Raw genomic sequence first — 101225 nt, forward strand, 5'->3', positions numbered from 1 at the left:
TCATGTTGGTCGCTTTGATGACACTGTCCCACCATCTCATCCTCTGTTGTCCCCTTCTCCTCTTGCCTTCACACTTTCCAAACATCAGGGTTTTTTTCCAGGGAGTCTTCTCTTCTCATGAGATGACCAAAGTATAGGAGCCTCAGCTTAAGGAACTGTTCTTCCATTGAAAACTCAGAATTGATTTCCTTCAAAATGGATAGGTTTGTTCTCCTTGCAGTCCAGGGGACTCTCAAGAGTCTCCTCCAGCACCACAATTCAAAAGCATCAATTCTTCCACAGTCAGACTTCCTTATGGTCCATCTCTCACTTCCACACATTGCTACTGGAAACTATAGCTTTGACTATGCAGACCTTTGTTGGCAAGGTGATGTCTCTGCTTTTTAAGATGTTGTTTAGGTTTGGTATCGCTTACCTCCCAAGAAGCAGGCATCTTTTAATTTTGTGGCTGCTGTCTCCATCTGCAGTGATCATGGAGCCCAGGAAAGTTAAATCTATCACTACCTCCATATCTTCCCCTTCTATTTGCCAGGAGGTGATGGCACCAGTGGCCATGATCTTAGTTTTTTTGATGTTGAGCTTCAGACTATTTTTTGTGCTCTCCTCTTTCACCCTCATTACAAGGTTCTTTAATTCCTCCTCACTTTCTGCCATCAGAGTGGTATTGCCTGCATATCTGATATTTCTTCCGGCAATCTTAATTCCAGTTTGGGATTCCTCCAGTCCAGCCTTTCGCATGATGTATTCTGCATATAAATTAAATAAACAGGGAGACAATATACAGCCTTGTCGTACTCTTTTCCCAATTTTGAACCAATCAGTTGTTCCATATCCAGTTCTAACTGTTGCTTCCTGTCCCACATATAGATTTCTCAGGAGATAGATAAGGTGATCAGGCAGTCCCTTACCAAAAAGATATAAGCAAATCTGTCAGATCTGCATTTTCCCAAATTCATTTCTAAAACATCTTTCTATTTTATTTTTGAAAATATTTGCAAATGTTGGTAAATATGCCTCAAAATTCAAAAAGGCTCCAAACAAAGTTATCATTCATTTGTAGTTATCCGTTCACTAGACACAGGTATTTCCAGCACAGAGTAGAGCATTTTGTACCCACACTATGTACATATCTGCTGAAAATAATGATCCTGTCAAATTGGTTGGAATAGAGGTACCCCAAAATCCAGCATGAGAAGCATGGTTTAGATAATCAGTTTTTCAAAATCAGATTTTTGATTGCTGGGAGAGGCTTTCTGGAGTTTTAGAGTCCAGTGTTACCAGTATGCAGATGACACCCAACTCTATCTCATCTTTCTATCTAAAACTGAGGAAACTGTTTCTGGTCTAGATGAGTGCCTGGTATCAGTAATGGACTAGATGAGGGTGAATAAACTGAAACTTAATCCAGACAAAACAGAGCTGCTCATAAGAAGAGCCCTGCTACATCTAGGGTTTTGAGGTACATTCCTTTTAAGGCTGGAGATTATACATCCCCATCATGGCTTGTAACCTGCAATGGACTTTTCCTCCAGAAATCTGTCCAATTCCCTTTAAAGGCATCTAGGCCAGATTCCATCACCACATCCTGTGACAAGGAGTTCCACAGCACTAACAACATGCTGGGTAAAGAAATATTTTCTTTTGTCTGTTCTCACTCTCCCAACATTGAATTGGAGTCAATGTCCCCTGGTTCTGGTATTGCAGGAGAGGGAAAAGACTTCCCTCTATCCGCTTTATTAGGGTTGCCAGATACATGGGTACCAAAAGGAGGACATAGAAAAAAAAGACAGAGGATGCATTGGATGTTTCATTTGAATCATTCCAGATTAAACCTGCAATCAATACAATTTTATTACAATAGCTGCCAAAAATGTATCTTAGTGGACCGACCAAGAAACAGTCACGTTAGAAAATAAAAATAAATTCAACTGAGGCTTTTTTTCCCAAAATACCAAAAAACATTATTTAATCAGCTAATTGTACCCAAAACCACCCTGGCTTGGCTGCGGGATTCCCCAGCTGCTTGCACTCTGCACAGGTAACATTGCTAATCTGGACAGCACAGGCAGGGGGAAAGCAGCACCGGGCAAAACCAAATGAGGCAGCTTCACCTCCCCCAAGGGTTATAAGTTCAAGGCTGGGGAGTGTAGGAGTTGGACTTCCCAAAAGGGACTTTTAACACACCCAGTCCAGGCGCTCGCCTTCCCATCAATGCGCTCTGGCATTGCTTGCTCCTGCCTGGCTCAGCGGGCGGCACTCCGCTTGCACTGCCTTTCTGGACTCTACGTGGGCTGGGCGGGCATGGCAGATTGCCAAGCAGCCGCCGCCATGACAGAAGGGGGCGAAGGCTGCACTCCAGTGCCGGCAGCAGATAATGGGGAGTGGGCGGGCAGGTGGGGGTGGGGAAAGACAAGGGGAGGGGGTGTCCTTCCACCCCTCCCCCTCCCATCCAAAATGATAACTTAAAATATACAAAAGCCTGACTTTTAAAGGTTTTTTATCTTTGCCTGCCGGACGGAGAACATTAGGCTAAATTGCCTGCTGTCTGGCAACCCTATGCTTTATCCATCCCCTGCATAAATTTATATGTCTCAATCATGTCCGCCCTCAGGCGCCTTTTCTCTAGACTAAAGAGCCCCAAACGCTGTAGCTTTTCTTCATAAGGGAGGTGGCTCAGCCCAATAATCATTTTAGTCTCTCTCTTCTGCAGCTTTTCCAGTTCCACAAGGTCTTTTTTGAGCTGCAGCAACCAGAACTGTACGCCATGCTCCATGACTATGAGTTAGTGTTATTTTTGTAGTTTTTTTTTTAAACAAAGCATTCATAATCTCTCAGCTACTGTGGCCAATGGTCATAATGACTGGGAATTTATTGAGTTCTAAATACAGAGAAGAAACTTTTCCAAAGACCCTGTAACATCTGTTATATCTTCCCATATCTTAACTAAGCTTTCCTCAAGACTGCCATTTCTTAGTTGCTCATTGGTATCACCTGTCCAAATTTTCCTCACTATAACTTCTCGAACGGATGAATTTCTTGAAAAAACATGGCTGCCTCACTGTGTTTACAGCCAATTAATGTGTGCCCTTTTTACACTAATAGATTTTCATCACTACAGACAAGGGCAGCATAAGAGAAGAGGGACAATTAAAAGAAGAGGCAAATCTTTCTCCTTTTCCCACTCTTGCAAATGGGTTTTCATGGGTCCCACACAGGCCCATGAGAAGAAATTATAGTGGTACCTCACTAGACAATTACCCCGCAAAACGACGAATCCGCATGATAATGAGCTTTTGCAATTGCCATAGTACTTCGCAAAACAGTGTTTCCTATGGGCGATTTTCACTGGACAATGTTTCAGTCCATGCTTCGCAATATGGTGGGTTTTTTTCCGGGACCGATGCTTCACAAGATGACGATTTTTACAGCGCATCGGTGCTTTGCAAAATGGCTTCCCTATAGGCGATCTTCGCAAAACGATGACTATTTTCCACATTGGAATGCATTAAACAGATTTCAATGCATTCCAATGGGGAAACGTTTTTCGCAAGGCAATGTTTTCGCTAAACAGCAATTTCAATGGAACGAATTAACATCATCTTGCGGGGCACTATTGTACAGGACAGTTTCTAACAGGCAACTGAGGAAAGGGATATTGTGATTTATACTTGTGTTTATAGAAGAAATGGCTAAGAAGGAGAAGAATTATTTTCCAGCATTCTCCTCAGAAGGAAATAGATGCTCATAGCTTTCCCTGGACCTTTGTGTTTTTGTACACCTTCCAGAAATGAGAACAAACACAATCTTTCCGTTAACTGTGGCTTATTTTGCCTTATTCTAACAGTGTCAGGCATGGATTAAGACTGTCAGATGAAGAGTACGAGGGAGAGTCTAGGCTGCACTTTTCTGTCCCACCCAGCTTGTAGCTGCTTGGAAATGGCTCATTCACTTCCGTCTTCCTAGCATAGGTGTGCCAAAAAGAGAGTCAGTGATTTTTTACCTTTGGCCTGATCACAGCTGACGGAGCAGTCAGTGGGGGCTTTTTCTGAGTCAGCTTCTGCAGACTCAGCCTGTGTTTACACACTGCTATATGAGGGCATTTACTTAAAGCCACAGCTATGCTTACAATAAACAACAAAGCTCCTGCATGCATATTGGTGTGTGTCTTTTCGTGTAGTCGATGAATATGTATACTTGTGGGGCTGTCTGAGCAATATGAATAAAAATAATGGGAAATGCCGTGGTGTATTGATCAGCAGACACAGAGGGTGTTGAGTTGAATTTCTGTTCAAAGACTTTATTATATTCTTGTCAGTTTCTCATCATAAATTGTTGAATGTAACAAACCACAATCAATCTTTATTATTTCCTGAGTACATTTACTATATATCCCACACTTCCTCCAGTGAGCACAAGGTGTGTAGTGTTCAAAATAAAAAGTATTAGAGCAGGTTAAATACTCACCACACATATTCATACAGAGAGAGACTAACAGGCTTGAATCTGAGCTATGAGTTTTAAATACGGGAAATTATTTTTTTAAAAAAAGATGTGTTTATCCTATACCCTCATTCCCATGGCTCTAAAATCTAGCAAGACTTAAGCTCTGAGCCTTCTCTTTTCCAAATTATTTGCTGAACCGATTATAGTTCAGTCCCGAATATGAAGAAATTTGTGAAGATAAGTAAATCATTTACTTTTAAATGAACTGAATGAATATACCCATCTACCCTACTTCTGAGTACACGTTTATAGGATTGTAGACGTATGTCTGCTAAGCCTGAAAAAATGTCCATTTTAGCAAATCAAGCTAAAAATTAAAGACAAATGGGAAGGTGTTCCTGATGGGCAAAAATTGGGGGCAACACAGAGGTTGGAATTTCCCAGGGACTGGGATGAGAAAGTGAAGAGTATTCCAAATGATTCAACACATAAGCTTTATTTGTGTTTTCCACATGCGGAAATAAAGCAAATGTCAGCAATTTGGGAATCCTGAGAAGCAAATTCTCACCCTCTGCATTCCCCATAGGTGGCACCAGGCCCAGAAATGGCAAAAGATCCAATGGCTTTGATTTTGGGAAGTAGGAGAAAGGACTTTGGGCTAAAAAAAAAAAATCACATTTTTTCTAAATATTTCTCCATGTGGAGTTGTTGCTGGGATTTTTTTAAAAAATCGTTTTATTTTATTTTATTTATATATTGTCACATTAGTGCATAGGGCAGAGGCACTCTTCTGGATGGTTTAACAGCAAGCTAAAGCATGTATTAAACACACAAATACAGTAAAATTAAAACTAAAGGCACAAAACCAAATGGCACCAGAGACAAGTTCTCCAATAATAGCAGGACAGGAGGCAAACAGTCATTGGTGTGAAAGGCCCCCCTGAAAAGCTGTGTTCTAAGATGCCTCCTAAATGATAGCAGGGAGGGAGCTTGGTATAACACCTCTGGAAACTGGCTCCATAAGGCCAGTGCCACCATGTAGAAGAATGAATCAATATTGAATCCATACCTCCCTAGCCCTCCACCATACCCCTGGCCTCTATTTGTAGCCCTATGAGGTGAGAATCCTGACCTGAGGCAAGAGAGATTTATTTATTTATTTATTTATTTATTTATTTATTCATTCATTCATTCATTCATTCATTCATTCATTCATTCATTCATTTATTCAGCTTCCAATAAGGTGTATATGATAAAACATAAGGATTTTACAAACAGTCCATAACATATACAATAATAAAACAAATAATAAATGAAATAAAAAATTAAAAAAAATTAAATATTGACAGGAGGGAAGGCCTGAACATACAACCATGTTTTTAGTTGACTCTTAAAAAGATGCCACAGGAAGCCCCTCAATGCTTTGGAGGTACAAGGAAAGGGAATCCAATATTAGATGTCTTCTCCTGGTGTCAGAGCTTGATAGAAGATCTTGGTGTTTTTATATGTTGCGACTCCTGATAGCTCCTGGCACACTATTTTGGGGCTGTAGGTTTGCTGCATTCCCAATACAGAAATCTATCCAAAATTAGCCCTGATTTAAGAGATTATTTTAAAATAAAAATTTTTTACAGACTGGTGTTTCATTCAAATTGGCACAAATTCTAATTTTTACAGAAACATCCAAAGAGGTAATTGAATTAGTCTGCTGTAGTAACAGCAACAGCAACAGGCTAACAAATGTCATCTGGCCTAAGTCTTTGCAGACTATAGAACATTCCTTCCAATATATGGAGTTTGTGGAAGCTTCCTTGTGAAGCTGATTGATTTGCATTTTGTATCGCAAAATATGATACCTTTCACGGCAGATGTTTTCAAGTGGATAGCCACGTTAGTCTGTTCCAGGACAAGTCTTAAAAACCAAGACATTTCCGTTGGCATAAGGTTTCGTGGACTACATCCATGCCTCTGAGACAGTGAGCTACACTCCATGAAAATTTCTGCCAAATAAAACATTTTAGTCTTCAGAGTTCCACCAGACTTTTCACAATTTTTGAATTGTAAAGTAAAAATTATTATTTTTGGGGGGGGTTAAGGTAAACAAGACAAAAATAAATCAGTGCAATGCACAAACCCCTATTAAAAGGTAAAACTGTGGGAAGGGGGATACAGAAAGGGTTATTCCCACTGTTTTAAAAGATTTCATTCCTTTTGGTTTTTTTGAAAAATCCTACTTGATGAAGTCCAGACACCTTAACTGTCAAATCAGAGTGTTTTGAATTGAGTAGCAGAGGTTGTGTGTCACTCGGCTAAAAGGAGCATTTTCTGTATTTGACAAGTCAGCGGATGTTATAATATCGTGAGTCATGCTTCTGTTGATTTTTCAGAAGAAATGTGAGGTATATATAGAGAGCAATTGTGGAGCCACTCAGATTAATCCATTGGCAGAGGGTGAAAAGAATTCTACAGCTCCACAGCTGGCGTTTACAGAAGGGAAAGCCAAAATGAAGAGGTTGATACTCACGGTCATACTCTATGGAGCGCTGTCTTCTGCTCTGCCCCTCCTGCAAGAACCAGCTGCAGCAAAGGACTTGGAGCTTGCCAAGGTAATGCCTGGAGACAGAAGGTGGATGATAATAAAAAGCAGCTGACAGATTGACTAGCAACAGATAAAACAGTCATGGAATGTGTACTGCACTCCATGTGATGCTGCAGGTCTTTATGAAAGCTGTTACAGAGCATCAGTTAAGGGCATTGGGCTGGGATTTGGGAGATTCTGCTTCCCACCTGCATGAAACTCACAGAGTAAGCTTGGGCGAACCGCTGTTAAACCTACCTTACAGGGTTGCTGTGAGGAGAAAGTGGGAAGGAGAGTTGTATACGGTGCCTTGGGCTCGTTGGAAAGTGAAGACAGAAATATAACAAAATTAAATTGAGTTTATTATGGTAAAAAAAATCCAAACAAATAATACAGTACAAAATTAAAGTAAATATAACAAAGGAAAAAAAAAGCCCTTGCTTACCTATCAGCCTTCTGGTTGAATAAGTTACTGCATCTGAAAAATGGAGGGAAGAAATAAATGGCCTTCTTCATTCAGAGGCAGGAAACTGGAATATCTATTTAAAAATGTGAACATTATGTGTGGAAAAAGGTATATAAGGAATGCTTGTGTGTGTGTTTTTCCCTCCAGAAATACATGGAAAGATACTATCCTGAATCACCATCAAAACCTGTCATAAGAAGCAAGGGCATCATTGACACAGAAAAAATACGACAAATGCAGGCATTTTTTGGGTTAACTGTGACAGGAAAACTCGATACAGACACTTTGGATGCAATGAAGAGGCCCAGGTGTGGGGTGCCTGATGTAGAGGAATATAACACCTTTCCTGGGTCTCCAAAATGGGAAAAGAAAGACCTGACATATAGGTGAGCTTTCATTATATCTCCTCGAACTTAAGTTACCACATGAATGTATCATGTCATATAGAAAGAACAATAGAAGTTGCTTAATGGACAAAAGGGTTGGTGGATGAGGGAACATGAGGGAATCAGAGTGGAGACTGTGTCTTTTGGGAGGCTGAAAAAAATCTCTATGAAGTCAAGAGAAGTCTTAGTGGGTGGTCTCAGCATGGTGAGACTTGGACAATCACCAGAAATTGGACATTTAGCAAGTATTTGTCATGTCTCTCTCTATATCTGCAGTATTCAAAACTACACACCAGACATGAATCCAGCTGACGTAGACCATGCAATTGAGAGAGCCTGGAAACTGTGGAGCGATGTGACCCCACTGACCTTCAAAAGGGTTTATGGAACTTCTGCAGATATAGAGATCTCTTTTGCTGCTGGACGTACGTAAATCACATCAAAACAAGCATTAATATATTTTTCCCAAGCATCATGGCTAGGAGATTTATGTTTCTTTTCTTTTTTTTTTCTTTTTTCTTTTTTTACTTTTTAAGCTCATGGAGACTTTATCCCCTTCGATGGACCAGGTCAGCAACTGGCTCATGCATTTTCACCTGCATTTGGTGGAAATGCCCATTTTGATGAGGATGAGAATTGGACAAACGATCTGAAAGGTATTTTCCCCCACCCACCAAATATATTTAACTGTGCAGCAAGTGGTTTTTTTTTATGGCTCTTCAGTGGTTTGTCTCTACATTAACTGTGAACTATTTCAAAGTAAGAAGAATTCAGATCTAAGGATATAATTATAATGTGTGTCTGTTTAGAGGATTTACTTCGAACGTTTGACTAACAAACGGTCTTATTGTCAGTTTGTATATCATTGTGTAAAGCAGAGGTGGGGAAACCGAGGCTTTTCTGATCTGGTTGGACTACACCTTCCGTCGTTCTGGCTATGTTGGCTGGGCCTGATGGGATGCGGAGTCCAAAAACATTTGGAAGTTACCATTTCCCTACACCTAGTATCATTTCATGAACATAGGTGGGTCATCAGAGACCTGTTTATTAATAGTGCAGGACAAATAATAATGGGATGCCAGATTGCAGTTGAGTACTGTATTAGGAAAAGCTTTCTAACTATTAGAGCCATATGATAATAAAACCAGTTACCTCAGGAGGTGGTGTTTGCTCCAGTGCTGGAGGCATTCAAGAGAATATTAGACAACCCTCTGTCAGATATATTTTGATTTGAATTCCTGCATTGAGCAGAGAGGTTGGACTCAATGGCCTTGAAGGCCCCTTCCGACTCTATTATTCTATGATTCTATGAATCGAGGGGGGAGTGGGATAGGTACACAAGGCAATCTATTCCCAGTGGAGAACAGAGTGATGTAATGGATAGAAGCCACTCAGAAGATGTGGGTTCAAATCCCTGCTTGACCACAGAAACTCACTAGATCTTGCTAATACTAAACCACTTTTTTGTATTTGTCACATACCTCAAAAAAACACCCTACAATATTAGCCAGAAGTGACTTAACACATAACAAGTTCCCACTGCCTGTTCTCTTGAACAAAGATACCCAATTCCTTGACATGATTTATTAAGAGAACGGGTTTCTAAAAATTAAAGTTCCACATTTCTGATGGCTCGTCTCAGAATCTATGCATTTCCCAGCCTTAAAAATGCAGACCTTATAAGTGCATTTCTTACAGTAGTGTCTGAATTCTTTGGAATTCTTGGTGGCAGGATGCCATCGCCTAGAATGTAGTGACTCTATCAGAAATGACCGCTCAGGAGAGTGGTGCAATACAGAAAGGAAAAACATTTCCTACGCTTATATAGGGATGCGGCTAAAGCTGGAGTCTCTGTGTGATGGTGTGCTTCTCTGTTGAAAATACAAGAGCAAAACGATGCAGAAAGTGGGCTCAGAGAGAGAAGGAAAAAAGCAGGGGGCCTGGCCAAAGCTGTCTATACAATGATATGGAAAAGGAAAGAAGGACTAAGACACAAAACCCATCCCTCTATAGTCTTCCAGTTCAGATAATTTGCTACATACTCTGTTGAACAAGCATGAGCTGGAGGGATGAACTGCTTTCTGAGCCAAATTACTTCTACATCTGTTCATTCAGAAATCTTTTCCATTCTGTCCCTGCATTAAGCTATGATTTGATTAAAAGGTGCATTTGAAATGCTGCAAAAACTGTGGCAGAATTTTAGGAAAAATGCAAACATTGGTGGATTGTGACCTGCTTTTCTGCACATTAATCTGGGGAAAAAGAGACTAGATCAGATGGGATCAGAATGTGTGAAGACTGTATTCCTGAAGCTGCCATCCGCCATCTGTGATTTCTCCCCCTCTTCCAGCTGAAGTCATTTCACAGGTGCTTGTGTTCTTCCTGTTCCGTTGTAGGAATCAACCTTTTCATTGTGGCTGCTCATGAGTTTGGCCACTCCCTGGGTCTTAGGCATACCAATGTTTTGGACGCTCTGATGTTTCCGACCTACCAAATGGTGGATCCCCAAAACCTAAGGCTTCATACGGATGACATCAATGGCATACAGTACCTTTATGGTAAGTACAGACTCCTGCTCCACAGAGGCTAATTGGACGGAAAGAGATTCTGACCTTAACATTAGGAAAATTGATATCATTGGTTCTGCTAAGGCCTGAGAAACTCCAGAGAAGTATGCAATGTCTTAAGATAGTTTCTCTTGGACAGTGGTTCCCAACCTTAGGTCCCCAGATGTTCTTGGATTACAACTCTCAGATGTCCTGGGTAGCACAGCTGGTGTTGAAGGCTTCTGGGAATTTTAGTCCAAGAACATCTGGGGACCCAAGGTTGGGAACCACTGCTCTTGGAGAGTGATCAGTATCAAAAAGATTCAGTGCTGGGAGAGCTTTCTTCTTTCTTTCTGTAGTTCTTAAGAAATCAGTCTCCACCTTACAAATTCAGCTTCAGATTTATGTATTTTTTTTAAGAGTGAGTGAGAAGCACAGCCTTCTCTTCTGTCTTCCTCAGCAGGATATTTTGAATCCTGCCTTTGCAATCCTGTGCATAGCTGTTGGTTACCAACCCTATGGAACTCAAGTCAGTGGTATTTATGAGTAAACATGCATCAACATGGACCATTGTGAGATGCTCCTACCTATTAGATATTCCTGACGCAGCTTCCAAAGAGTTTGGCCCCAGTCACCTCAGGCTAAATGTCTATTAATTATATGAAATTTAGACAGTATCCTATCTAAACACCACATAATGTGACAAATTGGAATAGCTGCATTAAGGTTCTTGTTGTCTTAGATGACCTTACAATTGAGACTCTCACCATGACATAGAAGGCCAGAGTATGTATTACAAAAAAACTTGTTAATTGAATATAGAATGCTTCAAGTGCTGAAAGGCATGTGATTGTCACAAAATGAGCTTTTCATACTTCTCACAAGAAGGAGAGAGGCACAGGTGTCTCCAGAGAGAGGGGAAATGGGCAGTTCCTGGGAGTGTAAAAGAGGGGTACAGAAGGAGGTTTAAAGGAGAGAGAGGAGGAAGGTCTAGAATGCTCTTCAGGATCAGGGATACCCTGCAAGGCATGCACAAAGGAGGAGGAAGCCTGGCACTCAGCACAGGAGGAAGAGGAACCATCTTTTGTACCGTGGTTGAACTGACTGATGACCCTGACAAGAGTCCTCCGTTAGTTTGCTAGCATGGAGAGGCAGAGGCCAGGGAAAAGAGACTGCATCCACTCCAGCCCCAGAGTCTGGAGGCCCTGTGTTGAGAGGCAGAGGCCAAGTCCTGCATCTAAGTCAACTCCTGTGCTCTGTGATGCTAAAGATGCCATACTAGTCCTACAGGACCCACACACTGCAGCTGAGGTACTGGTGGCGGAAACGCCAGCAGGAGAGGAGGAGGCTGTATGAGGAGAAAAAGGACAACTGTTGTCTGTGCTTGTTTAGTGCTAGGACTTCACTGGCCTCAGTTATAGAAAAGATAAAATCGGGACACTGAGGAATATTTTCAAGAAGAAGAAAGGCTCAGTTAACAAATATTTAAGATAAATTATTACCTCAAAGTATTTGCTCATTTCTATAAAGTGATTTATTCTTATTTATGTAGTGGTCTTGGTTAATTCTTTTTGTGGCAAACGAGTGATTTCCTTGTCCAGAAAGCAGATTCTCTTCTTCAGGGTTGGCCTTACTGAAGCCAGGACTGAACTGACTGTTGCCATGAGACAAGTGTCAGGAACTTAGTTTCCTAGAATATAGGGAAGATGTGGCAGGGAATTGCTGTTGAAAACACCTGAATCAGTTTTGAAAAAACACCTGGAGCCAATGGAATTATTGGTAGGAGAACCCCAGGCTACTGGTTCCACAATAAAGAGTTTCCATCTCTAATATAAGGTAAAGGTTCCCCTTGACATTTAGTCCAGTCGTGTCCAACTCTGGGGCGCAGTGCTGATCCCCATCTCCAAGCCGTAGAGCCAGCATTTGTCCGTAGACAGTTTCCATGGTCACGTGGCCAGCGTGACTAGACACGGAACACTGTTTACCTTTCTACCATGGTGATCCCTATTTATCTACTTGCATTTACATGCATTCGAACTGCTAGGTTGCTAGGAGCTGGGACAAGCGACAGGAGCTCACTCCGTTGCGTAGATTGGGATCTTACAACTGCTGGTCTTCTGACCTTGCAGCACAGAGGCTTCTGTGTTTTAACCCGCAGCGCCACCACATCCCCTAATGTCTAATGTAGGCTACAGCTAATGTACAATTGAGCCATAAGCGGCAACTATCCAAATTCTACTTGGCTTTCAATACTTTCCCCCTTATTGTGATTTTCAAGGAACTCCTGGAGTTGATAATGATGATGACACATCAGGAAACTCCCCATCGCCAACAAATATTCCACCAGAAGAGCCCTCAACGGACATGTGTGACCCCCATCTGGCCTTTGACGCTGTTGCTAGTCTACGAGGGGAGACAATGTTCTTCAAAGGCAGGTAAATAAAGATCGGTCTTTTTCACTTCTAGTTGTCCTTTTGCAAGGAAAAAAGGTGCCTTCCCACCAAGCTGTACGTTTTCCTAAACAAATATTCCATTTTTTTCTCTCTCTCTCTCTGCCCAATCCCCTCCAGCATCTTCTGGAGGATGAATCCTCTGAGACGAGGAGTTGAGAAAAGTCCTATTTTTGCTTTCTGGCCAACTTTGAGCAGTGGCATAGATGCTGCTTATGAAAATGAAGATGCTGACACAGTCTTTCTATTTAAAGGTAAATCTTGTTGTAAGCCTCATATACTTGTTTTTTAATGTAAATTCAGTGGAACTCTGAAAGGATGTCCAGTTTATTGAATGGAAAGGATTGTACAAAAGCCCATAAACAGGAGCTGTGAAATAGCACCCAATAAAACTTCACCTCTTCAGTGTTAATCAATACCTTTTGTATAACTATCATCATATTTTAACATGCAATTGTCATATTGAAATATGCACATTAGTGAACATAAGCGGACACATTCTACAACTGAGAGAGGTGTTTTTGCTCCAGTTCTAGGGGTCAAATTGCAAATTACAAATCGTGTGTCATCAGAAGCAGACAGGTCTTCCAGAGACATGACTTTGTGCCTGAGCAATCTTACTTGCAAATGAAGCCTGTGTTTATTTCCCAACTGGAAATGAGAACCTATTTTTTATCTCATGGCAGTCACAAAGGAAAACAAGCTGATGTACAGAGGCCTTAGTCAGATCTCTTTCCTTGCACACCTCCATCCCTTGGGGGACCCAAGAAACACAAGTAGAATATAGCTAAGGAGCAATATGATAGACATTCACAACAGGTGTAAAGGTGGGGAAATAATTAAAGAGCATGGAAATTTTAGTTGAGATTAGAGGCACAGATTTGGAATTTGTATCTTTATTTTCCATCTTTTCATCCTTGAGGGAAGTCATACATGGTGCTCCCTGCCACATTCCCCTCCAGACTCTGATCAAGGCAAGAACTGTTTAGCTTCAATGAAGCCACTGTATCACATGCTCTCAACATGCAATGCAATATAGAGCTGATCTGTTGTCTTTTCCCAGTTCCCATTGCTGCAAGACAGAGGTAGTCAACTTGTAGACCTGCCATTGCTGTCATGTGATAATTCCTGCTGATTGGAGAATGATTTAAGGAGCACTCCCAAGCCATGTGAAAGGCACATAAGCTTACCCAATCAGAAGGAACAATCTCTTTTAGCATGAATTCACTGATGCCTTTTATAATCCCCTCTGCAGAGAATTCAGAATACCGAAGGCACTCTGATTCTAACTGGAATTTAGTTCATCCACCTACATGACTCAAGTTTTCTATGTCTTTCGTTTTACAGGAGAAAGGTATTGGGCTACCAAGGGAAATATTATTCAGCCATATTTCCCTAAAAACATCCATACTCTGGGCTTCCCCAGAAGCGTGAGGAAAATTGATGCAGCTGTTTATGATGGAAGGTCAAAGAAAACCTATTTCTTTTCAGGACACCACTATTGGAGGTAAGGGAATGTTAGCTAACTTACATTGAACAGTCCTGAAATTTAATTCCTGAATATTTTAAATCCCTCACAACTGAAACATTTTTTTTTTTAAAAAATCTTCTTAACTTACAATGCACCCCATACTAATTGCATGTCTTGTGAAGATCTCATATAATTTTCAATGTACTCAAAGTGAAAAAGATGTTCAAGAAATGTGTCTTGTCTTACTCTATTTCCTGCTCAGCACAGCAACTTCCTTTGTTATACATATCATAACAATCAAAGGAAGACATTGTTTACATGCCAAAGGTGAATTATATGTCTGCTTTTTATGTACCATTGTGATCAAATGCCTTTTTTCATGTGAGGGAGCACTCCTTCTAGATACAGGATCAGAACCTTGCCTAGATTTCTGGAGAGTGAGGTGCAACCCAAGGGTGACAAGTCCCCATCCTCCAAAAACTATGGGAACCCCTCAGAAAACACTTTGTGATCCCCTTAAGGGTCCCAACCCACAGGTTGGGAACCTGCAGATTAGACACTATTCTTTTTGGTAGTACAAACAGCAGTGGTTACCTTGTCAGTAAACAGTTCCTTGCAGAGGCGTGAATTGTCAACTCTTTGATTTCATTAGATATGACGAAGTGAAGAATTCCATGGAGCAAGGCTATCCAAGGAAGATAACAGCTGATTTCCATGAAATTGGCCCCAAGGTGGATGCAGCATTCCTCCGCCATGGTAAGCAGAACATCCTGGTCATAGTATTCATCTACAGAATGGTAGTGTTTGAAGGGATCGTAGAGATCATCTAGTCCAACCACAACCCCTTTTTGTGGAAAACTCTGCAATGCAAGATTCAGCAACAGCAGCTCTACCAAATGGTTGTCCAGCAATTGCTCATGGGGGAGTGATTAGCTGCACAACTCTCCATTGTTGCTTTCTCCAGCTAAGAAGACATGTTGCTCATGTGTAGGCTCCATTAGCAAGCCAAAATTTTTACCCCAGAGGATCTAACACTCTCTGTGTGTACAAAGTAAAAATGGAGAAAATGGGAGTTGAGGGGGAGGCTTATTCAGGTAGGAAATGACAGAACAGAGCTCATACATTCAAAATGTTGCAAATTTCAAACTTTGTGCAATATTTTCCATGATCCTTTATGACTGACTTTGCTGGCTAGGATTGGTGGAGGTTGTGGCCAAAAATATTTGGAAAAGCCCATTGGCTGGCTCCATGTGCAAGTTCCAGCCATTTAACTAGCTTCATACTAGAAACACTTTGAGAAGATTGATCAGGAGGTATATGTTATAAATCTTATTTTTGAAACATACATCTTCTAGAAATATTGACTTTCATACAGGGCTACAGCCATTTGAAAGAGAGAGAGAGAGAGAGAGAGAGAGAGAGAGAGAGAGAGAGAGAAATTAAAAAATCAGAACAAAATTGCAGAGTTTGTTAGACCTATTAGATATACAACAATTACTTTTTCCCCATTATCCTTTCAGGGCATTTGTATTTATTCAGTGGCTCAAAGCAGTATGAGTTTGACAGCAAAACCAAAAGATTTCTTGGCATAAAGAAGAGTAATAGCTGGCTTGGCTGCTACTGATGTGAGAATAAGAAAAAGACGTCATCAAGAACAACAAACTTCAGGCTTCGTTGTGTGTCGAGCAACAAATGATATCTGGGTTGCGCAGATCTGTCCTGTAGTTTTGAGCCAAAGATAAAATCCAGACACTGAGGAATATTTTCAAGAAGAAGAAAGGCTCAGTCAACAAATATTTAATATAAATTATTACCTCAAAGTATTTGCTAATTTCTATGTTACCAGATAATAAAGTGATTTATTCTTCTTTAGGTAGTGGTCTTGGTTAATTCTTTTTGTGGAAAACAAGTGAGTTCCTTGTCCAGAAGGCAGATTCTCTTGTTCAGGGTTGGCCTTACAGTTTCACGCAGCTGGGGAACAGCACAGTAACCCCTCAATCTTCCCTGTGCTTTAGAGAAGAGAGTTGTGTATGCCATTCGACGCTATCTATCCGTATAACTCAGGGTTTAGAAGTAAAAAGTTACAAGTAACATTATTATCCTGTAACTATGGACTTCTTGAGGTGACAAGGGTGTAATAAAGTTATGTTTCAAACATATTGTAATTGGCCAGAACAGAGTTGTTTACCGGTGTAATGAGCAGGTATATAAAGTATACTTGCTAACTTATTTGTTCTGGATAATTTTGGCTGTTTCAACCTAACCAAAACACCTCTACAAGGATTTTTCAGGCTGCAAGTAATTTCTTACCTCCAGGTTTCAATGAAACAAGGAGTGCTATTTTGCCTCATCAAGATTTCGGTGGTTTTCACAAATGGTTTCTGCAACTGGTGTCTTTTTCCCCTGTACTGGAAGGAAAGGACACCACACAGAGCTAGTGCAGAAAGACTGGCTGCATGTCACTTTTGAATGCCCATGCAACAAAGCAGCAGATATCAACATTTTATACATTATTCGTGTCCAAGCATTATTTGCCATCAAGCATTAGTTGAGCAATTTTGCGAAATTCGTGCAACAATCAATTCCATTCCCAGTCTCTTTTCACGAGCTCCACAAGCTATCCTGCTGTCTGGCCAGGTGATGAGAATAAGGTTAAGTTTCCTTGTTTTTTGCATGCAAAGATAGACAATTGAGGATTCATAACCCTAGTAAAAAGTAACAATTTCAAGTTATTTCCAAAAGTTCATATTTAATTTCATGGCCGTTCTGGAAGACAGGTCTTTTAAAAGGTCTTTTGTGTTAGTTGTATATTCATTCAAAATTGTTCGGGCGGGTTAACCCTCCCCAAAAAAAGTAACAGGAAATAATGGAAAGTTGTGGAACTTTGTAAAGGAAAAGCAGTGACACTCAATTACTTTTCAAACACTAGTAACTAGTAAGAGGAATGAATTACTTTACAGAAATAACTTTCTGAGCTCTGCCACAATGCCTAAGCCAGGCTGCTGCCCTTAGGTTGGTAAAGGATGCTGCGCCCACGCCAACATCACACAAAGCGTCAATTGCCACCTTAGCTTCTATACAAGGCAGGGAGCAGGAACAAATTTTGATTCTGCCAACAAAATATGTGGGGTGGGCTCTTCCCATTTGTTTCCAGCAGGTCTTAAGAACATAATAGCTGTCATGGTGTATCACACTGTCCTTGTTGTTGCTCTGTACTGTCAAGCCACCCCTGAAGTATGGCCACCCTATGAATGAATGATTTCCAAAATGTCATGTCCTCAACAGCCTTGCTCAGCTCTTGCAAACTCAAGACTGTTGTTTCCTTTATGGAATCATTCCATCTCATATATGGCCTTCCTCTTCTTCTGCTGCCTTCAACTTTTTTAAAAAGCATTATTGTCTTTTCCTGCAAATCTTGTCTTCCCTTTATGTGCCTAATATATAGTAGCATCAGTTTTGTCATTATTTTTTCGATTCTAGAAAGAGTTCAGGTCTAATTTGAACTTGTGTGTCTTTCTGGCAGTCCAGACTACACCACACTGGCCCAACATAATGTAGATGGGCAAAATGCCAGTTCTTCCTCTTTATAAAGCAGACCTCTTTTTCAAAAAAAGGATCTATTTAAAGCAGAAAATGGATAATGTTTAATTCAATACATAAATGTATGTTTGCTCAAAGGAAGGAAGGAAGGAAACACTTTGCTGATGAAAATGTTGTGGCTGAGAGAACTTGTTTATTTTATTTATTTATTTATTTATTTATTTATTTATTTATTCATTCATTCATTCATTCATTCATTCATTCATTCATTCATTCATTTATATCTCGCCTATCTGTTCTTGCGACCACTCTAGGCCACTAGAGTGTTTCAGCCCAGCAAATTAGAGCAGAGTGTTTCAGCCCAGCAAATCAGAGCAGTATTATTACATTTATATTTTTTGGATGGGAGGGGTGAATAAGAGAAAGAGAATTGTATATGACAGCCCTGCAGTGTAGTTTAGTGGCCAATTTCCAATCTGTAGTTTATGTAGTTAAATCCATTTGGTGTAGAGATGGACATGAGCCAAAAAACAAACCAGGATGTTTGTCAAAAATAGGTGGTTCATTGGTTCGGGTCAGGTCTGGTTTGCCAAAACTGATGAACCAAAATGAACCCAACCAATGAACATTTTTAGCAATTTGGCAAACTTCCTGATTCATTTATTCCTCCCCCTGCCCCACAGAAGGAGAACATTCCATAACCTGGGAGCTGCCACAGAGGTGGTCCTTTCCTGTGTTCCTATCAGCCATGTCTATGTTGGCAATGGGACCAACTGGAAGGCCTCCTCTAATTATCGTACCAGGAAGGTTCATATAGGGAGATACAGTCCTTCAGATAGCCTGGACCCAAGCTGAATAGTCTGCAAGAGCTGAGCAGGGCCGTTGAGATCACTTATCCATAGGATCACCATATGCAACTTGATGGCATGTAAGAACAACAATACCTAAAGCTTGGGCAAGCCTGACACTAACATGAGGCCAGCATTGGTGATAGCCATAATTCCATGGGAATTCCATAACTAGAATACCACAGCTAAGAAGGCCTTCACTCCACACAAGGCAAAATGAAGATCTGAATTCTTAGCCAAAGAAAGAGAGAGAGATGCTGCCTTCTCTAGGTCCCAAACCATTTAGGGCTTTAAAGGTATCCCCTAACTCCTTGAAACTGGGCAGGAAGCATTTTGGAAGTTGGCATGGCGCCTTTAACCTACAGATGGTTAAGGTAAGAGTGGGCAACTGTGGTTGGTCCAGAGTGAAATTCCCTGAACCAAAGCCAGGACATATTGACTTTTCCATTAGCATCACAAATAGATGGCACTGGGAGTTGGGGAGATGTTTTATCCCCATTTCAGATTTATAGCAGGGTGCTCAGAGAGGGCATGCGATGTTATAAGTCAGGTTTATGTTTCTGGGCAGCATGTGGGAAAGCAAGTCAGCTTTGAAAATGGTGCATCCTTGTGCCTTATATTTTAATGAGGAATTCTTCATCCTATCAAATGTTTGCACCAGGACAGCAGAATCTGGGAAATGGGCAGAGAGTCCATGCAGCCCATGAAGTGCGTGTTCCCCACTCCTACTTTATGGGGTTCCTGACAGATTCCTACATGTCACATTTTATAAGCCATTTCCATGCCACCCTCAGTCTGGGTCCTGTTCTCCATCCAGCCACTGTAAGTGAAGGTTGCTGAGAATGGGGAAATCAGTCTGCAGAAGTACTGCAGGCACAATTCAAAATGGTGGTTCTAACCCATATAGCCTATAAATGGCTTGGTATGAGCAATTCCAAGGGCCACGTCTCCATTTATGAGCCTGCCCAGGTTGTCAGGGGAGGCTTTTCTCTTGGCCCCATCACCTTCACAGGTGTTTTATGTGGGGATGCGGAGAGCCTTCTCCATCACTGCTGCCAGACTCTGGAACTCCCTCCCACTGGAGGCCAGGCTGACCCCATCTTTCCTCTCATTCTGCAAGCAGACAAAAGCCTTTCTCTTCACGCAAGCTTTCCCTCAGTGCCTGGCTGCCTGGCTGGGGGTTTTCAATAGATTGTTGTGTCTTATTGCTTTTAAGTGTGCTTTTAGCATTGATTTTACGACCTACTTTAAATATCACTTTTAGAATTGTATTTAAAATATTTGTATACTTACTGTTTGTAGCTTTTAGTTATTGTATCTTAATGATGTAGGCCACCTTGGGTCCTTTTTTAAGGAAAAAAGGCAAGGTAAAAAAAATAGGTGAGTCATAAGTTAGGTTGGGAAAGAGTTAAAAATATTTATTTATTTATTTGTTTGTTTGTTTGTTTGTTTGTTTGTTTAGTCGGTCTGATTTGAAAACAACGTGCATATTATATAAACTAGACCACTCAGATTTGGCAGATGTCACATGGAAACCCCTCAGTTTCATGTCCTCCATAGTAGCTGCCTTCTACGGACAATCTAAGGATAAGGCACTGTATCGTACACTCTGTGACAGAAGCACCTTAAAACTGCGCCCTGATTTTGTTAGTTTCCCTGATGATAAGGGTCATCTGTATAATCTGCACAGCCTCTTGTACAGTTTTAGATTTTTGGTTTAAGCCACTCAAATCATTTCCAGAATTGCGGTGTACTGAGTTGTTAACTTGCACTAATGAGGAAATACCTACTAGAAGGTTAAATGATGTCTCTGGGTTAAAACCATGGCCATTATTTGGCTGGGACAAAAGGTCATGCTCCTGGCCATGGAACCATTTCTGACAAATTTCTGTGCATCTGTTAACTCCTAATTCCTCTGAGACAGAGGGTATAATTCAGGAATACAAGGAATGCTTTCCCTGTCAAGATGTTTGAAGTCCAGTCTCTGGTATCTCCAGGTAAAGGAGGGTGGAGTGGGGGAATCCTGTTTGACCTCCAGTAATTTGCTGCCAGTTAATGAAAACAACAGCAAAGGGGACAATGATCTGACTCCATATAAAGCCATTTCCTGTATTCTTGGTACAGCAGGGAGAATTTTCGGAAAATGTATGCGAGATGCTTTGAGTCATAAGCCTGTGGATTTTATAGAATAACCATGAAGTATATATAGAGGAGGACTTGAGAGGCAGGAACAGATTCACAGACAGAGGCTGGAGTGGTCTGGAATTCTGCAACCGTAGCTCCGAAGTGACAGGCAAAATGAAGGACTTGCTACTCACGATGGCCTTCTATGGAGCACTTTCTTCTGCCTTGCCTGTAGTTCAAGATGGTGAACAAGCTGCAGAAAAGGACATGGAGTTTGCCAAGGTAAGGACTGAAGTCAGAGCTTGACAGAGGGGGGGGGAATGCATTTTTGGACTCCAACATCCAGAGTCCATTTTTGGACTCCAGCAGGGTGTCCTATTCCTAAAGGAATTCTGGGAACTATCAGCCAAACAAACATAACTTCTTTGTGACTGATTGAAGGTAGTATATGCTGGATGTAAGTGAGAAATAGAATGCAACCAGTAGATAAGTGGATAGCCACAGACGAGATGTGCTGAAGAAATGGATTCTCAGAACAGTCGCGTGTGATGATGGACTTCAGATATTTAAGTCCAAACCTACAGATGATCAAATATATTCATCCTGCATCCCGCTCATTTGTTTTGTAACAATCACAAGTTCTTCCCATGTACTCTTTTTTTAAAAAAAACAAACAAACTGCAAGTTCTTACAATAAAATGAATCTCAGCCATACCATTACAAGCTTCAGCTCCATCACAGGATTTCTGGTTGATGTAGGACCATTTTCTCCTCTCGTTTAGATCACAACGTTCATTTTTCTTAGACAACATAGCTAACATTGTTTAAGGTGTTTGCATCAGTTGCTGGATCTGTAAAATGGGTAGAATATAAAACATATCCTTCTGAAAGAGGCACATCATGGTTACCACTGATGGCTCTTATGACTTTAGCATAAATAATACATTGTGCATTTCTTTATAAAATGAGTCTCCTTCACTGAGTCTTGCAAGCCAAAGGAAGGATAGAAATAAGTTTGAACAATTTAGATACATAGAGGAAGGATATTAATAATACCACAGTGTATGTAAAAATAGCATCAGAAATAATCCTTAAAGAAGATTCTAATTCTATTTCTCTCCTCAAAATTAGCTACCCATTTCACCCGCTCCTCTGAATCCGTGTTGATAAAAGTGTCCCAACCAAAGGAAGCCAGAAACGAAAAGACAAGGAATCAGGCTTTTTTGGTGGTAGCCCCCAGTCTCTGGAATACAGAGATACAACATCCTTCTTAACGTTCAAGAATTTGTTGAAAACAGAACTATTCAAAGCTGCCTTCAATAACTGAGTCTTCCAGATGCTGTTAATATTAATATTTTAATATTTTATGTTTTTATTCTCTCTTCCCCTTTTTATGTTTTTTTTTTAAAAATCACCATATTGTTGCTATGTTATTGTTAGGTGGGTTCTTGTAAACTGCGCAGAGTAGCGCATGTACTAATGATGCAGTATATAAATCAAATAAACAACAGAAATAGATTCTGATTCTAATAACCTCATCTTTCCACCAGAAATTCATTGAACATTACTACCCTGATACAGAACCAACATCTGTTGCGAGAAACAAATTCAGAAGTAGTGTACCTGCTGAAAAAATAAGACAAATGCAGGCGTTTTGGGGGCTGGAAGTGACAGGCAAGCTGGATTCAAACACTCTGGATGCAATGAAGAAACCCAGGTGTGGGGTTCCTGATATAGGAGAATATAAGACTTTTGCTATGTCTCCAAAATGGAGAAAGAGAGACTTGACATATCGGTGAGTCTTGAATTAATTGTTTTTATCATTATAACTGCAACTGCTGTGGCTTCTAACAAAAAGGAGCCCAGGAAAGAGGGGTAGGCGAAGTCCTCTGCCGTCCAACAATTTCCATGAAGCCTAGACAGCATAACCAGTGGTGGGGTGGGCATGAAATTCCCACAATATCAAGAGAACTGCAGCTCCTCCACTCTGCTATAACAGAAAGCCCACGTTACAGGTGAGCCCAATGAAGTAGAGTTTTGGTACCGAAATCAGGTAGTGTAGTGCCCCCTTCACAGCTATCTGCTGGAAGACATAGTAAGAAAAGTGGGGAGGGGGAGTTAAGCTTCCAGGGTATTGTGCATCACAGCAAGATGGAAGATGTACTTGTTTGTATCCATGCACATATTCTTATGGAAAGGAAGGACCTTTGTGAGCTCATTGACTCATTTCACAATAATTCCGTACTCTCATGTTTTGCTTAAACCCAATTTCAATTTTGGTTCCAAAAGGTTACACCTAAGATTCAACACTACTGAATCTCAAACCAAAACATTGTCTAGACAAAGCTATTTCTCCGAGCAATAATAATAACATTCAGATTAATTAAGTTTATCTGTAGCAACAAAATGGCTGAAATCCTATTGCTCTGGGCAGTAAATTACACTAGACTAGGCATATTGAATCGGGGGGGGGGTTTGGTGAATCAACTCCTCCATACATTCCATTGATTCAGATGGCCCTCCTTTAGTTGTAACTTACTAGGCTAAGCAGCAGGATGTAAAAAAAAAAATTATATCACCTCTTATCCTCACTGCATTTCTAAAAGACAGGTTAGATTATGGGATAATGAGGAGACACCAGTGAGACCCTAGACCGAATTGTAGCTGACTATAGATGTTCTTGGATCAAAAAGAACACTTTGTGTTATTTTGTAACAGAGCAACTCAACATACTACAAGGCAATTCTAAATGTGAGGACAGCCCAAACAAATTGAACGTCAAATTGGTAGCAATTTGAGGACAGATGCAGCAGATAGCCTGCTCTTGCTCTGTGCCAAATTTGTGAAAGTTTGGAAAAAGGAGTTTCAAGGGATGGTGAAAGTATAAGAAATTAAGATATGGCAGGAGGGGAAGCCTGCCCAAATGGCCAGGTTTTAAATTTATTCCTGAAAACACCCAGAGGGAGCCAGGCGGATTTCTACTGGCAAGTTGTTCCAAAGGTGAGGGGCCACTGCTGAGGAGGTCCAGTTCTTTCCTTCCAGGCTTCCCTCGGTGTTATTTGAAAGAGTCCAGGGGCTGAAATACTGATCCTCAAAACTTTCAATACACTTACAACTGTACATTTTGTAGAATTCAAAACTACACACCCGACATGAATACTAAAGATGTTGACCATGCAATTGAAAGAGCCTGGAAACTGTGGAGTGATGTGACCCCACTGACCTTCACCAGGGTTTATGGAGACTCTGCAGATATAGAGATCTCTTTTGCCTCTGGATGTAAGTAAATCACACACACACAAAAAAGCCATGGAACAATTATCCAATGTCTTCAACAGGAGACTCATGCATCTTCCTTCCTTCCTTCTTTTAAGCCCACGGAGACTATATTCCCTTCGATGGACCAGGTCAGCAACTGGCTCATGCATTTTCACCTGCTTATGGTGGAAATGTCCATTTTGATGAGGCTGAAACCTGGACAAAGGATCTAAAAGGTACTGTCATGTCTTTTATTAATGCAGTACATTGAAATGGCTACAATGGCTACTAGATATTACAAGTGCGGATCTGAAACTGTCAAAAGACATTTTGCTTTTTCTTTCAGCTTAGAACCATTAAAAAAGGCAAAAAAATATGATGGATAGTAGCATTCTCCACTTTATGATGGAGGTGCAACATCTGTCTTTGCAAGTCCCAATACTTATCTCAGGTGAGTATTGGGAGTTGCAAAGACCACATTCTTCAAGCAGCCCATCTCCCAGGATTTTCTCATGGTCTTCCGGCCAAAGGCATTTCATGAGTGTTCATGCTCTTCCTGTCTCCTTTTAAGGAACTAATCTTTTTCTTGTGGCTGCTCATGAGTTTGGCCACTCCTTGGGTCTTCACCATTCCGATGTTCTGGGGGCTCTCATGTTTTCAACCTACCAACCCGTGGAGCCACAAAACCTAAAGCTCCATAGAGATGACACAGAAGGCATCCAGCAACTTTATGGTAAGCACACGTGCTCAGTTTTGGATGGTTTCCAGGTAAAATCATTGCACTGAGAGTTATTCGAGGTGATGCTTCATGTGTAGGATTAGATGTAAGGTCAGAAACTATCCCAAGTCCACCCGGAGAACAGTCAGCTTGAGAAAGATATGGTGAAGAATCTCTATTCCAAACTTGGTGCTGTGCCTAAGAAGCCGCATCTTCTTCCTGTTGGAAAAATGGCTTTGAGAGACTGAGACAAAATATAAATAATAACCTTTATCTAGTTCTCTTAGGAAAAGGGTAAACAGGACATCCTAAGAAAGCAATAAAAGTACTAAAACTACTCAACTCCGAGTGCTCACTGGAAGGACAGATCCTAAAGCTGAGGCTCCAATACTTTGGCCATCTCATGAGAAGAGAAGACTCCCTGGAAAAGACCCTGATGTTGAGAAAGTGTGAAGACAAGAGGAAAAGGGGACGACAGAGGACGAGATGGTTGGACAGTGTCTGCGAAGCTACCAACATGAATTTGACCAAACTCCGGGAGGCGGTAGAAGACAGGAGGGCCTGGCGTGCTCTGGTCCATGGGGTCACAAAGAGTCGGCCACGACTTAATGACTAAACAACAACAACTGCTAAAACTACAGTTCAAAACATACCAAACAGTAAAGGGAATTAATGGTGGCGGCAGCTCAGGCAATGCCCACAAACTCAGGCAAGCACACACAGTCTCTGCCTCGCTCTGTTAGTCAGCACTATTGAAGGGTAAAGGGGAGGGAGAGAGACAAAGCTTTATAGAGCCTCATTAATTATAAGGTACAGGTGAGGTCTTTAAGGATATTAACCCAGTGTGGGTAGAATGTTACATCTTGCATTATACCAACACTTCCCCCAAACAGTTTCAAATGAATGATGAATTCATATTTTGTGTTCTTCCATAATATCCATGTTACTCCTATGACAATGTATCCAAATACATATTTATGTTTATGATCCAGCCCAGCTTTTATCAAGGAGTGGTGTTTACTTGTGAGTAAACATGCCTGGAGCTGAACTGTGAGCCCCTTACCGATTTTCTTGCTTGGGAAGTATTCTTGACATGGCTTCTAGTCCCTGTGAAATCCACCCAAGTGTTTCTTAACAGCAAAACTTGAAAGTTAGATGTTGTGATGACAATACCCCTGCAAGAGTGGTCAGAGGGCTTGTTGGCCAAAGAAGGAGCCCTTCCAAGGAGCTGGACTTCTGGGGGATTCTAAGAGTTTCAATCTTTTAGAAAAAATCCAGCTCCAAATAACTGTATGAGATTTACAGAGGATGCAATTATGTCAGACCAGTTTCGGATGTGAGGAACTGGCAGGCCAATGTCTTCGAATCAAGCTTCTTTCAGCTTCTCTCCTCTATGTTTTTCCAAATCCTGTTTTTCCTGGCTTCTTGACCTCTTCTCCAAGGAACTCCTGGAGATTATGACGGTGGTGGTGACGGTGACGATGACCTTTCGCCAACAAATATTCCAGAAGTAATACTTTTGACAGATTTGTGTGACCCACACCTGGCTTTTGATGCTGTCACTACTCTACGGGGTGAAATACTATTCTTCAAAGACAGGTAAATTCACAGGTGGTGGTGGGGGCACCTCAAGCTGTGCTCTCCCAACACCAGCTATGCATTGCCTGACAGTTAATTAACTAACAATGGATTTACAGAGCAGTTCTCACCATTGTGGAAGGAATCTTGGGAGGAGCTGCCTATTCCAAAGCCTTAATAGGCTTGGGCAGACAAGGTGGAAGGGAAGTAGGAGCAAGGTTTTAAGTATTCCCGTTATTTTCTTCTTTGATTATTTCCTTCCCATTAGAATTTGGGGGAAGGGAAGGGACTGGAATACAGATTTTTCCCAATGCCAGGGGCGTGTTTGGGAACCACAAGGAATTGGTTCCCAACGTTGAGTTCCAGGATGTTCTTGAACTAATGGTCCCAGAAGCCTTTGCCACCAGCTGGCTGAGATTTCTGGGAGTTGTAGTCCAAGAACATCTGGGGACACAAAGTTGAGAACCACTGCACTAGGGCTTTGGATTCTGCAGCTCCAAAGCCACTCCCAACCTACCCATGATGGACTTCGTGGTCCAACCCCTTTTGCTTTTATCAACCTCTCCAGAGTTGGAAAGGCAAGGTTTTTGGAACTTTCTGTTCCCCTCTGGGAACAGATATCTGTATCTCAATCGTGGAGATCTCATCTACCCTGTGACCATGGAGACACCCATTCACCATATCATCCTGAACATGCCTGATCTTATTTGGTTTCTAGAGATCAGCAAATCTGAGTTTAGTTGGTACTTGGATGGAAACTCATTCTGGAATAGCAGCTGTTTAATTGGAGAGGGGGCAGTGCTCACTCATGCAGAGAGACCTGGGTTGAATCCCTGGTATTTCTAGATCAAGATAAGAAAAAATTCCTGGGATGCTGGAAAGCCACTGCCAATCACAGTACTGGGCTAGATCGCCTAATGGCAACTCAACATATAAGGCAGTTTCCAAGGTTCTTAAGGAAAATTTCACACAATTTAATTTACCATCTCTGCCTTTCTCTATGAGGTAGGGTTTACAGAATTCAGAATGCTGTATTTAATCATTAAATAGCAAGAACAAAATATTACTAGCAGGAGGGTTGGTTTATTACGAGGCAAATAAATGTTTCTATTGATTTTCTCCCCCACTCAGCTTTATGTGGCGGAAGTTTCCCCATACAAAAGAGATTGAAAAAAACAGCATTTCTTCTTTCTGGGTCACTCTGAGCAGCAGCATAGATGCTGCCTATGAAGTTGAAGAGGACGACATGGTCTATCTTTTTAAAGGTAAATTTCTCATGCTGCAAACATATCATTTCAGTCTAAATGACCAATCTGGTTGGGTGAAGGAGAGGACATCCTGCTATTGAATTAAAGGAGTTGTGCCAAATGACACCAGAAAGAGTCATGACATAGTGGGTGAAATACAAGGATAAATCATAACTAGAGTAGGCCCATTGAATCACTGGAGATTTGGTGACCAAGCTCCTTCATAAATTCCTCAGATTCAGTGAACCTACTCTTGGATTTCAGCCATTGTTGCATGAAGCCTCAATGTCTGATTTCAGCAGATATCTTGCTTGTTAGTAGCCTCACATATCTTGGTAAACCAATGGCAGAAAAATACAGGACAAGTGTTATGTATTACAAGTGCAACCTCTAAACTCCAAGTTATCCTCATAAGCATTCTTCTCTTTGACTGAGGGGACTGTGCGTGATTTACTGCTGGTATTGATTCTGCTTGTGAGTTTGGAAGGATGATTTTACATATGTGTGTGGAACCGGGGGTATTACTCCACAGACTCATAGAAATTGTTCCATGTCTTGACTGGGTTATTTGTTTCTTGTTTAAATCACCAGCAAGTTCTGTGTTCTCTCTCTCTCTCTCTCTCTCTCTCTCTCTCTCTCTTTGTGTGTGTATGTGTGTGTGTGCAAATCACACTGGAAAAAAGGCATTTGATCATTATAGAAGGAGGTGGAGGATTCTGTAGATTTTAGTCCCAGGAGGTATTTCTTTCCAACTTGGCTTAAGGGTTTTTATAACTAAAACTAAAACTATAACTTTTATGGCAAAGGCCACTAATATATCCAAACCACCATCCACTCGCCCTTGTTTCTGAACAGAAAATGTCCAGAATTTGAAAGCACTCCATTGATCATTCTTGTGCATTGCAACCACTACAACTTTTAATAAACATTTAATCCTCTATTCAAACCTCTTTCAATATTTTTCCTTGCTTTGTTTTTTTTCCAAACAGGAAGCAAATATTGGGCTACCAAGGCAAATATTATGGAACCAGGTTTTCCTGAGAACATTCACAAATTTGGTTTCCCTCAAACTGTCAAGAAAGTAGACGCAGCTCTTTATGATGAAAACTCAAAGAAAATATATTTCTTTTCAGGTGACCAATATTGGAGGTAAGGGAGAATCATAAGAAATCGCTGAGTGTTGGTAGTGGCAGTATCTATATGAGCCTGCTACAAAGAGGGAGGATAGTATTTGGTGAAGTATATGATATGGTAGATTAAGCCAAAACTAGTTAAATGTTGTTTGTTTTAGATTATACTGGATAATCCTGAAGTTTTGTCTGTAAAATATTTGCAGGTGCAATAGAAAAAAAGCAAATTTACATGAAATGTGCACTAGGGTTACAGTTCTTGAAACTTTACCACACATCCCAGAAACAAAAAAAAAATTGGTCTTGTAAGGAACACACAACATTTTCATCAGGTGGATCCAGAAGGAGTGATGCTTAGAGCACACCCAATGAAATGCATGGACCTTAATTTAGTTATGGCTAACTCATTTCATTCAGTCAAATAGTTATATTCTACAAAGTGTAGATCAGTGATTCCCAGTCTTGGATTTCCAGATATTCTTGGACTTCCCAGAAATTCTGGCCAGCGCCAGAATTTGGCACTGGGGACCCAAGAGTGGGTACCATTCTTCAAGTTCCAGCCATGTATACTAGGACTGCTGTATCTGTGGGGGATCAGCTCCAAGCCCCCACTGTAGATGCTGAGAAATGCGGAAAGATCAAATGCTATACATTACATAGTCTCTGGCTCCCTCTATTGGCCAGTTCTGGAAAATACACTGTGGAAATATAAATAGGTACAGTGGTACCCCGCATAGCGACAATAATCTGTTCCAGATAAATCGTCGCTATCCAGAAACGTCGCTATACAGGGCAAAAAACCCCATAGGAACGCATTAAACCCTGTTTAATGCGTTCCTATGGGGACAAAACTCACCATTATGCAAAGATTCCCCATACGGCTGCCATTTTCACCGCCTCAGTAAGTGAGGAATCGGCGTGAAAACGCTGCAGGAGGCCATTTTCTTGATGCGGCGGCCATTTTGGAACCGCCAATCAGCTGTTTCCCAAACATCGCAATGCGAAGATTGGTAAGCGAAATGCTTACTGATCATTGCAATGCAATGTTTTACCTATTAAAACATCGCAATGCAATTGCAAAAACGATCCCAAAATCCGCATCGCTATGCGGATTTGTCGTTAAATGGTGCACTCGCACCACTGTATTTCGGGGGGGGGCATTTACTATTTTCAGCAAGCGGATAGGTGAGTCCTACTGTATTTATAATTTCCAGTATGAAAAGGGCAAGCTTAGAGGTGCCAATGATTGCTGATTGCTCATCATAGACATATCATAGGCATCCTTCAGTCTCGAGAGACTATGGTAATGTGCTCTGTATGGAGTACTTCGACACTGTATGCGAAGCTGGAATGTCCTCTCCAGAGCATGAAGCCTGGGTAAAATAATATGTAGGATAGGTTGTTATCCAACCAACAAATCCCCCCTTTCCATGTTGCTGAAATAGTCCAATGGAAAGGCAAGAGTCAATACAACTGGTTCCAGCGATGTCGCAGGAGTTGACAGAATGACAAGAACTGTCTCGGGGACGCCGGCTCCAGATTTTGACTCCTGAAGCCTTTTCCATCAGTGGATATAGCCACAAGCCAGTGGAGGTTTGAAATCAGAGTTTTCCTTCTCCTAGATGGGCTGCCTTCCCAGACTGACGAGTCCCACCTAACTGCCCATAAACCATGAAACAGCTTGCAGAGAGGGAGTCCCAAATATATTTAGTAAATGAAGCAATAAGGAAAGGCTTTTCATTCAACCCTTGAGTTCTGGTGATGTTAATATTGACAACTGCCATGCCAGAAAAGGCACCATTTCATCTATATTCATTCTGAACCTGTTCTTTCTTTAGATATGATAAAGCCACCAATTCCATGGAGGAGGGCTATCCAAGAAAGATAGTGATGGATTTTGATAACATGGGGTCTCAAGTGGATGCCGCTTTACAACATAATGGTAAGCACTGGACAAGCTTCACAACTATCTGGATATTGAAGCAACAACTCCTTCCTCTGCTACCAAAGGTTTGACGTAATCATTGCCATGCTGACTTTGGATGCAGCCACTCTAAGCAATTATTGTGTTGCATTGAAATGTGTGTGTCTTCAAGAACTGATCTGGAAATATATTGAAAGATCGTTGACCCAAAAGGCGGGACAGAGTCCCGCAGAAGTTAGTATAATAAACTGTCCATGTTTGAATTACAATAGATACTTAACCAAAACTTGAAGGATCTCAACCAAGCTACAGTCTGTATTAAAGATTCTCCAGACTCCAGACAGAGCACCAAGTAGGGCACGCATCTAGGTAGTCCTAACAATTTGCATAAGAAGGAGGATTGTAGCTGTTCTATCTATCTATCCATAGCCTTTTCCCAAATTGGGAAACCATAGAGGGTTTGTGGAATAATTTTGGACTTGAAAACTTGTAATGCTGCTGGGACAAAACGGTTTCCTGAATTATAGTAAAAACATCGAATGGATTGAGTAGTGATCCTAGCTGCGTTTATAGCCATTTTTCAATGGGAGACTCAAGAGTGTTTATAATGAAAAAGAACACCTAAGTACTCATACCATTTAACCTGTTCTATGTGGTTTCCATTTAGGTTCCATTGAAATTATTTCCATGTTTTGGCAAAAATGAGTATTAATTTATTATAAATTAATTGCATTTTGTTTTGGCAAAAATGAATATTAATTTATTGCAAATTAATTGCATTTTATTTTTGCTCAGATACTCTGCACATCCACTAACGAGGCATTTTAGGCCTGAACGAGTGTGGGAAATGATGACTGCATCATCCGCATAGAGTAGTATCGGGATGGGACGAGTTCCCAATTTGGGAGGGTTTCAGAAATATCCAATCATCTTTTCCCACCCTGGCATTGAAATCACCTACCAAGATGAACCCAGCCAGTGGGGACCTCCTTTCAAGGTCCTCTCTGCATTTGGTTAAGGAGTTACACTTTTGAAACAGCTGTAGATTATTAAGACCCCGGGGGTATGTATATGTTGACTAGAATCAATACTTTGTTAGGAGTACAAATCTTAACAGCCAATAGGTGACACTGAGGGATAGGCAATCCAATATACTCTGAACTTAGGAAAGTTTTAACTATTACAGCTAGGCCAGCAGTTGGTCTCCCTTTGTTATTGACCTTAATTGCAGGTTACACCTTATACCCTCCTAGCAGCACTTGGTCTACAGCCCATGTTTCCTGTAATAGTATAATATCATATTTTTTGAAGTAATTCACAAATGAGCTATATTTACATTTACCCTTCCAGCCTGCTATGTTCCATGAAAGAATTTTAAATGAAGTTCTATTTCCAGGAATTAAGGAGAAGTTATTCAGTCAATTCTCAGCTTGTAGGTTGGTAAGGAAATCTAGATTTGTGGCTTCTGGAAGTGAGTTTACTGGGTATTGAAATAGCAGATCATCTGCTGCGGGTCTTCCTGGATGGGTTTGTGCTACTCCCACAATGTTGGGAATGGAGTAGAGGTGAGTAGGTGCTCTGACTAGGGGCTGATGCAGACCAGAGGGAGCTAAAGGAATGGAGAGTGGCATGGAAAATTCAATGATAGATGAAGGATCAGCTGGCATGGTGGTGCCCTCTGCGGCATGAGGAATCGGAGGTGACATAGGGATTTCTGTGATGTTAATTAAGTTGGTCCTCACTTTCTCCAGGCTAGTGATAATCTTCATTTGTTCCTTCCTGGGCAAATCTTTAAAAGCGGTCATGGCTTCTTCCACAAGTTCATCTCCATCAATATCCAGTTGCATCAGTAAGTCCTTGGATGGTGATTCAGATGTGTCCTGACCAGTTACCATCTGAGTAATGCTGTTTACCTGCTTTGCAACGCTGCCCCAGTTGTGAATCTTTGCAGCTGCCCAAGTTGGGAGTCTTCCCCTGGACCTTGAAGAGTTCTAGAGTAGACTCAATTTGAAATGTTTGTATCATCCCAGCTGCTGGCATTATTGTTGAGCTATGCACAGCTGGGAACCCTCTTAAATTTACTAGAGATTCTTCCAAGGACTTGATCAGGCTTATCCAGGGAGACTAGTTCTCTGACTGCTGGTTGAGATGCAGCTGGTTGCTGCTGTAATCTTTCCTGTTGCTGCTGTGCTATGAGCTGACCTCCGTCTACATTGTGTTTTGACGAGAGCCGTTAGCTGTGGCCTTGTGGTCAGGGGAGGAGTAGCTAGTACTGTTTGCTCCACAGAAGTTTGTTGTGTCTATTTTATATCTGGATCTGGAGACACATCTGAAAAGACTCTTTTTGTTGCAATGGAGAAGGTGCTCAGAATTCTTTCCATCCTGCAAAGCATGACGGGATCGTGGGCTTGTAAAACTCCATCCGTAGCCTTAGTATATAGCGTTCGTAGGAAGATAAGCGATCAATAGATTTCAGATCAAGTTGGCTCACCTCTGTTCACAACAATTTACTCAGGGTGATTGCCTTTTTGTCCATTTCCCGTTATTTATATGATTGTCCGTCACTTCTGTAATTATTTGAGTTACGACAAGGCATCCAGAAGCGGTTGTTTTGACTATGTTTGGTTTAAAGGAGTCTTGTGTCGTTTCCTCTCTGGTGGGATGGGCTCCTTTACTTTACCCCTGTGCCTGGAGCTGTTGGATGTGGGGGTGTGGAGATTCTTTTCCCGTTTGTTTCAGTAAGTCCTGGAGGGAGTCCAACTGGTCGGCAATATGCTGGATTTTCTTTTCTTTTATAGGGTTAGGATTGGGGACAGGGGACATGGGATTAAACAGAGGTTCTAAATCAACATGAATATTTTACAATATTCATTCTTATCTATTACATTTCAATGATACATAAGTTTCCAGTGCAACTAATTTATAATAAATATTCTAATTCTAAATTGATCTTAGGCTTTCAATTATCAAATAATAATTTACATTCTATTTCTAAGCCAATCATAAATTTATGCCAACAATCTTCATGATTCGTCTTTCTTGTTGAGTCTAGTCACTCTGATAGTTTGTCATCTCTGCCAGATCCAGGATTTTTTTACTATTAACTCATCTTGAGATGGATTCTCTAGGTCTTTCCAGTGTTTAGCTAAAAGAATTCTTGCAGCTGTCAAGATATGGATAACTAAATAATTTTCTGTTAGGTCTATTGAATCCAGGATTATATTTAGAAGAAAAAATTCAGGGGTTACAGTTATCGGAATCTGTAAAACCTCATGCAAAAGCATTTCAACCCTTTCCGAAGATTTTTGGGCTTTTCCACATGACCACCACATATGATAAAAAGAACATTCTTATTGTTTAAATCTCCAACAGAGATTTAAATCTCCAACAGAAATTTTAACATATATTTTGACTAATTTTGTGGGAGTTATATACCATCTATAAAACATTTTCTATATATTTTCTTTAAAAGCTACTTAGTGAGTTTTATATTGTTTTTCCGTATTTGTTCCCACTGATCCAAACTTATATTGTGCCCAGCGTTCTGTGCTCATCTTATCATACATTCTTTAACCACGTCCTCCTGAGTATCAAAATCTAAAGTCATTTAAAGTACAGGCCTTCACAGAAGATATACTTAGAGTGGTAGAAGATCCACAAGAATCAACTATAGCTTTTATGAAAGAATTAAAAGAGTTTGGAGAAATGGCGGGTCTGAAAATAAACCACAGAAAGACAAAAATGTATCTAAAAACATGCAATGTAAAGAAATTGATGACCTCTTGCTTGAATCTTACAAATTTTCAGGAGCGAAAGAAAGTAAAATATGTTGGAATAAATTTTACAAAAAAACCCACCAAGTACCTAAATGAAAGGTAATTATGTGAAACTGATGGAAGAAATAAAGAAAGATTTGATCAGATGGAGAAATTTACAATTAACAATGATGGGCAGAATTGCAACAGTCAAAAACAGCAATATGCTGGATTTTCTGATAGATAGCCTTCACTGTAGCTCTGCAGTGCTCCCCCATTAATCTCAATAGCTGGAGATCTATCACCCCCTTATCCACCAGGGTCAATAAACCTTCGCCCTCCTCTGTGGTTCCTAACCCTTCACCAGCTTGAATGCATACAGTTTGTCTCATAGATGGTCCTGCTGTTTTCGAGTCAGTAAGAGAAAGTTTCAATAATAGAAACTTTTTCTCATTAGATTCCTGAGACTCTAATGAGACTCTTATTTCGAGTGGTGTTTATAGCTGACTCACTTACAGTGTCCCTCACAAATAGGTCCACCTGATCTAGCCACAGCTGTTTAGCGACCTTGGGAGGAGAGTTAGAAGCAGTTCGCTGTTGTTTCTTCTTCTTCCCCATTATGCCGGTTCTTTGAGCTCCAATAATTCACAGTAATCCTGGTGTTTAAAAGTCAATTTAGGCCACCACTGCAGTGGTACCCTCAGGACACCCCAACAGTATGATGAGAAAATAGAAATGCCTGAGTGTAAGGTTGAAATAAATAGGGATTAAAAAAAGGAGCGAGCCACAGGACAGTTGTCATCACTGAGTGGCCATCTTCCTTTGGGTCAATGGTCCTCTTGAAAAAATTGAAATCAATTGGTATAGATACGACTACCTTGGAGCACTAAGTCAAGAGCTAGCTTTCCAAATTATTAAAAGAAGAATTTTGGATATTGAATTCCAGGACCTTTGTACTGGTGCCAATAAATTATGTTCACCATTGTTTTTCCATATTCCTCCTAAAATGGGTAAACCTGCTGCCTACCTTTCCTTGTTCAAATGCCCCCCAAAACATAAGGCCTTTTCTTTGGCCAATTGCAATGTCATGCCTACTGCTATATTATATGGCAGATTTAATGCAGTTCCCTATTCTGAAAGGCACTGCCCAGGTGAACAGGGGGTGCTGTAAACCCTTGTTCATATGCTTTGGCACTGCCTGCTTCACTCGATCGGCCGATCAAGGTTAATAGCCCCAATTTTATTAAAACTGGAAGGGAGGTCAGATCTGGATAAAGTTCGCTATATGCTGAAGGCCGAGATGACTGACATTGCAGAAAGAGTCGCAGACTTCCTTGATACTATTGTTAGGAGACGAAGCGTTGTCCCTTTAAGGATGTCTAACACTTTTCTGCTCTCTTGATGCCTATATATGTAGTTACCTAACAAACCACGTGACTTGTTTTCTTAGCCTTGGCAGGAACAAAATAACTGAGAGCACCTTGAGCACGCTTTCACTGGCTGAATACCAGCGAGAGACTGACCTGAACTTGATGTGCTTCTTGTTCTGTAGATCAAAGGAAGTGGCCAATAAATTTAGATGGCATTTGAATATATCTGTCTAAATCCAGTGGTTAGTCGCACATAGAGTGGACCCAATGAATAAATGGGAAATTATCATGTCAGTATGGCTCACAGTATTGAGTCAACAAGTCTTCTCTGGTTCAGTTTAACTACTGGATCTATCTATCTGTCTGTCTGCCTGCCTGCCTGCCTGCCTGTCTGTCTGTCTGCCTGCCTGCCTGTCTGTCTGCCTGCCTGCCTGCCTGTCTGCCTGTCTGCTTGTCTGTCTGTCTCTCTGTCCTGGTGTAGAGCCAAGGCAGTGTAAACAAAATTTAAAACCAATGCAGTTCCCCATCCTTACCTTTTTTTTTTTTCATTGAGACACAGGATGATGTGAACGAAGTGAATGAAGCATACTTTGAAAACTCTATGAGGGTCCCAATCACTTGGAAGTAGATTGCTGGTACATGACATAATAACTTTTTCACTCTCTTTTAGGACGTTTCTATTTATTCAGTGGCTCCATACAACATGAATTTGACAGCAAAACCAAACAATTTCTTGATCTAAAGAAGTCCAACAATTGGTTTCGTTGCAAATGAAACCAGGAAAGGGTGGAGTCACCCAGAATAAGGGAGTTTCTGCTTCAGCAGGTGTCCAGCACAGACCTTGGACATCTTTCAGTCTGTTCTGTGCTTTTGGTCCATGGAAAATAATCAGGGAAAAAATGATATTTATTTTTAATACGATGGAAAAAGTCTAAGTGTATATAATATAAATTCATATTGTTATCTATTAAAATTGATATATAACAATGTCTTAATGTGTGTGTTGCTAAGTAATAAAACAATTTATCTTTCTGTAGAAGGTATCTTGGAATATTTTAGTATGTATGTGTTGAGCAGGAGGTTGTATTCGATGGCCTTATAGGCCCTTTCCAACTCAATGATTCTATGACTTGCCCTCCAAAGCACAGCACAGCATGTTGTTCCCACGGCAGCACTGCTTTTAACTATAGGGTTTCCATTTTGCCATCACAGCTAATGGACAGTGATTTTTATTTTATTTATTTATTAGATTTATACCCCGCACCATCTGGCAGCCAGGCCACTCTGGGCGGCTAAAAACAACAAGACAAACAACACAAGGTCAAAACACGATAAAAATAAGATAATACAAACATTCAACAGATACAATACCTAGTAGGATAAATTAAAACAGATGGCCGTGAAGATGATAAAAAGGATGATGAGAGGATGGCAAAAAGGATGATAAAAGGGAAGCTGAGATATCAAAAACCTAATGCTCAGGGAAAGCTTGGCAGAAGAGCCAAGTCTTCAATGCTCATTTAAACCCATCCAGCAAGGATGCCAGGCGGATCTCCATGGACAGGTTGTTCCACAGGCGGGGGTCGACCGCTGAGAAGTTTCTTATTCTTTCCCTCTGGGCCTCCTTGAATGAAGGGCAGACAGATTGGAGAAGATATGAAATTTCATCACCTCAGTTATTAATCTGGCCACTGAATTCAGGGCCAGCTGTAGTCTCCGCATCAACCTCAAGGGTAGACCCAATGTAGAGAGCACCGCAGTGGTCTGTTCTTGAGATTACGAGTACATGACTCAAAGTCGTGAGTACCCCCGCATCTAGATAGGGACGCAGCTGGGCAATCTTCTGGAGATGGAAATGGGCTGCCCTGACCACAGGTATCACCTGGGTTTCCATGGTGAGATCTGGGTCTAGACAGATGCCCAAGCTGCTGATAGACTTCCCTCCTTTTTCAAACAGCATACTGTATAAGTGAATGACTGGCCACCTTCACCAGATTTTACAGAAGGTTTCTAAGATCTATCTGAAAGTGAGGCTGAATTTTATAGGTTACCTTTTTGAAATAACGTTGAAAGGGGCTAGAAAGATGAGATGATTATATTCAGAAAATGCCATACTACCAGGCTTGACAGGTCTGACAAGAAGTAAATTGAATGAGAACAAACTTATCATGCCATTTTGTGCTTTTTATTGAAATTTGTCTTTTTTTTTAATTCTCTGCCAGGGATTAATTCTTTCAGAGATTATGTTCTTAGTCCACATGCAATTAGTTCCCACTGCTTTCTACAGCATTGTCTCTTGATACTGTTACATACAGCACTGATGTTACCTGTCTGTCATGGGTTTGGAGGGAAAGTTCCATCCTATGGGGAGTGGAAGGCGGGACATCAGGAGGAGGGGCTGTACTGTATATATATGTGAAGCCTGTGTGGAGAAGTTGGGAGAAGCTGGAGGAAGAGCTGAGAGAAGAAGCTTGAGTGGGAGTCTGTGTGTCAGACAGGGTACTACTGTGTGTCAGTCAGTACCAACCTGATAGGTTCAGGTGTCTGTATGGTTAGCCAGAACTGATAGGTTCAGGGTCTGTGCTTCAAGTTAAGTGTTCTGTGTGAACCAAACTGTGTGTATGTATGATTGAGACTAAGCCACGTTACTGTATCTTATTCACCTGATCATTTTATTTTTCCCTGTGTGTTATTTAATAAACCTTGTTCTTTTATTTGTTAAAAATCCATCCCTGGTCTGTGTGACTTCTTATAGGGAATGGTTGGTGGCAGCTTAGTGAAACTGTGGCATATCCCAGTAGGTCTGGGGTTGTCACATTGATTGGTGTCCAGCGTGTGGGATACGACTGGTCCAGTTGTCCAGTGGTCCAGCAAAGCCTTGGCAAGTGTGCCCAGAGCAAGGGGGGTCTAGTCAGGGACAATCTGAGAGCACGTAGGTAATCTTCTAGGTGTACCTCACGGGGAGGTGCGCTAGTAGAAGAACGTGTAACCTCAGATTGGGGACTAGATTAGGGAGCTCTGAGGCAGCCTGTTTTGGCGGGAAAAAAGCTGAGGCAAAACTGTGTAGTAGAAGTGATCTAGCCTGTCTGCTGAGAGGCCTAGCAGAGGGGGGTAGACTCTGGCTCGCAACTGTTGCAAGTTAGTGCTGAAGAACAGCAGTAATCTGTAGAAAGCTGGTTCTGAGGCAAAAGAAAAAAAAAGTGGTCGCTTTATTTTGAGGCTTGACTTTTGAAAGCAGCCTGTTCTGGGGGGGGGGATTATGCCCTTGACTCGAAGCCAAATGGCAGAAATGGGTGAAGTGAAAGACCCCCAGGTTGACCAAGGTTCTGAGGATGAATTTGGCTCAGTGCAAGGTGACAGCACGGGAGAACAGAACCCAGAACTCAGAAAAATGCTCATAGCCCAACAGCATGAACTGAGGATGAGGCAATTTGAAGTGGAGGAAAGGGAAAGAGAGAAACAAAGGCAATTTGAATTAGAGAGAGAGAGAATGGAAAGAGCAGAAAGATTGGAGAGAGAGAAAATGGCGTTTGAGTTGAGAAAATTGGAACTGATGAATCAGAACAATAATAACAATAGGGATTCTGAGGGAGGCCAATTGTCTAAAGCTGACCTGAAGAAATTCCCTGTGTACCACAAGGGAGATTGTCCTGAAGTGTTCTTTTCCCTAGTGGAAAGAGCGTTTGTGGACTTCTCAGTAAGGGAAACTGAGAAGATGACCATCATGCGATCTTTAATCAGTGGCAGCCTTGCAGAAGTCTATGCAGAGATGCCAGAGGAACTGATGAAAGATTTTGCAGAGTTTAAAAAACTGGTGTTTGCCAGACATGGGATAAATGTGGAACAGCTGAGGCAAAGATTCAGGTCACTCACCAAGAAACCAGAGCAGACTTTTACCCAAGTGGGGGCCCAATTGGTGAGGCTGCTAGAGAAATGGCTATCTCAGGAGGGGACAGAGACCTTTCAGCAGCTCAAAGACTTGATAGCGCTGGAACAGTTCTATTCAGTCCTGCATGGGGAACTGAAATTCCAGGTGAGGGAAAGGAAACCGAAATCTGTGGCCGAAGCAGCAGAGATCGCAGATTTCATTTATCAAATAAGAAAACCCTTAGGTGCTGAGTGGAAATCTGTAGATAAACCTAAAGAAACCTACAGCAAGTACTCTCAGGGACCAGGGAAAAGCCAGCAAGGGGGAGGGGCCCATGGTGAAGGGAAGCCCTCAGACATGAAACCAAGACCTCAGATTTTGGAGGGAAAACCAAAACAAGATGAGAAAGACTTAAAATATAGCAGAAAATGTTATTTCTGTCAGGGAAAGGGCCATCTAATCTCAGAGTGTGAGAAATTAAAGCAGCTAAAAGGAATTGTGCCTCAGGATTCGAGTGGAACCAAGCCAAAAGCTGTGTTCTGTGTCCAGAAAGAGCAAAGCTCCTTGTCACTGAGGGAGCCTGTTGCCATGGCTACTCAATCTGGAACAGTTACATCTGCTGATCAGGCTGAGGAAAATGGTCCTCTTGTGGAGGTCAAGCGCTGCTTGCTCGTGAGAACAGATTCTCAGTTGTTTGAAACAGCAGGGGTGGACGTAGGAATACTTGACCATCAGTATCGGGGGTTGAGGGACACTTGTTCCCAGGTGACCCTGTGCCATCCAGATATTATTCCTAGGGAATATATAATCCCAAATGAGAGCATGAAGGTGGCAGGGATTGAGGGGCAGGTGATCTCACTGCCAGTAGCGGAGGTACCTGTGAACTTTCAAGGCTGGAGGGGAGTTTGGCGGCTAGCGATTTCATCGACTCTGCCAGCAGCCGTGCTCGTGGGAAATGACCTGGCTGAACATGTGAAACGGGTGCTAGTGATTACACGTTCACAAGCCACCACGGGGACAGTTCAGGGGGGTACTGATGAGCCAGAGACGGAAGCAGAGGGGAGTTCAGAAGCTGTGGTGGAAACCTTAACCACAGACAGCCGATTTGGCCAAGAGCAAAAGGCAGACGCCACTCTCCAAAAGTGTTTTGAACAGGTGACTGACGCCCAGCTAACACCTGAAACCCCAGTGAGATTTCTAGAGAAAAAGGGGATTTTGTATAGAGAGACCCTGAGGAATATCTCAAAAGGGGGAGATGGGATCCGAAGTCAGCTAGTGGTACCTGAAAAGTATCGCCCCATGATCTTACAAAGGGGGCACTCTGACATGTTTGCTGCGCACTTAGGGGTGAACAAAACACAGCAGAGAATCACACAGAATTTTTACTGGCCTGACATAGGGAAGCAGATCAGGGAGTTCTGTAAAAAATGTGATGTGTGTCAAAGGCAAGGGAATAGCCGCGACAGGACCAAAGCAAAGTTGTGCCCTTTGCCTGTGATTGACACTCCGTTCAAATGCATAGGGGTGGATATTGTGGGACCTTTGCCCAAGGCCACAAAGAGGGGGAACAGGTTCATTCTCACCATTGTGGACCATGCCACGAGGTACCCTGAAGCCATTCCCTTGACTAACATTGAAACTAACACAGTGGCAGATGCCTTGGTGGGGTATATGTCCAGGATGGGATTTGCCTCAGAAATAATCACAGATTTGGGCGCATCGTTCACATCGAAGCTCATGAAACGGTTATGGCAAATCTGTGGAATTAAGCACAAGGAAACCACTGCCTATCACCCTGAAAGTAATGGGTTAACTGAGAAGTTCAATGGGACTCTAATGCGCATGATTAGGGCTTACTTGGCAGAGAATCCAAACAATTGGGACCAGAAGCTGCAATCCCTTTTGTTTGCTTATCGATCAGTGCCACAAGCCAGTACCGGGTTCAGTCCATTTGAACTTTTATTCGGGAGAAGGGTGAAAGGGCCCCTTGATCTGATCAAACAAAATTGGGAGCAGCTCACCCAGGATGACCCACAAGACGTTGTGACATACATAGACAACTTGATGAATGACCTAAAGAGAAACCTAGAGCTGGCAGCAGAAAACCTGCAAGCTCAAAAGGTCAGAAAGAAAGCTTGGGATGACCAGGAAGGCAGGGAGAGGCACTTTAACCCAGGGGAGGAAGTGCTTTGGCCTAGGCTCTGCAAAGAGAGCAAGTGTCAGCTGGGTAGCCCAGAAATAAAATACTTGGGTCACATAGTAGGGGGAGGAGTGATAAAACCCCTAGAGGCCAAGATAGAAGCAGTTCGTGATTGGCCTAGACCCAACACCAAGAGAAAAGTCAAATCATTTCTTGGGTTGGTGGGCTACTACAGAAAGTTCATCCCGAGGTTTAGCGAGATTGCGGCTCCGCTGACCGATCTGACGAGGAAGAAGGCTGATGACCGCATCCCGTGGACCAGCGACTGTGAGGAGGCGTTCCGGAGGTTGAAGGAGGCGCTCATCAACTATCCAGTGCTGCGTGCTCCAGACTTCGACCGGGAGTTCATCATCTACACCGATGCGTCTGGCAGCGGGGTAGGAGCAGTTCTTTGCCAGGAGGATGAGAATGGTGACCAGCATCCAGTGTCCTACCTGAGTAGGAAACTCCAGAAAGGTGAGAGACATTTGGCAACCGTGGAAAAGGAGTGCCTGGCCATAGTCTACGCGATCCAGAAGGCCAAGCCTTACATCTGGGGAAGACATTTTATTCTGTGCACTGACCATTCACCACTGCAATGGTTAAAGACAATGAAATCCCACAATAGTAAACTTATGAGGTGGGTTTTAAATCTGCAAGACTATGACTTTGAAGTGAAGGTGGTCAGAGGGTCAGTGAACTGTGTTGCTGACGCCTTGTCAAGAAGACCTGAAGAATGAAGACGGCGAAAGAAACATGGACTATGTATATATTTTGATGACAAAAAGTCAAATGTGTCTGTTTATTAAACATGTTGGTTTGTATGAATAAAGGTAACTTGATGTATTGTTAATGGTAAATGTTTAAATGCCTAATAGAGTGTAAGTATAAGTAAGTATGGTATCGTATGTTATTATATGACTGGTTTTGTTTGTTTTGGGTCCAGGTTGTTTTTTGGTGAAAAGCACCTTAGCTTTCCCCCTACAAAACAACTTATAAAGAGGGGAGGTGTTACATACAGCACTGATGTTACCTGTCTGTCATGGGTTTGGAGGGAAAGTTCCATCCTATGGGGAGTGGAAGGCGGGACATCAGGAGGAGGGGCTGTACTGTATATATATGTGAAGCCTGTGTGGAGAAGTTGGGAGAAGCTGGAGGAAGAGCTGAGAGAAGAAGCTTGAGTGGGAGTCTGTGTGTCAGACAGGGTACTACTGTGTGTCAGTCAGTACCAACCTGATAGGTTCAGGTGTCTGTATGGTTAGCCAGAACTGATAGGTTCAGGGTCTGTGCTTCAAGTTAAGTGTTCTGTGTGAACCAAACTGTGTGTATGTATGATTGAGACTAAGCCACGTTACTGTATCTTATTCACCTGATCATTTTATTTTTCCCTGTGTGTTATTTAATAAACCTTGTTCTTTTATTTGTTAAAAATCCATCCCTGGTCTGTGTGACTTCTTATAGGGAATGGTTGGTGGCAGCTTAGTGAAACTGTGGCATATCCCAGTAGGTCTGGGGTTGTCACAGATACAAGCCACTAAAAGTATTCTTCCAGGCAGAGCTACTGCACACCTAGTCACCATTATATTTACCTAACCACGATTACTTCAGGTTTGCGATTGACATACAGTATATCTTCCATATTGTTTATAACCTAAACAGAATCACTCCTATTATTCCTGACATATTTTAAAAAGAACATGCTTTCATTCTGGCATCTCACCAATGTTCTCAATCAGCAATAGATGCATCAGATAAAGCCAAAAAATTACAACAGCGGAAGTAATTAATTTATTTCTTTATCTGGATACAGTTCTTGTTTTGGATTATCTTGTTTTGAATGACTATTCTGTGCCTTGAAGCATGAACTTTCAGTCTTTATCTCAACATTAGTAATGAGTCAATGTAAATGTAGCCTCAAGAGATTTGCAAAATACAAGGAAGCAGGCATGACACAACCTAGATCCAGTAGCCCCAGGATTAGCTTTATTAAATCAGATATATTTTTTCCCAAATTTGTTTTAAACTATTCAGCCAGACTGCTATGTTTTCGTTTGTATTGATGGCACATTCAGGGTTCACTTGCATACATACTGTTGTGGATTTGCCATGTGCATAGCTCACGATTGTTGCTATGAAAAAAGCCACAACACAAACAACAAGATTATACAACCTCACGATAAAGAACATCTGCAAATTGGAGAATCAGCATGGAAATTCTAAATAAATAAACGGGAAGCTGATCTAAATGGTGTGTGTGTGTGTGTGTGTGTGTGTGTGTGTGTGTGTGTGTATCTCACTGGCAGAAGTTATTTACTAGCATAACAAAAATTTGTCCCCCTTGATGCGTCACCGTAGAAGCAAAGCAGATGCTACTCTACTTGAGTTGGTCACCTAGGATACAGCATATACCACAGCAGACAAACCTCTACTGGAGCATGGCGCTCTGTCGTTTACTAAATGAAACATTTCAATTTTCCATTATGGCAAAATGTACCAGCTGTGAATGTAGCTGTTCTACAATGATCGGGTCTCTTCCACAACCTCCGTCTCCACGTCCACCTTGACCCCCTGCTTTTCCTCACAGGTGAATCGTTCTATTCTCCTCATCATTTGCTCTTGCTTTTTCTCCGACTTTTCTACATCTGCAGTATCTTCTCTGAGGTGTAGTGGCTGCAGCATTCCAACTGTGTTTGAACCACCAATTTGTAAGAAGGACCTTTCTGAGCATGTGCCACTACAGAGGCAAGCTCCCTCTCTCCTTTATCTGTATGAATGACACCTCTGGCAAGAATGTGCTCAACCCTGTCACAGCAGGAAAACACCTAAGTTCAATTTCGGGCATAAGAGAAAAGCATCAAAAGGAAATGCAAAATAGGAAAATACTCAGCCCTGAAGTATCTAGCATTCTCGTTCCCTCCAGCAGAGGTGTGCCTTTCTGGCAGAAACATCGGGAATCTTCCCTCCGGGATTTGCACTTCTAGAGTGTCTAACACTTGTAATTAAGAGTTTTAGGAACATCATTAAAGGTCAGCCCTGTCATTAGGACGAGTGAGGCATCTTCCCCAGGCATCATATTTTGGGTGTCATGAAAGGGCAGCAAATTGTTTGTGATGTAATTGGTGGTTATTAAATTTTCACTGCTGGTGCCTACCGGATTTTCTCCATCATATGCCCAAACAACTAGGCTGGTTTTGTGTACCAATGCCAATAATTGTGTGCTGTCAGGTCAAATCAAACTTATGGTAACCCTGCTTAGGGTTTCCTAAGTATAAAATACTTTGAATACCTGTCTCTTCTTCTAGGGGTTCTCTGAATCTGTGCAACTTGCCCAAGGCCACTTTCTTCTATAAGGCACCTTGAAGAATTGAACTCCCAACCCTTGGAGGTTCCAACTCAGGGTCTACTAAGACCTGCCAAAAGAACCCCAATTATATCGATTCTTTCCATATCTCTGTTTTATTGATACATTTATTTTTACAGTCACATAGTATATATGAGCTGGACCATAAGGAAGACTGACCGCCGAAGAATTGATGCTTTTGAATTGTGGTGCTGGAGGAGGCTCTTGAGAGTCCCCTGGACTGCAAGGAGAACAAACAAAACCTATCAGTTCTAAAGGAAATCAATCCTGAGTGCTCACTGGAAGGACAGATCCTGAAGCTGAGGCTCCAATACTTTGACCATCTCATGGGAAGAGAAGACTCCCTAGAAAAGACTGAAGTTGGGAAAGTGTGAAGGCAAGAGGAGAAGGGGACGACAGAGGATGAGATGGTTGGACAGTGTCAACGAAGCGACCAACATGAATTTGACCCAACTCCAGGATACAGTGGAAGACAGGAGTTCCTGGCATGCTCTGGTCCGTGGGGTCACGAAAAGTCAGACATGACTAAACGACTAAACAACAAAGTATATATATCAGCAGGGGCCTTCCCATTGTTTGTAATTGTATCAATTATTTTCTTTCTATTCAAACTATTAGAACAGGATATGCTACTCTTAATTTTTAGCCATTCATTTTCTCTACTGTTCCTTGGGGCAATCAGCCCCACCCTTAATCAGCCACTGCCTGATTATGTAGCACTCCTAATAACTATGTTTTAATAATGTAAAGTGTCTTGGGTCCTTTCTAAGGAGAGAGGTGGGGTTAAAATATTTTAAATAAATAAATTTAAAAAAAAACAAATTAATAAGAACCATGATGGATCTAATTAAAGACTGGCATAGTCCAACATTCAATTCACAGTAGTCAGCCAGATGCCACACGGAGGTCTCTGAACTGCATTCCCCTTCCACTCTTGGTCTCTAGCGACCAACATACATAGTCTTTATGGAACACAGATTCCAGTCACTGAGAAATTAGGTAGTGACAAAATGCCATTTATTTATTTCTTGTCTACTTTCTAACTTATGCAAAATTCTTAGAGGGATTCCCACTGTTTCCAGACCAAGTCCAAAGAAAGAGGGCCAAGAAATAAATAGATAGATAGATAGATAGATAGATAGATAGATAGATAGATAGATAGATAGATAGATAGATAGATAGATAGATAGATAGATAGATAGATAGATAAATAAATAAATAAATAAATAAATAAATAAATAAATAAATAAATAAATAAATAAATAAATAAATAAATAAATAGACCCTGTGCTTGCTCAAGCATGTGGAGGAAGAAAATATGCATAATGGATAGCAAGCCAACATTTGAAGATCATCCTTAGTATAGCCCCCTGCCCCCAAACAAGTTACTGGGTTGAAAAACCAAATAACCTCTATGACTGAGTAGGAAATATTAGTGCAGTTCACCCAGATATTGTTAATCAGACACTCCTGCTGCTAGATAGCATTGGAATATGTAACTGGGGGAGGGATACAATAGTAAAGACACAACAGACCTGGATTAAGTTTTGCAAGTGACCCGTGGAAGTTGGGTTTGTCTGCCCATTATCTTCATGGCAGCTACACCTAAAATATTTTATCAGGCTATAGATGGCATAGCTGGTTGGATAGATCAGTGATTGAAGTTAATGGTTGTGGAGCGAGAGGTTGGGAGTTCGGTTCCCCATTGTCCCTCCTACGAGCAGAGCCAGCCTGTATAGCCTTGAGCAAGCTGCACAATCCTAGGGCACTCCCAGTTGAAGGGAATAATAAACCACTTCTGGATACGGTCTAAAACCCTGTAAAGGGTTGCCATGAATCAGAATTGACTTGATTATTTTATAAATGGCCTGTCAGATGACATCAGCTGTGGTGAAGAAAGGAACAGGCTCATCAAATGGATCAGAGTCACCTGCCATAAGAAGCATGTTTTTCCCCCCATGGAAGACCAACCCTGAATCCTTTTTTTAAAAAAAAATCCAGTGTCCATGCCAATTATGCCATGTGTACAAGACATTTGCTGGATCCAAAAACAAGCAGCATCCTGCTCATATGGGTGACTTTAGCTTTCTTTTATATGTGCCAAAAAATAGGGTACATACTTTCTTCTCCACTCCCATCTTGCGTATGACTGCAGATAAGAATATTTACATAGACCAAACCTAGGATTTGGCACAACCAACAAAGAATGACAGGAAATGTCAACCATTCTGAATAAAGCAGAAATCGTCGGTGGTGTTGCTGTGGTATTGGGCTCTCAGCACTGAATCTCTTCACTCAGAATTCCCACAGTGGAGGGCAAGTTGAGGAGAGCTTCTGGTGCAAGAGAACTACAGGATGCTTCCTCACCAGTTTTACAAAATGCTCTGCCTTTACTCAATCTTACTGGCTCACACCCATACAACTCAAATTGTGCAAAGATTTGTTTATGTAACATGCCTCTTGGAACTCCTCATGTTGGGAAATGCCATTTTTAATGGATTTGGCCAATACAGATGGCAAACATTTAATTTCATTGAGAAACTTTTCTGTAGTTAAAGAATTTATGAAGCTCCACAAATCACATGTTCAGCATGAGAACACCGTCAGGTCGGGGGGGGGATTAATTTCAGTGACAGCAAAACTGACAGATTGTCTATTTGTGGCTCAGAGGAAGCCAAGGTTGGTACAAGTAGGAAGAAAAATAGGGAGAGAATCAAAGGGAGACCAAAAACAATTCAACTCAATAGTTATTGGAATGTCCCTCAAAAAAATCCAGCTTCCTGTGTCACGTGGTCCTCCCAAGCCATAACTCTGAGAGCAACAAAGCTGAGGGAAACTAGAAATGTAACAGCAGGGTGTCAGGCTTTGCCAGTAATAGCCCCCACTCTGTGGAACAAACTTTCAGTCAAGATGTGCCGAGCTCTGCCTCTCCCAATATTCAAGAAACTACTTAAAACAATTGTTTAATATATAACACAACCTTGAAGAATATTTTACCCTCAAATGATGTTAATGTTTAAGGCTGAAATTTGGGGCGGGGGGTGACTTTATCACACCTTTGGGACTGTTTTATTCTGTCATTATGTTGTTATGGGTATGAAGTGGGTGGGAGTTATTTGTACCCCACCCAGAGCAGTATCAATTCTAATCGGGCAGTACATAAATTAATTAATTTATCAAACAAATGAACACTCAACTGCATAATAAAAACAAAAGATGCTCCTTGGCCACAGAATGCTGACTAGAAAGAGGGTACTGAAAACCAGTAGCTAGAATAGAAGAAAGAAGGAACAATTGAAAAGTACCTGCTATTTCTCAGGGGGATTCTGGGCAACCCTAAAATAGGGCTGTTTTCTGACATACATAGGGAATCACAAGATGTCTAGAAAGGCAAGCGGTTCTAGAAGAAAAAGACAAGACTCTTATAGACCTAAGAAGGATTTTTCTGCCATTGTAAATAATTTTGGGAAGGACTGATCCTGTTGAAATAAGAAATACTGTATCAGGGTAAGTCACTTCATTTATTGGAAATTCACAGTAACCATCAAAGCCTGTCTTGGCTGTCATGTGTTGATGGCAACCAGGCTACAGACCCCTGGCCCATACGTACATCAGAATAGACCAGTGGTTCCCAAATTTTGGTCTCCATATGTTCTTGAACTCACCATCACCACCAAATTTGAATGACACATGGTGATTTCTTCCTGAACTTCAAGTGGGGAAACAATATACAGTAATTCATTTATTTACATTTTAGGTGTAATTCCCAGTTAGTCTCCCATCCAGGTACCTGCTTAGTTTCAGCAAAACATTTACATTGCAAAGCTTTTAGTTTTCCCCAATCTAGCAAACTTTGGATGTTTTAAACTACAATGCCCATCAACTTCAGCCAAAATCTGCAGCGGTCAAGGGGATAGAAGATCCAACACCACACATCTGAAGAACACTAGGTTACAGGCTAATTAATGGAGTTAAAAAGTACCAGGCTGACTTTTATCACGATGGGTGGAGGATAACAAGCCTCACATCATGCCGTAATATACGCTTTTACATGGTAACCTCAACAGATATACTGAGTTCAACGCACATTAATTTGAAAATAAGTGCGGTAACACTGCAAAACATAGCCCAAAGAACAGTCTGTACCAGCCAACTGATGTTTTATTTTTAGTTTTAATATATAGGTTAATAGGGGGAATACCAGAATACCAGAAAATAAAAGCCAAACCAGTTGCTGAAAGATAAATGCTAAATAAGCCATTGGAAAATGTTGTAGCAGGTTCTCACTTGTTTGCAACTGTTACGTTGGAGCCGCAAATTCTAAATTCTGTTGCAATCCTCGTATATTGCCTTTAAAAAACAGCAGAAAAACCAAATGGGAAAAGAGTAAGAGATTCTTTCAGGAATTTTAGGCACAGAAATGACAACACTATCACATTTAGAATGATTAGTGATGACACCAGGAGTATATCAACCCATGGTCATGTATGGTTCCTTCATGACTAGAAAGCTATGAATGTGATACAGTTCCACATGTATAGGCCTCCACAACTCCCATATACCAAGATAACAGTGATAGGCTTTATGGATTTCTTAGACTACACATCCCATCATTCCCCATTCTGGGAATTCTACCTGACTTACACACACCTAAATGTGGCTCTCCTGGGAGAAAAGGCTGAAACTGGAAGTCTTTGGGGCTTAGCAAAGCCTAGGTAAAGGTAAAGTTTCCCCTTGACATTTAGTGAGTCGTGTCCGACTCTAGGGGGCAGTGCTCATCCCCATTTCCAAGCCGTAGAGCCAGCATTTGTCCTAAGACAGTTTCCGTTGTCACGTGGCCAGCGCGGCTATACACGGAACGCTGTTTACCTTCCCACCGAGGTGGTACCTATTTATCTACTCATGCTTTCAAACTGCTTAGGTTGGTGAGGAGCTGGGACAAAGCGACAGGAGCTCACTCCGTCGCATGGATTCGATCTTACGACTGCTGGTCTCTGACCCTGCAGCACACAAAGGCTTCTGAGGTTTAGCCTTCAGCGCCATCACGTCCCCTTAGCAAAGCCTAGCTCTACCCAAACTTCCTTTTCCTGTTCCAGTGCTAGCTGGGAACTTTTTTCTAAAGAGGAAGCGAAGCAGAGCTAGGCCCACCTAAGCCACAAAGCCATCCAATGTAGGCCTTTTCTCCCAGGAGAGAAACATTTAGGTGTGTGCAAGTAAGGGAGAATTCTCAGAATGAGGAATTATCAGGTCTGTAGTCCAAGAAGCCTGAAAAATCTCATTCCCGTCAAGGTAATATCACAAAATAGCTCATTTTGCAACTTTATTCAAAAAGTAAGCAACAAGATCTCATAGGCTTAGAGTCAGATCTTCAAGTGGTTTGGCAAAATATCTTCTAAACTATGGTTATGCTATTGTTCTTGGACACTGATCCATGTGTGTTCAGAGCAAGGATGTTGGCAAGCCCTTGGGTCTGAATCCCAAGTCTGAATCTGAGTCTTTGGTACCAAGTCCTCAATCATCCATACTGTCATATCTCTGATCACTATGTATGGGTGTGAAAGCTGAACAATAAAGAAAACTGACAGAGGGGGGAAATGATTTGTTTGGAATGTGGTGCTTGAGAAGAGCTTCAAGGATACCCTTGACTGCCAGAAAGATAAACAATTGGGACCTGGATCAAATCAAGCCCAACTATCTCTGGAGGCAAAAATGTTGAAACCAAGGCTGCCCTCCTCCTTTGGGCACATCATGAGACAGCAAGATTCTCGGGAAAAGACAATAATGCTAGGAAAGGTGGAAGGCAGCAGAAAAACAGGAAGACAAAACATGACCTGGACTGACTCCTTAAAGGAATCACGGGCTTCAGTTTACAAGAGCTGAGCAGGGCATTTGAGGACAGCACATTCTGGAGATTGCCCATTCATAGGATCCCCGTAAGTCAGGGGCAACATGATGACACGTAACAACAACAAGGTCTTCAGCTATATATCCCATTGAAGTGAGCTTGCTTTGTACTCCCTGACACAGAAGTGACCATTTGAGCAATAGTGTAGTGGGGGCATCTTCTGTTCTGATCATGAGCAATCTATGCCCTGACTTGTAAGATGAGTCAAGTTTAGAAGGAAATGTAGAAAGACAAGAGAAAAAGAGATTACCCTGAAGCATACTGTCAACATCATTAAAACTCATTTATGACGGAACATAAATGGTAGCTTTTTCCTACTACAAAAACATGTTACCATTGCAACATCTGCCAAGGTGTGAGGAGAAGAAACATAGGAAACTATGTCAAGGGTTCCCCCCCCTTTGCCTTCTGTGTCCTTGCCTGACGATTGGATAACGTTATTATCTGAGTCAAGTTGCAACATATTTTATGATGCACAAAAATTCTATATAAGCAAGGAGCCCTTAGTAAACATAACACTAAATTTACCTTTGGGGACTGAAGTCTAAAGACTCAGAATGGTGGCCATCTACCTCATGCTGTTATTTGCAACAGTGTCTTATGCGCTGCCAATCAGAAACGAAAGGGAAAAGCTGGAACTTCTTCAGGTAATAGTGGAAACTGCGATCATTTATAAATTATATACAATGAGTTCTCTCTGGTATTTGAGTTGAAGGTTTGAGGGAGGGAGGGCAGCTGGACATGAAGTGAACAGCTGGGGAACGATTGTCAGGCTGAGAAAGTGATATGGGTGGGAGAATTAGAGGTATGCCATTTCAGATGTTTTAAATGCATTTAAGGAATATTATGAACCCAGAAATCGTATACTGAGTGAATGCCTAGTGTGGTATAGTAGACAGAGTCATGGACTAAGACGCAGGTGATCTAGCTTCAAATACTTGTTTGACCATGGAAACGGACAGGTGTGGGTAGAGCTGATAAAACCACTCCTTCAGTCTCTCACTTACCTAGAAACCCGTGCTACGAGCCGTGCTTATACATGGAGGTCCAGCACTCCTAACCAGTGCTGTTGAAGGGAGAAGTGTGGGCCATTGCTAGTCCAACGTCCTGTTCAATGTGGGCACAGTGAAATATTGTTATAATTTTCAAGGTTCTGGTTATGGTCTTAGCAGAACCCATGAGTTTTTATTGAATCAGAAATTATGTTTACATTAAAGGATTCCATTCTGCTTGTAAAAGCAACATTATTAAGTTGCTTTTACAAATATTTTTATATAAAATACGCATAGAATTAAAATTATTCTTTTAAAACCAACCACAAAACTGCAATTAAGAAATCAAATTGGAAGTTTCACAGCACCATTTCAATGGGTTTTAAACTCTTTTTCTTTAAGTGTGTTCCAACTTGATGGCATACAACATACAGGAACATAGACCAGAATTTAAGTAACACACATTCTAATAGCATAGGTTTGATGAAGCAAGGTAGATAAATAACTTCCTAAATTATGCAGTTCCATTACCCATGGCATAAAAGTATTGTTGCTGTATAGCAGGATTACTAATTTCTGAGGAGAAAGTGTTGCTGAGAGAGGTGTAAGTAATGAGCAAAGTTTTCTTTATGAGCAGCTTTCTTTCCTTTTAAAAAAATTTGAGGGGAAAATACAAATAGTTTTTTTCCCCTTAGAAACCAGTTTTTGTTCAGGTGGGAACATTTTTTGAAAGACCCAAGACTAATTAGTGCTTTCTGGTGGTTTAGTTTTGTTCTTTTGCTGCAGTAGTAAGCAAACATGGCTGCCTTTGGCGGTAATGCTGAAATGTCTGACTATGGTTGCTAGGTAAAGATAAAGTTCCCCTTGACATTTAGTCCAGTCATGTCCGACTCTAAGGGGCGGTGCTCATCCCTGTTTCCAAGCCATAGAGCCAGCGTTTGTCCTTAGACAGTTTCCATGGTCACGTGGCCAGTGTGACTAGATACAGAATGCTGTTACCTTTACATTGAGGTGGTACCTATTTATCTACTCATATTTTTACCTGCTTTCAAACTGCTAGGTTGGCAGGAGCTGGGACAAGTGATGGGAGCTCACTCCATTGCGTGGATTCGATCTTATGACTGCTGGTCTTCTGATCTTGCAGCACAGAGGGTTCTGCAATTTAACCCGCAGCACCACCACATCCCTTTAAGAGCTCATATTAGAACTGCTCTAATATGAGTAAAGGATGAGAGAGACACTGATCTTATATTTTACTTGTCACAAGCCGAAATTGCTGTGAAGCTATTGATAAAGAGGAAAGTAGAGAGAAAAACTTCGGAAAGGAAAAGGGATAAAAGTCAGTAATGGGGAAAGAAGGAGGCTGAGAAAACACTACACCAATACAAATAAGAAGGTCTAGAAAACAACAGAGGAAAAAATCTAAAGGAAGGGGACCAGGAAAGAGCATGAGCAGCAGGATAGAGGAGGAGTGGAAAACCTGTGGCCCTCTCAGTGATGTTGTACAGCTTCTCCAATAAGTCCTAGTCTGCCTTGCCCAGAGTGAGGGATGTTGGGTGCTGCTAGTTAGTTGTCAGGGAGATTACACATCACATAGCCCTTACGTAGAGGAAAAGGAAGATGAGGAATGAGAATGATTAATAAAGAGAGATCCATGTAGCTAATAGCCAAGCTGAAAGACACTTATGTCCTTATTTTGGTTTGAAATAACCAGACAAATCTTTGGTTTGGGAACCTCTGAAAAATCCAGAATCTGCTGATATATATGCCAATGTTAGTATAGATTAAGTCTATTCATGTATATACAAGCATAAACAACCATTTCTACTTTTCTTCTCTTTATCAGAGGTACTTAAAAAACTATTATAACTTCACAACAACAGATGGGAAATCAACGTTAAGATGGAAAGCGAACAGCCCGATAATGAAAAAAATCAAAGAAATGCAAGAATTTATGGGGCTAGAAGTCACAGGCAGTTTGGATTCTAGGACGCTGGAGGCCATTCAGAAACCGAGGTGCGGAAACCCAGATATCGGAGAATTTGCGTTCTTCTCAGGACAACCCAAATGGGGGAAGAAAGATCTTACTTACAGGTAATCATTCAACACAAGCTCTCAAGGGTGAAATTTGCACAACTCAGCCAGGTGGCAACAGTAGTAATGCTGCTCCTGTTTCAAACTGTGCTTCATTCTTTTTGAAGGATACTGAATTATACACCAGACATGAAAGAACGTGATGTACAGAACGCAGTAGAGAAAGCATTTAAAGCTTGGAGCCGAGTTTCCCCACTAACGTTCTCTCCAACTCAAAGAGACAACGCAGATATAATGATCTCCTTTGGCTCCAGAGGTAAAAATGCTGTGCATATATAAAGAGCAGTCCGGAAATATTGCATGCTTTAATATAAATCACAGTCAGCAGATGTGCACTAGGGAGATGTGAAAATACCATTTTCATGCAAAATCCAAAGAAATAAAACAAAACAATAAAAAAGAGACAAAAACATGGAGCACCTTAAAGACTAACCATTATATTTTAATGTAAGCTTTGGTGGACACGTCCACATCAGACATTAAGAGATAGGATGAAATAGAATGAAACATAGATGAAATATCAGTTTTATATTCTAAATGTTCATTGGTTACATGCAGTAGTTAGGCCTGTGTTTGTTTTACAATCCTCTTGTAAAAATACAGAAAGACAAAAAATGGACACGAGGTCCGAATAGAGATAAGAGGTGGGGAGGGAGAGAGAAGAGAAAGGGGGGCTGGGGGTTTGAAGATGCAGTTAACCTCAAGAGGGGAAAGAAAGGATGGAAGACGTTAATCACACATGTTAATGTAGGAAATTTTCATGTTGTCTCTTGGAATCCCACCTGCAATCTTGTCTCATCCCAGTTTGTGAGCATTAATCTTTCCACATGGGAAGAAAAATTAGAATTGGCATTCATCTGTATTTTTGCATTTCCATACATATTTAACTGCATTTCCCCCCACTCAATGAAGTGTGTTTGTACAAACTTTTCAAATACACTCATTTTTAACTGAACATATTTTTGAAAGCTATGCATAGCTTAGTGTGCTTTTTCTTCACTGAAAGGAACTTAAGCCTCAAAAAAATGCACAGATTTCTGAGGCAAGATACTTGATCTTAGCTTTAAGAGGCAAAATAACATTTTATCTGTTAGTCTCAAGAGCAGTGAAATGGATGTTTTTGCTGGACAACTTCATGATTCAGGCATCTGCCAGAGGTTGGGAATTCGATTCCCCACTGTGCCTCCTCTACAGTGTTTGGACTCAATCATCCATAGAGACCTTTCTAGCTCTGTAGTTCTAAGAAAAGCATAAATATAACACATTTTTCTGTTTCCACTGAACAACCAAGCTGAACTGTTTTCTAATCATGTGATTTGGTTGGTCCAGTATTTGCCATTGAGTCCAACACCTCCTTTTTGTGGTCTTGAGGATGAGTCTCATATCTCTGATAAACTGCCACACACAGTTAGCATGTTGCATTTCCCTTCCTCAGAAATAAGTTGTAATTGCCTAAGTTCCAACTGCCAGTAACGCCATCATCAGTAACACTGGCAACAGTTTGTGAAAACAGAATGTATCTCGTGAAGAGAAAGAAAACTCCAGAATTATAGGGGGGAGGAAGGCAAAAGAAACTACAGCAGATCAGAAGAAAGATTCCAAAAATCCACCATCAAACAATTCTATTATTAGAACCAGCCATCACGAAATAGAAAGCAAGCTTTTGAATATTCCAGAACTGTATATTTAAAAAAAAATAGGTGCATGGGAAATACGTAGAGATTTGTTGGATGTAGAAACCAAACAGTCTGTATTTAATTGCAGTAAAATAGCAAATATATCTACACTGTACAGGCTTAGCAGTTTGGTGATACTCCTGGTTCCATCATAAGGAAGCCTGGAATTTGAAGTTTGTCAAGATCCTTAGAGTTCTCTCCTAGAAAACCTTTATGTGCTTTTCTGAACTTCAGCAGAAGATTCAAAGAATCTCACCAAAACTGCAAAGCCCAGGTTTCCATGGGTTGAATCCATACTGTGTTAAAGGGCTGTCAAACTGCTCTAACCGTTTAATGCATCTACAGTGCACAGAAAATGTAGGAAGACATAGACTTAACTGGCCTTGGTCCTGTTGCGTGCTACATCGATTTCAGATTGCACTAGAATTTCTGGGACAAAGAAGCAAGTAGCAGTTGCTGTTTTTTAATATGACAAATTTTATATGGGGGAGAATCATTCGTTGGGTTGTCTATGCAGCAGTCTACAACCTCATCCAGAACAGACCAAATAGTACTGCTAGTGCAAATGATCCACCTACAAAGAGTATTTCCTTCTTATCCAGATGGGGAATAGGCAGCAAAATGTTGATGTCTTCCTTCCATTTACTTAGATCATGGAGATTTCAATCCTTTTGATGGCCCTGGAGGCACCGTCGCACATGCTTATGCTCCTAGCACTGGTATTGGAGGAGACGCCCATTTTGATGAGGACGAAAACTGGACTCACGGATTAGACGGTAAAGTCGGAGAATGGAAAAAGAAGAATAGATTTATTTGGTCCTGTTAAATATTACATGTTCCTCTTCTCAAGAGCAAACATACGGAAATGTGTATGTGAACTGGATTTTTTAAAGATACTCAGCATTAAGATTATATTTCCCCCAAAAAGCCACTATTACACTGCAACTTCTCTTCTTAACACAAAGCAGTTAGTTTTTATAGCTGTAGGTTACTAAAAACTGAGATGAGCAAACTTAATTTTTATAGAATGAACAGCAAATTTTATTTCAGCTCTCTTTTACTCTTTCCTAGCAAAAATGTGCATTTCATACAGCAAGAATTACTCTAACCCATCTGGGTGTGACTACCATGGGGAAAGCACTTTGAACTGCTTTGATCTATTCTGAAGTTTTTCACATCACGTTGTTACAAGTTCTGCAAGTGTAATCTCTGTATCCATCAAGATGGATACAAACAAGTATCATGTTGCAGGAGTCAGCGGGGTAGAGGCAGAAAAACCTATGAATGTGTTATGAATGTATTTGCATGAAGTTCCAATAGCAGAAGCTGCCTCTGCTCTAACAAGGTGCTAATTGGCAATTTCCCGTTGAATTGCTTAGTCCTTTCTCCTCTTTTTTCCCCCCAAAGTGACTTAGCGCTAATCTGTTGTAGTGCTAACTTTGGAAACTTGTTTGTTGGCAGTCACAGAGGGCATAAATTGGAGAAAAGCAATACCAGCAAATCAGAGCAAAATTAAACCATGTATGATGGCTGAACAAAAAGGGACAATTCCCTACTGGACTTTCCCTTGAGATTTATGTGTAGTCACCAGTTTTTAATTTGATCTTATTCATGTTGATTCCAACACAAACTGCCTGGTAAACGTCCAATATACTTGCCCTCTGAGATCTTCAATTTGCATTATGCCCACGTAGTCAGCATAGCAATCATTGTGTGGTTACCCTTGTGTGTTTTACATCACAACTGATAACACAGTTTACATCGCAACTGTTGCCCACCATGCTTCCAGAATTCCTTTGTGAGTACTACTTTCCCCCCTGAAGTGTACCTACAGAACAGGATTGATGGTTCATGTTTAATACTGGGTTTTTAATTCTTTTATATCCTTACGTTTCATTTTGGGGAGAGCAACATGGAAGCAATATTTGCTCCATGTGAAATCTGGCAGTGATGAATTGTTTCTTCCTTTTAGGCACCAACTTGTATTTTGTAGCCGTTCATGAATTTGGTCATTCCCTTGGACTCTTCCATTCTAAAGATCCCAATGCTGTGATGTTCCCAGTGTACAGGCAACCTGAACAAACGGATAATGTCCTCTCTCAGGATGATATTGATGGCATTCAACATCTCTATGGTAATTTAAACAATGTTAATAATCTAAAATATTGCCATCTCTTTGTCAGTTAATGGCTATGTTTTCATGGATGGGTCCTTGCATATTTAATTGTCATTATGGGTCACCAACTAGCTTCCAACTTACAGTGGCTCTCGTAGGGGTTTTGAGATGTGAGATATTGAAGGAGTGGTGTGCTACTGTCACCCACTCCCCAGTTAGTTTCCATGGGTCTCTTGGATCCCAGTCTGACACTCTGTTCACTATACCCACTGCCTTGAACAGCAAAAGTGACATATACTGTACATATAGCCAGTAAATACAGCCGCTTCTGCATTTTACTTTGTCCTGCTATACATCTCTAGAAGACTTTCCTATGCTTTCAAATGTTTGCTGAATTTTGTCAAATCTTTATAATGGTTTCATGTTGTTATGATCTTTCTATACATTCCTAAAGTCCTTTTTAAAGGAAGCTGGTTTTGCAAATAAATAAGCAGGCAGGCACATACATAGGAAAGTAAGTAGCTTTGAGAGACTGCACAAGGGGGATTCTTTATTCAGAATTCATTCTTTCCGGGACCTCATGACTGGTCACCATTATCTGTATCCTTTCTCTCACCAAGACTCTGCCATCCTTGTTATTTGCCTCTGGGTTTGTTCCACTGAACCTTAGATCTATTGTCTTCCTTAGGAAGACAATAGAACTATCTATGTATTGATCTTCCTGAATTAATATGAGGTCACTTACTATTCTGGGTCATGTTCCAGGTTCATTTTAACTGTCACCCCCAACCATATTCACTGCACATATATATCTGAAACTCTAAGATTATGCTGTGTGCATCTGAGGAAGCGGACTGTAATCTCTGGAAGCCCATGCTGTAAAAAAGTCTTATCCTTTTTTTATGGCAGTTCTGATTTAGACGGCTATTGTCTACTAATATCACACCTTTCAATTACCTTCAGGACCATCTTCTAATCCATCAGAAGATCCAGTGGAAGACAGCAAACCAAGAGAACCCATCAGGCCAACCCAGTCTGCAATACCAACTGCTTGTGACCCTCAGCTGACATTTGATGCCGTCACATCTTTACGAGGAGAGATACTGTTCTTTAAAAACAAGTAAGCTTATAATCTCCAGACAAGGAGGGAATCCAGAGAGCTCTTCTTATTACACTATGCTCCATTGTCAATTATTTCCTGAACCCTTCTGTATTTCATGCATTGTGTGTTGCTTCTTTGTGTAATGGGGATCCAAGCAGAAAATGCAGACATAAAGGGAAAGTGGAAACCCAATCACTACAGAATGAAGGGCACACCCTTTCCTTCCCTAATTGGTCAATCAGCCTTTTCAGATCTGCTACATCTCAACTCCTTTCAGCCTGTGACACCAGATTTGGTGGACAAGGTGCTTGATCACTGTCGGGCCAGGTGTTTGTCTTTCTAGCTACATATGATCTATCTAACCATTCTATGGCTGAAATCCTGCTCTGTAGGTACACTTCTTTTTAACTGCGAGTCTTGTGGCTTTTTTTCTGACATGAAAAAAAAAATCCCTCTTCATCCTGGAGCATGGCCAATAGTATGCCACCTTAACATGTACATCATGTAGATCAGTGGTTCCCAATCTTGGGTCCCTGGATGTTTTTGGACTATAATTCCCAGAGATCCTGGCTGGCACAGCAAGTAGTGAAGGCTTCTGGGAGTTTTAATCGAAGAACATCTGGGAACCCAAGGTTGGGAACCACTGCTCTAGAAGATGTTCTGACCCACTCTATCCTTGGATCTGTGGCATCATTTCCATGTTTCTGGGTCTGTCCCACTGCGGAATATAATGGGATGTGTCTCATTGTTGACTGCTCCTATGTACACAACGATTTATAGGAAAACTAGCATGGCAGGCATATTAGGCTGGGCTAAAGCTAGGATGACACAACTCTGGGAGGCAGTGGAAGATAGGAGGGCCTGGCGTGCTCTGGTCCATGGGGTCACGAAGAGTTGGACATGACTAAACGACTAAACACACAGACACACAAAGCTAGGATGTGTACATGTGCATGTACACCTATGTCAAACATTCAATCATGGCAGTTTTCACCAATATGAGAGACTAAAATGGAACATAGATTTACCACCCCAGTGAGAAATAAGCCTATACAGACACATAGGGACATAACATGGCTTCCAGCTGCAGGTTGAGCTTAGAACTGAGCCATGCACTTTGGGGCATCCTAGAATATTGAGTCAAAATTAGGACTCCACAATGTTAAAGAAAAAAACCACCAAACAGGTAATGGAAATCACAGTAAACCTAGAAGAGCTTCACTCCCTTCAAGAACTGGATAAAGAGGTTTCAGAGAGATATTTGTACTAGTCTGTTTCAGCAGCTACAGCAACAAAACAAAAGCTGAAATGCAATGGCACCTTTAAGAACAGGAAATGTATTTCAGAGTACATAGTTTCCCATCCAGTTCTTCAAACACATCTTAAGCAGCCGTCTGTGTCTGATCTGTGTCCTAATTCATGAAAGCTCACAATGAAATACAGTAAATGTGTTCGTCTTAAATAATGCTCTAGCATTATTGTTCTTGTTTAGTTTTTCTTTTTAAGGATGCTAAACGATGCATCAGATCTGAAAACTTTTTATTGTCAAGTCCACTTATAGCTTTCAGCCTAAGTCCCACAGAAATGAGCCCCACAGCCAGATTGTGCCTGCCATTGACTTCACAGAACAGAAGCATAACTGATTTTCCTGAAACTGAAACCTATGATATCTGCAATTAGAATGTCTCAATAGCGTCCTCCCTACCAAACTCACAGCTTTCCACTACTTCTACCATATTTTATCACACCTTCCCCTTAATTTTAATCTTGATGCTCTCCACTTACTTTAGAAACCCCTCATTGTAGCTACTTTTTTCAAAGGCTGCAAATGAAACAAAAAAGGATTTTTCATAGAAGCACAAAATGAAAAATAAATATGTATGTTTATTGCAGACATTTCTGGCGAAAGCACCCTCAGTACACACAGCTTGATTTCAGCTTGATTTCTCAGTTTTGGTCATTTGTACCAACCAGTGTTGATGCTGTTTCTGAAAATAGTGATAAGGACGAAATACTTCTGTTTAAAGGTAAGTGTGCAAAATTAATACTGTTATACATTTCTTCATTTTGGATTTTCGATCACTCCATCCTTAAGGCTGGAACAATAGAATGGGAACTGCAAAGCAAAGAACAGCAAAGGAAAAGTGAGTGCACTGATTATACCAAACCGGGGTGTGTAAGAACTTCTCTATACCCAGATAAAGGGAATCAGGCCATGGCCAACCTGTCATGTACCCTCTAGAAGAGATCATTGCACAAAAAAGACATCAATCACAGTAACAGATAATCTCTCCCTTTTCCCCCATCACAACAAAAACATGCTGTCCACCCTATCTCCTGAAAAGAAAAGACAAAAGCTGTTCCCACAGCTATAAATACTATCCAACAAACACCAACAGAGCATGGACAGAGTTCCTACTCCAGTCCTCTGAAGATGGCAGCCACAGAGACTGGTGAAATGTCAGGAAGAAGAACCTTCAGAACACGGCCAAAGAGCCCAAAAAACCCACAACAACCATTAGATCCCAGCCATGAAAGCCTTCAGGAATACGTTGAAATGCTCAAAATTTCTCAAAATGATCTTGTCCAGGAAAAAGAAATGCTTTGAAAATGTTTCATGCTGCCATCAATAAGTTATAGGTAAAATAGGTTCCTTCCTCTGCTTCATTACAGGCAATCAGTTCTGGGCTGCAAGAGGTGAAATCAGGCTTTCTGGATATCCCAAACGCATTCAAAGTTTGGGTTTCCCAAAAGAAGTCAAGAAAATTGACGCAGCATTTTTCAATGCCAATGAAAAACAGACATACTACTTCTCTGCTGGCAAATACTGGAGGTATGCAATAATGTCAAATGGGAGCTGGAAATAAATGGAATTGGTTTATTAAGAAGTACAGTATTGCATAACTAAGTTTATTTTTAAATACTACTTGTTGCTGCTGATAATAATACATAATATATGCTATTGTTTAGAAATAAGGGCACTATTTAGCTGTATTTTTAGTTTGTACTAGAGATGGCGATGACTCACCATTTTGGCAAGTCATTATGCTTCATGAGCAGTCAAAGGTTGATGACTCATGAAGCACAAAGTTGCCCCCATGAAGCAATGAATAACAAATATATTGATCAATTCATGGGGGGTTATTTTTTAAAAAAAAAACACCGCATCTCCGCCACCCCCACTGCTGCACTGCCATCCCCACCCCTGCTGACACCCCCCTTACCATAATCGTCACTGCCACTGCCAAGGTCTTCATCAGGCCTCCACAGCCCTTTGCAAAGATGGCAGCTGCAGCTTCCCTACCCTAAATGAAGCCACAGCCGTCATCTTTGCAAAGGGCAGCCAGTTTCCCTTTTTACATGCCATGGCTGTGGGGGCCTGATGGAGACCTCGGCAGTGGCAGCAACATTTATGGTAAGGAGGTGTCAGTGGGGGTGGGGGGGGCTAAGGTAGGGAGAAGAAGGGGTGGGATAGGTTGTGGGGGGAGGTGGCTGCCTATTGGCTTGCCGATCAGCTCATCAGTGGCCAGTAGGCAGAATGGTTTTTTTTAAAAAAAATATATTACAACGGGACAAATAAAATGGGGAAATATTTGTCCCTTCATATTTGTGGTGTCTTTGGAACCCACGAATATGAAGGGATGAATATTTAACAGATCCACAATTTTCAACAAATATCATGATTTATTTTTTTATTCGTCCCCATGTCTAGTTTATACCTATAAAGGCCTGGAAAGAGTTGCCATAACTCACAATTAACTTAAAATCATATAATAATTATTATATACTAACTGGTTCAGAAATAGGAGTTTTATTATGAAGAGTGAATTGAGCATTTATGGACACAGAGAAAGTCAGGTATAGCATGTTTTCGTGTCTGAAAGCCTGTCTACATTTCTTCAAAAATCCACAATATGTAACGTTTTAATTTTAGCTGACTCAAGTCCCTTGTTTTTTTACTTGTTTCCTGTGTTTCTATTGAGTAATTGAAATGCTCTTTTTTAAAAATGGCTTTAACATTCATGTGAGTTTCAGTTGCTTAAGAAAATACAGTAGGTGTGTTAATATAAACGGCCCTCTGGTGGCCATTTATTTTAAATCACTTCCTAAAAAAATAATTCAACTCAGAGAAAAATAAATACTGTATGCACTTTGAAATTCATCACCATATTCAAAGGGAACAGGCTAGATTAAAAGGGGGGAGACAGCTGTGTGGAACAAAGGTTTCTGCCCTCCAAAAGTGAGGAATGGCAAGGAGATTGAGGAAGAATAGGTGCTATTGCTGCCCCTTATAGCGTCTGTCACGAAAGACAGTTGCTCACTCTGCCTAATGAAAGGACTGGCACTTGAAGTGATAAACTTCTGCTTTTCAGCCATGATTTTCTCACACATGACACCAGAGATCAACACTTGCATTTAGGAACTGTCCAGAGTGACCTCTACAGGGAACTGCTGAATTCTGTCCTTGCATGGCTTAATTTCAGTATTGCCCAGTGATCTCAGTGAGAGGTATTACAGATCTGAGGTTTTAGAACTCAACTCCCAGAAGTCCCTGACAGAACTGACATTGCTTGAATGTCTACTGCAGAAACAGTCCATTTCTAAATGCAAATGGATGTATGCTTCCGAAGCTGGTAGGAACTGATAAGGAAAGGGTTCTTGAAGCTGTATTAGATGCAGTACTGCTCTTCTACAAGGCTTATGTTCTTAAACAAAAATAAATCGACTGATGGTAAACATTTCCAAAGAAATTATCATGACATATGCTTCTGCCTTGGTCCTTGATGTGGGAGATGCTCACCCTCGCTCATCTTATCCCAGCTTGAGAGGCCAACTAGAGTGGCAGTCAAATCTTATGTCAACACAGCTGGTGGTACAGATAGCATCTTCTGTGTCACCTGAGGACATCAGTCCACCTTAGGACATGCAAGGCAAGTTGTCTGGAACAGGCTCTTTAAGCCTCAAGCCTCAGTATCAGCTAGCAACTGTTTCTGTGGTGATCACCTCACTTTCCTCAATGTTAGGGCTGGCCTGGATTGGACCATAGTAGTTTTCCTCAATAATGTGAGGAAACAAGTCCACGAAGCTCATGACTCAGGGGTTCATAGGATTTATGTCCAAAGTAGCAGATTCAGAGGGACATTGTTTACCCAAAAGTGGTTTGCTTATGTACACTTTTTTTTCCTTTATTGTTTCCTCAGATATGATGAAACCACACAAACTCTGGAGAGGAAACCAAAAAATATCAAAGATGGCTTCCCAGGTATTGAGGGGAAAGTTGATGCTGCCTTTCAGCATAATGGTAAGTAGCTTATCTCAGAAGGAGACACTGGTGGAGCTGAGGGGTTAGAATCAGGATTTTTTTTCCTGGTAAGATTCTTCTTACAGTCTAGGTCAGTGGTTCCCATCCTTGGGTCCTCAGATGTTCTGGAACTACATCTCCTGGAAATCCTGGCCAGCACATCTAGTGGTGAAGCCCTCTGGGAGTTTTAATCCAAGAACATCTGGGGACCCAAGGTTGGGAACCACTGGTCTAGATCTAACTATCTTTTGTTTAATTCTTTCACTTAATTTATCCATCAAATGGGAGTGAAACTCCTTCCATGTATGTAGGAAAGTTTGTAGAAAAGGAGTTAAATCAAGTATCTTTCGTACATGGTAGTAAAGTTGCTTTCACAAATAAGACTGCTGATTAAACTGTAGCACTTGGGAAGATGTGTAAATGAAAGTTCAGATGATCTCTTAGTAGGCCTCCTCTTTCATCCTGAGCCCTGTTCAGGTCTAATGCCTGAATAAGAAAACCCAATATCCATACGAAGTACAGGGCTATGTGAACGAGCAGCCACCCCAACATCTTTCCACCTACATCTACTCTTCCAGCCTTCCTGAAAATTTGAGAGGTGACTTCTGGGTATGTTCAGCTGCCACTTGCAAAGATCTTGGTGGCAGGACATACGTGAGCCTCCCTGCCTCCTACATGAGTTTTTATTTCCTGTTTTAAGTATTATGCCTCAACAGGGCTATTCTGTATCCATATTCAGAATTCCCCTTCCTTCCTGTAATTTCAATAGACATCCTATACCAAAGGATTCAGCGCATTAAAGAGTTCAGGATATATAAAGCCATATGCTTTTGCTACACCATGGATTATCCATCAACTTTGCCACCCAGTACTGTAGCATAAAAGGGACGTGGTGGCACTGTGGGTTAAACCACAGAAGCTTCTATGCTGCAAGGTCAGAAGACCAGCAGTCGTAAGATTGAATCCACACGACGGAGTGAGCTCCTGTTGCTTGTCCCAGCTGCTGCCAACCTAGCAGTTTGAAAGCATGTAAATGCTAGTAGATAAATAGGTACCACCTTGGTGGGAAGGTAATGGCATTCCATGTCTAGTCGTGCTGGCCACGTGACCACAGAAACTGTCTTCGGCTCTATGGCTTGGAGACAGGGATGAGCACCGCCCCCTAGAGTCGGACACAACTGGACTCAATGTCAAGGGGAATCTTTACCTTTACCTAACCTTTCTGTAGCATACTTTCAAGGGACGTGTAATTGTATAAAGGGCATTTTTGCCCTCCTACTTTTTCTCCTCCCCTTCTGTTCCATCCTCTATTTCTGCTTTGCTACTCAAATAGCATGGAAGTAATGCACCCTATTTTGCCATTCTCAGCCAACAACTAGATGCCATACTTAGCACTAGTTAAAGTTTCTGAATATTTTGAATTTAGGTGCATGTTGCCCTTTTGATATTTTTTTTTGTTGCAATATGTATATTAAAGTTATTCATCTTTGTCTTGCTTTGTTTTCCTTTTAGGATTGTTGTACTTTTTCAGGGGAACAAATCAATATGAATTTGACCCTAATACCAGACAAGTTACTCGGGTCAGAAGGGCCAACAGCTGGCTTTCGTGCTGAGAAGATTTGAAAAACGCCCTCAAAAAACACCTCTGAATGTCTAACTCAAGCACTTCTCTTGTATAAGTGGTTCCCTATTAGGCAGTGATGTCTAATGCTGCTTATATTTTTGTATATCATGCATGCACATGGCAAGCTAAGGCTACAATTATGTAAAGCAAAGTGTGCTGCTTATATACCACCCCACAGTGCTTAAAGCTCTCCCTGGGCAGTTTACAATTTATGCAGGCTACACATTGCCTCCCTCTCCAACAAGCTGGGTACTCAATTTACTGAGCACAAAAGCATGGAAAGCTGAATCAACCTAGAGCCAGCTACCTGAGCCTAGAAATGATTTCAGGTCATGAGCAGAAACTTCACTGCAGTACTGCAGTTTAACCACTGTGACACAAAGCTCTTTACAATATAATCACTACTGTGGCAGTAAAAAAAACCCTGGCACTCAACGGAATTTACTTATTAGCAGGCTCATAATGGTTGGCATTTGTATACAAATACTTACTCTGTCAGCCCCAAGAATAATAAGACATGATGCAAAATGCTCCCTACAAAACTCTCCATGGCAAGCTTTCAAGATTAACAAAGGAGTGAACAAAGCCAGCAGTAATGTACAGAATTGACATTTTTTATAATTCAGTCAGAACACCTTTTTCAAAAAGAATCGAGCCAACAAGAAAACGTCCTATAAACCATTTCAAGCCGAGTGTTTGCCTCAATGATTTTCAGTAAACTTTAACAACAAGCATTATTTTTAGGATTGAAGCATAATCTATCAATCTGGAAACTTTTGGCATAAAACTGTTATTGTACCCTTATCTTTATTCCATAAGGTGGAAATTCTTAATTTATTCTATATTTTGCAATCTGTCAGCTACATAGTTGGATTTAGTGCAGATCCTTAATTTTATGTACATAGATGTTTTTTGTTTTATATGCGACACTTTATGAATAAAGTTATTTTGCTTTAACATATCATTACCTTTTGCTGTGTTTTTCTGTTTAATTTTGCCTATGATTGCTGGCATCTTAGAGCGTTTTGAATGAAAAATTCACAGGAAATTTCCACACCATTTTGTGTTTTTTTGGGGAGGAGGGTTGGTTACATGCTGTCATGTCACCTTCAGCTTTTGTGACACTGTGAATATATGATCTCCAAAATGCTGTAACTTTAACAGCCATACTCAATTCTGGCAAACTGAAGACTGTGGCTTCTTTTATGGATTCAATCCACCTCATATTTGGTCTTCATCTTTTCTTCCTGCCTTCATCTTTCTCTCACACCATAGTCTTTTCCTATCTTCTCATCATATATGCAAAGTATGACAGCCTCAGTTTTTGCCTCTAGAGAGAGGCCAGGTTTGATTTGATCTAGGACCACTTGTTTACTCATCTTTTTCTGATTTTGGACTGATAAGTGAACTAAGGCATAAAAATCTGTTAAACAGTTTCAGTGTCTTCATTGTCCACATAAAGTTCATTTGCAGTCATGTCTGCGTAATGTTCAACTACACTCCTGCTTTTCCACTTTCTTCTTTTAGCTTCATCAGAAGCTACTTCAGCCCACTGCCGTCTGCCACTAATAGGGTCTCATCTGCATAACTTATATTGCTGATGCTTCTTCCACCAGTTTTCACTCTGTCTTCATCTGAATCTAATTCAGCTTTCCATGGTGGCAGGTTATTCATACAGATTGAACAGATAGGGAAGTGGAATACACCACTGGAAAATTGGAAAGGATTGCGTTTGCCCTGGAAAACAGAAGACTGGACAGGATCTCACATTCCAAATATGTGAAGAAGGCAATGTCTTGTTCTTAAGAGCTTACATTACAGGACGGTAGATGTAGGCTGAACATGAGCAGAAAAAATCATGACAGCAAGAACATTACAGGAAAAGAATCAATTACCAGCTGTTTGTCATGAATGATCCAGCTTTGACCTTCCTGCATAGACAAGTGGGGGTGGAATGGAAAAATGTGGCCCCAACCCTTCCCTGTCCCTATTTTTGCAAAGTAAAAAAGAAGAAATGAAACTCCAGAAAGCCTCTCAAGTGATGATTCACCTTTTAATTCAGTCACAAGACCTTTAGGTAGGGTATCCCCAAGGATGTTGGGGCAGACAAGTTCCTCCCAGCCTTGTCTAACGGGCCCACCCCACACTAGATCCTTCAATTGTAGGATTCTACAATCGTTCATCAAATGTACACACTTATACCAATGTTATCCTGCTGAGGAAAGAAAACTCCCTAGGTAATACCTCAAAGGCCCCTTTACACAGAAGAGGGTGAGATGACCATATGTTATGTATATAATATTCTGGGATGTGGTGGCACTGTGGGCTAAACCGCAGAAGCCTGTGCTGCAGGGTCAGAAGACCAAGCAGTCATAAGATCGAATCCATGCGACGGAGTGAGCTACCGTCGCTTGTCCCAGCTCCCGCCAACCTAGCGGTTTGAAAGCATGCAAATGCAAGTAGATAAATAGGGACCACCTCAGTGGGAAGGTAACAGCGTTCCGTGTCTAAGTCGCACTGGCCATGTGACCACAGAAGATTGTCTTCAGGCAAAACGCTGGCTCTATGGCTTGGAAACGGGGATGAGCACCGCCCCCTAGAGTCGAACACGACTGGACAAAAATTGTCAAGGGGAACCTTTACCTTTACTTTAAGTATGTAATATATTAATTCCTTATGCTCATGTTCCATCTTTTTGCAAATTAACATGGTACACACAAGATTCCCAGGCAGTCGTGTGACTTTCAACCATGTTTTGAGACCAGTATCGGTTTTCATTACAAGGCTGCTGATTGTTTTAGAGATGTGTGTGTGTGTGTGTGTGTGTGTGTGTGTGTGTGTGTGTGTGCGCGCGCGCGCGCGCGCGCACGTGTGCACACGTGTGTGTGTGTGTGTGTGTGTGTGTGTGTGTGTGTGTGTGTGACATGCCATTAAGCCCAAACCAGCTTATAGCAACTCAAATAGGGCTCTCATGGTATGTGATACACTTAAGGAGGGGTTTACCAGTTCTCCTCCTATCACCATAAGTTTTCATGGCTGAACAAGGATTTGAACTCAGGTTTCTTGAGTCTTAGCCTATCACTCCATCTACTACAACACTCTGGGTATAATTTAGTAATTAGCATTTATTATACTATGTTAACATAGCAGGAGAGATCCTGAAGCTGAGGCTCCAGTACTTTGGCCATCTCATGAGAAGAGAAGACTCCCTGGAAAAGATCCTGATGTTGGGAAAGTGCGAGGGCAAGAGGAGAAGGGGACGACAGAGGACGAGATGGTTGGACAGTGTCACCGAAGTGACCCACATGAATTTGACCCAACTCCGGGAGGCGGTGGAAGACAGGAGGGCTGGTTGACAGAAATTTATCAGGTGTACCCTCTACTTTAAGTCTATCATGACTCAAAATTTCATGTCCATCACTGCAAAAACAAAACAAAAACAGAAGTAAGAACCAGAACCTAAGTCATGACAGCTGTTCTGGTTTTCCAGTGCAAGTCAATGAGAGGAGTTACAGATTGAATTTGGATCCACAGCACAAGTAGAAAAGAAACAGCATGGGGTTACCCCCATGTGGTGTAGTGGATAGAGTGATGGATCAGACTCAAGAGATTCAGGAGACCTGAGTCTGAATCCACACTTGGCCATGGAAAATCACAGGACAGGGATGTAAAATTGGGCGACCTTGGGCCCTTTCAAGGAGAAAGGTGGGGTAAAATTATTTTAATAAACTAACTAAATAAATAAAATATCTCCTTAAGTATGTCACTTACCTTGAAAGTCCTATTAAAGGTAAAGGTAAAGGTTCCCCTTGACAATTTTTGTCCAGTCGTGTCCGACTCTAGGGGGCGGCGCTCATCCCGCTCTTCAAGCCATAGAGCCAGCGTTTTGTCCGAAGACAATCTTTCCATGGTCACATGGCCAGTGTGATTTAGACACGGAACGCTGTTTACCTTCCCACCGAGACGGTACCTATTAATCTACTCGCATTTTGCATGCTTTCGAACCGCTAGGTTGGCGGGAGTTGAGACAGGCGACGGGCGCTCACTCCATCGTGTGGATTCGATCTTACGACTGCTTGGTCTTCTGACCCTGCAGCACAGGCTTCTGCGGTTTAGCCCGCAGTGCCACCACGTCCCTCGAAAGTCCTATTAGGGTCGTATAAGTTGGTTCCCACCTGATGGCACATGAGAAGGTAATATGCCACTACCACTATTAATGGCGATCCTTCCCCTTGGATTCTTTTGTCTGTGTGAACGTGTGTGTGTTATTTGTGTATTTTAATAAAACGATCATCCATTTTGGTTTGTTGTAGGTTTTTCGGGCTCTTTGGCCACGTTCTGAAGGTTGTTCTTCCTGACATTTCGCCAGTCTCTGTGGCTGGCATCTTCAGAGGACTGGAGTAGGAACTCTGTCCATGCTCTGTTGGTGTTTGTTGGATAGTTGAGTATTTATAGCTGTAGGTGAGATAGGGTGATCAGCGTGTTTTTTGTTGTGATAAGGGGAGAGAGATTATCTGCTACTGTGATTGATGGGTGTCGTTATCTGGTCTTTTTTTGTGCAATATCCCTGGTCCTTGTGGCTGGGTAGAGTTCATTAACCTTTTACAGGCTGTATTTTTCAATATTGGGAGCCAGGCCATGTTTAGTTTTAGGCCTTCTTCCTTTTTGTTGAAATTCTGTTGATGTTTATGGATTTCAATGGCTTCCCTGCGCAGTCTAACATAATGATTGCTGGTGTTGTCCAGTACTTCAGTATTTTGAAATAGAATTTCATGTCCAGCTTGTTTTAGGGCATGTTCAGCTACTGCTGATTTTTATGGTTGCTTTAGTCTGCAGTGTCTCTCATGTTCTTTGATTCTGGTGTGAATGCTGCGTTTTGTGGTTCCAATATATACCTGTCCACAACTGCAAGGTATCAGGTATACTCCTGCAGTGGTGAGGGGGTCCCTTTTGTCCTTCGCTGGCCATAACATTTGTTGTATTTTGATCTTGATCTTCCATTTTCTTTGCCCACAAGTAAGGCAACAAATTTGAAGAGGCCCTTTCATGAGAACTGCAGATTTGGATCTTGTAGTTCAAATGGCCACCAGTCGCTTTGCATTAAAAAGTCCAGACTGTGAACACTTGATTCAGATTCAGTTTAGAAACACATATCCTTTCTCTGAAGACAAGGGTGGGTGACACCTTCATTAGCCCTCTTTTTAAAAAAATCAGACACACTTAAGCTCGCTTTTGACTTTGATGAGTCTTCATTAGGATAATGAAAGACTGAACTGTAGTAAAAAAAATATTCACATCATCTGTTTGTTCAGGAAACAGGTTCTTAGCCTCTGTACCCTGACACTCCTTGACTTGCCTTGTAACCAATCCAACTGCTTTCAGATAACAGTGCTATCATATCTTGGGGCAAGTCAATGGCAGCAAGTCACTGAAATGTTGCACTGGAGGGTTAGTTGCGGTTTTATTACAGAAGATTAATGATGTTGATTCAAAGCACTATTTCAATGAACAATGCACTATGCTAGTGTGATATGACCTTTAGCCCGTGGGCAATGCTGTCTCGATGTAAAGGTGTGGCCTAAATTCCCCTAATACTCAGAAAAGACAACAATGTCTCAAATTGTAAGATGTCGTTCTCCTAAAGCTTTTCTGTGAGAAAGGTCTTTGGCATTTATTCATTTCAAACTGTGTGAATCACTTCTTTGTACAATGTAGCACCCAAGGTTTTTATGTAACAACCCATTTAACAATCACACAGATAATAATTCCCTGGTGATAAAATATGAAACCATCACAAGTTTTGCTGATTTATCACCCAATGGTATTATGCAAAGTAAATAGATTTCCATCAGCAATATGTAATTTATCTGACATTTGTAGCATCAAATAAAGTGTTCAGAGACCATCATTGTCATTTAGAGCTGCAGGGCTGGCAGGGACCCTATAGATCATGTCCAGCCCCATCTCAAGTAGGCACAGTGGGGAACTGAACTCCCACCCTATGGCTCCACAGCCAGATACCTAAACCACCAAACTATTCAACAGTCCTGGATATAAATAGGTACATAGTAGATATATAGAGGGACGTGGTGACACTATGGGCTAAACCCCAGAAGCCTGTGCTGCAGGGTCAGAAGACCAGCAGTCATACGATCGAATCCACACAATGGAGTGAGCTCCCATTGCTTTCTCCCAGCTCCTCGCCAACCTAGCAGTTTGAAAGCATGTAAATGTGAGTAGATAAATAGGTATCATCTCGGTGGGAAGGTAAAATGGTGTTCCCTAGTCATGCTGGCCACGTGACAACGGAAACTGTCTTCAGACAAGCACTGGCTCTACGGCTTGAAAAATGGGATGAGTGCCGCCCCCTAGAGTCGGACAAGACTGGACTAAAAATGTCAAGGGGAACCTTTACCTTTAGCTTTAGAAGTACTTTGATCTACAAAGGATAATAGCCCTATGCTCCTCAGCCTCCACTCTTTTCTCATTAACTGGCACTTAAAGTTTCATTAGCTCACTCTGTGACAGTTGTATAAGAAAGAATTACAAACATTTTCTTTACTCACGCTCGCTTTAAATTACGAACTTCTGCATGCTGCTTTCTTTACTGCACATACGCTTAGCAACCTACTGAACAAATCAACAGGAAAGAAACAACTGCCACCATTCCAGGAACAAGAGGGGGAAAGCACTCAGCAGAAAGGCGGGTTTTTCTTCGAACATAAAGATTGGAAGGAACAATTGATTTGTACTTGATAGATAAAAATGTTAAGGGGAACCTTTACCCTTTTTTAGATATACAGGTTTTCAATAGAAGACCAAAAGTATTCATAGTATTTTGAGATGTTCTGAAAGAAATTTCTGAAAGAAATGCCTTGCTATTTCAGCAAGTTCTCAAAGCTTAAACCATATCTTAATGCTAGGGAGGGGGACAGTGACCAGGTGACCTGTGTGCCTGCAGGAGTCCTATCTATTAAGGTCACTCATTTTCCACCTTATAGTTGCTTATCATTGTAGCTAACCTGGACTGGGCAGCCCTTCAAAACGGATAATGCCTTCAAAAGATGTTTTGTTTAATGGAAGTACTTCAAGGATTGTTCTCCCTAAAGGAGGATAGATGTTCTCCATGGTGGCAATGTGGGAAGGGAGGAAATCCATGGACACAGACTGTCCCTGGAAATATTTATTTATTCAAAGCACACAGTATATAAAAGGATACTGTGCAAAGTTAAGACAACATTGAATCAAGTAGATACCTAGCAAATCAAAGGGAAGAAACATAACTGGGGGTAAGAAGGTTGTAGAGATGCTCATGCAGATAAAATTATATACCAATCTATGTGTGTGTTCAGCACACTTTGAACTTTAAGATTGCTATTCAAGGTACTGATGAGACAGTTACGAATCTCAGTTCAAATGTTCATGCCTGTTCATTGTTGGGCATTCCCTTCCCCAACACCCAGCCAGCTCCCCCATTCACCAGCTAGAGTTGCTACTCATCTACTCCTCTTCATGCAATAATCCAGTCGCAGCAGGAGTGTGTGCTTCCCTCCTCTGCCTCCTCCAGCAGCTGCCCACTCAAAGGCAGCACTGTGGAAATCCCTGCCCCACCTCTTCATCTGAGTGGGCAGCTGCCGGAGGAGGCAGAGGAGGGAAGCACACACTCCTGCTGTGACTGGATGATCACGGAAGAGAAGACCAGCAGGATGCACCAGCTGTTAAGTGGGCGAGCCGGTGGGGGAACACACAGCATCTGTGGTGGTATGCCAACAAACCAACATGAAGCTCTGAACCGAGATTCATGCCCATTTCTATTACATATCCATACCTTAACAAAACATAAGACTCTTTTGTTAGTTTTACTGCAACCAGACTAATGTAGCTGCATATGAGGCTTATGGCACAAAATGGCTGTTCAAAGTATACTTTATTTGAGTTCAGTGGGGCTCAAAATATGTTTCAGCCAGTTTTCTTCTCTTCCAGGCTGAAAATAGACATTAACCTGTAATTAGAGCTGAAAGCATGTTGATGTTGCAGAGGATCGCTTGAAGCAGTCCTCAATGCTTTAAACTTCAAAAGAAACTTTTGCTTAAATCAGGAACACCTGTCACCAAACAAAGCAAACATAATCTGCCTCATGCCAGAAGTGAAGGGTGCTCAGGCAATGACCCTTAGATGCTCAGAATTTTCTTCTTGCAAGCAAGGGCCATCTCTAACATCTGTTTGAAGCCTGAGGCTACAAATCTCTAGAAAAGGAATCATGATCCCATTGGCTATCCATGGTGCTCTTAGGTAGTTTCAGACTCTACATGCCTCCGCCACAACTACGTATCTGCCATTTTTAAATTAACTACAGTAATGGGAAGAACAGTATGATGCCTTTTTAAACCAAGGTGGGTCAAGGAGACACTTCAATCACAGTTGCATTGATGGAAGCTTCCAAAGGTCTCTTGATTTAACTTAAAAACACAATAGAACTATTCAGCTGTTAGGTAGGGCAACTCAAACACAAATTGTTGTTGTTCTTATGTGTTGTAACGTCACCTCCAACTCATGGTGACCCTATGAATGACCAATCTCCAAAGTGTCCTACACTTATCTGCTCTGCTCTATTCAGCTCTTGTAGACCCAAGCTTGTGGCTTCCTGTAGGAAGTCAGTCAGTCTCGTATTTGCTCTTCCTCTTCTCCTGCTATCTTCCACCATTCTCAGAGAAACCTGCCTTCTCATGATGCCCAAAGCAGGACAGCCTCCATTTAAACATTTCTGTCTCCAGAGATAGTTCAGGCTTGATTTGATCTAGGACTGACTTTTTTTTGTCTCTCAGGCAGTCCCTGTTATACACAAAACACTCTCCTAGCTTGACATTTCAAACAAATCACATTTTCCTGTCAGCTTCCTTCACTGTCCAGCTTTCACACCCGTATAGAGTGACCAGGAATACAAGTGTGTGGATGATCTTGGTCTTGCCCTGCGGTGGCACATCCTTATGGCTTGATGATCTTTTCTAATCCCTTCCTTGCTGCCCTTTCTAGTCTCGGTCTTCTTCTGATTTCTTAGCTGCTGTGTCCATTTGGATGGACGGTTGAACACAGGAGCTCTAATCAACTAGTCCTGCCCCTTGTGCTGAACACAGAAATGCAAGCAGCTGAAAAAGGGAGAGGACGGTCTAGCTAGGTAGCCTTTCCATGTGAGCCACCATTGCTCCACCAGAAGTGAGGTTCTGGCTTCTATGAAGAGCCTACCAGGCTACAGAGTTTCCACCCTCAGACTGTCATGTTTCCATGTTCCCTGTCTTGTTTTCTGAGGCAGGTAACCTGTCAGCCACATGTTTTCAACCTCTGTTTTAAAATGCCAGGTTTTTACTGGTGATCCTGCTGCCGTAGGAACTGTGGTAGTATGGGGGCAAATTCAGCTGTGTAGTCCTGGCAGTGTGGGGTATAGCTCTGCAGAGAGTTCCTAAGGTGACCCATGTATCTTCAAATGTTGTCAACCTTATGGAACCACATTCTCAAGATAGACATGTGTTTTACTTCATTTAATAGAAAATGTGGAGACCCCATAGCATTTGGGGGCCTTCCTAGTCCATCTGCTGAGTTTGACCATGGACCTCTGCCTCAAAGCTTAGTTGTCTCGTATGCTCCCAGAGGCATCTGGTGGGGCCACTGTGAGACACAGGAACCTGGACTAGATAGGTCCTTGGCCTGATCCAGCAGGGCTCTTCTTGTGTCCTTATGTAAAGCCCCTCACTTTGTGTGTACCGCTCAGCCTAATCATCCCTGTGGATGGTTTGGTAATCAGTGTTACCTGATCTACAAAGCCCTTGTGATGTAGTTCTACTCCTTCCTCCTGCCCTCATTTCTTTTTCTGCCACTCTGTGAAATAACTCAACTCAGTAAACACAAGCATTTTCTGTTCAGACTGTTAAAAATAGGCTATGTTACTAGTTCATCAAATGCCAGTGAAGCAAAAGAGACTGCAGACATAAATTAAAACTGAATATGGTTCTAGCCCAAGAAAAAATGGTGAGGTAGGTTATCCTGAGCTACTGGTGGGAAAACATGACTTTAGCCATGCTGGCTGAGGGATTCTGGTACATATTGTTGATATCCACTAAGTTTTGTAGTTGTTGGTAGATACTGACCTTGATAGCTACCATTTCCCCGAATATAAGACCTAACCTGAAAACAAGCCCTAGTATGATTTTTAAAGGATGCTAGTAATATAAGCGCTACCCCCCCAAATAAGCCCCAATTAAGCGAAACCCTGCCCTCCACTATTGTGCAGCAACCAGAAAAAGATGGTATGACTGTGTTTGAGTAAATGTAGATTGTTGTACATGAAAAAAAAATCCCCTGAAAATAAGCCCTAATGAGTTTTTTGGAGCAAAAATTAATATAAGACCCTATCTTATTTTCGGGGATACACGGTAAGAAGTTCTAGGATTTGAGGTCCAAAAAGGTCATTTCTAAATCATGCTGTGAGCTGAGAGAGAGAGAACCTCTTCAGGCTATTGATACACCTTGTTCCCGAGAGGGAACTTGAACTCGGGTCTCCCCAGCTAAACTCCAAAACACTCACTTTGGGTCACACTGGCTATATAAAAGTCAGCTTCCTCCAAAAGACGAATGAGAAGTGATTCATTGATTATTAACATGGGAGATGAGAGTTCTGTATTATCCTGGTTTATTCTATAACTTAATCCATGGCAAACTAATGTCTCTTCTGAGAAATGAAGAGAGGACACAATGTTTTGAAAACATTGTTTTGAAAGATCTGATAACAACTTCTTAACATCTCATGTAGTATGCATGGCCTTAAATGCCCTCCATTCTGGCATACATTGTCCAAATAAGAAGGTTTGCATTTTTTCAAAAAAAAAATCCTTTATGTTTCAGTGGCATTTTATGAATCAATAACAAAACATATATGTGTGTTTAGATAATCCTTCCATTAATCTGTGTCTCAAAGCTGAGAATGTCCTCCCACATTATATACAGTTCATTCTTTGTTGCAAGACGAGTTGTTTTTCTTGTCCAATATTTTTTTTGCCTCCATATGTCATACATAGCAGGTTGGATAGCTTAGTGGTTTAGGTATCTGGCTGCAGAGCCAAAAGTTGGGAGTTTGATTCCCCTCTCGTCTCTCACAAGTAGAGCCAACCTGTGTGGCCTTGGGCAAGCTGTACAGTCCCAGGGTACCTCCAGAAGATACGAATGGGAAACCACTTCTGTATATTCTCTATCTAGAGAACCCTGGAAGGAGTTGCTATAAGTCAGAATTGACTTGACGGCACATGGTGGGGGGGGGGGAATGCCCTACAGGGATTATTTTTCTATAGAAGTATTCCTACGAAATTTTATTGCATCTATTGGGTTCTTAAAAAGCAACACTTCTTTAAGAGGACAGCATGGGACATATCTTGGTGAACTGAAAATATGTTTTAAAATGTATTTTAGGACATTAGCACATCACTGTGATATACTCCAGACATCTGTAAAAGCTCAGTGTTTATGGCAACTGCGCTTGCAAAGAGACTGATACATTCAGGACAGGCTGAGACTAGATTTTAAATATAGGGTGAAATAAAGGATATGGAAGAAGTTGTGACTGACTATTATGCTCTGTGCTTTAAAAAAAACAGCTTATCGGGGGGGGGAGGAAACAACATTGAAATGCTTTTTTTAATGGTGAAGTTAGGTAAATTAGAATCTGGACCTAATAATCTTACAGACGTTTCTGTAGATCCTAATGTCTGTACTACTTCCAATTCCCAAAACGTCCTATGACTCCAGTCAGTGTTCTGAACACTTGCAAACATACAACACAACTATGCTCGGGGCTTGAACTGAGCATGAAAGAAAAGCCATGCTGAATCATGGCAGAAGCCCAGCACTTGGTTCTCACCCAGATACTCGTGGGAACCCCCCAAGCAGGGTATATGCCCCCTGCCACAGATTTAGCCATTGTGACTAATAAATAGTAACAAGTTCCTCCATGAATTTGTTCTGTCGCCTTTTAAGGCAAAATCATCTATGCTAGTAGCAGGCACCATATCTTGTGGTGTGAGATCCTACCAATTTGTGATGTGCAGCATGAATAAGCACTTCCTCCAGTCTGTTGCAAGTCTCCTTGCAATGAGAAGGAGGAAGAAGAAATAAATTATTGTTGTTAAGTTGTTAAGTCGTGTCTGACTCTTCCTCACCCCATGAACCAGAGCATGCCAGGCCCTCCTGTCTTCCACTGCCTCCCGGAGTTTGGTCAAACTCATGTTGGTAGCTTCGATGACACTGTCCAACCCTCTCGTCCTCTGTCATCCCTTTCTCCTCTTGCACTCACACTTTCCTAACATCAGGGTCTTTTCTAGGGAGTCTTCTCTTCTCATCAGATGGCCAAAGTACTGGAGCCTCAGCTTCAGGATCTGTCCTTCCAGTGAGCACTCAGGCTTGATTTCCTTAATAAATTATAACAGACTAGCCTTCCCCAACCTCACACCCTCCAGGTGCATTGGGAACCATTCTCATCTGCTCTGAGGAAGATACCCAAGGGTGAAGAACCACAAGAGTTTGGAAAAGTCACACTGTGGGATTATCGTTCCCAGCACCATCAAGACACCTCCCCGTGCTTACTAGGGACAACTGGGAATTATAATCCCCCCAAAAAGGAATTGTTTAAAACCAGCTTTCCAGGTTCTGATAGTAATCTAGAAACACCTGGAAGTTCACAGGTAACTTGTTTTCTGAACCCAGGATAGTAAAAAGTGCCATCTGAGGAAATCTTTTCAAATGCTTGCTTGCTTGCTTGCTTGCTTGCTTGCTTGCTTGCTTGCTTGCTTGCTTGCTTGCTTGCTTGCTTGCTTGCTCATTCACTCGCTAACACTGCTGTACTGGCACAAGGAAAAAGCAATGCAAATGCAGCAGAAGAAAGCATGAAGGAGCAATGTCCTTTCCCACACAACTGGGAAACACAGCAGCAAAAATACAACTGGAGACAAACTTCACAGATCAGGCCAACATCACAATTTTTTCCTATCCTGCCAGATCCACCTGATCAGCCCCGTGCCTGATTTTGCAGGACTGAACTTGGAAAGTGAGCCTACAAGCAGGGGGGGTTGCTTATTAATCACACTTACTTACACTGTTTCTCTCTCTGTGTGTGTGTGTGTGTGTGTGTGTGTGTGTGTGTGTGTGTGTGTGTGTGTGTGTGTGTGTGTGTGTGTGTGTGTGTGTGTGTGTGTGTGTGTGTGTGTGTGTGTGTGTGTGTTTTGACATACAGACCAAATGCCTAAACAACCAGATTATTCATCTGAAATCATTTTGTAATCCAAATAGGAATTATTAGAGCCATAGTCTTTCTCCTTTTTTTATTCATTTATATCAGTTTCCATTTTGAGATTGTATCTCTTCTTTCTGGGAAACAAAGTGGATCCAGCTTAGACCTAAAAAATGGTTCCATGTGACCAAAGCAACAATAGGAGCCTTGTGGCACAGTGGTTAAATTGCAGTACTGCAGTTAAGACTCTGCTCGTGAGTTTAATTTAATACCAAGGAGACCAAAGTTTACTCACCCTTCGATCCTTCTGAGGTTGGTAAAATGAGAACCCTGCTTGCTGGGGTATGTGTATGTGGAATGAAATTGTAAACTGCCCAGAGAGGGCTTTAAGAACTACAGTATGATGTATAAGCAGAACACACTTTTAAAACAATACAGCGGTGCCTCGCTTAACAACAATAATCCGTTCCAGGAAAATAGCTGTTAAGCGAAAACTTTGTAAAGCGAAATTAAAAAGCCCATTGAAACACATTGAAAACCGTTCTATGTGTTCCAATGGGCTGAAAACTCACCGTCCAGTGAAGATCCTCCATACAGCGGCCATTTTCGGTGCCTGTATAGCGTGGAATCCGTCCCCAAGCACAGCGAGGGGCCATTTTAAGCACCTGGCAGCCATTTTGAAAACCCAACGATCAGCTGTTTGTGATCATCGTAAAGCGAAAATCGGTTCCCACAGCAGGGAACCGATCATTGCTAAGCGAAATTCCCCCATTTAGACAATCGTTTTGCGATTGCAAAAACATCATCGTAATGTGGATTCGTCATAATGCGGGGCAATCGTTAAGTGGGGCACGACCGTAATACATTTAATTTGGAAGGGGGAAAATATGGCTTATTGCTCTTTGCAGTCTGAGAGTCCCCTTTTCTAAACCGAGTCTTTTAGCATCCATTTAAACCCATACTCCCACTTTTAAAAATTTCCACTTCAATACCCCCTCATCCCTTTGGGGAGGGCATGGAAGAAAATGTTGCCATATTTGAGGAAACAGTGTTGAAAAATAAACCTTCCCTAAATTGCAAACAAGCCAGACAGAGTGAAAACCATAGTAAAACTGCCTCTAGCACCCTATAGAGTGAATTTTCTGAGTGAAAAAATAAATGTAGGGGGAAGCATTAAGGACATACATCTTTAAATTAATTCTGACTTATGACAACCTTTTCCTCTCTTTTCTAGGTAGCTTGCCCAAAGCATGCAGGTTGGCTCTACTCACAGGAGACTGTGATAGCTCAGTGGTTTAGGTATCTGGTTGCAGAGCCAGAGGTTGGGTGTTCAATTCCCCACTTCACCTCCTGTGAATAGATTCAACCTGTGTGACCCTGGGCAAACTTTATTATCACAAAAATCCTGTGAAACAGCTCAGGCAGGAAGAGAGAGTGAGTGAGTGGCCCAAAATCAGCCAGTCAGTCTTCTGACCCAATAGGGATTTGAACCCAGGTCTCCTGAGTTGTAGTCATACAGTAACCACTACACTGCACTGGCTAATTATGTAAGATTAATGAATATCATTTTTCACATCTAGCCTAAAATCCAAATGTGAAAACGCATTTATTAGTCCCAGCCAGAACAGATACACTGAACTACTGGATACCCAACCTAGCATCCATCAGATGCATTAAGTATCTGGCTGTGGAGTGAGAAGCTGAAAGTTCAAATCCCCACTGTGCCTCCTTGACAGGGTTGGACTCGATATTCCATAGGGTCCCTTCCAGCTGTGCAGTTCTGTGCAATTACTAAGATTATTCTATTATTGTTCAATCAATGAACACACTGATTCAACACATCGACTTTTACTGGGATTAAGGCTGAGATGTAGAAAAATAAAATTGGAGTAGATCTAATAAGCAGAGAAAAGTATTTGCACAAATGTGTATCAGCTCATCTCAGCCATTAGCCCTGCTAGTGAGAGTTGTAATTCCCAAAAAATAACTCTTCCAGGCTTCAACAGCATATTCCACATCACCAACACTGGGCTTCTTTGTATTTTCAGCTTTCCTCCATGAGATCCTCTTGGAGGGAAGTATTGTTAAGCAAATTTCTACAGTGTGTTCTGATATTATGCAAAACATCTTCCTCTCTTATGTTTCTAAGCCATTGTGAAAATGGCTGTTCTGTGGCTATTACTCAATGATGAATCCATCTCTGATTGCTAATCAGAAGATGTCATAGCCTGTGAGTCAGAACAGAGCGAAACTGTAAACTACTATATAAACAGAGGATAACCAAAACACAAGTAGATCAGTATTCAAGAAATCAGCACCGTGTGGAGAAAGAAGACACTGTGATTGGAAAAATGAGGAGTCTCTCAGTTCTCTTACTTGGGTTTACATTGTCTGCTTTTGCTGCTCCAATTGACCAAGGAAACAAAGAAGAAGATTTGAATTTAGTTAAGGTAAATATTTGCTCTGAACTGCTGAATCTCTGATTGACCTTTCTTTTTCCTGTCCCAAATCCTCCTTGTCATCCTACAACTGAAACAAAAAGATGTATTGGTGAAGCTTTCTGGCATCTAATGTAGCTATTGACTATACAACCAGAGTTATATAGTCAATTACAACTCTCTTTATAGGGATGTGGCGCCTTGGGTTAAACCGCAGAAGCCTCTGTGCTGTAAAGTCAGAAGACCTGCAATCGTAAGATCGAATCCACGTGACGGAGAGAGCTCCCGTCACTTGTCCCAGCTCCTACCAAACTAGCAGTTTGAAAGCATGCAAATGCAAGTAGATAAATAGGTACAACCATGGTGGGAAGGTAAACAGCGTTCCGTGTCTAGTCGTGCTGGCCATGTGACCATGGAAACTGTCTTCGGACAAACGCTGGCTCTATGGCTTGGAGACAGGGATGAGCACCATGCTCAAGAGTCAGACACGACTGGACTAAATGTTAACCTTTACCTTTACCTTTACCTATGCAACCAGAAATTGGGGGCTCAGATCCCCATGCTGTATCCCATAAGAACCAGCCTGTGTGGCCTTGGGCAAGCTGCACAGTCCCTGGATGCTCCCAAAAGAAGGGAGTAGCAAACCACTTCTGAGTACTGTCTGCTTAGAAAACTCTGAAAAGGGTTGCCAATGCCATACGGTCAGAATTGACTTGATGCACACAACTATTCCTATGGGTGTGCAGGTATGTTATTGATCCATCAACAGCATTCTTGTGTGGCTTTCCAGGAAAAATAGAGGAGAAGGTCACTAGGATCCAAAAGCAACTTGAAAATGCAGGACAGCTTTAGTCTCTCAATGGAAGCTGAAATCTTTCAGCACTCCAGAGATGTGATTTCAGGCAGATCTTTGCAACTGAATAGCAATACTTCTAACCGGAGCCTCTGCTTACTTCTCAATAACCAATGACCAAACCAAGCAACTTATCTGCAAAGAGGTGTGGAAAACTTTTCTTGTGACCATCAGATCTTTCAAGCACTTCAGGAATTCCATCTCCTATTGTGGACTTTCTGTTAACATACGGTACTCTGTGTCCCATAGGAAAATCCAGATTTTGTTCAGATTTTAAGCCTGCCATATTACGCCTGTTTAGTGTATTAAGTGCCCTGGGTTTTTAGCTTTATTTTAAAATTAGGTCTCTAGTACTTGAAAGTACACAGCTGCATCAGGAAATGGTCTGCTTAACTGTTCAGTATGACAAAGCTTGCTCTTAGCCCCAATAAGAGCTTAGAAAAAGCTATTTTTTTGGAGTGCAACTACCCAAATTCTAGGCAATACTCTAGGGGGTTCACTGGGAAGTATAGTTCAAAAAGTAACCTTTTGAGCCTCTGAATAATGTATCACTGCAATTATTATCATTGTCCTGTAAAGGAAGTAAAGGAAGTAGTAATATCTTAGCCCAATGCCCCTCTAGGCAAGTTTTGATCAATAAAAGGGAGGGTGAGTGGCATCTTGGAGTTTTCTTGTCAATTGTAGCAGTTGTTTGGCTCTCCTGATTTGCCATGATTCAAAAGAAAAATACTGCATTTCCAGGGACAGCAACTAGTTGGTTATAAAAATAGTGCAAACATTTATTTCATTTTTGAAGTCCATTGTTTTAACAACAAGAACAAAAATCTGTTTTCTTCCCATCAGAACTATTTAAGTCAGTTCTACAACTATGAAAATGTAGGACAGCTCCATATTAATGAGACCGTTGCTACAACTGAAAAACTAAAGGAAATGCAGAGGTTTTTTGGGCTGGAAGTGACTGGAAAACCAGATCTTGAAACACTGGCAGTGATGAAGAAGGCCAGATGTGGTGTGCCTGATACAGGAGATTTTGTCCTCACTGATGGGAATCCAAAATGGGAGACAACTACTCTCACATACAGGTAAGTGTTATCGATCTATCGATCTATCGATCTATCGATCTATCGATCTATCGATCTATCTATCTATCTATCTATCTATCTATCTATCTATCTATCTATCTATCTGTCTGTCTGTCTGTCTGTCTGTCTGTCTGTCTGTCTGTCTGTCTGTCTATCTATCTATCTATCTATCTATCTATCTATCTATCTATCTATCTATCTATCTATCTATCTATCTATCTATCTATCTATCTATCTATCTATCTATCTATCTATCTATCTTTTTTAGCCACAATGGTGCGGCTAAAAAATATTGTAAATAAATAAATAAAAATAAATATCTATCTATCTATCACCACGAAGGTGCTGCAGGGCAAAGTCTCAGTTGGAGCAGAGGTCCCCAACCCCCGGTCCACAGCCCGGTGCCAGTCCGTGGCCTGGGTCAGACTGGGCCGCAGAGACAGATCTCCCACCCACCACACACACACACTCACTTCCCCCGCACAGCCCCTTTGTGCATGCACACAAGTGTGTGCATGTGCACAAATTTCCCCCTGGCCTTTGCACGTTTGCGCAAGTGTCCCCGAGCAGCCCTCTGCCCTTCGCACCTGCGCGTCTGCTCTTTCGTGCATGAACGCAAGCATGGGGGGTGCCCCGCCATTCCCAACTGGTCTGTGGAGTTTAAAAGGTTGGGGACCGCTGAGCAGGAAGATCTTGGTATGGACAAAGTAATGCCAAAATAACATATTTAATACAATATTTATTAAATTCTTTTAAAATATTTAAGTTACTATTTCTAGCTTTTAATGTTGTGTTTTTAATTATGTACACCACCTTGCTTCCTTTGTTAGGAGAAAGATAGGGTAAAAACATTTTGAATGAATGAATGAATGAATGAATGAATGAATGAATGAATGAATGAATGAATGAATGAATGGCAAGATTAGAAATATGGCTGAAAATGAAAGATGTTTCATGTGCTCATCACTTCCCTAGTCTCAGAATACGGCAGACCCCTGACTTTTTAAACAGCAACATAAGTCATATACACCTACATGCAATAACCTATTGGAAAGTGTGCAAATATGAGGTGTGTTGCTGTTTTTTGGTGAGCTTTTTTTGTTTGCTTGCTTGTTGTTGTTGTTTTTTTAGATTAGTGCCCACAATTCACAGAATTGGTTAATAAATCTCCTGAATTGTACAACTGCAAACTGTGGGAATGGACAATATTTGTCCTTGTCTCCTTCCATGCTCAAAGAAATGGACCAAGTTCAGGATAAGAGACCAATGAGCAACCCAGGTTACCACTTGGCTTTGCTGCAGGGCCAAGCTAGTCAGATGTCTGCTTTGTACTTAATCTGCTGTTTCAGAGTGACAATGGAACCCCTTTTTTAAAAATCAGAATGCGGCAGTGGAGGAAACAGACAGGTTCAGTTGAGATATTAAAATGACAAGCTCTTTACAGAAATCTTATTACCTACTTTTAAATCCTACCCTTTAGCCAGCTGTGGTCCTGATAATTACCAGACTTTCATAACATCTGGCATTTACATTGTTAAACAACAGCAGCAACAACAACAGAACAAACACTGTCATTCCTATATGTTCACTGCAAAGATGTGTTTCACATCAAACCTATCTGGGTTTTATTTTATTTTTATTTTTTTTGCAGAAAACGAGTCTTAAATATGCCTCTCCACAAGTGCAACCCTTTGTTTCTGCTCAAATAGTCTATTGAGATGTTGACCCTTTATCCAAAATCAGTCTCGGGTCAGTTAATGTTTTTAGAAGCAGAGCTTCCTTAAGAAGCCTATTTATTCTAGCATGATTTTGTCTTCAACCTAATTTAACAGGTTATCCTGTTTTTGTCTGACAATAGGTCAGACAAAATTGGGAGGTGGCATGGCTTCCTTCCTTGTCTGATGTCTCAGGCATATAGCACTGGAAACCTTGCATTTCTGAAGAGATCACATGGGAGGAGGAAATATGTGCTTGCCTTGTTGCGCAATCTTTATTGCCTGTCCAAGATACGTTCAAGTCAAATGTCATTTAAAAGAGCAAAACACATTAGCCTTTCAGCTACCTTCTGAGCAACTCAGCAATCAAAATGTAAACTAAGCTGACAGCCAACCATGCAATAAAACAAACTAATTTGTAATCAACAGAAGATCCAAAGAGTTTATAGAATCATGATCAGATGACTTCTGATCACTTTTGAAGTTGGCTCTTCTTAAAACACCTCACAGTATCCTATTCAGCTGTAAAGGAACTGCTTTGTTTGTGCTTCATTTTAAAGGATTGTGAATTACACACCAGACATGCATCCATCGGATGTGGACAGAGCAATCCAGAAGGCCCTTGAAGTATGGAGCAACGTGTCTCCCCTTACTTTCACAAGGCTCTACGATGGCTTAGCAGATATAATGATCTCTTTTCATTCAGGAGGTAACTAGATATACTACATGAGAACAAAACCATCCTTGGTCATTGTTTTCTGAAGCAAGATGTCTAAAATATGATCAACCACATTTCTTTCCCTACCTTCAGAACACGGTGATAACTCTCCTTTTGATGGGCATGATGGGATCTTGGCACATGCCTTCCAGCCAGGAAGGAATATTGGTGGAGATGCTCACTTTGATGAGGATGAACAATGGACAAAACAAGGCTCCAGAGGTACAGTTTCACCACTCTTAAGGACTGTAGAAAGTTTTGCAAAACAAATATATTGTAGCAGCAAGTCTACATAAGCAACTGTCTTCTGTCAAAGGCAAGGTCCCCAAGTATCACCAAATGAGATAGTAGGACAATACAGTGGTGCCTTGCTTAACGATGATAATTTGTTCCAGGAAAATTGCTGTTAAGCGAAAACATCGAAAATCGAAAATAAAAACCCTATTGAAATGCATTTAAACCCATTCAATGCATTCCAATGGGGTAAAAACTCACCGTCCAGCAAAGATCCTCCATACGGTGGCCATTTTCTCTGTCTGTATAGCGAGGAATCCATCCCTTGAAAACAGCGGGGGGCCATTTTGAAAGCCGGTGGCCATTTTGAAGCCGCCAATCAGCTGTTCTAAAAACATCGTTTTGTGAAGAATCAGTTCCTGAAGCAGGGAACCGATCATCCCAAAGCGAAATTCCCCCATTTAGACCATTGTTTTGCAATCGCAATTGTGATCACAAAAAGATCATTGTAAAGCGGATTCGTCATAATGCGGGGCAATCGAGGCACCACTGTACCATGAAACAGGCTGGCAAAACAGTGTCCTTTCAGTCTTGACCAGGGATACAATTCTGAACACTCTATGGAACATCCTGGATGTCCCATCCACAAAAGGGAAATCTTGTAACCCAGTTCTTCCCCTTCTATCTGAACTCCTTGAAGTAACTAATATATATTCCCTCTTTTTTTTTCTTGCAGTAGGAGGGCCAAACCAAGCAGACGGGCAAGGAGACATATGCATTATTAGTATATCTAGTATTTTTATAATAAACGACCATGGATGGGAAGACAGAGTTTGCAAAATTTACTTTCAGGATTAGCCCAGCCAGCATAGCCAGTATAGTCCTTAAAAGAAATTTTTTCCTAATGCTGGGAAGTGATCGACAGGATTGGAGACATAGGTAGAAGGTTACCTCTTCCCCACAATTGGAGTTGCAATGAGAATCTTTCCACTAAAATTATCCAGGAAGAAAGGTTCCATTGGAGAGGCCAACCCCCAATAACACCATAATAGCAGCTGGAGGTGGAAGGCATGATACTTATCAGGATCAGGGTGGAGGGAAACAATTAACCCTTTACAATTTCTGTTCCCAGTCTGAACCAGGTATAATTCTCCTGCACCCAACTTGAGCAATGGCACTATTTCAGATTCAGTTTGGTTTTGAGCTGTGATTAATGTTTACTAGCTTGCCGCTCCAAACGTGCAGATTTTTTTGTTCTACCTCTAAGTAGTATGTTCATGTATTAAAGCAACCCAAGAATCCCAACACTCTTCTCATTGTTTCTCTGAATGGAAACATGATTGTTTTGCCTATTTTGTCAGGCCGCAACCTGTTTCTTGTTGCTGCTCATGAGTTCGGACATTCCTTGGGTTTGTCCCACTCCACGGATCCCGGAGCGTTGATGTATCCCACCTACTCTTACACGGAACCTAATTTATTTCGGCTTCCTCAGGATGACATTGATGGCATTCAAACCGTTTATGGTAAGGCTAAGAAAAGTGAAACATAAGCAAGAATTGGGTAGATTTGTTGTTACCAAAAGTGTCTTTACTGGAACCCTACAATGCATAAATACAGTGAGGTCTCTACTTAAGAACGTCCCTACTTAAGAACAATCCAACTTAAGAACAGCTCCATTTGCTAAATTTTGCTTCTACTTGAGAACAGAAATCCAAGATAAGAACAGGAAAAAAAACCTTTCCTGCTCTTTTTTTAACCTTAGGTCATCTTAGGTTAAAAAAATTCTCCCCCTGGTGGTAGAGTACGTATTAACCAGCTTTGCATTAGTTCCTATGGGAACTAATGCTTCAATGTACGAACGCACCTCTACATAACAAAAAAACAGCCAGAACGGATTAAGAACGATTCAACTTAAGAACACCATTCCAAAATGGATTAAGTTCTTAAGTAGAGGTTCCACTGTAGTTTCTATGGACGGAAAAGAGCAAATACGGATGAAATGGTTTTCAATGCATTCCTATGGGAAATGCAGATTCAACATAAGAACTTTTCAACTTGAGAACCACCTTCCAATACGGATTAAGTTCTTAAGTAGAGACCCCACTGTAGATGTTTAACAAACAAACAAACTCGGGCATTAGAAAAGTTACTGTATTGAACTGCAGTTCACAGAAACCTCCAGCCACTGTGGCTGATAGCTATGCTGCAAGAAGGTCTGCAAGCTGTAGTTCCAAAAAGTAACTTTTCCAAGTGGTTTTAAAATGGCATACAACCTACAGGTATTTTAGACAACTCCCATTCATGTCAGTTATGATTTACACAGGAGAATTCCTTGATCAGTGGTGTCCACAAGAAAAATCCACTGCCTATGTTGTTGCGTGAAAAATAATCTTGCTAGAAAAGAATTAAGTGGCTTCACAAGTATTTGCCTAGTGTGAGGGTCATCCCTACCCATAGCTTCTTCTCCTGAACAATTAAACAATGGCATCCCCCATTTAGCATTGTTTTAAAGAACTATTTAATACAGAGTTTGATAGAATTCTTCTTTAATTTAGGGAAATTGGATAGTCCGGTACAACCAACTGGACCAACCACACCAAAAGCTTGTGACCCCAAGACCACTTTTGATGCTATTGCCACTTTCCGTGGAGAAATGATGTTCTTTAAGGGCAGGTAAGTTACTTTCTTATATATAACTTCTGAGTAATCTCTACCTGAAAAGGATTGCCATTAGACAGAACTGACTTGCTGGCAAATGATGATGGTGCAGGCTAAACACCCAGCACCCCTAGCATTACAGTGATGCCTCACAAGATGAATGCCTCGCGCAACGAAAAATGTGGAAGACAAAAGTGTCTTGCGATATTTTTTTTTGGTGACTCACAAGACAAATTTTTCTATGGCCGTGCTTCACAAGATGAATAGGAATGCATTAATTAAATTTCAATGCATTCCTATGGGGAAACCGTGCTTCGCAAGACAAAATTTCTGCAATACGAAACAACTTGCAGAATGAATTATTTTTATCTTGCAAGGCATCACTGTACCTTTCTTGGCTTTTTAAAACAGTGGTTGTACAACCACTTCTGTGTGATCATAGTGTGTCAGTTTTTAAACACAGGTTGGATGGCCTCACCCTATAGTTCTTTACACTTTATAGCCCAACTCTTGGTTGAATTCAGACTAGTTTTTGCTGTAATTCACATGATAAAGATACTACTGAGTAATTTGAAACATTTATGTGTACAGAATATCAGGACTTTTTTTGGAACAATCTAGACATATGGCCACCTTCAAGAGCTTTTCTGGAAATTTTCTCAGATTTAGTCAGAACAATACTTGGGTCTTTGTGGGTAACTTGTACTTTGCATGTAGAGAAATGTATTTGCGGGATGTGGTTGATAGGAGCATATCCAGAAAGAAAAGTGTACGGAAGAAATTGATCCTGTGATTCTTCCTATCTGTTTTAATCTAGTACTGGAAATAGCTGGAAAAGATGGGGATTGTAGCACAATACCTCCAGTGAACACTGACTAGCCACAGCTCTTCCATGATCTGAGTGAGACTGTTTCTAAATTTAAAAAAATCAGTAAAGGGCTTTGTGGTCCCCAAAACAATACAATGTAGGAGCCAGTGATACCTTTATTAGGCCAAAAAATAAAATAAAAATCAAGCAAACAACAGACAGCTAGCTTTTGATGATAAGTCTCATGACAGTTACACACACACTGGTAACATCTCGTATAGATTATTGCAATGCGCTCTACATGGGGCTGCCTTTGAAGACAGTCCGGCGACTGCAACTGGTTCAGAATCGGGCTGCACGGCTGGTGAGTGGTGGGGCCGCTAGGGGACATTTAAGTTACATTGGCTACCAGTTGCTACTCGGGCCCTATTCAAAGTGCTTGTTTTGACATATAAAGCCCTAAACAGCTTGGGCCCTGGATACCTGAAGGACTGCCTCCTTCCGTATGAGCCTACCCGGCAGTTAAGATCTAGCCAGGGGGCCCCTTTGAAAGAGCAGTCCCTTAAGGAGGTAAGAGGGAGGGCTTGTAGACAAAGGGCCTTTTCGGCAGCTGCCCCCAGACTATGGAATGCCCTCCCGACTGAGATTCATCTGGCGCCGACACTGATGACATTTCGGTGCCAGGTCAAAATCTTCCTGTTCCAGAAGGCTTTCAATTGAAATAATGTCAGCTGTGGGTCCTGATGGCAATTTTGAGATTATCTATTTTAATTGTATTTTAATCATTTTATCTTTTATTGCATTTTAATTGTATTTTAATTGTTGTAAGCTGCCCAGAGACCTTTGGGTAGAGTGGGCGGCATATAAGTTAAATAAATAAATAAAAAATCAATCAATCATCTTCCTCAGGCTGAGCACCAAGTTGTGCATCTGAATTCATCTCAAGAAAACAACCTGGCCCCAATAATGGTCATGAAATTTGGGACTCTAAGAAATGTATATGATTTTCTGAACTACCCACAAGAACATGGTGTACAGCCTGAAGAGGATGAATTACCATTGAAAGCTAGCTATCTGTTGTTTGCTTGATTTTTTTTTAGTGGTCTAATAAAGGTATCACCCACTCCTGCATTTAAATTTTGGAAGTTTTTCCATATCCTATCTGGAGATCTCAGGGACTGAGTCACTAACTTTTAGGATACAAGACAGGTGCTTTACTATGGAGGCTACAGATATTTCCTGAGTAGCTGATTTACAACCTTTTCCAAATGTGAAGTAATGTGCTTTTCTGTGGAAGCTTCCCTACTTTCTAATGTGATATTTACATCTTAAAAAATCAGGCACTTCTGGCGTAGACACCCTCAGTTGGTAGATGTGGAACTCTTTTTCATTTCCCTCTTCTGGCCAAATCTACCATCTAGCATCGATGCTGGCTATGAAAATTTTCAAAAAGACACAGTCGTTCTCTTTAAAGGTGAGCAATGAACCCCGCTTGCCCCCTTTTAAAATTGCAGGGATTTTTTTCCTTGCAAAACAATAAGCTCCAAGCACAGCTATACAGATATCATCCTATGAAGGTGCTACATCTTCAGGCAGGCTTTTAAAAGTCCTGAGTCCCTGGATGCTGGTTTTTAGTGAAATAAGTTTGATTTTAATATTTTTAATGATTCAGTATATTTTAATTATCATTATAGTTTAATTATTTTAAATATATAATTTATTGTGCTTTTAATTTTGTTTTTTAACACTGAGAGCTGCCTTGAGCCCCCTCCTTGGGGGGAAGGAAGGAAGGAAGGAAGGAAGGAAGGAAGGAAGGAAGGAAGGAAGGAAGGAAGGAAGGAAGGAAGGAAGGAAGGAAGGAAGGAAGGAAGGAAGGAAGGAAGGAAGGAAGGAAGGAAGGAAGGAAAGAAAGAAAGAAAGAAAGAAAGAAAGAAAGAAAGAAAGAAAGAAAGAAAGAAAGAAAGAAAGAAAGAAAGAAAGAAAGAAAGAAAGAAAGAAAGTTAGGAATTATATGATTGTCTGGCTTCCAAGATCAATGCATTTGCCTCTAAAATCCTCTGAATGTGTTATTTCATGCATGTAAACACTTTTTTTTACTTTGTAGGAAAACAATATTGGGTTCTAGATGGATACGATGTCCTGTCTGGCTACCCTAGGAGCATTTACGAGCTGGGCTTTCCCAAAAATGTGAAGAAAATTGATGCTGCATTTAGTGATCAACAAACAGGGAAAACATATTTATTTTCTGGTTTCAAGTATTGGAGGTATAGCTGGAAATTTTTGCAAACTCAGTTTGTCTTCTTTGTTAAGCATCAACATTATACCCAGGAGAAATTAGCTAGATTTTCTCTTATAGGCATGTATTAGATATTTTCTTAAAATATTGTGGCTTTCCCCACATAATTCCAACTCATAGCTTCAGCTTGATGTAAACATTTTTTTACCAAAAGCTCTTCTTCTAGGTTTTTAAAAAATTATCAATTAACCGTTTTAGTTCCTAGGGCTACAGAAGTTATCGGCTATCTTAACAAATTAAAAAGCAAAAATAGCGTAGAGCTTATATACCGCCCCATAGCGCTTCAAGCACTCTCTGGGTGGTTTACAATTTTTAATTATACCGGCTACACATTGCCCCCTACCTCCCAGTGAGTTGGATACTCATTTTACCAACCTCAGAAGGATAGAAGGCTGAGTCAACCTTGAGCCGGCTACCTGGGATTGAACCCCAGGTCGTGAGCACAGTTTTGGCTGCAGTACAGCAGTTTAATCACTGTGCCATGAAGAAAACAAACTTTGCTCTCCCATTTCTTAAAAATAATTGAGATTTATTTATTTATTTATTTATTTATTTATTTATTTATTTATTTATTTATTTATTTATTTATTTATTTATTTATTTATTTATTTACACTATTTTACTCCACCTTGCTCCTAGTTATTATTATTTTTTGAATCAGTCAAATATTACAAGCTGCTAGGTAGTGGCACAAAACACACCTTTTCATGCACTTTTTTGACCCCTCAACAGCCACAACAGGATACAAGGCATGGCACAAGACAGCATTTGAACCCTCTAGCAGTTTTCAGAGATGTAAAGCAAAAAAAGCAAAGCGTGCTGCTTACGTACCGCCTCATAGCACTTCAAGCACTCTCTGGGAGGTTTACAATTTAATTATGCAGGCTACACATTGCCCCCCCCCCAGCAAGCTGGGTACTCATTTTACCGACCTCAGAAGGATAGAAGGCTGAGTCAACCTTGAGCCGGCTACCTGGGATTTGAACCCCAGGTCGTGAGGACAGTTTTGGCTGCAGTACAGCGGTTTAACCACTGCGCCACGAGGCTCCATGTTTACCTATTTCAGCATGTATTACACAGACAAAACTGAACTAATAAGATAAAAATATTGTGCCACCTATAAAACTAACACATTTATTTGAATAGGAAATTAAATCTCTTATCCTTAAAGAAAACACAACCCTTTTTTTGGTTTCTGTTTTGTTTTTATTACTTGAAACATATGACAGTCTTCCGCCATCGTTTAATGGATGGAGCTATAAAAGTACTGTAATTTTAAAGTTACACTCACCTCACGAAAAGAAAAAAAGTCCCCTGTTAAATTACAATCATAAAATTATACTTGTAATACAACTCAGTTATACTTTTGATACTGGGAAAAGGAATGAATGGCATGTAACTAGTATGAGTAATTCATTATTTCTGAACTCTGGATATAATTTTAAGTATGCTGTTGAGTTAATGTGGAATTCCATTTGTTTTAGCTATTTCAACCAATCAAGATGAGGATAGGGATGAGAAAGGAAATATGACTAAGTTTAATTCTCCTTCCCTCTTGAAAACAGCTGATTTACAGCAACAGATTACTTTTTTAAAATGGTCATATAATATTGCATTCACACAACATTGTGTTATCTTTGCTCAGATATGATGAAATCACACAATCCATGGAGCAAGGCTATCCCAGAAAGATACTCAAAGATTTTCAAGGAGTTGGCCGTGACTTAGATGCTGTTTTACAGCAGGATGGTAAGTAAAGAAACTGGTTTTTTTTCTACTTTAATTAGAGAAACAACATTTGTCTAGCTTTCAGAGTAGCTTGGAAATTGTTCCTATAAATTGTGCACATCTCAAGAAAGCAACCTGTTAGAGCAGTACAACAATGGAACACTCATCAGGAGGTGATGAGTGCTCTGACATGGAATGCATTCAACCCTAAATTGGACAACCATCTATTAGATCTGCTTTGATTTGGATACTTTCATTGACTAGGGAGTTAGACTGGATGGCCTAGGCCTCTTCCAACTCCATTATTCTATTATTCTGTTTCTAGACAGAGAAGCTGCGAATAACACTAAGAGAAAGGGACATCATATGGAAGCACTATTTTCACACTGCACATAATGGCCTGGTTCAGATCAATGTTAACTCATATCTTGATTTGGAAGAAAGAGTCGTTTCTTGATCCTTTTTGCTAATTCTCATTTCTATCCTCTTCTTTCAGGATACATCCATTTCTTCAAGGGAACACAAGTGTTCAAGTATGACCCCAACAGTAAACGTGTGGTGTCAGTTCAACAGAGCAACAGCTGGCTGAATTGTTAAAACGTTTAATTGGCTGCAACCTGCTTATGAGTTTGTACTACATTTTTGCCTATTGTTGTACAGCCTGCAATACATCATTCACCAAGTTTGGGTGAAAATTCATAGATGACATGGTGCTATTTTCTAATCTAGACATGTAGCTAAATAACTCGAACATGCTCCAACCTGCTGGTATAATCCCTTGGGCTGTAACAGCTATGACTCTGCCTCTTCCATAAAGTACATATTACAGGTGACAAAGTTGTGTGTTTCTTCTGTTAATATTTTATGTGCCATGAACAGGATTGTATGGCTGTGTATTGGGTTAATTAATAAGGAATAACTGCTGTGCTGGATTCATCAGCCACTCGGTCCAAAAATAGAATGGATTGATCTGAAATCATTTAACTTGGTTCACGTTTATCAGCATTGTTTGATTACAACCACACTGGAGAACTCAAAGTTGATGGTGCAGTTGTTAAATCTTGAAGTAAGGTGGTTTTCATGAGAATCATGGATAGCCATCCATCCGTGAAAAGTCTAAAAATTCAGGCACCTGTATTGATATATATTGAGCCACCAGTTCTCACAGTGCTGAATTCCCACTGTAGGCGCACATTCAGCTTGTGATCTACAATTCCAATATCCTTTTTGCATGTAGTATTACTGAGCCAAGTAGGTGCACAACTTTGCACTTAGCGTTGCTAAATTTCATTCTGCTCTTTTCAGCCCAGTGCTGAAGCCCCTCAAGATCTTTTTGAATTTTGTTTCTGTCTTCTAAAGTATTAGCTATTCCACCCAATTTTGTGTTGTTGGCAAATTTGATAATTCTACCTGCACTCCCTCATCCAAGTAATTAATAAAAATGTTAAAGAGCATCAGACCCAGGACTGAGCCTTGTATTACTCCACTTTTTGCACCCTCCTAGTTTGAGAAGGAGCTACTGATAAGCAGTCTCTTGTTAGGTTGTAGTTATATCCTTCACCCACGTAAATACAATATGTACAAATCAGTGCTTTTATGTCCTTTGGGATCAGCTGGAATGAGGGAGGATGTTAAGACCGCAAATGTCACATGGGCAATAGGATGGAAATTGTTATACCCATGCAACACTTGTAATCTTGACATCTCCCATGACACTCTGAGTTAGATGCTGTTGTTCTAACCAGCCCAAACTTGTTAGCTTAGAATATTATGGGGCACTTGCTTCAAAAGATCTTGAGAGGCTTCAGCACTGGGCTGAAAAGAGCAGAATGAAATTTAGCAACGCTAAGTGCAGCTGCAAAAAAAGGGCAATGCTATTTTAGGCTGCATTAACAGTTTAGTTTCCAAATCTTGTGAAGTACTAGTTCATCTCTATTCAACACTGATTAGGCCTCATCTTGAGTACTGTGTCCGGTTTTGGATACCACACTTTAAGAAGGATACTGACTGTTACGGTCAGCCATAGCATAACCTGTCCGTCACAGCTGGGAGGGAAAATCTCAGCCAATGAGAGGGCGGAGGGTGGTGCAGAGGCGGGAGGAGCTGTGATATATAAGGTGTGTGAGAGGTGTGAGTGGATCAGATAGGAGATAGCAGATAGATGAGAGATGAGTGTCTGAGCTGTGAGTTAAAGTAATCTTAGTGTCAGTGAGAAAGAGTCTGTGAGAGCTAGTGCCTGAGAAACAGTAATTGATTATTTCTTTAACAGTGATTTACCATTCCTTTCTCTTTGTATTCAATAAACCAAGTTTTTATTTTTAAAAGTTATACTGGCCTGCTGTATGATTTATTCATTAAGGAATGGCTGGTGGCAGTAAAGAAGAGTGAAGGGTTTTAAAGTGACGTGATGACCTCCCTTTGTGAGTTGTGAGGAAGGCTGTCACACTGACAAACCAAAAAAAAAAAAAAATTCAAAGGAGGCCAACAAAGAGAATTAGGGGACTGGAAACTAAGCCCTATAAGGAAGTACTGAAATATCTGGGCATGTTTGGCCTTGAGAAAAGAAGACTGAGGGAAGATATGATAGCACTCTTCAAATACTTGAAAGGTTGAAAAACAGGGGAGGGGCAGAATCTGTTCTCAATCATTCCAGAGTGCAGGACACATAATAATGGACTCAAGTTACAGGAAATCAGATTTCAGTAGAATATCAGAAAAACTTTCTAACTGTTAGAACAGAACAGCCGTGGAACCAATTACCCAGAGAGGTGGTGAGTGCTCCAGAAGTGGAGGCATTCAAAAGAAAGCTAGACAACCCCATCTGTCAGATTTGCTTTGATTTGGATTCCTGCCTTGAGCAGTAGGTTGGATTCAATGGCCTTATAGGCCCCTTTCAGCTCCTTTATTCTATGGTTTGATCAGCACAGCAATCTCTGTCTTTCTATTCTTTGAAATGTGCTGAAAGAAGCTGAAAGAACTGGTCTCTTGTGTATTAAATGAAAGGACCGGTAAATGGAAGTCATGAAAAGGAATTTAGCATCCCATCCTCAAAAGAACCCAAAATGAATCAATCTGGAGATCAGACATGGAGTATTTTTTACAGCTGCGTTGTGCAAGCTGTTGGGGAATTTACATTTAAGTACTTCAGCTCCCAGAATTCCGCTAGCCAGCCTGGCTACTGATTATGCTGGGTAGAGGATTCTGGAAGATGTAGTCTCCCAAAGAAACATTTTGATACTCTCTGTTTTGTCTGTCATTACTACAACAATACACTGCAGATAGCACCAAGCAACGGGATGGTCCGGTGTCCTTGTTTACAAAGGATAGCCCTCCGTTTGAGGGACCGTCAAAGTTCAGTTCTCTATTCAAATGGCCCTGAAATCTAAAGACAGCTTAAAGATAAAGAACCAAGAGGATGGGGTGCAATATCATTGAAGCTGCACGAAGTAATGGAAGATTGGGACCAGATGACCAAGCAAGCTTGCAGGTTATGTGGTCATACTTTTTTTCCTGTTGTAGCAAGAGATTGTTATAATGATGATTTCTAAACTTGTGTTTAATCAATGTCACATGTTGTCCCCTTTTCTGGTGGGCTGATGCATTTCATCTTTTTTGGTAATGTGTAAGTGCTCCCCATTTCAGGGAGTAGAGGATTTAGCCCAGTCGTGTCTGACTCTAGGGTGTGGTGCTCATCCCTTTCTCCAAGCTGTAGAGACAGCATTTGTCCATAGACAGTTTCCATGGTCATATGGCCAGCGTGACTAGACACAGAACACTGTTGCCTTTCCACTGTGATGGTACCTATTTATCTACTAGCATTTACATGCTTTCAAACTGCTAGGTTGGCAGGAGCTGGGACAAGCAATGGGGGCTCACTCCATCGCGTGGATTTGATCTTACGACCGCTGGTCTTCTGACCTTGCAGCACAGAGGCTTCTGCGGTTTAACCCGCAGTGCCACCACGTCCCTTTTTTAAGTGCTCCCCATTTCAGGGAGTAGAGGATTCCCACCCTGGCAGAAGAATCTCCACTGGACACTGGATTCTTCCACAGCTTGCCACCCTACCATGTCATTGTCATCATCATCATCTTTGAACTGCTGAGACAGAAGGACCCTAAGAATTATTAAGTCCAGCCCCTGTCAAGCAGGCACAGTGGGCCATCAAACTCCTAAGCCACTGAGCTATCCAGCAGTCTTGAGTGAAAGCAAGGGGCAGGGAAAGTAAGCAGAAGCTAAATTGGGTACATAAAATGTTCCAGTCTAACATTTAGAGAAGACTTATTATTTATTATTATTTTATTTATTTTATTTATATCCCGCCTATCTAGTCGATAGACCACTCTAGGCGGCTTACAACATGGGATACCACAATAAAAACAACAGAATTACATAAAAGAAAACTTTCAACAATTGGGTTAAAACATCAGGAGAGAAAAGAGAAAGGGATCAGGAATTAACTAGGAGGGAAGGCCTGCCGAAACATCAATGTTTTTAATTGCTTTTTGAAAATACCGAGCGAGGGGGCCGCGCGAATATCAGGGGGGAGGTTGTTCCAGAGGCGAGGAGCCACTGCCGAGAAGGCCCGATTTCTTGTCTTTTCCTTCTGGGCCTCCCTCGGCGTTAGGCTCCTCAACCTCACCTCCTGGCTCACGTGAGTGACACGGGTAGATCTTGGTGGTAGAAGGCGTTCCGCCAAGTATCGAGGCCCTAAACCGTTTAGGGCTTTGTACGTAAGCATCAAAACTTTGAAGTCGATGCAGAATCTGATGGGCAGCCAATGCAATGCAGCCAGAGTGGGTGAGATGTGTTGGAATTTTTTCACCCCACTGAGGAGTCTGGCCGCCGCATTCTGCACCACCTGAAGTTTCCGCCACAGCCTCAAAGGCAGCCCCACGTAGAGCGCATTACAGTAGTCTAATCTTGAGATTACGAGTGCATGCTGCAAAGTGGTGAGCGCCCCAACATCGAGATAGGGCCGCAGCTGGGTGGTTGCTGGTTCTCCTCTGACTTTGCTATCCACCCACTCACCTCCACTGCCATTAATGACTTTGATGGCCTTGCTTATGATTTTGGAAACTGAACTTGAGGATGGGGGAGATTTTAAAAGAACTGGAAGCAGAGAAAGAAGAATTGCAGAACAGATTTATGAGAAAAGGTGTTTGGTAATGTGAACTGTGGTTTTCCTCTGACTAGTGGTAGGAAGGTAGTGATGAAACATAAAATACTGTACTGTTTTTCAACCACATCTTATTTGCAAGCAGGAATTGTGACATTACCTCAAGTCAGGGCAGATTCCTTCTTAGTTTCCATCCCTGTAGGCCAAAAATACAAATATGCACACCTTTAGGTGAGAATATAGCTCATCGTGAGGCCATTTTCAATATCTGAATTGCTATTTAAATGACATTGAAGAGGATGCTAACTCAGATATTGTGCGAGCCATGGCTGTCACTCGAGATTTTAGTCCAGACTTTAAAGAGCTATCTCAGCAGTTGAAATTTCTTGGAGGTTAATAGCTCCTATAGAGTTCAAACTAAAACCCAGAATGAAATTAATAGTTGCCATGATATGGGAGTCACCAGCCTCCATTGGTATAATAGGGATATCATAACATACTAATATAATACTTAATATGTTTTTCCAAACTACATACAGTATGCTTCTCCTGAAATCCTGATATACTCCCTGGAGGTCACTGGGTTAGATATACTGGCACTGAGAATTACTGGCTAAGATTCAGAAGTAACATTTTAAAAAGGCTGATCTTATACATTGTATTCTTTTTCATGTACTGATCAATTCCTTCTTAAAGTTTTGTATAATGTTTTCTTAGAGTGTTTTCTGAGACAACAGAGTGAGTAAGAAAATCCTGTATATATACTCATGACTACAGTTACTTTTATAACATACAAGGCATTCTACTTCTGTATATGCACTGTCAGTACCATGTATGTTCTGCTGCTGTTACTGAACTAGTTTGATAGCCTATGGTTTTAAGCAATAAAGCTTGATTTGTTCATTCATTCATACTTACAGGTAGACAGAGGCAGACATGATAAGCAAATGATGGCAGGCAAAGATGGGGATATGGGTGGGTGGACAAACAGAGAAGGCGACATTGGATTTAAAACTTCTGCAATCCTTTATCTATCCAGGCCAACCACCAAGCAGCTCTAAGAAAGCTCACCATACACTTTGATTTGTTAAAAGCGCCTTTCCCCTTATGATTTTTTCTTTTCAGTTTTGTGGCCAGATCCGTGAGCTGTTATGTCCCACTTTCAATGTGTGATGTAACAGAGGTTTCACATTCCATAGTATGATTCCTTTATTCACTAAAGCTGTCCTCAGAATCTACAGACGACTTCTACAGTCTCTTGGATGGGATCCAGGTGTCATTTACGCAAATCTCCTGCTAATGCAGGGAATTCCAACACTCCCCTCCATTGGCTCAGGAATGCTTAAGAAGTGCTGGCCCATATAGTTACAGAAGTGCCTCCTTCTGTGGTGCACAAGACAGAAATGATAAGCCCTGACAAATCAGCATTAGCTTCAGGACTATAAGCCAGAAACCATGCCTAGAAACATTGACAGCCATCAAGCAAACTCAGTTAACAGGACCATTCACAAAAGAGGCCTTCCTCTGAAGGTGTACTCCCTGGGCTAGTTTCTAATATCTACAATTGATTTTTAAAAACAGGAACTTAGAATCATACCTGCCATTTGTTTTTAAGCAAAAATACCTTTGATTTACATTTGCAAGACAGAACTCGGAACTTTTTCCAGCATACTGAATCTGCATAACGCAAACCAAAATATGGTTATCTATTGATCTTCACATTTCTCCAGATTTTGCAATGAAGCTTTCCAATAAAGAAACACATGTGAAAGTGGGCCTATTAAATAGAAATGCACAAGGGGACAAGTCTACTGTGAGAGAAGCGCCCCATGGCTGAAGCAAGAACTTTTTCAAAATAAAAAAGGAAAAAACAAGCATTGCCTCAAAGTGATGAAAGCCGGAGAAAGAGGAACTTTAGAAAACAGGCTGTGTTGCAGATGATGGAATTGATCTGTCTTCTTTCCTCATCTTTGGAGGGGTTTAGTACTTCTCAGAGCCGGAGCTACTACTAGGCGAAGTAGGCGACCGCCTAGAGCGCAGACCTGAAAGGGTTGCAGAACTGACCTCAGAGGGTTGCAGAACTGACCTGAGAGAGGCACCGTTTTATACAGACTAGTTTCTTGAAAAAAATTCCACTGAAAATTTATATTTAAAATTTTTAAGATAAATACCACAACAGTGTTATGGAATATAATTATTTATATACTGCAACCCAGGGGTCATTTCATAGGAAAAGGACTGCTGGTACTCTCATTAGC

The 101225-nt window shown here is 41.2% G+C and overlaps 5 protein-coding genes across 5 annotated transcripts; all 5 read left to right on the plus strand.

Annotated features, from left to right (window-relative positions):
- The first annotated feature begins 2487 nt into the window (after window positions 1-2487).
- Window positions 2488-16818, plus strand: LOC110089074 (stromelysin-1). The gene is made up of 10 exons (XM_020811852.3): window positions 2488-7049; window positions 7635-7873; window positions 8150-8298; window positions 8410-8529; window positions 10270-10431; window positions 12698-12854; window positions 12990-13123; window positions 14217-14376; window positions 14993-15096; window positions 15861-16818. Exons 1-10 carry the CDS (start codon window positions 6810-6812, stop codon window positions 15962-15964), a joined length of 1569 nt encoding a protein of 522 aa, XP_020667511.3. The 5' UTR covers window positions 2488-6809; the 3' UTR covers window positions 15965-16818.
- A 4076-nt stretch (window positions 16819-20894) lies between these two features.
- LOC110089069 (stromelysin-1) lies at window positions 20895-38561 on the plus strand. Its single transcript, XM_072993637.2, has 10 exons — window positions 20895-21134; window positions 22403-22647; window positions 23983-24131; window positions 24227-24346; window positions 24682-24843; window positions 26271-26427; window positions 27538-27671; window positions 28643-28802; window positions 30622-30725; window positions 36503-38561. The coding sequence occupies exons 1-10, from the start codon at window positions 21027-21029 to the stop codon at window positions 36604-36606; spliced, it is 1443 nt and encodes a 480-aa protein (XP_072849738.2). The 5' UTR covers window positions 20895-21026; the 3' UTR covers window positions 36607-38561.
- Window positions 38562-39091: 530 nt separating this feature from the next.
- On the plus strand, window positions 39092-43314 carry LOC144588073 (uncharacterized). Its single transcript, XM_078390091.1, has 2 exons — window positions 39092-43119; window positions 43155-43314. Exon 1 carries the CDS (start codon window positions 39092-39094, stop codon window positions 42617-42619), a length of 3528 nt encoding a protein of 1175 aa, XP_078246217.1. The 3' UTR covers window positions 42620-43119; window positions 43155-43314.
- A 3037-nt stretch (window positions 43315-46351) lies between these two features.
- LOC110089066 (stromelysin-1) lies at window positions 46352-66437 on the plus strand. Its single transcript, XM_020811842.3, has 10 exons — window positions 46352-51792; window positions 53984-54231; window positions 54339-54487; window positions 56558-56683; window positions 57880-58041; window positions 58987-59143; window positions 61019-61152; window positions 61799-61958; window positions 64327-64427; window positions 65940-66437. The coding sequence occupies exons 1-10, from the start codon at window positions 51703-51705 to the stop codon at window positions 66038-66040; spliced, it is 1428 nt and encodes a 475-aa protein (XP_020667501.3). The 5' UTR covers window positions 46352-51702; the 3' UTR covers window positions 66041-66437.
- A 15124-nt stretch (window positions 66438-81561) lies between these two features.
- On the plus strand, window positions 81562-96179 carry LOC110089072 (interstitial collagenase). The gene is made up of 10 exons (XM_020811849.3): window positions 81562-81771; window positions 83456-83694; window positions 85970-86118; window positions 86221-86349; window positions 87723-87884; window positions 88917-89034; window positions 91168-91301; window positions 91932-92091; window positions 93769-93872; window positions 94348-96179. The coding sequence occupies exons 1-10, from the start codon at window positions 81673-81675 to the stop codon at window positions 94446-94448; spliced, it is 1395 nt and encodes a 464-aa protein (XP_020667508.3). The 5' UTR covers window positions 81562-81672; the 3' UTR covers window positions 94449-96179.
- Window positions 96180-101225: the final 5046 nt, after the last annotated feature.

This window comes from Pogona vitticeps, chromosome 3, assembly GCF_051106095.1.
Source record: "Pogona vitticeps strain Pit_001003342236 chromosome 3, PviZW2.1, whole genome shotgun sequence".
NCBI lineage: Eukaryota > Metazoa > Chordata > Lepidosauria > Squamata > Agamidae > Pogona > Pogona vitticeps.

Coding starts and splice junctions, on each gene's coding strand:
- LOC110089066 (XM_020811842.3), top strand. CDS start 51,703: ATGGTGGCCATCTACCTCATGCTGTTATTTGCAACAGTGTCTTATGCG. Junction 58,042..58,986: donor TGGCATTCAACATCTCTATG/GTAATTTAAACA, acceptor AATTACCTTCAG/GACCATCTTCTAATCCATCA. Junction 61,959..64,326: donor TCTGCTGGCAAATACTGGAG/GTATGCAATAAT, acceptor TTGTTTCCTCAG/ATATGATGAAACCACACAAA.
- LOC110089074 (XM_020811852.3), top strand. CDS start 6,810: ATGCTTCTGTTGATTTTTCAGAAGAAATGTGAGGTATATATAGAGAGC. Junction 7,050..7,634: donor AGGACTTGGAGCTTGCCAAG/GTAATGCCTGGA, acceptor TTTTCCCTCCAG/AAATACATGGAAAGATACTA. Junction 8,299..8,409: donor GATCTCTTTTGCTGCTGGAC/GTACGTAAATCA, acceptor TTACTTTTTAAG/CTCATGGAGACTTTATCCCC.
- LOC144588073 (XM_078390091.1), top strand. CDS start 39,092: ATGCCCTTGACTCGAAGCCAAATGGCAGAAATGGGTGAAGTGAAAGAC.
- LOC110089072 (XM_020811849.3), top strand. CDS start 81,673: ATGAGGAGTCTCTCAGTTCTCTTACTTGGGTTTACATTGTCTGCTTTT. Junction 86,119..86,220: donor GATCTCTTTTCATTCAGGAG/GTAACTAGATAT, acceptor CCCTACCTTCAG/AACACGGTGATAACTCTCCT. Junction 92,092..93,768: donor TCTGGTTTCAAGTATTGGAG/GTATAGCTGGAA, acceptor ATCTTTGCTCAG/ATATGATGAAATCACACAAT.
- LOC110089069 (XM_072993637.2), top strand. CDS start 21,027: ATGAAGGACTTGCTACTCACGATGGCCTTCTATGGAGCACTTTCTTCT. Junction 21,135..22,402: donor AGGACATGGAGTTTGCCAAG/GTAAGGACTGAA, acceptor TCTTTCCACCAG/AAATTCATTGAACATTACTA. Junction 26,428..27,537: donor ATACTATTCTTCAAAGACAG/GTAAATTCACAG, acceptor TCCCCCACTCAG/CTTTATGTGGCGGAAGTTTC.